Source organism: Hyperolius riggenbachi, chromosome 10 (genome assembly GCF_040937935.1).
Source record: "Hyperolius riggenbachi isolate aHypRig1 chromosome 10, aHypRig1.pri, whole genome shotgun sequence".
Lineage (NCBI taxonomy): Eukaryota > Metazoa > Chordata > Amphibia > Anura > Hyperoliidae > Hyperolius > Hyperolius riggenbachi.
This window is the reverse complement of record NC_090655.1, coordinates 292659743-292803921: the sequence shown is the minus strand read 5'-3', so window position 1 is coordinate 292803921 and position 144179 is coordinate 292659743. Positions and strand designations below refer to the sequence as shown.

Below are 144179 nucleotides of genomic sequence, written 5' to 3'. Positions count from 1 at the left end.
TAGGAGGGGGCACACAACTCACTCATCTATCACTCCCATCACCCTCCTCCCTCCCAATAACATCACACACCATAATACTGTACAGGGCCAGGCAGAGAGGCTCCAGCCTCAGGGCGCAGTGCAGGAGGAGGCGCAGTGCTGGGTGGAGGCAGAGATGAGATAGGCTCCAGCCTCAGGGCGAAGTGTAGGAGGGGGCGCAGGGTGGGTCCGAGGTGAGAGAGGCTCCAGCCTCAGGGCACAGTGTAGGAGTGGGCGCAGGGCCGGAAGCAGAGGCGAGAGAGGCTCCAGCCTCAGGGCGCAGTGTAGGAGGGGGCAGGCCGAAGCAAGAGAGGCTCCAGCCTCAGGGTGCAGTGTAGGAGGGGGCGCACAACTCACTCAGCTATCACTTCCATCACCCTCCTCCCTCCCAATTACATCACACACCATAATACTGTACATGGCCACGTAGAGGCGAGAGAGGCTACAGCCTCAGGGCGCAGTGTAGGAGGGAGCAGGGCTGGGCCGAGTGCGTTTTTTCACCACCAATCAGGCTTTCTTTGGGTGGTACTTTTTGCTAAGAATTATTTTAGTCTAACTGCATTTTAACAGGAAAATAAGAAAAAAAAAGGAAATAATTCATTATTTCTCAGTTTTCGGTCATTAAAGTTTTAAAATAATACATTCTACTTTAGTTAAACCCCACACATTTTATTTGGCCATTTGTCCCGGTTATTGCAAAGTTTAAAATATTTTAATAATCAGCGGTGATAATGAGTTTAGATATTTCCCTTACTTTATTAGAACCCCTCCAATTATTTAAATATTTCTGAACACCACAAAACATTAAACCTGATGGATCCTTATTATGTTTCAATCTATAATGGTCTGAAACTGAATGTCCTTCAAAACCATTTTTAATATTATTCACATGTTCTCCCAGACGTTCTTTCAATTTTCTTAGTCCTACTAACATACTTAAAGCCACATGGGCATGTTAGTAGATACACTACATATTTAGACTCACGTGATAAATTCCTTAATTTCATAGGTATCAGAATAAATAGTTTGCTTTCTGGGAGTCTGGATACAAGTGGTGCAAGCTACACACTTTCTACATTTAAAGAACCCTTTTTCTCCCAAAAAACTTAAACCCCTGTAATGCGGCTGATCTATAGCACTTCCTGTTATCATAGCTTTAATATTTGGTGCTTTTCTATATATCACTTCTGGCCATTTAGGTATCAATGGACCCAGTGTTGGATCTTCTCCCAATATAGGCCAGTGCTTATTCAAAATTTTCTTTAATTTGTTATGTTGTACACTATAATCGGTCACAAAAGGGCAAAATAAAGTTTTCTTAACATCCTCTCTCTTCTCTTCCAAAAGTGAAGTTCTATCCATAGCCAAAATATCTCTTTCCACTTTCTCCAGGTCAGTTTTATATCCTTTCTTAATAAACCGATCTTTTAAAATATTAGCTTCTTCCTTGAAATCATTCTGATTGCTACAATTTCTATATAACCTCATATAATGGGCCTGATTCACAAAGCGGTGCTAACAGTTAGCACGCTGGTGAAAAGCCCTTTATCACGCCTAAACTCTGTTTAGGCATGATAAGTTTAGGTGTGATAAGTTTAGGTGTGATAAGTTTAGGCATGATAAGTTTAGGTGTGATAAGTTTAGGTGTGATAAGTTTAGGCATGATAAGTTTAGGTGTGATAAGTTTTTAGGCGTGATAAGTTTAAGCACCAACTGGGTTAGCACCGCAGTGCACAGCTGATCAAAGGTTTTGCGCTAGCAAAGTCTGGTGCACTTTGCATAGAGTTTAACCTCCCTGGCGTTCTATTAAGATCGCCAGGGCGGCTGCGGGAGGGTTTTTTTTAAATACAAAAAAAAAAACGATTTCATGCAGCCAACTGAAAGTTGGCTGCATGAAAGCCCACTAGAGGGCGCTCCTGACGCGTCATTCTGATCGCCTCCGGCGATCAGAATTGACAAGGAAGGCCGCAATGAGCGGCCTTCCTTGTTTTGCTTACCTCGTCGCCATAGCGACGAGCGGAGTGACGTCATGGACGTCCTAACGTCAGCCGCCTCCGATCCAGCCCTTAGCGCTGGCCGGAACTGATTGGTCCGGCTGCGCAGGGCTCGGGCGGCTGGGGGGACCCTCTTTCGCCGCTGCTCGCGGCGGATCGCCGCAGAGTGGCGGCGATCAGGTAGCACACGCGGCTGGCAAAGTGCCGGCTGCGTGTGCTGCTTTTTATTTGATAAAAATCGGCCCAGCAGGGCCTGAGAGGCACCCTCCAGGGGTTAATGGACTAGCTGAGCTCGTCCATACCGCTCAGGAGGTTAATGGCGCTGCTTTGTGTGTGTGGGACTTTGTGCGCGATCTAAACTTATCTAAACTTATCATGCCTAAACTTATCATAGTACATAGCAAGGAAATGAGCAGCGCTACTTAAAAACAGACTAGTGCCTACCTGCAAAAGAGTGCAAGCCCCACTTGTGGGGTCGAATACACACCGAGCATACACATGACCTGTCTACCACTGGAGGATGTTAGTTTCCTGTAACAGCTTGCATGCAACCTATTAAGTACTCGTCCCTCCCACTGCGAAGAAGTCAATCCTCCATGGGAGGGGTCTAACACTAACTAAATCCTAACCTATGTATATGCATAGCCTGGGTGCGCTACCAATTAAAATTGAAAAATTTAAAAATTGCGCAAAAAGTGGATCAGCGCAACGCCAGGCCGCCTCCGAAAGGCCTCCAATCAGAGATGCGCTGAGCCCCCCCAGGAACTACAAACGCACCTTGAACCCAAACAGAAGCTCTGCATATACACCAAAAGCATGGCTGTTAAGTGGGAGCAGCTGACCAAAAACAAATTAAATTAGTACATAGCAAGGAAATGAGCAGCGCTACTTAAAAACAGACTAGTGCCTACCTGCAAAAGAGTGCAAGCCCCACTTGTGGGGTCGAATACACACCTAAACTTATCATGCCTAAACTTATCATGCCTAAACTGAGTTTAGGCATGATAAAAATGGTTATCACGCCTAAAGTCTTTAACTGGGTTATCACCGCTTTGTGAATCGAGCCCATTGTCCCTTAGGGACTGCCCTCATCCAATTTTGATAGTGGCAACTACCGACTGGAATAAAACCATTACGATCTGTAGGTTTAAAAAAGGTCGACTACTCATTACCTCATTAGTTCCTTTCATTCATTAATTGGTTTAAGCCGGGATTTTATTAATTTGGATGTTTTGAGGCGAAGCGCGCATGTGCGCGCATCGCTCTCTTTGATGTCATTTCATCCATAAGCGTATATGTTTTTGGGCCACCATCGACGGAGCGGAAGTGACGCTGCGTTGAAAGCAGCGCCTGATCCAGGAAGCTCCTTCTGATTGTGCGGCGTGGCTTTACCGGGGAACACCTCCTTGTAAAAGGTGATTATGTATATAAAGCCCGATCCAGCCACTCTGTCTTTTAGCCCCTGAGGAAACTATAGCAGTGAAAGCGGTCGGGCGAGGCGGACGTGTGGCTGGACGGCGTCCTGTGATATTTATACGCTGTAATCTGCTTTGGGTCCCTGTCACAACGACCCAGATGTGAGCAATTTTCATTGTTTTGTTTTAAACGGATCTTTTATTAAACCCAAGATTGATACGCTTAGATGAGTATATTATTGTTTTTCATGCAAACATTGGTGAATCACTGCTTATGAGAGCCTGAATCATTGCTGATACTCGTATGTGGAGAGGAGGCCAGCTGGGAAGACACCGGCCGCTGACCTTATGATGCTGTGTTGCAGAACCTGTAATTAAGGTCTGTAACAATCTGGTAAGCGCATCTAGTTTTATGGTGTTTATGGTGGTGGACGTTTTTGATTAGCGCTGAAGGTTTACATATACATTTGATGAAGACGCTACACTAAAAGAGGATGATAATCCTTGGAACACGCAACCACGCAACCTACATGACTTTTCACCAAGCAAAATATGCTGTATAAAGTTCATTGTATCATTACAAAAGAAGTTAATATTCCAATGCAAGAAGAGACACTCCGTGTTTGTGTAAGCATCTAGCAGAAAAAACAAAAAACTACACAGAATTCAGTGGACACTTTCAGAGAGCAGCTGCAGCGGCTGATAAACAAAGTCTCATCCAAAGTTTGCTCCCCCGCCATTATAGTAAATCTGCGCAGATTTCATTTTTTGTAATATATTTTTTACATGTTAATACAAATATTAAGGAGCAGTTATGCCATAGCAAGATAATATAATGAAGATTCAAGTTTTTTTGATTTGATTTGATTTATTTTTCATTTTTTTTTTAAGACAAAGTTTTTTGCAAGGCGTGATGAAGACTCGGATACAGGGCTGATATATTTAGGTATCACACACAGATATTTAAAAGCAAGCATGAAAGAAGAAGATTTTTATTTTTATGCGGTTTCTACCCTCAAAGGGGGAATTCTATATATTTTGAGACTAGAATTGTACAGAGAAGCATTACGGCACCCTACACATCAGTAAAGAGACTATGTCATTTTTGAAGAATGGATAATGTTGCTACCAGGACTAGGAGAAGTCTCACAGGATAATTTATTTTATCTGGCCCACCAAGACTTCAAACAAGCATCCCATGTAGGCCGAGAAGAAACTCACTAAGGGAAACAAAGACAGCTACATGCTAGAATGCTATGGGTATCATTCATAAAGGAGCTGTCGGTACGGGGAATCAATGCGGGAAAACACCGCTGGCGGATTTTTAGACTTCTGGGTGGGCATTCATAAAAAAGTATCCATGTGCGGAAGCAGTGCGGAGATTCCTCGAACTAGGCTGGCGGTAGGCTTGCGGAGACACGGAAGCTGCCGAGTTGATACATTTCTCCGTGTTCCGCTCTGCTGCAGCTGCCTGGGAGGTCTGTGTGTCTCCATTCACTTACATTGGTATCGCCACATCACAGGGAGCGGTACTTCCCGACCTCACACCGCTTGCGGTGATCTTCATGAATTAACATTTTGCTACATTTGTTCTGACAATCACTGCACAAGGCGGTGATTTATCACTCTGCTCGGTAGTGTCATTTTTCCATGCGGAAAGAGGCTTTATGAATGCTGACTTTGCCGAGTGGTCGGTAAAGTCAGCTGTTTTATGCGGAAATGCTTTATGAATGATAGCCTATGCAAAGATGTCAACATGAACAAGCCACTGAAAGAGGCTAAGCTACAAGAAGATCTGATTTGAAACAGCTGAAAATCAATACAGTTGGATGGAGTACCAAAAAGAAGTGTGAGGACTGAGAAGGACTTTTTACTTCTTTAACAACTATAACCACTGGTTTGAAACACCGGCTGACAACAGATCGAGATAGCACTAAGAGAGGGGCAGGCCACTTGGGAGGCAAGAACTGAACAGACAGAAGAGGAAGGGCATTAAGATAAAGTAAATTATCAGGTGACTGAACTGACTGAAGAAAGATGAAGATTGTGATTGACTTTACAGATAAAAGCAGTCAAATTGCAAGATGATGAGAAGATTGGAGATGGAGATTTTGAAGAAGATTATTTTGTGATGAAAGAAGATAGCCTACATAATATCTTGAGAAGATGACTGAAACATAGATGAATGTTTTTATTTTTGATCCCATACATAAAGAAGTCTGTGAAGACCGGGAACTTTCTACCCGTGCGATGATACATGGACATGCTCTAGCTAAAGAAGCAGATACCAAGAGACCGAAGAGAGATTTCTACGGTTGAAACAGGAAGCTGACTGTTAAAATACTGACATACAGCAACCAAGCTAGTTCTGCAGACATCTGCACTACATCAATATCTGCACTTGAACATATGCTCTGAATGTAAAAGCAGCAAAGGCCTTGTGTGAAAGGTGCAGCCTAGATGGACAATGATCCTTTAAAGATACACAAAGGAGAAAAAAGTGAAGTACACTGAAGCACTGGAAGAATTGTGTCAGATAATCTATTATTAGAGAGTGTAATGAAGATTAAAGAGACACTGTAACATTAAAAAACGCCCCTGGGGGGTACTCACCTCGGGTGGGGGAAGCCTCCAGATCCTAATGAGGCTTCCCACGCTGTCCTCTGTCCCACGGGGGTCTCGCTGCAGCCCTCCGAACAGCCGGCGACTGTGCCGACTGTCAGTTCAATATTTACCTTTGCTGGCTCCAGCGGGGGCGCTGTGGCTGCTCTCGGCTCCGAACTACACGGAAATACCCGATCTCAGTCGGGTCCGCTCTACTGCGCAGGCGCCGGAGACTTGCAGTAGAGCAGACCCGACGGTGATCGGGTATTTCCGCCTACTTCGGAGCCGACAGCCGTCAGAGCGCCTGCGCAGGAGCCGGGAAGGTAAATAATGACATCACCGCTGTACGGAGGGCTGCAGCGAGACCCCTGACGGATGGAGGACGGTGTGGGAAGCCTCATTAGGATCCGGAGGCTTCACCCAACCGAGGTGAGTACCCCCCAGGGGATGTTTTCACGTTACAGTTCCTCTTTAAAGAACACTATTATTTCTGTTGATATACCTTACAAACAAAGAAGATAGAAGTCAAGCTAAGACAAGCCATGACATACAACTACACACATGAAGACAGAAGTGATATGCTATTTTTGAAACACTATTTGATGTAATTTTTTCTGTAGAAGGAAAAGAAATACTACTTTGATTTTTACAGATGAACTATGATAAAGCTTAAAGAGACACCAGCAAGGAAAGATTGAACTTTCTGCTATAACTTGAATACTTGACCAAACTAGTAAGAATACAACTTGCACCTAGTAACATCAAAAAAACAACATATTTTTGTTTCAGAATCACATGTGAGAAGGTAGTTATTTTATGCTGAAGGTCACCAAGAATGTTGCATATTATATATGTTTTGCCTCTCTTTACTTTTTTATATTTTTAAGGTGCTGAAACTGACATCCTACTCTACAATCCATAAAGGTGCCACTATTATGGTGTTGGCTGTGTCTGCCGCTGCTACTGCATACGGAAGCGGAACGGCATAATCTACAAGGAAAATCATAAAATAAAGTGATCCTGATGCATCAACAATATGCTCAGCGCTTGAACAAGAGCGACTGTTGGATCTGTTCACATACTCCACTATCCGCAAAAATCATGCCTTACCTAGCAATTCCAGTACCACTAGAAGAATTGGTAAATAATACACATGCAAGTTATGGGACATTTTCTACAGAAAAATTCAATGACTCCATACATGGACTACAACTGACAACCTGGATGTATGCCCCCTGGTGGACAATCGAAAGAGAAAATCCTGTTCAATTAAACAAAGGACAGTCCTACATATGCTTGAACCTTAAAAATTGCAAAAATATTTCTACTGATTCCCTACAACGTTTGGGAGATACTCCAAAAGGAACAATCGTAAACCTACACTGTAGCTGGGAAAAAGGACTAACTTACAAGTTGACTGAAAAAGGAAAACAATATGAAAATCTCTTTGCAAATAAAACTTGGAGAGAACCACTGTTCACTTATGCATTTCAAGGAAGCATCTTGGGACAAATCAAACTGCCATATAACTGGTTCTGGGCTTGTGGAAATACAGCGTACAAGTTATTACCTATAGGTGGAAAAGGAAGGTGTACAATCATTAAAATAGCTCCCGCCACTTGGTTTGTCGAGAAAGACCAGATAAGCATTGAGCAAATTTCCAATCATCATATGTACAAGAGAAGTGCTGATGGAACTAAGAAAGGAAGACTCCTTCCAGTACCATGGTATGCAAAAGCTGGTGTGTTTACTGGACTGATTGGAACAGGAGGACTAACCCTAATAAACTCGCAAAATATAGAATTGCTTGCTGGACTATTTGATAATGTTACAGACGAAATATTTCAGACTATTGGAATAGTGAACGAAGAGTTAAAATGGCATACTAAAATGTTGGCTCAGCATACTCTAGTGTTAGACGTTGTAACTGCAGCACAAGGAGGGACATGTGCAATTGTAGGAGCTGCTTGTTGTAACTACATACATCAAAACTATAGTGAAATAATAGAAGGACACTTGAAACATATGGAAGAAGTGAAAGCCGCCTTCAGAAAGAGAAATTCAGAGATAGTATCATTGGAGTTTCTAAACCCAGTTAATTGGTTTTCTGGATGGATTGGAAACATGCTAAATACAATTCTTTAACAAAATATAGGTAGAAGGCTGCGCATCCCTGACCCAATACTGTACAATTGAATGGTTAATCGCTGTGGCGCACACCGCCCCCCCCCCCCCCCTGGACTGAAATGTACGCCCGCATCCAAACAATGCAATACTGGTCTATGGAGAAATTTTAGCTTCCATCATAGTTTTGCATGCAAAAATATAATATACTGGACATCTGCACCAACGTTGAGGTAAATCTCCAAGGCAGATGTCCTAACACTAAACTAACCTAAGTTAAAAGCACATGTCTTTACCCTGGCAGCAGCTACGCTGAAATGTGTAGCTTACATTCAATACAAACAGCAAAAAACAAAGCAAGCGCTCACCAACATGGGCCACAACTGAATGACTCAACACCTCATATGCACCGCTTAAATAGCTCAAATGCACACTCAGCAATCAGACAGATGCAAAACATATGCAAAACTAAATACTTACCATGCAAAACAGGATAGCACACTGGTTGCTGCTAGCCTGATAGTTACAGAACTGTGAAAACAAAATATAGGTAGAAGGCTGCGCATCCCTGACCCAATACTGTACAATTGAATGGTTAATCGCTGTGGCGCACACCGCCCCCCCCTGGACTGAAATGTACGCCCGCATCCAAACAATGCAATACTGGTCTATGGAGAAATTTTAGCTTCCATCATAGTTTTGCATGCAAAAATATAATATACTGGACATCTGCACCAACGTTGAGGTAAATCTCCAGAGCAGATGTCCTAACACTAAACTGACCTAAGTTAAAAGCAAATGTCTTTACCCTGGCAGCAGCTACGCTAAAATGTGTAACTTACATTCAATACAAACAGCAGAAAACAAAGCAAGCGCTCACCAATATGGGCCACAACGGAATGACTCATCACCTCATATGCACCGCTTAAATAGCTCAAATACAATTCTTTGCATTATCTTCGTTGGAATCGCCATATATATAGGCATACGTTTGTTTTTTTTGTAGCATCAATAAAATGACAACTGCTTCCAATGCAACAGAGTAAATTGAAGCGGAGTACTACTTTAGTCAGAAGAAGAAAATACAGTGGTGTGAAAAACTATTTGCCCCCTTCCTGATTTCTTATTCTTTTGCATGTTTGTCACACTTAAAGAGACTCTGTAACAAATTTTTCAGCCTTAGTTCTTCTATCCTATAAGTTCCTATGCCTGTTCTAATCTGCTCTGGCTTACTGCAGTCTTTCCTAACTGCACTGTCTCTGTAATAAATCAATGTATCTTTCCTCTGTCCTGTTTGTCGGGCTAAAGCTTGATTGTGTGGAATGTGCAGGGCTGCTTGTGATTGGTAGAAGCGATACACACCCTCTGCAGGCCCCCTGCAGACTCTGAATGACTCACACACTATGCTTAGCTGAGCCTATTAGAAGCTAGTTAGTTTGTTTGTAAACACTGCCTAAAACTGTTAATTACAAGCCAGGATTGCAGCAGAGAGTGGCAGAAACAGCACAGAGGGGCACAGGAGAAAATAATGAATATAATGGTATGCTTTTTATTGTAAGAATATTAGAGTACAGATTCTCTTTAAATGTTTCTGCTTATCAAAAACCGTTAACTATTAGTCAAAGATAACATAACTGAACACAAAATGCAGTTTTAAATGATGGTTTTTATTAATTAGTGAGAAAAAAAAACTCCAACTCTACATGGCCCTGTGTGAAAAAGTGATTGCCCCCCTTGTTAAAAAATAACTTAACTGTGGTTTATCACACCTGAGTTCAATTTCTGTAGTCACCCAATGTACAAAGTGGAGACGGCACACAAATGGCTTCAGTAGCAAAAACTGTATTAGAGCATGTAGAGGCACACACGACATGTTTCGGGCGGAGCCCTTCCTCAGGTGTGCCACACCCAACACCTGTGACCCTTAAATACCCACCCACAAACAGTCATGAGACCAACATAGTCACATGACCAATTTGACATCAATAACAACAATACAATTTCCATCTGGGGAACTACACTAACAGTGTCTACCCCAGTTAACTGAGGAAAAGATCACCCAGATACTGTCTTAATACATATCCATACATTTGTATACATTTTCAACATTAATTCATCATAGGTATACATCTTTCTTAACAAGAAACGATACCCCTCCTGTTAAAGTCCTGTTTCATACAATCTGTGTAGACAGTTTCACCCTAGGAGAAAAGGACATTATAAGAAACACTTTAGGCTCAGGTATTCATTTAGGCCATTAGGACATACACAGTTAAATTTTCTTATCCATTTCGCCTCACACTGCAAAAGTAATTTCTTTCTATTACCCCCTCTAGCAAGTACTGGCACATCCTCAATCACAAACCACCTCAACTGGCTCGCCCTGTGGCGATACTGCAAGAAATGTCTAGAGACCGAAGTCTCATACTCCTTTTTACCCAATGCGAAGTTTGTAACATCTCTCTTGTGCTCCTGTATCCTCTCTTTCACTGGTCTTTCCGTCTTTCCAATGTATACATACCCACAGGGGCACTTGAGCCCGTATACCACATAGGAACTCAAGCATGTGAATCTGCCCCTAATGGGTATGCCTGCACCAGTGGAAGGATGGGAAACACTGCTGCCTTTTATAATAGCACCACAACAGTTACAACTTAGACATGGAAATGTGCCTTTTCTAGCGCTTGGGGTCACATCCCTCTTTTTGATAGCAATATCAGACCTACAAACCCAATCGTTTACTGACCTGCCCCGGCGGTAAGCAAACACAGGGGGTTCAGCAAACAATTTGCCAAACTCCCTGTCCTGCCCAAGCAGAGGCCAGAACTTCCTCACAACCGAGCGTATCCGCTCGGACATATAACCATAATTGCACACAAAGGGCAATCGGTCAGAAGTGCGTTTTGCCCTTGGCAACAGTAATTCTTTTCTAGTAAGGGATCTCACCTCATCACTCACTTTTTGAAGAGCATGTCTATCATAGCCTTTTTCAGCCATTTTCTCAATCAGGCCTTCCGCTGCCTTATCATAATCCGCAATTTCCGTTGAGATGCGCCGGGCCCTTAAAAATTGGCCTTTAGGGATGCCCTTCTTCACCGTGGCCGCATGAAAAATATCAGTGCGCAACAAGTTGTTGCGCTCTGTAGGTTTCTGATATAGGCTGGTCACAAGTTTACCACCCTTTTTGCTGATCGTCACATCCAAATAATGGATGCAACTGGTGGACCACTCAGCTGTAAACTTAATGGTGGGGTGTGCCAAATTGGCCTGCTCCACCATTTCCTCAAATAACTCAATGGGGCCATTCCATAACAGCAAAATATCATCTACAAAACGAAAAAAACGAAAAATATGTTTACCATATATTTCGTGATCAATAAACATGCTCTTCTCAAGATCTGTGAGAAATAAATTTGCAAACGATGGAGCAGCAGGCGAGCCCATACTCGTGCCTTGACACTGGATGTAGAAGTTATCGAGAAATCTAAAGTAATTGGAACGTAAAATCAGTTCCAAAGCATCCATAACAAAAAATATTTTTGTATTTGGAAGCGTTGTTTCTAATAATTTTTCTTCAATCTGTCGCATACCCTCCTCATGAGGGATTGATGTGAACAAACTCTGTACATCCAATGTACAAAGCACAAGGCTCTCTGAGATGGTACCTAGCTCCTCCAATCTGCACAGCAGGTCTTTCGTATCTAACAAGCATGTATCCACATTCTTCACCAATTCCTGCAAGTGTCAACATATTTGGCCAGTGGGTACTGACCCAATACCCGACACGATAGGCCTGCCAGGCGGCGTATCAAGGCATTTATGGATCTTCGGCAAAAGATACAATATAGGTGTTTGTGGGTTTTCTACCTCCAAAAAAGCTGCTGTCTGCCTATCCAGTATGCCATCCTCCACCCCCTGCTGCACTAACATATCCACCTTTCTTTTAATTTCAAATGTAGGGTCACGATCGCACAACCTGTAGTGACCCTCCTGATCTAACTGCCTGTTTGTGGGTGGGTATTTAAGGGTCACAGGTGTTGGGTGTGGCACACCTGAGGAAGGGCTCCGCCCGAAACATGTCGTGTGTGCCTCTACATGCTCTAATACAGTTTTTGCTACTGAAGCCATTTGTGTGCCGTCTCCACTTTGTACATTGACTACGGCTGTGCAGGGGTGGTGTACCTGCAGGAGGTGGGCACCGGCACGGAGGTCTTTCTATCGGACCTGGAAGAGGTGTGTGACGGGAGAATCTTTTGATTTCTGTAGTCACCCCCAGGCCTGATTACTGCCACACCTGTTTCAATCAAGAAATCACTTAAATAGGAGCTATCTGACACAGAGAAGTAGACCAAAAGCACCTCAAAAGCTAGACATCATGCCAAGATCCAAAGAAATTCAGGAACAAATGAGAACAAAAGTACTGTAATTGAGATCTATCAGTCTGGTAAAGGTTATAAAGCCATTTCTAAAGCTCCAAGACTCCAGCGAACCACAGTGAGAGCCATTATCCACAAATGGCAAAAACATGGAACAGCGATGAACCTTCCCAGGAGTGGCTGGCCGACCAAAATTACCCCAAGAGCGCAGAGAAAACTCATCCGAGAGGCCACAAAAGACCCCAGGACAACATCTAAAGAACTGCAGGCCTCACTTGCCTCAATTAAGGTCAGTTTCCACGACTCCACCATAAGAAAGAGACTGGGCAAAAACGGCCTGCATGGCAGATATCCAAAGCGCAAACCACTTTTAAGCAAAAAGAACATGTTTGTTTGTCTCAATTTTGCTAAAAAAACATCTCAATGATTGCCAAGACTTGTGGGAAAATACCTTGTGGACCGACGAGACAAAAGTTGAACTTTTTGGAAGGTGCGTGTCCCGTTACATCTGGTGTAGAAGTAACACAGCATTTCAGCAAAAGAACATCATACCAACAGTAAAATATGGTGGTGGTAGAGTGATGGTCTGGGGTTGTTTTGCTGCTTCAGGACCTGGAAGGCTTGCTGTGATAGATGGAACCATGAATTCTACTGTCTACCAAAAAATCCTGAAGGAGAATGTCTGGCCATCTGTTCGTCAACCCAAGCTGAAGCGATCTTGGGTGCTGCAGCAGGACAATGACCCAAAACACACCAGCAAATTTACCTCTGAATGGCTGAAGAAAAACAAAATGAAGACTTTGGAGTGGCCTAGTCAAAGTCCTGACCTGAATCCTATTGAGATGTTGTGGCATGACCTTAAAAAGGCGGTTCATGCTAGAAAACCCTCAAATAAAGCTGAATTACAACAATTCTGCACAGATGAGTGGGCCAAAATTCCTCCAGAGAGCTGTAAAAGACTTGCTGCAAGTTATCGCAAACGCTTGATTGCAGTTATTGCTGCTAAGGGTGGCCCAACCAGTTATTAGGTTCAGGGGGCAATTTCTTTTTCACACAGGGCCATGTAGGTTTGGAGTTTTTTTTCTCACTAAATAATAAAAACCTTCATTTAAAACTGCATTTTGTGTTCAATTATGTTATCTTTGACTAATAGTTAACGGTTTTTGATGAGCAGAAACATTTAAGTGTGACAAACATGCAAAAGAATAAGAAATCAGGAAGGGGGCAAATAGTTTTTCACACCACTGTATTATGAGAGACATTCAGACAAATGTACCAGCAGACTTATCAGAAAGAGACAGCTTTGCTAGCTAGTTGAAGAAATAGTTTATGAAAAGTGACTCTGTTCTTATCAAACTAATTGATTCTAAACTATCCCATTATTTTCATCATTGGAGAAAACACATCCATATAACATACCAAAATTCACATACAAGGATGCTCACAGTCTGCATCATAAGTGACAAAAGACTTTAAAATCAGCGTTAAAGATTCTGATCAATTCAAGAGAGAGAGAATTATTCCATAATGCTGGAAAGATGAAACATGAAGTGGAGAAGCACCTTCAACAATGTGATGTTAGTAAATGTGGTTCATGGAGAACATATTTGAAAACCACTTACTACAACTGGATACATTGCAAATTGCATTTCCAAGAACTTTTCAATGTGTAAACTTTTAATATGACATCTATATCAAATGGAAAGATGACATCACTACATGGGATCCTGCTGGCAAACTACACACACTTTGTTCTACTACATACCATTTGCGAAAAACCTTGTGGTATAAAAAAGGTATAATAAACCCTATTAATAAATACTAACTCACTAACTAACCTGTTGAAAGCCAACAATAATACTTTGAATGCGTTGTGCCACAAGAAACTTAGGGGCTACATGAACTGTGTAATATCTGTCAACACTTTTTGAACTTAAGTCTTATCACATGACTTGAAATGGGAAACATACTGCCTAGAACTTCCCTACATATCTACAAAAGCTACCACTGTGATAGAAACTTCAAATTCAAGGATGAATCCATACATATGTCATATACAAAGACTATAGCCAAATCTGGACCAGCAAAATACATCTATTGGAGAAGATATTACTCTTACTACTGAAACTATTGTCAATTTCACAATGCCACAAACAATGCCACTTAATGAGCAAAGATTTGCATGAAATGCAGATTGCATAACTTTTAATTTTGATTATAGACTTTATGCTAAGAGCTAACTACTAACAAGACAAGCAAGATTCTATCATCCCTCTGCATCCGGAGGTGTCAGATTCTTATAATAATGCAGAGAAATAATCCCCATCTTGCTTTAAACTGATTATATATGTGTTCAAATGTTTTGCAGATTATTTGAGTACATTTCATGATTTTATCATTACAAGCAGAATTCTTCTTTGATCAGTTTGTTGGTTAGAATAACCTGTAATGTTATTTTCTGCAGTAACCTGTTTTGTTCCTTGTACAAGGCTATGTTTCTATTAAGATACAGCTGAAGAAATATGCTGACTATATCCAGTCTTCACTGCAATGAAATACGCTTAGGCAAGGTCGAACACACACACGCTGCATTAGCTAGGCCTGTTATACGCTGATATTAATCTTGAATAGAAATCATGTATAGTGATCATAGATTTATCAATTAATGAGTTGATCAATGATAGACTTATAGAATAAGGTGAATACATTCGTTTTCTATATATTTTAGCATGTATTAAAACAGATGGCTGTTTGTTATAAATACAAAAGCTAACTAATAAGCCATGTGAACAAGGCAGTACAACCTGTGACCACAGGGGGGCGTTCAGGAAATCCCCATTAATAAATGATGTCACATAAGAGCATGCCAAGTTCCTAAGAATAGGTTAAGAAGATACACATGTATCTTGGCGCCCATCAGATTCAGGAAGATGTAGAAGAACACAACAATTGTGTCATTATTTCTAATTAAAATATGATTGAGGTAATGCTGATTAGAAAAGGCGCAGACTACCGACGTTGATAAGCCAAAGTAGCGTCATATAAGTACGCACCTGCTCAGATAACCCGCTACTTCAGAATGCCAGAATGTCCCAGCTAAAAATAAGTTTGAGTTTTATGCCTCCATGTGAAATCCCCTAACAGACGCCATATTGGAAAGATTACAATAAAAAGGCCTGGCAGGCTGGTATACTTTATCATCGAGCCTGAAACTCTACTGAGATCGATTTCAGGCCTAAGAGACTACCTGCCTTCCACTGTGATTCTAGAACCCAAGAGAGGTCATATGCATTATTCTTGGCCTAAGAGATTGCCTTCCATTGTGATTCTAGAACCCAAGAGAGGTCATATGCATTATTCTTGGCCTAAGGGATTGCCTTCCACTGTGATTCTAGAACCCAAGAGAGGTCATATGCATTATTCTTGGCCTAAGAGATTGCCTTCCACTGTGATTCTAGAACCCAAGAGAGGTCATATGCATTATTCTTGGCCTAAGAGATTGCCTTCCATTGTGATTCTAGAACCCAAGAGAGGTCATATGCATTATTCTTGGCCTAAGAGATTGCCTTCCACTGTGATTCTAGAACCCAAGAGAGGTCATATGCATTATTCTTGGCCTAAGAGATTGCCTTCCATTGTGATTCTAGAACCCAAGAGAGGTCATATGCATTATTCTTGGCCTAAGGGATTGCCTTCCACTGTGATTCTAGAACCCAAGAGAGGTCATATGCATTATTCTTGGCCTAAGAGATTGCCTTCCACTGTGATTCTAGAACCCAAGAGAGGTCATATGCATTATTCTTGGCCTAAGAGATTGCCTTCCATTGTGATTCTAGAACCCAAGAGAGGTCATATGCATTATTCTTGGCCTAAGGGATTGCCTTCCACTGTGATTCTAGAACCCAAGAGAGGTCATATGCATTATTCTTGGCCTAAGAGATTGCCTTCCACTGTGATTCTAGAACCCAAGAGAGGTCATATGCATTATTCTTGGCCTAAGAGATTGCCTTCCACTGTGATTCTAGAACCCAAGAGAGGTCATATGCATTATTCTTGGCCTAAGAGACTACCTGCCTTCCATTGTGATTCTAGAACCCAAGAGAGGTCATATGCATTATTCTTGGCCTAAGGGATTGCCTTCCACTGTGATTCTAGAACCCAAGAGAGGTCATATGCATTATTCTTGGCCTAAGAGATTGCCTTCCACTGTGATTCTAGAACCCAAGAGAGGTCATATGCATTATTCTTGGCCTAAGAGACTACCTGCCTTCCATTGTGATTCTAGAACCCAAGAGAGGTCATATGCATTATTCTTGGCCTAAGGGATTGCCTTCCACTGTGATTCTAGAACCCAAGAGAGGTAATATGCATTATTCTTGGCCTAAGAGATTGCCTTCCACTGTGATTCTAGAACCCAAGAGAGGTAATATGCATTATTCTTGGCCTAAGAGATTGCCTTCCACTGTGATTCTAGAACCCAAGAGAGGTCATATGCATTATTCTTGGCCTAAGAGATTGCCTTCCACTGTGATTCTAGAACCCAAGAGAGGTCATATGCATTATTCTTGGCCTAAGAGATTGCCTTCCACTGTGATTCTAGAACCCAAGAGAGGTCATATGCATTATTCTTGGCCTAAGAGATTGCCTTCCATTGTGATTCTAGAACCCAAGAGAGGTCATATGCATTATTCTTGGCCTAAGAGATTGCCTTCCACTGTGATTCTAGAACCCAAGAGAGGTCATATGCATTATTCTTGGCCTAAGAGATTGCCTTCCATTGTGATTCTAGAACCCAAGAGAGGTCATATGCATTATTCTTGGCCTAAGGGATTGCCTTCCACTGTGATTCTAGAACCCAAGAGAGGTCATATGCATTATTCTTGGCCTAAGAGATTGCCTTCCACTGTGATTCTAGAACCCAAGAGAGGTCATATGCATTATTCTTGGCCTAAGAGATTGCCTTCCATTGTGATTCTAGAACCCAAGAGAGGTCATATGCATTATTCTTGGCCTAAGAGATTGCCTTCCACTGTGATTCTAGAACCCAAGAGAGGTCATATGCATTATTCTTGGCCTAAGAGATTGCCTTCCATTGTGATTCTAGAACCCAAGAGAGGTCATATGCATTATTCTTGGCCTAAGGGATTGCCTTCCACTGTGATTCTAGAACCCAAGAGAGGTCATATGCATTATTCTTGGCCTAAGAGATTGCCTTCCACTGTGATTCTAGAACCCAAGAGAGGTCATATGCATTATTCTTGGCCTAAGAGATTGCCTTCCATTGTGATTCTAGAACCCAAGAGAGGTCATATGCATTATTCTTGGCCTAAGGGATTGCCTTCCACTGTGATTCTAGAACCCAAGAGAGGTCATATGCATTATTCTTGGCCTAAGAGATTGCCTTCCACTGTGATTCTAGAACCCAAGAGAGGTCATATGCATTATTCTTGGCCTAAGAGATTGCCTTCCACTGTGATTCTAGAACCCAAGAGAGGTCATATGCATTATTCTTGGCCTAAGAGACTACCTGCCTTCCATTGTGATTCTAGAACCCAAGAGAGGTCATATGCATTATTCTTGGCCTAAGGGATTGCCTTCCACTGTGATTCTAGAACCCAAGAGAGGTCATATGCATTATTCTTGGCCTAAGAGATTGCCTTCCACTGTGATTCTAGAACCCAAGAGAGGTCATATGCATTATTCTTGGCCTAAGAGACTACCTGCCTTCCATTGTGATTCTAGAACCCAAGAGAGGTCATATGCATTATTCTTGGCCTAAGGGATTGCCTTCCACTGTGATTCTAGAACCCAAGAGAGGTAATATGCATTATTCTTGGCCTAAGAGATTGCCTTCCACTGTGATTCTAGAACCCAAGAGAGGTAATATGCATTATTCTTGGCCTAAGAGATTGCCTTCCACTGTGATTCTAGAACCCAAGAGAGGTCATATGCATTATTCTTGGCCTAAGAGATTGCCTTCCACTGTGATTCTAGAACCCAAGAGAGGTCATATGCATTATTCTTGGCCTAAGAGATTGCCTTCCACTGTGATTCTAGAACCCAAGAGAGGTCATATGCATTATTCTTGGCCTAAGAGATTGCCTTCCATTGTGATTCTAGAACCCAAGAGAGGTCATATGCATTATTCTTGGCCTAAGAGATTGCCTTCCACTGTGATTCTAGAACCCAAGAGAGGTCATATGCATTATTCTTGGCCTAAGAGATTGCCTTCCATTGTGATTCTAGAACCCAAGAGAGGTCATATGCATTATTCTTGGCCTAAGGGACTACCTGCCTTCCATTGTGATTCTAGAACCCAAGAGAGGTCATATGCATTATTCTTGGCCTAAGAGATTGCCTTCCACTGTGATTCTAGAACCCAAGAGAGGTCATATGCATTATTCTTGGCCTAAGAGATTGCCTTCCACTGTGATTCTAGAACCCAAGAGAGGTCATATGCATTATTCTTGGCCTAAGAGATTGCCTTCCACTGTGATTCTAGAACCCAAGAGAGGTCATATGCATTATTCTTGGCCTAAGAGATTGCCTTCCATTGTGATTCTAGAACCCAAGAGAGGTCATATGCATTATTCTTGGCCTAAGGGATTGCCTTCCACTGTGATTCTAGAACCCAAGAGAGGTCATATGCATTATTCTTGGCCTAAGAGATTGCCTTCCACTGTGATTCTAGAACCCAAGAGAGGTCATATGCATTATTCTTGGCCTAAGAGACTACCTGCCTTCCATTGTGATTCTAGAACCCAAGAGAGGTCATATGCATTATTCTTGGCCTAAGGGATTGCCTTCCACTGTGATTCTAGAACCCAAGAGAGGTAATATGCATTATTCTTGGCCTAAGAGATTGCCTTCCACTGTGATTCTAGAACCCAAGAGAGGTAATATGCATTATTCTTGGCCTAAGAGATTGCCTTCCACTGTGATTCTAGAACCCAAGAGAGGTCATATGCATTATTCTTGGCCTAAGAGATTGCCTTCCACTGTGATTCTAGAACCCAAGAGAGGTCATATGCATTATTTCTTGGCCTAAGAGATTGCCTTCCACTGTGATTCTAGAACCCAAGAGAGGTCATATGCATTATTCTTGGCCTAAGAGATTGCCTTCCATTGTGATTCTAGAACCCAAGAGAGGTCATATGCATTATTCTTGGCCTAAGAGATTGCCTTCCACTGTGATTCTAGAACCCAAGAGAGGTCATATGCATTATTCTTGGCCTAAGAGATTGCCTTCCATTGTGATTCTAGAACCCAAGAGAGGTCATATGCATTATTCTTGGCCTAAGGGATTGCCTTCCACTGTGATTCTAGAACCCAAGAGAGGTCATATGCATTATTCTTGGCCTAAGAGATTGCCTTCCACTGTGATTCTAGAACCCAAGAGAGGTCATATGCATTATTCTTGGCCTAAGAGATTGCCTTCCATTGTGATTCTAGAACCCAAGAGAGGTCATATGCATTATTCTTGGCCTAAGGGATTGCCTTCCACTGTGATTCTAGAACCCAAGAGAGGTCATATGCATTATTCTTGGCCTAAGAGATTGCCTTCCACTGTGATTCTAGAACCCAAGAGAGGTCATATGCATTATTCTTGGCCTAAGAGACTACCTGCCTTCCATTGTGATTCTAGAACCCAAGAGAGGTCATATGCATTATTCTTGGCCTAAGGGATTGCCTTCCACTGTGATTCTAGAACCCAAGAGAGGTAATATGCATTATTCTTGGCCTAAGAGATTGCCTTCCACTGTGATTCTAGAACCCAAGAGAGGTCATATGCATTATTCTTGGCCTAAGAGATTGCCTTCCACTGTGATTCTAGAACCCAAGAGAGGTCATATGCATTATTCTTGGCCTAAGGGATTGCCTTCCACTGTGATTCTAGAACCCAAGAGAGGTCATATGCATTATTCTTGGCCTAAGAGATTGCCTTCCATTGTGATTCTAGAACCCAAGAGAGGTCATATGCATTATTCTTGGCCTAAGAGATTGCCTTCCACTGTGATTCTAGAACCCAAGAGAGGTAATATGCATTATTCTTGGCCTAAGAGATTGCCTTCCACTGTGATTCTAGAACCCAAGAGAGGTCATATGCATTATTCTTGGCCTAAGAGATTGCCTTCCACTGTGATTCTAGAACCCAAGAGAGGTCATATGCATTATTCTTGGCCTAAGAGATTGCCTTCCACTGTGATTCTAGAACCCAAGAGAGGTCATATGCATTATTCTTGGCCTAAGAGATTGCCTTCCATTGTGATTCTAGAACCCAAGAGAGGTCATATGCATTATTCTTGGCCTAAGAGATTGCCTTCCACTGTGATTCTAGAACCCAAGAGAGGTCATATGCATTATTCTTGGCCTAAGAGATTGCCTTCCATTGTGATTCTAGAACCCAAGAGAGGTCATATGCATTATTCTTGGCCTAAGGGACTACCTGCCTTCCATTGTGATTCTAGAACCCAAGAGAGGTCATATGCATTATTCTTGGCCTAAGAGATTGCCTTCCACTGTGATTCTAGAACCCAAGAGAGGTCATATGCATTATTCTTGGCCTAAGAGATTGCCTTCCACTGTGATTCTAGAACCCAAGAGAGGTCATATGCATTATTCTTGGCCTAAGAGATTGCCTTCCACTGTGATTCTAGAACCCAAGAGAGGTCATATGCATTATTCTTGGCCTAAGAGATTGCCTTCCATTGTGATTCTAGAACCCAAGAGAGGTCATATGCATTATTCTTGGCCTAAGGGATTGCCTTCCACTGTGATTCTAGAACCCAAGAGAGGTCATATGCATTATTCTTGGCCTAAGAGATTGCCTTCCACTGTGATTCTAGAACCCAAGAGAGGTCATATGCATTATTCTTGGCCTAAGAGACTACCTGCCTTCCATTGTGATTCTAGAACCCAAGAGAGGTCATATGCATTATTCTTGGCCTAAGGGATTGCCTTCCACTGTGATTCTAGAACCCAAGAGAGGTAATATGCATTATTCTTGGCCTAAGAGATTGCCTTCCACTGTGATTCTAGAACCCAAGAGAGGTAATATGCATTATTCTTGGCCTAAGAGATTGCCTTCCACTGTGATTCTAGAACCCAAGAGAGGTCATATGCATTATTCTTGGCCTAAGAGATTGCCTTCCATTGTGATTCTAGAACCCAAGAGAGGTCATATGCATTATTCTTGGCCTAAGAGATTGCCTTCCACTGTGATTCTAGAACCCAAGAGAGGTCATATGCATTATTCTTGGCCTAAGAGATTGCCTTCCATTGTGATTCTAGAACCCAAGAGAGGTCATATGCATTATTCTTGGCCTAAGGGATTGCCTTCCACTGTGATTCTAGAACCCAAGAGAGGTCATATGCATTATTCTTGGCCTAAGAGATTGCCTTCCACTGTGATTCTAGAACCCAAGAGAGGTCATATGCATTATTCTTGGCCTAAGAGATTGCCTTCCATTGTGATTCTAGAACCCAAGAGAGGTCATATGCATTATTCTTGGCCTAAGGGATTGCCTTCCACTGTGATTCTAGAACCCAAGAGAGGTCATATGCATTATTCTTGGCCTAAGAGATTGCCTTCCACTGTGATTCTAGAACCCAAGAGAGGTCATATGCATTATTCTTGGCCTAAGAGACTACCTGCCTTCCATTGTGATTCTAGAACCCAAGAGAGGTCATATGCATTATTCTTGGCCTAAGGGATTGCCTTCCACTGTGATTCTAGAACCCAAGAGAGGTAATATGCATTATTCTTGGCCTAAGAGATTGCCTTCCACTGTGATTCTAGAACCCAAGAGAGGTAATATGCATTATTCTTGGCCTAAGAGATTGCCTTCCACTGTGATTCTAGAACCCAAGAGAGGTCATATGCATTATTCTTGGCCTAAGAGATTGCCTTCCACTGTGATTCTAGAACCCAAGAGAGGTCATATGCATTATTCTTGGCCTAAGAGATTGCCTTCCACTGTGATTCTAGAATCCAAGAGAGGTAATATGTATTATTCTTGGCCTAAGAGATTGCCTTCCACTGTGATTCTAGAACCCAAGAGAGGTAATATGCATTATTCTTGGCCTAAGAGATTGCCTTCCACTGTGATTCTAGAACCCAAGACAGGTAATACGCATTATTCTTGGTGAATTTATTGACAATAGTTTATATAAACGTTAAAGACTTGTCATTTCACACTTCAGCAGTTTTTAAGTTTATTAGATAACTTTTTTATGCTATTAAAAAAACCATAAATGGGCAAGCACCATCAACCATTCCCCAATAGTAAGGGAAAAATGTTACAAGTGTGCAGAAAGGAACAAATTATTATACAAGGCTAACAAAGAACAGTAGTCCCCTTTAAATACCGCACCACTCCATCAATTGTAATCAATTCATCATCTTTATTCAACAAACATAAAAACACTTAAAACCAATGTGAGCAGCCATGTAATAATAATAAGATAACAATCCATGATTAATGTATAAATCAATCTCCACAAAAGTATCAACAAACAGTAATGCCCCTGAGTTCATATAAAGTAAAAATAATGATGTAAAAATCTACCCTGAGTAATCCAGCAACAAGGACAGTGAAAAACAAGCTAAAAAGTGACCATAGTGCTTGAAGAAGAAAGACCAGTAACAGCCAGATAAATTGAAAGTGATACAGTGCATATAATCAGCGTAATACCGCTGTAAATAAGGTGCAATTAGCCATAGAGGTGCTGCGTGCAAAAGAGAAAAGGACAGCGACTAGCGCTGAAGAAGGAACATAACGCTTACCAGAGGATATGAGTGTGGAGATGAACTACCATGGCGTGCCAACCTGCCGTCGCGATTCGCCGCTTTCCACAATACAGCGGCTTCCACTGCCCAGTGGAAGCCGCTGTATTGTGGAAAGCGGCGAATCGCGACGGCAGGTTGGCACGCCATGGTAGTTCATCTCCACACTCATATCCTCTGGTAAGCGTTATGTTCCTTCTTCAGCGCTAGTCGCTGTCCTTTTCTCTTTTGCACGCAGCACCTCTATGGCTAATTGCACCTTATTTACAGCGGTATTACGCTGATTATATGCACTGTATCACTTTCAATTTATCTGGCTGTTACTGGTCTTTCTTCTTCAAGCACTATGGTCACTTTTTAGCTTGTTTTTCACTGTCCTTGTTGCTGGATTACTCAGGGTAGATTTTTACATCATTATTTTTACTTTATATGAACTCAGGGGCATTACTGTTTGTTGATACTTTTGTGGAGATTGATTTATACATTAATCATGGATTGTTATCTTATTATTATTACATGGCTGCTCACATTGGTTTTAAGTGTTTTTATGTTTGTTGAATAAAGATGATGAATTGATTACAATTGATGGAGTGGTGCGGTATTTAAAGGGGACTACTGTTCTTTGTTAACTTTTTTATGCTATTCTTCATATACAATCAGTAAGCATTACTATTTAAATGCAATTGTAAGCTTAGGGACAACTACCCAGCTTTGATTGATTAAGATATATCTACTTAAAGTTCTTTACACAAGAATAGAACTATATATATCATTTTTAAAGATAATGCTATATTGTGTGTACCATACACTGTACAATTTCGAGACAACAATTTTCGATGAAGGATAAAATCTACAGCAGAAGATTTGCTATATTGCTATGGACTTGTTTCACTGAAGGAACTTTGAAAATGTATTTTTGGATGATGGACAACAACTGGAGAGATGTATATTCCTGTATATATGCTTTATCTACTTTTTATATCAATATAATTTTATAAAATTCAGCAGCTGAGTGTTGCGTATTTTTTCCAGAGGTAAACCTGTTAACCTATAAATAATCTGTTTATAGTGACCTACGCACCCACTACTGACTAATATTGATTATGACAACTTTAAGGCTGGCCCTTTAAGTAGTAGGTAATCATCTAAGGCAGATATCAATAAGATATTTGACACACTGAGGCAGTGTTCTCCCCAGGGCTAATTAGGTGGGCGGGCCGCCCGGCTGATTTGAAGCCCCGCCCGCCTGTTGTCATGTGCTCGCCTGGGGCTTCTAGTAAACTTCACTTAGGAGCGCTCCATTGCCTGCTTTCAGTCAGCGCCAGCCTCGCACAATAGCAAAGGCTGATGCTGTACACTGAAGGAGCGCTCCTCTGCCTGTCAGCTCAAGTGTTCTGGTGAGACAGGGAGGGATTGGCTGGGCGGGTTGTAAGGGGCGGGACTCCTGCTCCGATTCTTCCTACTGCTCTCCAAGTGATAGGATCTGTTTTATTACGGTGCCTCTCACTCTCGTTAATGAAACCGGAGAGAGCAGTAAAGCAAAAAAAACGCCCACACAGCAGCAGCTTCCAGGAGTGAGATGAGAGCCACGTGAGTTTCCGGGACAGCCTCAGAGCGGCTCACGTAGTCTCTCCTTCTCCTCCAGACTGCAGCTAAACAACATGCCTGAGTAGTTGAAAACGGCAGCTGCACGTTTAATCCAGCTGGAGGGAGACACGGAGATCAGGAGAAGTGATGCCCCTTCAGGCCTCTGCATGTTTATTTACTTTGGGGGGGGGGGGGGGGGGGGTGAGCAGAGGAGACACAGCCATGCAGAGCATGTTGAATGACAGGCTGTCTGTAGGCAGCCCCCTGTGCACTTGTCTCCTGCTGTGTGTGTTTCTCGCTGGCCCCAGCTTTGTATCTGTAGTGCTGCCCCTCCCCCTGCACACTGGGGAAATTTAGTGGAGCTGAACTCTTGCACAGGACAGAAGGAAAGCAGAGAAATGCACCCTGTATTTACACACACAGTTTAGCCCGTCTAATTTGATCTCTTTCTGTGTCACATGACTGCAGATAAGCTCATTTGAAAAGCCCTGAATGTTAACATATCTGCTTCCAAGAAAGCAGGAAGTGGACACACTGCAGATTTATTGCAGCATTTGTATCAGCTGTAACAAATGTTTTTCTTTAAAGGACAACTGAAGTGAAACTGATATGGAAGCTGCCATAATTATTTACATATAAGCAATGCCAGTTGCCTGGCTGTCCTGCTGATCCCCTGCCTCTAATACTTTTACCCTAGCCTCTGAACAAGCATGCAGCATATCAGATGTTTCTGATCATATTGACAGATCTGACAAGATTAGCTGCATGCTTGTTTCTGGTGTGATTCAGACACTACTGCAGCCAAATAGATCAGCAGGGCTGCCAGGCAACTGGTATTGTTTAAGAAGAAATAAATATGGCAGTCTCCATATTCTTCTCACTACAGTTGTCCTTTAAAGGTTATGCTGTTGTGCATCTTTTAGAGCAGAGAGGAGGTTGTCTGTTCAGGTCTGCTTAAAAAGGGACCTGAGCACCTTAATCTGAAACAATCTGCTAGGTACACACAATGCAATTTTCTGACAGATCTACTGTCAGATCGATTATTCCCAACATGTCCTATCTGATTTCTGCACGATTTCCTATAGAAGTGAACAGAAAATCGGAAATCAGATCAGGCATGTTGAAAATTGTCGAACTGACAGTAAATCTGTCCGGAAATTGCATTGTGTGTACTTAGCAGGTACATCGGTTTGCCTCCTCATCCTCTTTTTATTCTGTAAGCAGAGTTGCATTCCCCCCTCGCACGCCACCCGGCTACTTTTTCATGCCACCCGGCTGGAAAAAATTTCTGGGGAGAACACTGCTGAGGCATTGGGGTGTCTATAGCAGTGACTGTAACACACATAACAATAACCTGTCCCCCTCTCCACCCCAGAATTCCTGTATCTCACCTCCAGCCCAAACACCTGTATCCATTAATCTCCTAATTTACATGCGGGGTGCAGCACTGAGGCATTGGGGTGTCTATAGCAGTGACTGTAACACACATAACAATAACCTGTCCCCCTCTCCACCCCAGAATTCCTGTATCTCACCTCCAGCCCAAACACCTGTATCCATTAATCTCCTAATTTACATGCGGGGTGCAGCACTGAGGCATTGGGGTGTCTATAGCAGTGACTGTAACACACATAACAATAACCTGTCCCCCTCTCCACCCCAGAATTCCTGTATCTCACCTCCAGCCCAAACACCTGTATCCAATCATCTCCTAATTTACATTTGGGGTGCAGCACTGAGGCACTGGGGTGTCTATAGCAGTGATTGTAACACATATAACAATAACCTGTCCCCCTCTCCACCCCAGAATTCCTGTATCTCACCTCCAGCCCAAACACCTGTATCCAATCATCTCCTAATTTACATTTGGGGTGCAGCACTGAGGCATTGGGGTGTCTATAGCAGTGACTGTAACACATATAACAATAACCTGTCCCCCTCTCCACCCCAGAATTCCTGCATCTCACCTCCAGCCCAAACACCTGCATCCAATCATCTCCTAATTTACATTTGGGGTGCAGCACTGAGGCATTGGGGTGTCTATAGCAGTGATTGTAACACATATAACAATAACCTGTCCCCCTCTCCACCCCAGAATTCCTGCATCTCACCTCCAGCCCAAACACCTGTATCCAATCATCTCCTAATTTACATTTGGGGTGCAGCACTGAGGCATTGGGGTGTCTATAGCAGTGACTGTAACACATATAACAATAACCTGTCCCCCTCTCCACCCCAGAATTCCTGCATCTCACCTCCAGCCCAAACACCTGCATCCAATCATCTCCTAATTTACATTTGGGGTGCAGCACTGAGGCATTGGGGTGTCTATAGCAGTGACTGTAACACATATAACAATAACCTGTCCCACTCTCCACCACAGAATTCCTGTATCTCACCCCAACCCCCAACACCTGTATCCAATCATCTCCTAATTTACATTTGGGGTGCAGCACTGAGGCATTGGGGTGTCTATAGCAGTGACTGTAACACATATAACAATAACCTGTCCCCCTCTCCACCCCAGAATTCCTGTATCTCCCCTCCAGCCCCAAACGCCTGTATACAATCATCTCCTTCTAATTTACATTTGGGGTGCAGCACTGAGGCATTGGGGTGTCTATAGCAGTGATTGTAACACATATAACAATAACCTGTCCCCCTCTCCACTCCAGAATTCCTGTATCTCACCTCCAGCCCAAACACCTGTATCCAATCATCTCCTAATTTACATTTGGGGTGCAGCACTGAGGCATTGGGGTGTCTATAGCAGTGACTGTAACACATAACAATAACCTGTCCCCCTCTCCACCCCAGAATTCCTGCATCTCACCTCAACCCCAAACACCTGTATCCAATCATCTCCTAATTTACATTTGGGGTGCAGCACTGAGGCATTGGGGTGTCTATAGCAGTGACTGTAACACATATAACAATAACCTGTCCCCCTCTCCACCCCAGAATTCCTGCATCTCACCTCAACCCCAAACACCTGTATCCAATCATCTCCTAATTTACATTTGGGGTGCAGCACTGAGGCATTGGGGTGTCTATAGCAGTGACTGTAACACATATAACAATAACCTGTCCTCCTCTCCTCCCCAGAATTCCTGTATCTCCCCTCCAGCCCAAACACCTGTATCCAATCATCTCCTAATTTACATTTGGGGTGCAGCACTGAGGCATTGTGGTGTCTATAGCAGTGACTGTAACACATATAACAATAACCTGTCCCCCTCTCCACCCCAGAATTCCTGTATCTCACCTCAACCCCAAACACCTGTATCCAATCATCTCCTAATTTACATTTGGGGTGCAGCACTGAGGCATTGGGGTGTCTATAGCAGTGATTGTAACACATATAACAATAACCTGTCCCCCTCTCCACTCCAGAATTCCTGTATCTCACCTCCAGCCCAAACACCTGTATCCAATCATCTCCTAATTTACATTTGGGGTGCAGCACTGAGGCATTGGGGTGTCTATAGCAGTGACTGTAACACATATAACAATAACCTGTCCCCTTCTCCACCCCAGAATTCCTGTATCACACCTCAACCCCAAACACCTGTATCCAATCATCTCCTAATTTACATTTGGGGTGCAGCACTGAGGCATTGGGGTGTCTATAGCAGTGACTGTAACACATATAACAGTAACCTGTCCCCCTCTCCACCCCAGAATTCCTGTATCTCACCTCAACCCCAAACACCTGTATCCAATCATCTCCTAATTTACATTTGGGGTGCAGCACTGAGGCATTGAGGTGTCTATAGCAGTGACTGTAACACATATAACAATAACCTGTCCCCCTCTCCACCCCAGAATTCCTGTATCTCACCTCCAGCCCAAACACCTGTATCCAATCATCTCCTAATTTACATTTGGGGTGCAGCACTGAGGCATTGGGGTGTCTATAGCAGTGATTGTAACACATATAACAATAACCTGTCCCCCTCTCCACCCCAGAATTCCTGCATCTCACCTCCAGCCCCAAACACCTGTATCCAATCATCTCCTAATTTACATTTGGGGTGCAGCACTGAGGCATTGGGGTGTCTATAGCAGTGACTGTAACACATATAACAATAACCTGTCCCCCTCTCCACCCCAGAATTCCTGTATCTTACCTCCAGCCCAAACACCTGTATCCAATCATCTCCTAATTTACATTTGGGGTGCAGCACTGAGGCATTGGGGTGTCTATAACAGTGATTGTAACATATATAACAATAACCTGTCCCCCTCTCCACCCCAGAATACCTGTATCTCACCTCCAGCCCAAACACCTGTATCCAATCATCTCCTAATTTACATTTGGGGTGCAGCACTGAGGCATTGAGGTGTCTATAGCAGTGACTGTAACACATATAACAATAACCTGTCCCCCTCTCCACCCCAGAATTCCTGTATCTCACCTCCAGCCCAAACACCTGTATCCAATCATCTCCTAATTTACATTTAGGGTGCAGCACTGAGACATTGGGGTGTCTATAGCAGTGACTGTAACACATATAACAATAACCTGTCCCCCTCTCCACCCCAGAATTCCTGTATCTCACCTCCAGCCCAAACACCTGTATCCAATCATCTCCTAATTTACATTTGGGGTGCAGCACTGAGCCATTGGGGTGTCTATAGCAGTGACTGTAACACATATAACAATAACCTGTCCCCCTCTCCACCCCAGAATTCCTGTATCTCACCTCAAGCCAATCACCTGTATCCAATCATCTGCTAATTTACATTTGGGGTGCAGCACTGAGACATTGGGGTGTCTATAGCAGTGACTGTAACACATATAACAATAACCTGTCCCCCTCTCCACCCTAGAATTCCTGTATCTCACCTGCAGCCCAAACACTTGTATCCAATCATCTCCTAATTTACATTTGGGGTGCAGCACTGAGACATTGGGGTGTCTATAGCAGTGACTGTAACACATATAACAGTAACCTGTCCCCCCTCTCCACCCCAGAATTCCTGTATCTCACCTCCAGCCCAAACACCTGTATCCAATCAGCTCCTAATTTACATTTGGGGTGCAGCACTGAGGCATTGGGGTGTCTATAGCAGTAACTGTAACACATATAACAATAACCTGTCCCCCTCTCCACCCCAGAATTCCTGTATCTCACCTCCAGCCCAAACACCTGTATCCAATCAGCTCCTAATTTACATTTGGGGTGCAGCACTGAGGCATTGGGGTGTCTATAGCAGTGACTGTAACACATATAACAATAACCTGCCCCCCTCCCCACCCCAGAATTCCTGCATCTCACCTCAACCCCAAACACCTGTATCCAATCATCTCCTAATTTACATTTGGGGTGCAGCACTGAGGCATTGGGGTGTCTATAGCAGTGACTGTAACACATATAACAATAACCTGTTCCCCTCTCCACCCCAGAATTCCTGTATCTCACCTCCAGCCCAAACACCTGTATCCAATCAGCTCCTAATTTACATTTGGGGTGCAGCACTGAGGCATTGGGGTGTCTATAGCAGTGACTGTAACACACATAACAATAACCTGTCCCCTCTCCACCCCAGAATTCCTGTATCTCACCTCCAGCCCAAACACCTGTATCCAATCATCTCCTAATTTACATTTGGGGTGCAGCACTGAGGCATTGGGGTGTCTATAGCAGTGACTGTAACACATATAACAATAACCTGTCCCCCTCTCCACCACAGAATTCCTGTATCTCACCTCAACCCCAAACACCTGTATCCAATCATCTCCTAATTTACATTTGGGGTGCAGCACTGAGGCATTGAGGTGTCTATAGCAGTGATTGTAACACATATAACAATAACCTGTCCCCCTCTCCACCCCAGAATTCCTGTATCTCACCTCAACCCCAAACACCTGTATCCAATCATCTCCTAATTTACATTTGGGATGCAGCACTGAGACATTGGGGTGTCTATAGTAGTGACTGTAACACATATAACAGTAACCTGTCCCCCTCTCCACCCCAGAATTCCTGTATCTCACCTCCAGCCCAAACACCTGTATCCAATCAGCTCCTAATTTACATTTGGGGTGCAGCACTGAGGCATTGGGGTGTCTATAGCAGTGACTGTAACACATATAACAATAACCTGTCCCCCTCTCCACCCCAGAATTCCTGCATCTCACCTCAACCCCAAACACCTGTATCCAATCATCTCCTAATTTACATTTGGGGTGCAGCACTGAGGCATTGGGGTGTCTATAGCAGTGACTGTAACACATATAACAATAACCTGTCCTCCTCTCCTCCCCAGAATTCCTGTATCTCCCCTCCAGCCCAAACACCTGTATCCAATCATCTCCTAATTTACATTTGGGGTGCAGCACTGAGGCATTGTGGTGTCTATAGCAGTGACTGTAACACATATAACAATAACCTGTCCCCCTCTCCACCCCAGAATTCCTGTATCTCACCTCAACCCCAAACACCTGTATCCAATCATCTCCTAATTTACATTTGGGGTGCAGCACTGAGGCATTGGGGTGTCTATAGCAGTGATTGTAACACATATAACAATAACCTGTCCCCCTCTCCACTCCAGAATTCCTGTATCTCACCTCCAGCCCAAACACCTGTATCCAATCATCTCCTAATTTACATTTGGGGTGCAGCACTGAGGCATTGGGGTGTCTATAGCAGTGACTGTAACACATATAACAATAACCTGTCCCCTTCTCCACCCCAGAATTCCTGTATCACACCTCAACCCCAAACACCTGTATCCAATCATCTCCTAATTTACATTTGGGGTGCAGCACTGAGGCATTGGGGTGTCTATAGCAGTGACTGTAACACATATAACAGTAACCTGTCCCCCTCTCCACCCCAGAATTCCTGTATCTCACCTCAACCCCAAACACCTGTATCCAATCATCTCCTAATTTACATTTGGGGTGCAGCACTGAGGCATTGAGGTGTCTATAGCAGTGACTGTAACACATATAACAATAACCTGTCCCCCTCTCCACCCCAGAATTCCTGTATCTCACCTCCAGCCCAAACACCTGTATCCAATCATCTCCTAATTTACATTTGGGGTGCAGCACTGAGGCATTGGGGTGTCTATAGCAGTGATTGTAACACATATAACAATAACCTGTCCCCCTCTCCACCCCAGAATTCCTGCATCTCACCTCCAGCCCCAAACACCTGTATCCAATCATCTCCTAATTTACATTTGGGGTGCAGCACTGAGGCATTGGGGTGTCTATAGCAGTGACTGTAACACATATAACAATAACCTGTCCCCCTCTCCACCCCAGAATTCCTGTATCTTACCTCCAGCCCAAACACCTGTATCCAATCATCTCCTAATTTACATTTGGGGTGCAGCACTGAGGCATTGGGGTGTCTATAACAGTGATTGTAACATATATAACAATAACCTGTCCCCCTCTCCACCCCAGAATACCTGTATCTCACCTCCAGCCCAAACACCTGTATCCAATCATCTCCTAATTTACATTTGGGGTGCAGCACTGAGGCATTGAGGTGTCTATAGCAGTGACTGTAACACATATAACAATAACCTGTCCCCCTCTCCACCCCAGAATTCCTGTATCTCACCTCCAGCCCAAACACCTGTATCCAATCATCTCCTAATTTACATTTAGGGTGCAGCACTGAGACATTGGGGTGTCTATAGCAGTGACTGTAACACATATAACAATAACCTGTCCCCCTCTCCACCCCAGAATTCCTGTATCTCACCTCCAGCCCAAACACCTGTATCCAATCATCTCCTAATTTACATTTGGGGTGCAGCACTGAGCCATTGGGGTGTCTATAGCAGTGACTGTAACACATATAACAATAACCTGTCCCCCTCTCCACCCCAGAATTCCTGTATCTCACCTCAAGCCAATCACCTGTATCCAATCATCTGCTAATTTACATTTGGGGTGCAGCACTGAGACATTGGGGTGTCTATAGCAGTGACTGTAACACATATAACAATAACCTGTCCCCCTCTCCACCCTAGAATTCCTGTATCTCACCTGCAGCCCAAACACTTGTATCCAATCATCTCCTAATTTACATTTGGGGTGCAGCACTGAGACATTGGGGTGTCTATAGCAGTGACTGTAACACATATAACAGTAACCTGTCCCCCCTCTCCACCCCAGAATTCCTGTATCTCACCTCCAGCCCAAACACCTGTATCCAATCAGCTCCTAATTTACATTTGGGGTGCAGCACTGAGGCATTGGGGTGTCTATAGCAGTAACTGTAACACATATAACAATAACCTGTCCCCCTCTCCACCCCAGAATTCCTGTATCTCACCTCCAGCCCAAACACCTGTATCCAATCAGCTCCTAATTTACATTTGGGGTGCAGCACTGAGGCATTGGGGTGTCTATAGCAGTGACTGTAACACATATAACAATAACCTGCCCCCCTCCCCACCCCAGAATTCCTGCATCTCACCTCAACCCCAAACACCTGTATCCAATCATCTCCTAATTTACATTTGGGGTGCAGCACTGAGGCATTGGGGTGTCTATAGCAGTGACTGTAACACATATAACAATAACCTGTTCCCCTCTCCACCCCAGAATTCCTGTATCTCACCTCCAGCCCAAACACCTGTATCCAATCAGCTCCTAATTTACATTTGGGGTGCAGCACTGAGGCATTGGGGTGTCTATAGCAGTGACTGTAACACACATAACAATAACCTGTCCCCTCTCCACCCCAGAATTCCTGTATCTCACCTCCAGCCCAAACACCTGTATCCAATCATCTCCTAATTTACATTTGGGGTGCAGCACTGAGGCATTGGGGTGTCTATAGCAGTGACTGTAACACATATAACAATAACCTGTCCCCCTCTCCACCACAGAATTCCTGTATCTCACCTCAACCCCAAACACCTGTATCCAATCATCTCCTAATTTACATTTGGGGTGCAGCACTGAGGCATTGAGGTGTCTATAGCAGTGATTGTAACACATATAACAATAACCTGTCCCCCTCTCCACCCCAGAATTCCTGTATCTCACCTCAACCCCAAACACCTGTATCCAATCATCTCCTAATTTACATTTGGGATGCAGCACTGAGACATTGGGGTGTCTATAGTAGTGACTGTAACACATATAACAGTAACCTGTCCCCCTCTCCACCCCAGAATTCCTGTATCTCACCTCCAGCCCAAACACCTGTATCCAATCAGCTCCTAATTTACATTTGGGGTGCAGCACTGAGGCATTGGGGTGTCTATAGCAGTGACTGTAACACATATAACAATAACCTGTCCCCCTCTCCACCCCAGAATTCCTGTATCTCACCTCCAGCCCAAACACCTGTATCCAATCAGCTCCTAATTTACATTTGGGGTGCAGCACTGAGGCATTGGGGTGTCTATAGCAGTGACTGTAACACATATAACAATAATCTGTCCCCCTCTCCTCCCCAGAGTTCCTGTATCTTACCTCCAGCCCAAACACCTGTATCCAATCATCTCCTAATTTACATTTGGGGTGCAGCACTGAGGCATTGGGGTGTCTATAGCAGTGATTGTAACACATATAACAATAACCTGTCCCCCTCTCCTCCCCAGAGTTCCTGTATCTTACCTCCAGCCCAAACACCTGTATCCAATCATCTCCTAATTTACATTTGGGGTGCAGCACTGAGGCATTGAGGTGTCTATAGCAGTGACTGTAACACATATAACAATAACCTGTCCCCTTCTCCACCCCAGAATTCCTGTATCTCACCTCAACCCCAAACACCTGTATCCAATCATCTCCTAATTTACATTTGGGGTGCAGCACTGAGGCATTGAGGTGTCTATAGCAGTGACTGTAACACATATAACAATAACCTGTCCCCCTCTCCACCCCAGAATTCCTGTATCTCACCTCCAGCCCAGACACCTGTATCCAATCATCTCCTAATTTACATTTGGGGTGCAGCACTGAGGCATTGGGGTGTCTATAGCAGTGACTGTAACACATATAACAATAACCTGTCCCCCTCTCCACCCCAGAATTCCTGTATCTCACCTCAACCCCAAACACCTGTATCCAATCATCTCCTAATTTACATTTGGGGTGCAGCACTGAGACATTGGGGTGTCTATAGCAGTGACTGTAACACATATAACTGTAACCTGTCCCCCTCTCCACCCCAGAATTCCTGTATCTCACCTCCAGCCCAATCACCTGTATCCAATCATCTCCTAATTTACATTTGGGGTGCAGCACTGAGGCATTGGGGTGTCTATAGCAGTGACTGTAACACATATAACAATAACCTGTCCCCCTCTCCACCCCAGAATTCCTGTATCTCCCCTCCAGCCCAAACACCTGTATCCAATCATCTCCTAATTTACATTTGGGGTGCAGCACTGAGGCATTGAGGTGTCTATAGCAGTGACTGTAACACATATAACAATAACCTGTCCCCCTCCCCACCCCAGAATTCCTGTATCTCACCTCCAGCCCAAACACCTGTATTCAATCATCTCCTAATTTACATGTGGGGTGCAGCACTGAGGCATTGGGGTGTCTATAGCAGTGACTGTAACACATATAACAATAACCTGTCCCCCTCTCCTCCCCAGAGTTCCTGTATCTTACCTCCAGCCCAAACACCTGTATCCAATCATCTCCTAATTTACATTTGGGGTGCAGCCCTGAGGTATTGGGGTGTCTATAGCAGTGACTGTAACACATATAACAATAACCTGTCCCCCTCTCCACCCCAGAATTCCTGTATCTCACCTCAACCCCAAACACCTGTATCCAATCATCTCCTAATTTACATTTGGGGTGCAGCACTGAGACATTGGGGTGTCTATAGCAGTGACTGTAACACATATAACAGTAACCTGTCCCCCTCTCCACCCCAGAATTCCTGTATCTCACCTCCAGCCCAAACACATGTATCCAATCAGCTCCTAATTTACATTTGGGGTGCAGCACTGAGGCATTGGGGTGTCTATAGCAGTGACTGTAACACATATAACAATAACCTGTCCCCCTCTCCACCCCAGAATTCCTGTATCTCACCTCCAGCCCAAACACCTGTATCCAATCAGCTCCTAATTTACATTTGGGGTGCAGCACTGAGGCATTGGGGTGTCTATAGCTGTGGTTGTAACACATATAACAATAACCTGTCCCCCTCTCCACCCCAGAATTCCTGTATCTCACCTCCAGCCCAAACACCTGTATTCAATCATCTCCTTCTAATTTACATTTGGGGTGCAGCACTGAGGCATTGGGGTGTCTATAGCAGTGACTGTAACACATATAACAATAACCTGTCCCCCTCTCCACCCCAGAATTCCTGTATCTCACCTCCAGCCCAAACACCTGTATCCAATCATCTCCTAATTTACATTTGGGGTGCAGCACTGAGGCATTGGGGTGTCTATAGCAGTGACTGTAACACATATAACAATAACCTGTCAGCCTCTCCCCCCAGAATTCCTGTATCTCACCTCAATCCCAAACACCTGTATCCAATCATCTCCTAATTTACATTTGGGGTGCAGCACTGAGGCATTGGGGTGTCTATAGCAGTGATTGTAACACATATAACAATAACCTGTCCCCCTCTCCACCCCAGAATTCCTACATCTCACCTCAACCCCAAACACCTGTATCCAATCAACTCCTAATTTACATTTGGGGTGCAGCACTGAGGCATTGGGGTGTTTATAGCAGTGACTGTAACACATATAACAGTAACCTGTCACCCTCTCCACCCCAGAATTCCTGCATCTCACCTCAACCCCAAACACCTGTATCCAATCATCTAATTTACATTTGGGGTGCAGCACTGAGGCATTGGGGTGTCTATAGCAGTGACTGTAAAACATATAACAATAACCTGTCCCCCTCTCCACCCCAGAAATCCTGTATCTCACCTCAACCCCAAAAACCTGTATCCAATCATCTCCTATTTTACATTTGGGGGGCAGCACTGAGACATTGGGGTGACTATAGCATGTGATTGTAACACATATAACAATATCCTGTCCCCTCTCCACCCCAGAATTCCTGTATCCCACCTCCAGCCCAAACACCTGTATCCAATCATCTAATTTATATTTGGGGTGCAGCACTGAGGCATTGGGGTGTCTATAGCAGTGATTGTAACACATATAACAATAACCTGTCCCCTCTCCACCCCAGAATTTCTGTATCTCTCCTCAACCCCAAACACCTGTATCCAATCATCTCCTTCTAATTTACATTTGGGGTGCAGCACTGAGGCATTTGAGTTACATAGTTACATAGTTATTTTGGTTGAAAAAAGACATACGTCCATCGAGTTCAACCAGTACAAAGTACAACTCCAGCCTGCTCCCTCACATATCCCTGTTGATCCAGAGAAAGGCGAAAAAAACCCTTACAAGGCATGGTCCAATTAGCCCCAAGAGGGAAAAATTCCTTCCCGACTCCAGATGGCAATCAGATAAAATCCCTGGATCAACATCATTAGGCATTACCTAGTAATTGTAGCCATGGATGTGTTTCAACGCAAGGAAAGCATCTAAGCCCCCTTTAAATGCAGGTATAGAGTTTGCCATAACGACTTCCTGTGGCAATGCATTCCACATCTTAATCACTCTAACTGTAAAGAACCCTTTCCTAAATAAATGGCTAAAACGTTTTTCCTCCATGCGCAGATCATGTCCTCTAGTCCTTTGAGAAGGCCTAGGGACAAAAAGCTCATCCGCCAAGCTATTATATTGCCCTCTGATGTATTTATACATGTTAATTAGATCCCCTCTAAGGCGTCTTTTCTCTAGACTAAATAAACCCAGTTTATCTAACCTTTCTTGGTAAGGGAGACCTTCCATCCCACGTATCAATTTTGTTGCTCGTCTCTGCACCTGCTCTAAAACTGCAATATCTTTTTTGTAATGTGGTGCCCAGAACTGAATTCCATATTCCAGATGTGGCCTTACTAGAGAGTTAAACAGGGGCAATATTATGCTAGCATCTCGAGTTTTTATTTCCCTTTTAATGCATCCCAAAATTTTGTTAGCTTCAGCTGCAGCGGCTTGGCATTGAGTACGATTATTTAACTTGTTGTCGATGAGTACTCCGAAGTCCTTCTCCAAGTTTGATGTCCCCAACTGTATCCCATTTATTTTGTATGGTGCTAGACCATTGGTACGACCAAAATGCATGACTTTACATTTGTCAACATTGAATTTCATCTGCCATGTATGTGCCCATATAGCCATCCTATCCAGATCCTGTTGCAATATGACACTATCTTCCTGAGAGTTGATGATTCTGCACAATTTTGTATCATCTGCAGAAATAGCAACATTGCTCACTACTGCATCTACTAGGTCATTAATAAATAAATTGAAGAGCACTGGACCCAGTACAGACCCCTGTGGGACCCCACTGCTAACAGTCTCCCATTTTGAGTACAATCCATTGACCACAACTCTTTGTTTTCTGTCCATTAGCCAGTTCCCTATCCATGAACACAGACTCTTCCCCAGTCCTTGCATCCTCAACTTTTGCACCAGACTTCTGTGGGGAACAGTGTCGAAGGCCTTTGCAAAGTCCAAGTATATCACATCTACAGCATTCCCAATATCCACATTAGCATTCACTACCTCATAAAAGCTGAGCATGTTAGTCAAACAGGACCTGTCTTTAGTAAACCCATGTTGATGCTGAGAAATAAGATTATTTTCTACTATGAAGTCATGTATAGTATCTCTTAGTAACCCCTCAAATAGTTTGCATACAACTGATGTTAAGCTTACAGGTCTATAATTTCCTGGATCTGATTTTTTGCCCTTCTTTAATAATGGGAAAACGTGGGCTGTACGCCAATCCACTGGGACTCTGCCAGTTGCAAGAGAGTCACAAAAGATAAGATAAAGGGGTTTATCTATAACTGAACTTAATTCCCTTAGGACCCGAGGATGCATGCCATCCGGGCCAGGTGCCTTGTCTATTTTTAATTTATTTAGTCTTGCCTTCACTTCTTCCTGCATTAAGTATTTAATATTACAGTTAGAAGATTGGGACTCTTCCGCCTCTGTAATTTGCAACAGTGCTGTTTCCTTTGTGAAGACAGAAGCAAAGAAAGCATTTAATAACTCTGCCTTACCTTGGTCATCCACCATTGAGTTCCCACCCTCATCCTTTAGGAGTCCTATACAGTCAACCTTTCTTTTTTTAGAGTTAATGTACTTGTAAAACTTTTTTGGGTTAGATTTGATATCCCTAGCGATTTGATTTTCAGCTTCGATCTTTGCCTGCCTATTTTCTTTTTTACAATTTTTATTGCACTCCTTATAATTGCTGAGTGCAGCCTCGGTCCCCTCCTGTTTTAGGACCTTATAGGCATTCTATTTCCTCTTCATTTTATCCCTAACCTTTCTATTCATCCATAGAGGCCTTTTTTTATTGCTGGACATTTTGTTTCCATATGGGATATACATACTACAATATTGATTGAGTATAAGTTTAAAAGCTTGCCATTTCCCTTCAGTGTCTTCCCCTTGTAGTACATTATCCCAGTTCACCAAACTTAGTGCCTGCCTAATTTGATTGAACTTTGCTTTTCTAAAATTCATAGTTTTAGTGGTCCCGCTGCCCCGTGGCCTATCAGTCACCAGATCAAACGTTATCATGTTGTGATCACTATTTCCCAAATGTTCTTGAACCTGCACATTTGATACATTATCTGGTCTATTAGAAATGATCAGATCCAGTAACGCATTCCCCCTAGTTGGTTCAGTTACCATTTGAGTCAAGTAATTGTCCTGTAGTGCTGCCAGAAATCTGCTGCTTTTACCAGAATGGGTAGCCTCAATACCCCAGTCAATGTCTGGAAAGTTGAAGTCGCCCATAATTATGACCTCATTTTTACTTGCAGCTTTTTCAATCTGCTGTAGTAATCGCAGTTCTGCAGCTTCATTAATATGAGGTGGTCTGTAGCATACCCCAATAAGCAATTGGCAACTTTTATTTCCACCATGAATATTTACCCAAACGGACTCCACATCTTCGCAATCTTCCTCCATCTCATCGTTGAGGACAGCTGTAAGAGAATTCTTGACAAACCCCTCCACCTTTTTTCCCTGCTCTATCCCTCCTAAACACATTGTATCCTTTTAAATTAGCTATCCAGTCATGGCTTTCATCCATCCATGTCTCGGTTATTCCCACAAGGTCATTGCCTTTGTCATTCAGAATGAACTCTAGTTCGTCTATTTTATTTGCAAGGCTCCGAGCATTGGTTACCATGCACTTTATATTTTACCACCACATTTACCAATTTTGTTTACATGTAATGGGCTACTTGAAGCTTTACCAACCTCCTTAATCTTTACACTGTCCCCACCCCCCTCTCCACCCCCCATAATGTTAGGCTCCCACTGTCTTTTTACCTTATCTTGTCTACATATTGAGACTTTATCCTCCCGCCTCCCCCCAGATCCTAGTTTAAAATCTCCTCCAACCGTTTAGCCATCTTCTCCCCCAATGCAGCTGCACCCTCCCCATTAAGGTGCAGCCCATCACTGCTGTAGAACCTGTAGCCGAATGCAAAGTCTGCCCCGTTCTCCAGGAACCCAAACCCTTCCTTCCTACACCAATTTCTCAGCCACTTAATTAACTCCCTAAGCTCCCTCTGTCTCTCAGATGTAGCACGTGGCACTGGCAGTATTTTAGAGAACACCACCTTGGAGGTCCTTGCTTTAAGTTTATCTCCAAGTATCTGAAAATCATTTTTGAAGACCTTCCATCTCCCACTAACTTTGTCATTAGTGCCAATGTGTACCATGACAGCTGGGTCTTCCCCAGCCCCACCCAATAATCTGTCAATTATTTCCGCTACATGCCGAACCCGAGCACCCGGGAGTGTCTATAGCAGTGACTGTAACACATATAACAATAACCTGTCCCCCTCTCCTCCCCAGAATTCCTGTATCTCACCTCAACCCCAAACACCTGTATCCAATCATCTCCTTCTAATTTACATTTGGGGTGCAGCACTGAGGCATTGGGGTGTCTATAACAGTGACTGTAACACATATAACAATAACCTGCCCCCCTCTCCACCCCAGAATTCCTGTATCTCCCCTCCAGCCCAAACACCTGTATCTAATCTTCTCCTAATTTACATTTGGGGTGCAGCACTGAGGCATTGGGGTGTCTATAGCAGTGACTGTAACACATATAACAATAACCTGTCCCCCTCTCCACCCCAGAATTCCTGCATCCCACCTCCAGCCCAAACACCTGTATCCAATCATCTCCTAATTTACATCTGGGGTGCAGCACTGAGGCATTGGGGTGTCTATAGCAGTGACTGTAACACATATAACAATAACCTGTCCCCCTCTCCACCCCAGAATTCCTGTATCTCACCTGTACCTCAAACACCTGTATCCAATCATCTCCTAATTTACATTTGGGGTGCAGCACTGAGGCATTGGGGTGTCTATAGCAGTGACTGTAACACATATAACAATAACCTGTCCTCCTCTCCACCCCAGAATTCCTGTATCTCACCTCAACCCCAAACACCTGTATCCAATCATCTCCTAATTTACATTTGGGGTGCAGCACTGAGGCATTGGGGTGTCTATAGCAGCGACTGTAACACATATAACAATAACCTGTTCCCCTCTCCACCCCAGAATTCCTGTATCTCACCTGCAGCCCAAACACCTGTATCCAATCATCTCCTAATTTACATTTGGGGTGCAGCACTGAGGCATTGGGGTGTCTATAGCAGCGACTGTAACACATATAACAATAACCTGTTCCCCTCTCCACCCCAGAATTCCTGTATCTCACCTCAACCCCAAACACCTGTATCCAATAATCTCCTTTTAATTTACATTTGGGGTGCAGAACTGAGGCATTGGGGTGTATCTGCACTATTTGTGCTGGAGTGTAATATGATCAGCTCCCAACAAAGTGAAATAATTCGATTTTCAGCACTCTCTTGAGATCAGCAGTGATTGTTCAGCTAAATAAAAGTGTTTTGTTTTTTATTTACTTTTCAGGAGAGCCGTGGCTGTATGTAACAGCAGATCCTGCCTCATTTGCATAGATAAAGCACCTGGTTTATTAACTCCCTTCAATGGAAATATATAAAGTGAAAACAGGCAAGTTGTACCTAGACTTAGTATGTAGCCATGTTTATCTCCTCCTGACACCTCAGTTCAGGGAGTTTAATGCTTTACAAACCAATGCAGTGAGCAGTATGAGAGAGTCCTCGGGATTCTGGGTAAATATGCTGCCATGTGCATCTAGCAAGAGATAATAGGAACACTGATGGCCAAACCATTTCCCACACTCAGTGCAGTAATAGAGCTTCTCCCCAGTGATGAGAGAGGGATAAGCGGAACTGAACAAGCCTGTTATTGGCTGCTGCACCCCCCCCCCCTACTGCCTGCTATGCTGGGGAGATGGAGAGCTGTGTGCTGTGGCCACTTCAGGTTCACTAGAGGCAAAGCTGTTTCACTGAGCCTTACTTACCACCAGTGTGAGATCTCTCATGTCTGGTAAGATGTGATTTCCTTCCAAAACATTTCCCACACTCAGCACATGAATATGGCTTCTCACCAGTGTGAGATTTTTCATGTATGACAAGGTATGATTTCTGTGCAAAACATTTCCCACACTCAGCACATGAATAGGGCTTTACACCAGTGTGAGATCTCTCATGTATGGCAAGCTTTGATTTCTGTATAAAACATTTCCCACACTCAGCACATGAATAGGGCTTCTCACCAGTGTGAGATCTCTCATGTATGGCAAGCTTTAGTTTCTGTATAAAACATTTCCCACACTCAGCACATGAATAGGGCTTCTCACCAGTGTGAGATCTCTCATGCATGGCAAGCTTTGATTTCTGTATAAAACATTTCCCACACTCAGCACATGAATAGGGCTTCTCACCAGTGTGAGATCTCTCATGTATGACAAGCTGTGATTTCTGTATAAAACATTTCCCACACTCAGCACATGAATAGGGCTTCTCACCAGTGTGAGATTTTTCATGTATGACAAGGTATGATTTCTGTGCAAAACATTTCCCACACTCAGCACATGAATAGGGCTTTACACCAGTGTGAGATCTCTCATGTATGGCAAGCTTTGATTTCTGTATAAAACATTTCCCACACTCAGCACATGAATAGGGCTTCTCACCAGTGTGAGATCTCTCATGTATGGCAAGCTTTAGTTTCTGTATAAAACATTTCCCACACTCAGCACATGAATAGGGCTTCTCACCAGTGTGAGATCTCTCATGTATGACAAGCTGTGATTTCCATATAAAACATTTCCCACACTCAGCACATGCATAGGGCTTCTCACCAGTGTGAGATCTCTCATGTATGGCAAGCTTTAGTTTCTGTATAAAACATTTCCCACACTCAGCACATGAATAGGGCTTCTCACCAGTGTGAGATCTCTCATGTATGACAAGATGTGATTTCTCTATAAAACATTTCCCACAATCAGCACATGAATAGGGCTTCTCACCAGTGTGAGATCTCTCATGTCTGGCAAGATGTGATTTACACAAAAAACATTTCCCACACTCAGAACATGAATAGGGCTTCTCACCAGTGTGAGATCTCTCATGTATGACAAGCTGTGATTTACGCTTAAAACATTTCCCACACTCAGCACATGAATAGGGCTTCTCACCAGAGTGAGATCTCTCATGAATGACAAGATGTGATTTATGTGCAAAACATTTCCCACACTCAGCACATGAATAGGGCTTCTCACCTGTGTGAGATCTCTCATGTCTGACAAGAGATGATTTAAGAGGAAAACATTTCCCACACTCAGCACATGAATAGGGCTTCTCACCAGTGTGAGATCTCTCATGCATGGCAAGCTGTGATTTACGCTTAAAACATTTCCCACACTCAGCACATGAATAGGGCTTCTCACCAGTGTGAGATCTCTCATGTATGACAAGCTGTGATTTCTGTATAAAACATTTCCCACACTCAGCACATGAATAGGGTTTCTCACCAGTGTGAGTTCTCTCATGGCTGACAACAAGTGATTTAAGTGCAAAGCATTTCCCACACTCGGTACATGAATAGGGCTTCTCACCAGTGTGAGATCTCTCATGTATGACAAGCTGTGATTTCTGTATAAAACATTTTCCACACTCAGCACATGAATAGGGCTTCTCACCAGTGTGAGATCTCTCATGTATGACAAGCTGTGATTTCTGTATAAAACATTTCCCACACTCAGCACATGAATAGGGCTTCTCACCAGTGTGAGATTTTTCATGTATGACAAGGTATGATTTCTGTGCAAAACATTTCCCACACTCAGCACATGAATAGGGCTTTACACCAGTGTGAGATCTCTCATGTATGGCAAGCTTTGATTTCTGTATAAAACATTTCCCACACTCAGCACATGAATAGGGCTTCTCACCAGTGTGAGATCTCTCATGTATGGCAAGCTTTAGTTTCTGTATAAAACATTTCCCACACTCAGCACATGAATAGGGCTTCTCACCAGTGTGAGATCTCTCATGTATGACAAGCTGTGATTTCCATATAAAACATTTCCCACACTCAGCACATGAATAGGGCTTCTCACCAGTGTGAGATCTCTCATGTATGGCAAGCTTTAGTTTCTGTATAAAACATTTCCCACACTCAGCACATGAATAGGGCTTCTCACCAGTGTGAGATCTCTCATGTATGGCAAGCTGTGATTTCTGTATAAAACATTTCCCACAATCAGCACATGAATAGGGCTTCTCACCAGTGTGAGATCTCTCATGTCTGGCAAGATGTGATTTACACAAAAAACATTTCCCACACTCAGAACATGAATAGGGCTTCTCACCAGTGTGAGATCTCTCATGTATGACAAGCTGTGATTTACGCTTAAAACATTTCCCACACTCAGCACATGAATAGGGCTTCTCACCAGTGTGAGATCTCTCATGTATGACAAGCTGTGATTTACGCTTAAAACATTTCCCACACTCAGCACATTAATAGGGCTTCTCACCAGAGTGAGATCTCTCATGAATGACAAGATGTGATTTATGTGCAAAACATTTCCCACACTCAGCACATGAATAGGGCTTCTCACCTGTGTGAGATCTCTCATGTCTGACAAGAGATGATTTAAGAGGAAAACATTTCCCACACTCAGCACATGAATAGGGCTTCTCACCAGTGTGAGATCTCTCATGCATGGCAAGCTGTGATTTACGCTTAAAACATTTCCCACACTCAGCACATGAATAGGGCTTCTCACCAGTGTGAGATCTCTCATGTATGACAAGCTGTGATTTCTGTATAAAACATTTCCCACACTCAGCACATGAATAGGGTTTCTCACCAGTGTGAGTTCTCTCATGGCTGACAACAAGTGATTTAAGTGCAAAGCATTTCCCACACTCGGTACATGAATAGGGCTTGTCACCAGTGTGAGATCTCTCATGTATGACAAGCTGTGATTTCTGTATAAAACATTTCCCACACTCAGCACATGAATAGGGCTTCTCACCAGTGTGAGATCTCTCATGCATGGCAAGCTTTGATTTCTGTATAAAACATTTCCCACACTCAGCACATGAATAGGGCTTCTCACCAGTGTGAGATCTCTCATGTATGACAAGCTGTGATTTCTGTATAAAACATTTCCCACACTCAGCACATGAATAGGGCTTCTCACCAGTGTGAGATTTTTCATGTATGACAAGGTATGATTTCTGTGCAAAACATTTCCCACACTCAGCACATGAATAGGGCTTTACACCAGTGTGAGATCTCTCATGTATGGCAAGCTTTGATTTCTGTATAAAACATTTCCCACACTCAGCACATGAATAGGGCTTCTCACCAGTGTGAGATCTCTCATGTATGGCAAGCTTTAGTTTCTGTATAAAACATTTCCCACACTCAGCACATGAATAGGGCTTCTCACCAGTGTGAGATCTCTCATGTATGACAAGCTGTGATTTCCATATAAAACATTTCCCACACTCAGCACATGAATAGGGCTTCTCACCAGTGTGAGATCTCTCATGTATGGCAAGCTTTAGTTTCTGTATAAAACATTTCCCACACTCAGCACATGAATAGGGCTTCTCACCAGTGTGAGATCTCTCATGTATGGCAAGCTGTGATTTCTGTATAAAACATTTCCCACAATCAGCACATGAATAGGGCTTCTCACCAGTGTGAGATCTCTCATGTATGACAAGATGTGATTTACGCTTAAAACATTTCCCACACTCAGCACATGAATAGGGCTTCTCACCAGTGTGAGATCTCTCATGTATGACAAGCTGTGATTTACGCTTAAAACATTTCCCACACTCAGCACATGAATAGGGCTTCTCACCAGTGTGAGATCTCTCATGTATGACAAGCTGTGATTTACGCTTAAAACATTTCCCACACTCAGCACATGAATAGGGCTTCTCACCAGAGTGAGATCTCTCATGAATGACAAGATGTGATTTATGTGCAAAACATTTCCCACACTCAGCACATGAATAGGGCTTCTCACCTGTGTGAGATCTCTCATGTCTGACAAGAGATGATTTAAGAGGAAAACATTTCCCACACTCAGCACATGAATAGGGCTTCTCACCAGTGTGAGATCTCTCATGCATGGCAAGCTGTGATTTACGCTTAAAACATTTCCCACACTCAGCACATGAATAGGGCTTCTCACCAGTGTGAGATCTCTCATGTATGACAAGCTGTGATTTCTGTATAAAACATTTCCCACACTCAGCACATGAATAGGGCTTCTCACCAGTGTGATATCTCTCATGTCTGACAAGAGTTGATTTAGATGCAAAACACTTCCCACACTCAGCACATGAATATGGCTTCTCTCCAGTGTGAGATCTTTCATGACTGACAAGCTCCGATTTCCATACAAAACATTTCCCACACTCAGCACATGTATAGGGGTTTTCACCAGTGTGACAACTTTCATGTTTGACAAGTCCTGATTTCCTTACAAAACATTTCCCACACTCAGCACATGAATAGGGCTTCTCTCCAGTGTGAGATCTCTCGTGTATGACAAGATGTGATTTCCATACAAAACATTTCCCACACTCAGCACATGAATTTGGCTTCTCTCCAGTGTGAGATCTTTCATGTCTGACAAGCTGTGATTTCCGCACAAAACATTTCCCACATGTGGAACAGGAATAAGACCCTCCAGCAGGGGGAGAGCTGTGCTGGGTATGAGGCCCCTCGGAGTTACAGAGGTGAGGGGAGTCTGGGGGAATATTTGGGGTCACCAGGATATCTGCAGGAGACTCTTGTCCAATGACATCATCCGTTGTACAGTCTGTGGATACAGAGAGACGAGTCTCTGAGAGGTTCCTGATGCCGGGACTCCACTCTGCAAATAGAGAAAAATCATCACTTCCTGTTACAGAATTCTGGGGGGAGGAGCAATTATCCTGAAAGGAGTTGCGAGGTGAAATCTGTATATGTAGTTTTCCTTTCCGCTTCTTCCAGTCCTAGAACTCTCTGTGTCCCTCACCGCAGCTGCCGTCCACAGCTTCCCGCTGCCAGCCTGTAATGGCTTCTGCTCATGCACAGGCCGGCCACAATCATGCTCACATCGCTGGGAGTGTTGTGCACAAGCGCAGAACTATGATAGGTCAGTGACCGATTACACGCTGATAGCGCAGCTGCGACGACAGAGACTTCTAGGGCTGGAAAAAGCTCCAGGTAAGTAAAACTGCATATACAGATTTCACCTCACAACTTCTAGAGAAGAGTATTCTTATGTCTATGTGTGAATACAACCATTATCATTGCAGTAATGCATCACGTTACCACACATAGCTTGTAAGCAGGTAAATAAGGAGGAGGCAGATAATAAGAGGGTAGAAGTAAGGGGGGGGGGGTAAGGAGAAGGTCTCCAATATCCCAATAATGCATCACGTTACCACACATAGCTTGTAAGCAGGTAAATAAGGAGGAGTCAGATAATAAGAGGGTAGAAGTAAGGGGGGGGGTAAGGAGAAGGAAGGAGAATGTCTCCAATATCCCAATAATGCATCACGTTACCACACATAGCCTGTAAGCAGGTAAATAAGGAGGAGGCAGATAATAAGAGGGTAGAAGTAAGGGGGGGGGGTAAGGAGAAGGTCTCCAATATCCCAATAATGCATCATGTTACCACACATAGCCTGTAAGCAGGTAAATAAGGAGGAGGCAGATAATAAGAGGGTAGAAGTAAGGGGGGGGGGGTAAGGAGAAGGAAGGAGAATGTCTCCAATATCCCAATAATGCATCATGTTACCACACATAGCCTGTAAGCAGGTAAATAAGGAGGAGGCAGATAATAAAAGGGTAGAAGTAATGGGGGAAGGGGGGTAAAGAGAAGGAAGGAGAATGTTTCCAATCTCGTCCTTACACATCAGCTCCCTGCAGAGGGCAGCATATAGGTCTTTATTAGAAATGACAGTGACATGTTACTTGCATCTTATCCAGTCATCAGGAGCAGAGTGCACAGTGCTGTCCCAGGGGGCCCAGATTCTATCAAAGCATTGTGGGGCAATTACAGCTCTTGTAGGTGATGCGGTATCATGGTCAGTAATGATCTCCGGATTTCATCCTCCTAATTAGTGCAGCTGATGTGGCGGGTGAGTGCGGGGGGGGGGGGGGAGGGGTTAAACTTACCCAGCAGCCATCTTCTTTAACCCATCCCACGCTGCGTTCCGAGCCGCATCACGTGACTACTACACTTCCTCCTTAAACCTGGAAGGAGGAAGTGTGTGTAGTCACGTGACCAAGGCTTGGAACGCAGCGTGGGACGGGTTAAAAAGCATGGCTGCTGGGTAATAGGCCAAGAAAGGATACTCTATCAAAAGTAACCAAACTTCTGTCAAAATCCCACTCCTTAGTCCCGGGGCTGGGTTACCATAATCTTTAACAATTGCTGATTGAGGTGCTCTATACCCTGGCTCATCCATCCTTTGTACTCTGTACTTGGCCTGAGGAAGCGGGATCAGACGTGCGAAACATGTTGCCTGTGCTTTAATATATTCTTTACATATGTGACTGTTGTTACTGAGGTAATCCAACTCCTCCTTTTTCAATTTCAGTGTTTTAACTGGGTTTTATAAACCTTTGGACACCTCTTCTCCTTCATTGTGTTGTTGACCTCACACCCCCAACCCACCCACCCCCCCCCCCGCTGGATCCAGCGCGGGAGACTTGGGCGCAGCAGCGCAGGAGACTTCGGCGCAGCCGGCGCCACCATAGGCCGTAGTTGGAACTACGGCTACAGCAGGCACAGGGAGTAACGTCAGCGCCGTCAGAAGACGGAGCCGAAGTTGCTTTTAAAACAATAATTCGGCTTCCAGCAATTGCTGGAAGCCAAATTATATCATTCCCCCACTATCCATGGCGGCCTGGAGGGGGAATAGTAATTAACACGGCCCGGACTTGTGCGGCAGCAGGATCAGCCATATGCCGGCTGTATCCTGCACCCAAGTCTTCCGCGCCGTTCTCTCTTGTACGCCCCCACTCTTGAGGTCTGGAGGGGTATTGTCTTAGCCCCATATGGTTCACACCATTACGCAGGCTACATATCATTTTTCCTCAAGAGAGCGATCCCGCCCAGTCCAGGTTGGGCACCCCGAGTGGAGTCGGGTTTAACACCTCCACCTGCTACAAGTGGTTGGTTCCTTCTCCATGCAACCCATTTTTGTGAGTAACATCCTACTATTTATACACTTATCCCCTTGTAGCTACATATTGCGCTATTTGGGCTTCCGTTGTCTCTGCTTTCTAAGGTGCCAAGACACCCCACATTCAAATACTTCCCAACGTAAATTCACTTTCTTGTGTGCCAAGTAGGGATACCCTATGAGAGACCACTAAATGTGTTGATAAAATACCATTATAGCAAATAATCTCCCTCCAGAAAGCCCAGCCTCTGGCCAATCCCAGAACATGTGGAAGAAGGTTCCGGAACCCACAGCACACCCAGGGCAGTTGGGAGTATTTGAGGCATCTAACTTGTGCATACATTCCAGTGTTAAATATGTGGAAGAATGTAAACTGTATTAATCAGTCTTTCACCGATATTGGGACAAAGTCTTGTAGGATTTGCTCCCAATCAGGGCTGTGGAGTCGGTACAAAAATTTTCCGACTCCAACTCCGACTCCTTAGTTTATGAAATCAATACTCCGACTCCGGGTACCCAAAATGGCTCCGACTCCTCGACTCCGACTCCTTAGTCTAATACTTAACAGGGATGTGGATTTTGTACAAAAAATCAGCCGACTCCCGACTCCGACTCCTCAGTTTATGAAATCAACGACTCCGACTCCGGGTGCCCAAAATTGCCCCGACTCCTCGACTCAGACTCCGACTCCACAGTACTGCTGACGAGCCCTCAGTCTGGGATCTGTAAGAAGTGATGTAAGGAGGGATTGTCCTGTAAGGGGGTATGTGGGGATAGTTTCCTAGTCCCACCAGTATATTTTATCATATCTGTCCATACTTTGACTGTAGTGGTCATGGGTGTTGTGCATCTGCAGTCATTCTTTGTGCCAGGAAGAACCAGTAATGTTAGTGCTTGGTAAGACCCCAGACTGGCTGCCTCTACTGCTACAGCAGACTTACGTTACCAGAACCGCTGCACAGTGATATACAGTGGCTTGCAAAAGTATTCGGCCCCCTTGCAGTTTTCCACATTTTGTCACATTACTGCCACAAACATGAATCAATTTTACTGGAATTCCACGTGAAAGACCAATACAAAGTGGTGTACACATGAGAAGTGGAACGAAAATCATACATCATTCCAAACATTTTTTTTTTAAATAACTGCAAAGTGGGGTGTGCGTAGTTATTCAGCAAAACAGCTCCAGCTCAGTCAGATTAGTTGGACAGCGTTTGTGAACAGCAGTTTTCAGATCTTGCCACAGATTCTCGATTGGATTTAGATCTGGACTTTGACTGGGCCATCCTAACACATGGATATGTTTTGTTTTAAACCATTCCATTGTTGCCCTGGCTTTATGTTTAGGGTCATTGTCCTGCTGGAAGGTGAACCTCCTCCCCAGTCTCAAGTCTTTTGCAGACTCCAAGAGGTTTTCTTCCAAGATTTACCCTGTATTTGGCTCCACCCATCTTCCCATCAACTCTCACCAGCTTCCCTGTCCCTGCTGAAGAGAAGCAACCCCAGAGCATGATGCTGCCACCACCATATTGGACAGTGGGGATGGTGTGTTCAGAGTGTTGTGCAGTGAATCTGTGAATGCATTTGTTTGAACATTTGCATGTGAGAGTGCGAAGGGTTAATAGATTTTTGCTGTTTTCTAGCCACACCCCCCTTTCCTTTATAACTTATTTAATGTCCTAACTAGAGGCGATGTGCCTGGATATATGTATTTCTATTTTTACTACTGACCCCTGTGGCTAGGGTCTAATTCAGTGCACTCCCTCCTTCCCCTGTATGTGTTTGGCAGCATGCACACAGCTTATGCTGGTGTATGCACATGGTGCACATGGATACATAATGTTAGCTCCCTTGTGCGATTGGTAAGATGCGCTATCTGTCCCAGGAGAGGACGTCAGGAATGTGTTTGCATGAATGTGTTTGCATGTCTGTACTATGCATGTTACAGGGCCAGAGTTAGGACACCTATGTTTACCTGGGTACTTCTGCGCAGTATAGGTGACTAAGCATAAGAATGCATTCTTCTGTGAACTAAAACCCCGGCTTTTAACTTAGCTGTAGGGATAACAGTGGTGCCTGCATGAGTGAATCTTTTAATGCATTTGTTTGAACATTTGCATGTGAGAGTGCGAAGGGTTAATAGATTTTTGCTGTCTTTTTTATCGTCACCGACTTGCCGTCTTGAGTTTGGCCGGGAATAGCATGGCCTTTATATGCATAAAAAGAGCACCTCATCTTCTTCATCTCTGCGGTAAAATCAGGGAAAATTAGCAAGCGTGAGCGTTCATGTGTGGACTCTCCGCTTGCCGAGCTGCTGAGAGGATGGTGCCCCCCCCCCATCTCTGTAACTGAGAAGCTTGAAGATAATCGGGGGCGGGGGAATGCCAGCAGGACTTCTCCAGGCGGGAATGCGGTGTGCTCTCTCAATGGCAAAGAACGTGGAGAAAGTGCTTTCAGGGAGAAGATTCAAGAGATCCTGTCTCTGCCTTCGGGAAACCCCCAGGATACGTAGATTATTTCTGCGGTTGCGATTTTCCGCATCACAGAGCTCTAGTTGCTGAAGCCTCTGCTGAGTGGCCGGGATGGTGACGCCGAGCGCTGACTGTATCCTCTGTATCCGAGACTCAGTGTTCCAACTCCTTCACTCTCTCTCACATCTCAGCACCTTCCGCTCTGATCAGTCCCATCCCTGCTTCAATCTTGTCAGTCTTTAGTGTAAGGGTGGACCGGGACATCTTGTTCTGCTGAATTGGGATACGTGGGCGTCTCCTCTTCCTCGGGGACCGGGCATGCTGAGAGATCGAGGTAGCAGGAGAGCCCTCTGGTGAGCGACTTCTCGCCCTTGCCTGTGTTATTTTTTGCAGGCCATTGCGGCGTGCTGGGCGCATTGTACAGGGAGGGCTGCAGTGAGAGATGTGACAGTCAGGTAGGCCCGCAGCTCTGTACGTCGCACCCAGATGGGACTGTTTCTTCTGCCGTTGACTCAGCCGGGGGAGCCAAGCCAGCTCTCCAGCATGGTCAGTAGTTTCCCCGATCTCTGGAGAAGGAGCAGGCTAGGTTTGTGCCAGTAGACAGCTAATTACACCAATAAACGAGGACGCTGAGCAGCGGAGCTCATAGACCCACAACCGCTTAGGTCACCATCTTGACCACACCCCTGGCAACTCCTTTAAAGTGGACCTGAACTCTTGCACAGGACTGAAGGAAAACAGAGAAATGCACCCTGTATGTATTTATAGAGTTGAGCCTGTCTAATACCCCCTCATCTGTGACTGATCACAAGTGTAATTTGATCTCTTCAGCTGTGTCAGCCCAGGAATCTCCTCTGCCACAGCAGAGTTGTTATTTTGTAAACACAGAATGTTTACAATATGTCTGCTTCCATGAAAGCAGTAAGTAGACACAATGCAGATTTATTGCAGGATTTGTATCAGCTGTAACAATAACATTTCTATAGCATTTTTCTCCCATAGGACTCACAGCGCTGATTTAAGGATAGTCAGTGAGTTGCTGATAATTCCAAGTTGATGCAAAGTTTATGTAGATCAGAAATGGACCAAATGCAGCAGCCGCATAACGTTGCATATAATTAGCATACAATTTGCATCATCTCAGAGTTATTTGCATGTCATTGCCCCTCCCTACAGCTAAAGCATTGGCCATACATGGAAAGCAGTAAATGGTAGAGCTTGATGAGACAATGGCAGCAATGTGTTACTCCTGTGACATGGACTGTGGAAGGGCTGCAGGGGGGGGGGGGAGGCTTGGCCCCGTACCATGGACCATGCAGGCTGGTATAGCTCATTGTGTAAAGCCCCAGGCGGCCGGATCTCCGCATTCTGTCTATCCCAACCTGTATGGGGGATGAGGGGTTACAGAGGCTCGGGAGGGGGGACCCCACGTCATTTATTTGTATACTTCCCACACTCTGAATATATATAAAACAATAAAAATAAATAGTTATATAAATGTTAATATATTATCTCCGTTTTAGCGCAGTAACTTTGCTACTTTTTTTACTCTAACATTGATTTTCTCAAATACTATAAAGTCTTTATGAAAAATGTGTTTCCTCTTGTCGCACTTTCCTTCTTAACATATTCTGGGGCTTTCCTATTAACCGCTAAAGTCGGCAGCCGTTAAAACATTTCCCACACTCAGAACAAGAACTTTACAGTTGATTTCCTCAAAAAGTATGCGAACGCGGGATTTTAACAAAATACTTTGTGTTAAATGTGAACGGCAAACAGTCCTTGTTCACCAGGAACTGTACACCAGAGAACTGTTCAGGCCGTCCGTAACAGCCACACCAGCAATAAACATACACATTACCTCTATATTTCTGCCGATTACTCACCTGTTCTGCCCTCTGTAACATTGTCCTCCTCTTTACTTGTCCTCATCATGTCACCCTCCTCCATAGACTGCTGATCACTCCTCACATATGTCTCTTCTTCCTCTTTACTTGTCCTCATCATGCCTCTCTCCTCCATAGACTGCTGATCACTCCTCGCATATGTCTCTTCTTCTTCCTCTTTACTTGTCCTCCTCATGTCACCCTTCTCCATAGACTGCTGATCACTCCTCACATATGTCTCTTCTTCTTCCTCTTTACTTGTCCTCCTCATGTCACTCTCCTCCATAGACTGCTGATCACTCCTCACATATGTCTCTTCTTCTTCCTCTTTACTTGTCCTCATCATGTCTCCCTCCTCCATAGACTGCTGATCACTCCTCACATACATATCTTCTTCTTCCTCTTTACATGTCCTCATCATGTCTCCCTCCTCCATAGACTGCTGATCACTCCTCACATATGTCTCTTCTTCTTCCTCTTTACATGTCCTCATCATGTCTCCCTCCTCCATAGACTGCTGATCACTCCTCACATACGTCTCTTCTTCTTCCTCTTTACATGTCCTCCTCATGTCACTCTCCTCCATAGACTGCTGATCACTCCTCACATATGTCTCTTCTTCTTCCTCTTTACTTGTCCTCCTCATGTCACCCTTCTCCATAGACTGCTGATCACTCCTCACATATGTCTCTTCTTCCTCCTCTTTACTTGTCCTCATCATGTCACCCTCCTCCATAGACTGCTGATCACTCCTCACATATGTCTCTTCTTCTTCCTCTTTACTTGTCCTCATCATGTCACCCCCCTCCATAGACTGCTGATCACTCCTCACATACGTCTCTTCTTCTTCCTCTTTACATGTCCTCCTCATGTCACCCTCCACCATAGACTGCTGATCACTCCTCACATATGTCTCTTCTTCTTCCTCTTTACTTGTCCCCATCATGTCTCCCTCCTCCATAGACTGCTGATCACTCCTCGCATATGTCTCTTCTTCCTCTTTACTTGTCCTCATCATGTCTCCCTCCTCCATAGACTGCTGATCACTCCTCACATATGTCTCTTCTTCTTCCTCTTTACTTGTCCCCATCATGTCACCCTCCTCCATAGACTGCTGATCACTCCTCACATACGTCTCTTCTTCTTCCTCTTTACTTGTCCCCATCATGTCACCCTCTTCCATAGACTGCTGATCACTCCTCACATACGTCTCTTCTTCCTCTTTACTTGTCCTCATCAGGTCTCCCTCCTCCATAGATTGCTGATCACTCCTCACATATGTCTCTTCTTCTTCCTCTTTACTTGTCCTCCTCATGTCACCCTTCTCCATAGACTGCTGATCACTCCTCACATATGTCTCTTCTTCCTCCTCTTTACTTGTCCTCATCATGTCACCCTCCTCCATAGACTGCTGATCACTCCTCACATATGTCTCTTCTTCTTCCTCTTTACTTGTCCTCATCATGTCACCCCCCTCCATAGACTGCTCATCACTCCTCACATACGTCTCTTCTTCTTCCTCTTTACATGTCCTCCTCATGTCACTCTCCTCCATAGACTGCTGATCACTCCTCACATATGTCTCTTCTTCTTCCTTTTTACTTGTCCCCATCATGTCTCCCTCCTCCATAGACTGCTGATCACTCCTCACATATGTCTCTTCTTCTTCCTCTTTACTTGTCCCCATCATGTCACCCTCCTCCATAGACTGCTGATCACTCCTCACATACGTCTCTTCTTCTTCCTCTTTACTTGTCCCCATCATGTCACCCTCTTCCATAGACTGCTGATCACTCCTCACATACGTCTCTTCTTCCTCTTTACTTGTCCTCATCAGGTCTCCCTCCTCCATAGATTGCTGATCACTCCTCACATACGTCTCTTCTTCTTCCTCTTTACATGTCCTCATCATGTCACCCTCCTCCATAGACTGCTGATCACTCCTCACATATGTCTCTTCTTCTTCCTCTTTACTTGTCCTCATCATGTCACCCTCCTCCATAGACTGCTGATCACTCCTCACATATGTCTCTTCTTCCTCTTTACTTGTCCTCATCATGTCTCCCTCCTCCATAGACTGCTGATCACTCCTCACATATGTCTCTTCTTCCTCTTTACTTGTCCTCATCATGTCACCCTCCTTCATAGACTGCTGATCACTCCTCACATACGTCTCTTCTTCTTCCTCTTTACTTGTCCTCATCATGTCACCCTCCTTCATAGACTGCTGATCACTCCTCACATACGTCTCTTCTTCTTCCTCTTTACTTGTCCTCATCATGTCTCCCTCCTCCATAGACTGCTGATCACTCCTCACATATGTCTCTTCTTCCTCTTTACTTGTCCTCATCATGTCTCCCTCCTCCATAGACTGCTGATCACTCCTCACATATGTCTCTTCTTCCTCTTTACTTGTCCTCATCATGTCTCCCTCCTCCATAGACTGCTGATCACTCCTCACATATGTCTCTTCTTCTTCCTCTTTACTTGTCCCCATCATGTCACCCTCCTCCATAGACTGCTGATCACTCCTCACATACGTCTCTTCTTCTTCCTCTTTACTTGTCCCCATCATGTCACCCTCTTCCATAGACTGCTGATCACTCCTCACATACGTCTCTTCTTCCTCTTTACTTGTCCTCATCAGGTCTCCCTCCTCCATAGATTGCTGATCACTCCTCACATACGTCTCTTCTTCTTCCTCTTTACATGTCCTCATCATGTCACCCTCCTCCATAGACTGCTGATCACTCCTCACATATGTCTCTTCTTCTTCCTCTTTACTTGTCCTCATCATGTCACCCTCCTCCATAGACTGCTGATCACTCCTCACATATGTCTCTTCTTCCTCTTTACTTGTCCTCATCATGTCTCCCTCCTCCATAGACTGCTGATCACTCCTCACATATGTCTCTTCTTCCTCTTTACTTGTCCTCATCATGTCACCCTCCTTCATAGACTGCTGATCACTCCTCACATACGTCTCTTCTTCTTCCTCTTTACTTGTCCTCATCATGTCTCCCTCCTCCATAGACTGCTGATCACTCCTCACATATGTCTCTTCTTCCTCTTTACTTGTCCTCATCATGTCTCCCTCCTCCATAGACTGCTGATCACTCCTCACATATGTCTCTTCTTCTTCCTCTTTACTTGTCCTCATCATGTCACCCTCCACCATAGACTGCTGATCACTCCTCACATATGTCTCTTCTTCCTCTTTACTTGTCCTCATCATGTCACCCTCCACCATAGACTGCTGATCACTCCTCACATACGTCTCTTCTTCCTCTTTACTTGTCCTCATCATGTCACCCTCCTCCATAGACTGCTGATCACTCCTCACATATGCCTCTTCTTCCTTTTTACATGTCCTCATCATGTCACCCTCCTCCATAGACTGCTGATCACTCCTCACATATGTCTCTTCTTCCTCTTTACTTGTCCTCATCATGTCACCCTCCTTCATAGACTGTTGATCACTCCTCACATATGTCTCTTCTTCCTCTTTACTTGTCCTCATCATGTCACCCTCCTCCATAGACTGCTGATCACTCCTCACATACGTCTCTTCTTCTTCCTCTTTACTTGTCCTCATCATGTCACTCTTCTCCATAGACTGCTGATCACTCCTCACATACGTCTCTTCTTCTTCCTCTTTACATGTCCTCATCATCTCACCCTCCTCCATAGACTGCTGATCACTCCTCACATATGTCTCTTCTTCCTCTTTACTTGTCCTCATCATGTCACCCTCCTCCATAGTCTGCTGATCACTCCTCACATATGTCTCTTCTTCCTCTTTACTTGTCCTCATCATGTCACCCTCCTCCATAGACTGCTGATCAGTCCTCACATATGTCTCTTCTTCCTCTTTACTTGTCCTCATCATGTCACCCTCCTCCATAGACTGCTGATCACTCCTCACATATGTCTCTTCTTCCTCTTTACTTGTCCTCATCATGTCACCCTCCTCCATAGACTGCTGATCAGTCCTCACATATGTCTCTTCTTCCTCTTTACTTGTCCTCATCATGTCACCCTCCTCCATAGACTGCTGATCACTCCTCACATATGTCTCTTCTTCCTCTTTACATGTCCTCATCATGTCACCCTCCTCCATAGACTGCTGATCACTCCTCACATACGTCTCTTCTTCTTCCTCTTTACTTGTCCTCATCATGTCACCCTCCTCCATAGACTGCTGATCACTCCTCACATATGTCTCTTCTTCTTCCTCTTTACTTCTCCTCATCATGTCACCCTCCTCCATAGACTGCTGATCACTCCTCACATACGTCTCTTCTTCTTCCTCTTTACATGTCCTCATCAGGTCTCCCTTCTCCACAGACTGCTGATCACTCCTTACATATGTCTCTTCTTCTTCCTCTTTACATGTCCTCATCATGTCACCCTCCTCCATAGACTGCTGATCACTCCTCACATACGTCTCTTCTTCTTCCTCTTTACTTGTCATCATCACGTCACCCTCCCCCATAGACTGCTGATCACTCCTCACATACGTCTCTTCTTCTTCCTCTTTACATGTCCTCATCATGTCACCCTGCTCCATAGACTGCTGATAACTCCTCATATATGTCTCTTCTTCTTCCTCTTTACATGTCCTCATCATGTCACCCTGCTCCATAGACTGCTGATCACTCCTCACATACGTCTCTTCTTCTTCATCTTTGGTTTCAACTTTTACACCAATCAGTCCTTCACTCTAAGTGCAGAAAATGATATCATACATCTTACACATATGATTATTAGCAAGCTGAGGCTACACAGAATGAAAACAACAAATCTTGAGTGTATGGAGACCCTCAGTCCCACCTACCTGATAATGCTGAGGGATGGTGGGATCTTCCTGTGGACAATCCCGGGAATAAAGAGGACCTGTACATCTCTCTGGTGGGTTTCTGTTACCGGATACATCTGTAGGAAACACACACACTGACTGAATACATTGTCTCTATGTGATTATCAGATGATGGGGGATCTAGGTGGGCAATCCTGGGAATAAAGAGGACCTGTACATCTCTCTGGTGGGCTTCTGTTACTGGATACATCTGTAGGAAACACACACACTGACTGAATACATTGTGTCTATGTGTTTATCAGATGATGGGGGATCTAGGTGGAGAATCCTGGGAATAAAGAGGACCTGTACATCTCTCTGGTGGGTTTCTGTTACTGGATACATTTGTAGGAAACACACACACTGACTGAATACATTGTCTCTATGTGATTATCAGATGATGGGGGATCTAGGTGGACAATCCCGGGAATAAAGAGGACCTGTACATCTCTCTGGTGGGTTTCTGTTACTGGATATATCTGTAGGAAACACACACACTGACTGAATACATTGTCTCTATGTGATTATCAGATGATGGGGGATCTAGGTGGACAATCCTGGGAATAAAGAGGACCTGTACATCTCTCTGGTTGGTTTCTGTTACTGGATACATCTGTAGGAAACACACACACTGACTGAATACATTGTGTCTATGTGTTTATCAGATGATGGGGGATCTAGGTGGACAATCCTGGGAATAAAGAGGACCTGTACATCTCTCTGGTTGGTTTCTGTTACTGGATACATCTGTAGGAAACACACACACTGACTGAATACATTGTCTCTATGTGTTTATCAGATGATGGTGGATCTAGGTGGACAATCCTGGGAATAAAGAGGACCTGTACATCTCTCTGGTGGGTTTCTGTTACTGGATACATCTGTAGGAAACACACACACTGACTGAATACATTGTCTCTATGTGATTATCAGATGATGGGGGATCTAGGTGGACAATCCTGGGAATAAAGAGGACCTGTACATCTCTCTGGTGGGTTTCTGTTACTGGATACAGCTGTAGGAAACACACACTGACTGAATACATTGTCTCTATGTGTTTATCAGATGATGGGGGATCTAGGTGGACAATCCTGGGAATAAAGAGAACCTGTACATCTCTCTGGTGGGTTTCTGTTACTGGATACATCTGCAGGAAACACACACACTGACTGAATACATTGTCTCTATGTGATTATCAGATGATGGGGGATCTAGGTGGACAATCCTGGGAATAAAGAGGACCTTTACATCTCTCTGGTGGGTTTCTGTTACTGGATACATCTGTAGGAAACACACACACTGACTGACTGAATACATTGTCTCTATGTGTTTATCAGATGATGGGGGATCTAGGTGGACAATCCTGGGAATAAAGAGGACCTGTACATCGCTCTGGTGGGTTTCTGTTACTGGATACATCTGTAGGAAACACACACACTGACTAAATACATTGTCTCTATGTGTTTATCAGATGATGGGGGATCTAGGTGGACAATACTGGGAATAAAGAGGACCTGTACATCTCTCTGGTGGGTTTCCGTTACTGGATACATCTGTAGGAAACACACACACTGACTGAATACATTGTCTCTATGTGATTATCAGATGATGGGGGATCTAGGTGGGCAATCCTGGGAATAAAGAGGACCTGTACATCTCTCTGGTGGGTTCCTGTTACTGGATACATCTGTAGGAAACACACACACTGACTGAATACATTGTCTCTATGTGATTATCAGATGATTGGGGGATCTAGGTGGACCCCAAGTACTGCTCTCTCCTGTACAAGAAATGAAAGTCTCCTCTTACCTGGTAATGTGAGGGGCGGCTGACTCTCCATCATGGCGTCCTTGTAGAGGTCCTGGTGTCCTTCTATATACTGCCCCTCCTCCATGGAGAAATAGATGAGACAATGAGCCTCCTTATTGGAACCTGACACACAGAATGATACAATCACCACCATACAAATCACTGGCTGTCACTGGATACTGTCCCATAATTCCTGGTAATGCTCAACTCACCCCGACAGCAGATCAGTGAGGATGTTGTGGGCTTCTCGTGTCTCTCAGATATCAGGGGGTGAGGTGGGGGCACCGCGATGGTCACCAGACTTCATAGAAGGGAGACTCTGTATGGAGAGACTGAAGGTAAGGTCATGTGACACTCCCAGAATCCTCCTCTCCTCTCCAGACATGTGACACCCCCAGAATCCTCCTGACCTATCCAGTCATGTGACACTCCCAGAATCCTCCGCACCTCTCCAGTCATGTGACACTCCCAGAATCCTCCTCACCTTTCCAGTCATGTGACACTCCCAGAATCCTCCTCACCTCTCCAGTCACGTCCCCTCTATGTGCTCCTCCCCATCCCAATACCTGTCCTCCCCTCCCCCACTATGTGCTCCTCCTTCACCCCAATACCTGCCCTCCCCTCCCCCACTATGTGCTCCTCCCTCACCCCAATACCTGCCCTCTCCTCCCCACTATGTGCTCCTCCCTCACCCCAATACCTGCCCTCCCCTCCCCCACTATGTGCTCCTCCCTCACCCCAATACCTGTCCTCTCCTCCCCCACTATGTGCTCCTCCCTCACCCTAATACCTGTCCTCCTCTCCCCCACTATGTGCTCCTCCCTCACCTCAATACCTGTCCTCCCCTCCCCCACTATGTGCTCCTCCCTCACCCAAATACCTGCCCTCTCCTCCCCACTATGTGCTCCTCCCCACCTCAATAACTGTCCTCCCCTCCCCCACTATGTACCCCCTAATATCTGTCCTCCCCTCCCCCACTTCATACCTGTCTCCCCATCATATGACTTATATATGCTCTTAAGTTATAATAATGTTGGTTTAAGTGAAAATATTGGAATAAATGTCTCCCATCACCTCCTGTGCTGCCAGTCCCAGCAATGTCTTGTCTCCATTTCCCGCCACTCCCATCCCTTCCTGTCTGTGCGTTCCAGCCCATCTAGCCTCTGCGTTCCAGCTGCTGGAAGGGAGAGTTTGTGATCGCCATCTTGTGGTCAGTAAGCTAACTGCAGCCTCTATTATGCTTCATGTGAAGAGGAGATAACTAGAGACCTACGAAGCGAGAAAGGGGCGGGGTTATCCTGTTTGGGCGTTTACCAGCATTTATTAACCTTTGGACTGCTGGTTATTTTTCATAAAACGATCCAGCTCTGTTTGAATAGATTTTATTAACCCCTAGCGTTACGGACGAGTTCAGCTTGTCCATGAACGCCGAGGTGGATAGCTCCGGCTAGGAGAAGTCTTTTTTTAAAAAAATTTTTAAAAACATATAGCTAGCACTTTGCTAGCTACATGTTGTATTCGATTGCCGCTGCTCCGCCGCTACGAAAGGCCCCCCCGAGACGCATAGCGCAGCCTTGCCAATCACCGCTAGGCTGCGCTATGGGGAAGATCGGAACGCCGCATGTTGGCATGCTGTCATGTCCGATCGTTGCCATGGAGACGACAGAAGCCCAAACAGGAAATCATGTTCATTGCGGGATCACGGACACGTAGGTATCGCCGAAAAAAAAAAAAAAAGGTAGACGGGGGTGCCAATGGGGGAAGTCATGTAGCTAGCACTAGGCTAGCTACACGACAGAAAAAAAATATTGAATAAAAAAAAACGCATGGCCGCGAAAATTAGAACGCCAGGGTGGTTAACCCTCCATCTACCGATGCCTAACCCTTAACTCTCCTCCACCGATGCCTAACCCCTAACCCTCCTCCTACCAATGCCTAACCCCTAACCCTCCATCTACCGATGCCTAACCCTTAACCCTCCTCCTACCAATGACTAACCCTTTACCCTCCTACCACCGATGCCTAACCCTTAACCCTCCTCCACCAATGCCTAACCCCTAACCCTCCATCTACCGATGCCTAACCCTTAACCGCCCCCCCCTCCACCGATGCCTAACCCTTAACCCTCCTCCACCGATGCCTAACCCCTAACCCTCCATCTACCGATGCCTAACCCTTAACCCCCCCCCATACCGATACCTAACACCTAACCCTCCTACCAATGCCTAACCCTTAACCCTCCTCCTACCAATGCCTAACCCCTAACCCTCCTACCAATGCCTAACCCTTAACCCTCCTCCTACCAATGCCTAACCCCTAACCCTCCTACCAATGCCTAACCCTTAACCCTCCTACCACCGATGTCTAACCCTTAACCCTCCTTCTACCGATACCTAACCCCTAACCCTCCTCCTACCAATGCCTAACCCCTAACCTTCCTCCTACCAATGCCTAACCCTTAACCCTCCTCCACTGATGCCTAACCCTTTACCCTCCTCCTACCAATGTCTAACCCTTAACCCCCCCACCACCGATGCCTAACCCTTAACCCCCCCTCCACCAATGCCTAACACCTAACCCTCTTCCACCGATGCCTAACCCTTAACCCCCCCCCTCTACCAATGCCTAACCCTTTACCCTCCTACCACTGATGCCTTAACAACCCCCCCCCCCCCCACCTCCTCAGTTCCTAAATAAGCCGAATACAACGTTTGCAGCATTTAATGTGTGGTAGTGAACGTCTGCCAGCATTTGTCTCTCACCCATCCCAGCATTACCCAGCAAGGGGGAATGTGCATTCATGTGTTGGAGGTAACGTTTGCCACATTTCATGTGTCAGAGGTTATGTTTGCTGCATTGCATGTGTCAGAGGTAACGATTGTCGCATTTCTTATTTGATAGGCAAAGTGGTTGCATTTGCTACTTTGGAGTTATATTGGTGCAGTATCTGGCATTTTGGGGCTCATAATGAATACTAAAAAGTATGCTAATACATGAACCAAAACAAACACAATTACATGAAAATGTATATATTTTGCAGCTTCAGCGCGAGCCAGCCTAGCATCATCACCAGCCAGCCGGGCATCTATACTATGGACAGGTTCATGCCGGTGAGAGATAAAACTTTCATGCACTTCATGACATTGACTATTAGCAGTCTGAGGACCTGTGTAACCCGGCGTTCCATGACTATGGAGGAGGTGACACTGACTATTAGCAGTCTGAGGAAATGTGTAACCAGGCAGTCTGTGACTATGGAGGAGGTGACACTGACTATTAGCAGTCTTAGGACCTGTGTAACCCGGCGTTCCATGACTATGGAGGAGGTGACACTGACTATTAGCAGTCTGAGGACCTGTGTAACCCGGCTGTCTGTGACTATGGAGGAGGTGACACTGACTATTAGCAGTCTTAGGACCTGTGTAACCCGGCGTTCCATGACTGTGGAGGAGGTGACACTGACTATTAGCAGTCTGAGGACCTGTGTAACCCGGCGTTCCATGACTATGGAGGAAGTGACACTGACTATTAGCAGTCTGAGGACCTGTGTAACCCGACGTTCCACGACTATGGAGGAGGTGACACTGACTATTAGCAGTCTGAGGACCTGTGTAACCCGGCTGTCTGTGACTATGGAGGAGCTGACACTGACTATTAGCAGTCTGAGGACCTGTGTAACCCGGCTGTCTGTGACTATGGAGGAGGTGACACTGACTATTAGCAGTCTGAGGACCTGTGTAACCCGGCGTTCCATGACTATGGAGGAGGTGACACTGACTATTAGCAGTCTGAGGACCTGTGTAACCCGGCTGTCTGTGACTATGGAGGAGGTAACACTGACTATTAACAGTCTGAGGACCTGTGTAACCCGGCTGTCTGTGACTATGGAGGAGGTGACACTGACTATTAGCAGTCTGAGGACCTGTGTAACCCGGCGTTCCATGACTATGGAGGAGGTGACACTGACTATTAGCAGTCTGAGGACCTGTGTAACCCGGCTGTCTGTGACTATGGAGGAGGTGACACTGACTATTAGCAGTCTGAGGACCTGTGTAACCCGGCGTTCCATGACTATGGAGGAGGTGACACTGACTATTAGCAGTCTGAGGACCTGTGTAACCCGGCGTTCCACGACTATGGAGGAGGTGACACTGACTATTAGCAGTCTGAGAACCTGTGTAAACCGGCTGTCTGTGACTATGGAGGAGGTGACACTGACTATTAGCAGTCTGAGGACCTGTGTAACCCGGCGTTCCATGACTATGGAGGAGGTGACACTGACTATTAGCAGTCTGAGGACCTGAGTAACCCGGCTGTCTGTGACTATGGAGGAGGTGACACTGACTATTAGCAGTCTGAGGACCTGTGTAACCCGAAGTTCCACGACTATGGAGGAGGTGACACTGACTATTAGCAGTCTGAGGACCTGTGTAACCTGTCGGTTCATGACTATGGAGGAGCTGACACTGACTATTAGCAGTCTGAGGACCTGTGTAAACCGGTTGTCTGTGACTATGGAGGAGGTGACACTGACTATTAGCAGTCTGAGGACCTGTGTAACCCGGCGTTGCACGACTATGGAGGAGGTGGCACTGACTATTAGCAGTCTGAGGACCTGTGTAACCCGGCTGTCTGTGACAATGGAGGAGGTGACACTGACTATTAGCAGTCTGAGGACCTGTGTAACCCGAAGTTCCACGACTATGGAGGAGGTGACACTGACTATTAGCAGTCTGAGGACCTGTGTAAACCGGCTGTCTGTGACTATGGAGGAGGTGACACTGACTATTAGCAGTCTGAGGACCTGTGTAACCCAGCATTCCATGACTATGGAGGAGGTGACACTGACTATTTGCATTCTGAGGACCTGTGTAACCCGGCTGTCTGTGACTATGGAGGAGGTGACACTGACTATTAGCAGTCTGAGGACCTGTGTAACCCGGCTGTCTGTGACTATGGAGGAGGTGACACTGACTATTAGCAGTCTGAAGACCTGTGTAACCCGGCTGTCTGTGACTATGGAGGAGGTGACACTGACTATTAGCAGTCTGAGGACCTGTGTAAACCGGCTGTCTGTGACTATGGAGGAGGTGACACTGACTATTAGCAGTCTGAGGACCTGTGTAACCCGGCTGTCTGTGACTATGGAGGAGGTGACACTGACTATTAGCAGTTTGAGGACCTGTGTAACCCGGCAGTCCATGACTATGGAGGAGGTGACACTGACTATTAGCAGTCTGAGGACCTGTGTAACCCGGCTGTCTGTGACTATGGAGGAGCTGACACTGACTATTAGCAGTCTGAGGACCTGTGTAAACCAGCTGTCTGTGACTATGGAGGAGCTGACACTGACTATTAGCAATCTGAGGACCTGTGTAACCCGGCGTTCCACGACTATGGAGGAGGTGACACTGACTATTAGCAGTCTGAGGACCTGTGTAACCCGGCGTTCCACGACTATGGAGGAGGTGACACTGACAATTAGTACTGTCTGAGGACCTGTGTAACCCGGCGTTCCATGACTATGGAGGAGGTGACACTGACTATTAGCAGTCTGAGGACCTGTGTAACCAGGCGTTCCACGACTATGGAGGAGGTGACACTGACTATTAGCAGTCTGAGGACCTGTGTAACCCGGCGTTCCACGATTATGGAGGAGGTGACACTGACTATTAGCAGTCTGAGGACCTGTGTAAACCGGCTGTCTGTAACTATGGAGGAGGTGACACTGACTATTAGCAGTCTGAGGACCTGTGTAACCCGACGTTCCATGACTATGGAGGAGGTGACACTGACTATTAGCAGTCTGAGGACCTGTGTAACCCGGCTGTCTGTGACTATGGAGGAGGTGACACTGACTATTAGCAGTCTGAGGACCTGTGTAACCCGACGTTCCACGACTATGGAGGAGGTGACACAGACTATTAGCAGTCTGAGGACCTGTGTAACCTGGCGGTCCATGACTATGGAGGAGCTGACACTGACTATTAGCAGTCTGAGGACCTTTGTAAACCGGCTGGCTGTGACTATGGAGGAGGTGACACTGACAGTTAGCAGTCTGAGGACCTGTGTAACCCGGCGTTCCACGACTATGGAGGAGGTGACACTGGCTATTAGCAGTCTGAGGACCTGTGTAACCCGGCTGTCTGTGACTATGGAGGAGGTGACACTGACTATTAGCAGTCTGAGGACCTGTGTAACCCGGCGTTCCACCACTATGGAGGAGGTGGCACTGACTATTAGCCGTCTGAGGACCTGTGTAACCCGGCTGTCTGTGACTATGGAGGAGGTGACACTGACTATTAGCAGTTTGAGGACCTGTGTAACCCGGCGTTCCATGACTATGGAGGAGGTGACACTGACTATTAGCAGTCTGAGGACCTGTGTAACCCGGCTGTCTGTGACAATGGAGGAGGTGACACTGACTATTAGCAGTCTGAGGACCTGTGTAACCCGGCGTTCCATGACTATGGAGGAGGTGACACTGAATATTAGCAGTCTGAGGACCTGTGTAACCCGGCTGTCTGTGACTATGGAGGAGGTGACACTGACTATTAGCAGTCTGAGGACCTGTGTAACCCGGCTGTCTGTGACTATGGAGTAGTTGATACTGACTATTAGCAGTCTGAGGACCTGTGTAACCCGGCGTTCCATGACTATGCAGGAGGTGACACTGACTATTAGCAGTCTGAGGACCTGTGTAACCCGGCTGTCTGTGACTATGGAGGAGCTGACACTGACTATTAGCAGTCTGAGGACCTGTGTAAACCGGCTGTCTGTGACTATGGAGGAGCTGACACTGACTATTAGCAGTCTGAGGACCTGTGTAACCCGGCGTTCCACGACTATGGAGGAGGTGACACTGACTATTAGCAGTCTGATGACCTGTGTAACCCGGCGTTCCACGACTATGGAGGAGGTGACACTGACTATTAGCAGTCTGAGGACCTGTGTAACCCGGCTGTCTGTGACTATGGAGGAGGTGACACTGACTATTAGCAGTCTGAGGACCTGTGTAACCCGGCTGTCTGTGACTATGGAGGAGGTGACACTGACTATTACCAGTCTGAGGACCTGTGTAACCCGGCTGTCTGTGACTATGGAGGAGGTGGCACTGACTATTAGCAGTCTGAGGACCTGTGTAACCCGGCTGTCTGTGACAATGGAGGAGGTGACACTGACTATTAGCAGTCTGAGGACCTGTGTAACCCGATGTTCCACGACTATGGAGGAGGTGACACTGACTATTAGCAGTCTGAGGACCTGTGTAACCCGGCTGTCTGTGACTATGGAGGAGGTGACACTGACTATTAGCAGTCTGAGGACCTGTGTAACCCGGCGTTCCATGACTATGGAGGAGGTGACACTGACTATTAGCAGTCTGAGGACCTGTGTAACCCAGCATTCCATGACTATGGAGGAGGTGACAGTGACTATTAGCAGTCTGAGGACCTGTGTAACCCGGCTGTCTGTGACTATGGAGGAGGTGACACTGACTATTAGCAGTCTGAGGACCTGTGTAACCCGGCTGTCTGTGACTATGGAGGAGGTGACACTGACTATTAGCAGTCTGAGGACCTGTGTAACCCGGCGTTCCATGACTATGGAGGAGGTGACACTGACTATTAGCAGTCTGAGGACCTGTGTAACCCGGCTGTCTGTGACAATGGAGGAGGTGACACTGACTATTAGCAGTCTGAGGACCTGTGTAACCCGGCGTTCCATGACTATGGAGGAGGTGACACTGACTATTAGCAGTCTGAGGACCTGTGTATCCCGGCTGTCTGTGACTATGGAGGAGGTGACACTGACTATTAGCAGTCTGAGGACCTGTGTAACCCGGCTGTCTGTGACTATGGAGGAGGTGACACTGACTACTAGCAGTCTGAGGACCTGTGTAACCCAGCTGTCTGTGACTATGGAGGAGGTGACACTGACTATTAGCAGTCTGAGGACCTGTGTAAACCGGCTGTCTGTGACTATGGAGGAGGTGACACTGACTATTAGCAGTCTGAGGACCTGTGTAACCCGGCTGTCTGTGACTATGGAGTAGGTGACACTGACTATTAACAGTCTGAGGACCTGTGTAACCCGGCTGTCTGTGACTATGGAGGAGGTGACACTGACATTAGCAGTCTGAGGACCTGTGTAACCCGGCTGTCTGTGACTATGGAGGAGGTGACACTGATTATTAGCAGTCTGAGGACCTGTGTAACCCGGCGTTCCATGACTATGGAGGAGGTGACACTGACTATTAGCAGTCTGAGGACCTGTGTAACCCGGCTGTCTGTGACTATGGAGGAGGTGACACTGACTATTAGCAGTCTGAGGACCTGTGTAACCCGGCTGTCTGTGACTATGGAGGAGGTGACACTGACTATTAGCAGTCTGAGGACCTGTGTAACCCGGCTGTCTGTGACTATGGAGGAGGTGACACTGACTATTAGCAGTCTGAGGACCTGTGTAACCCGGCGTTCCATGACTATGGAGGAGGTGACACTGACTATTAGCAGTCTGAGGACCTGTGTAACCCGGCTGTCTGTGACTATGGAGGAGGTGGCACTGACTATTAGCAGTCTGAGGACCTGTGTAACCCGGCTGTCTGTGACAATGGAGGAGGTGACACTGACTATTAGCAGTCTGAGGACCTGTGTAACCCGATGTTCCACGACTATGGAGGAGGTGACACTGACTATTAGCAGTCTGAGGACCTGTGTAACCCGGCTGTCTGTGACTATGGAGGAGGTGACACTGACTATTAGCAGTCTGAGGACCTGTGTAACCCGGCGTTCCATGACTATGGAGGAGGTGACACTGACTATTAGCAGTCTGAGGACCTGTGTAACCCAGCATTCCATGACTATGGAGGAGGTGACAGTGACTATTAGCAGTCTGAGGACCTGTGTAACCCGGCTGTCTGTGACTATGGAGGAGGTGACACTGACTATTAGCAGTCTGAGGACCTGTGTAACCCGGCTGTCTGTGACTATGGAGGAGGTGACACTGACTATTAGCAGTCTGAGGACCTGTGTAACCCGGCGTTCCATGACTATGGAGGAGGTGACACTGACTATTAGCAGTCTGAGGACCTGTGTAACCCGGCTGTCTGTGACAATGGAGGAGGTGACACTGACTATTAGCAGTCTGAGGACCTGTGTAACCCGGCGTTCCATGACTATGGAGGAGGTGACACTGACTATTAGCAGTCTGAGGACCTGTGTATCCCGGCTGTCTGTGACTATGGAGGAGGTGACACTGACTATTAGCAGTCTGAGGACCTGTGTAACCCGGCTGTCTGTGACTATGGAGGAGGTGACACTGACTACTAGCAGTCTGAGGACCTGTGTAACCCAGCTGTCTGTGACTATGGAGGAGGTGACACTGACTATTAGCAGTCTGAGGACCTGTGTAAACCGGCTGTCTGTGACTATGGAGGAGGTGACACTGACTATTAGCAGTCTGAGGACCTGTGTAACCCGGCTGTCTGTGACTATGGAGTAGGTGACACTGACTATTAACAGTCTGAGGACCTGTGTAACCCGGCTGTCTGTGACTATGGAGGAGGTGACACTGACATTAGCAGTCTGAGGACCTGTGTAACCCGGCTGTCTGTGACTATGGAGGAGGTGACACTGATTATTAGCAGTCTGAGGACCTGTGTAACCCGGCGTTCCATGACTATGGAGGAGGTGACACTGACTATTAGCAGTCTGAGGACCTGTGTAACCCGGCTGTCTGTGACTATGGAGGAGGTGACACTGACTATTAGCAGTCTGAGGACCTGTGTAACCCGGCTGTCTGTGACTATGGAGGAGGTGACACTGACTATTAGCAGTCTGAGGACCTGTGTAACCCGGCTGTCTGTGACTATGGAGGAGGTGACACTGACTATTAGCAGTCTGAGGACCTGTGTAACCCGGCGTTCCATGACTATGGAGGAGGTGACACTGACTATTAGCAGTCTGAGGACCTGTGTAACCCGGCTGTCTGTGACTATGGAGGAGGTGACACTGACTATTAGCAGTCTGAGGACCTGTGTAACCCGGCTGTCAGTGACTATGGAGGAGGTGACACTGACTATTAGCAGTCTGAGGACCTGTGTAACCCAGCATTCCATGACTATGGAGGAGGTGACACTGACTATTAGCAGTCTGAGGACCTGTGTCACCCGGCGTTCCACGACTATGGAGGAGGTGACACTGACTATTAGCAGTCTGAGGACCTGTGTAACCCGGCTGTCTGTGACTATGGAGGAGGTGACACTGACTATTAGCAGTCTGAGGACCTGTGTAACCTGGCGTTCCATGACTATGGAGGAGGTGACACTGACTATTAGCAGTCTGAGGACCTGTGTAACCCGGCTGTCTGTGACTATGGAGGAGGTGACGCTGACTATTAACAGTCTGAGGACCTGTGTAACCCGGCGTTCCATGACTATGGAGGAGGTGACACTGACTATTAGCAGTCTGAGGACCTGTGTAACCCGGCTGTCTGTGACTATGGAGGAGGTGACACTGACTATTAGCAGTCTGAGGACCTGTGTAACCCGGCTGTCAGTGACTATGGAGGAGGTGACACTGACTATTAGCAGTCTGAGGACCTGTGTAACCCGGCGTTCCATGACTATGGAGGAGGTGACACTGACTATTAGCAGTCTGAGGACCTGTGTAACCCGGCTGTCAGTGACTATGGAGGAGGTGACACTGACTATTAGCAGTCTGAGGACCTGTGTAACCCAGCATTCCATGACTATGGAGGAGGTGACACTGACTATTAGCAGTCTGAGGACCTGTGTAACCCGGCTGTCTGTGACTATGGAGGAGGTGACACTGACTATTAGCAGTCTGAGGACCTGTGTAACCTGGCGTTCCATGACTATGGAGGAGGTGACACTGACTATTAGCAGTCTGAGGACCTGTGTAACCCGGCTGTCTGTGACTATGGAGGAGGTGACACTGACTATTAGCAGTCTGAGGACCTGTGTAACCCAGCATTCCATGACTATGGAGGAGGTGACACTGACTATTAGCAGTCTGAGGACCTGTGTAACTCGGCTGTCTGTGACTATGGAGGAGGTGACACTGACTATTAGCAGTCTGAGGACCTGTGTATCCCGACGTTCCATGACTATGGAGGAGGTGACACTGACTATTAGCAGTCTGAGGACCTGTGTAACCTGGCGTTCCATGACTATGGAGGAGGTGACACTGACTATTAGCAGTCTGAGGACCTGTGTAACCCGGCTGTCAGTGACTATGGAGGAGGTGACACTGACTATTAGCAGTCTGAGGACCTGTGTAACCCAGCATTCCATGACTATGGAGGAGGTGACACTGACTATTAGCAGTCTGAGGACCTGTGTAACCCGGCTGTCTGTGACTATGGAGGAGGTGACACTGACTATTAGCAGTCTGAGGACCTGTGTAACCCGGCTGTCTGTGACTATGGAGGAGGTGACACTGACATTTGCAGTCTGAGGACCTGTGTAACCCGGCTGTCTGTGACTATGGAGGAGGTGACGCTGACTATTAGCAGTCTGAGGACCTGTGTAACCCGGCTGTCTGTGACTATGGAGGAGGTGACACTGACATTTGCAGTCTGAGGACCTGTGTAACCCGGCTGTCTGTGACTATGGAGGAGGTGACACTGACTATTAGCAGTCTGAGGACCTGTGTAACCCGGCGTTCCACGACTATGGAGGAGGTGACACTGACTATTAGCAGTCTGAGGACCTGTGTAAACCAGCTGTCTGTGACTATGGAGGAGGTGACACTGACTATTAGCAAATTAATTAGAGCAAAAAGAAAGGTCCTCAGGCCACCATAATTATACCAATATACAAAAAGATTTATTGCAAAATATTTTATACAAAGCACAATCCCCTAGATGTAACCCATAATTAAGTAATAATCACTCCCCAAATTAAATTTAAAACCAAAGGACCATGCGGAGCAAAGGTTATGCATGAGTGATGCAGTGCCCGCAACTAAATCAGCATGTTAATCATTGGCCTAGGCCTATAAGACTATACACACCAACACAGTCGCCCGCGCATACATACACCTTTCATTCTGCCATCATATCTCAAAGATTGTCTTCGGGGGCCCCCCTCTCTCTTCCTCCCTTTGTCTAAGGATAGGATTGTCCATATACAGGTTACAAGTTCCAGTGAAAACAGCCAACGGCTTCCGGATATCTTGTCACATGATTCCATTAGGCATAATATGATATAATATGATATGAGTATGGATGGGTCTCACCCGTGGAGAAATCCCCTCAGCGTGTCATGCAGTGCCGCTCACTCCTTACAGACGTTTGAGCGATCCAAAGACCATGCGCATGGTGATGCCGGTATCCCCTCAGGCTGCCGGTATAGATGATTTCGCCTTGTGTTATTTCCAACACGCTGGACGCACTCAATGCGCTGGTCCTGTAAGCGGGGTTGGTTGTGGCCGCCAAGGTGACGTCACGCGTCATGCACGCAAACACTCAGCAGGCCAATGCTCCGCCCACCGACGCGTTTCACGCCCACATTGGGCGTTTCATCAGGGTTTCGCCATCCAGATCTTCACCAATTGTATAAGCCATATCAAAAAGTTGCTAAATAGACCCAAATATGCAAAAACTTGAATAAAAACCAGGGGAGGATCCCAGTTATATACAACAATTCAGGGTAATTAGGGACGCCAGACTAAATTATCCAGCCAATGCAATTGTTAATTTAACAAACATGAATCAAGAACAATAATAAATGAGAAAGCAATGGTGCTTCATAAATTGGTTAATATCCCTGAACAATATAGGGTGGGGCCCACCTGAATACTGAAATCAAATTAATTAGAGCAAAAAGAAAGGTCCTCAGGCCACCATAATTATACCAATATACAAAAAGATTTATTGCAAAATATTTTATACAAAGCACAATCCCCTAGATGTAACCCATAATTAAGTAATAATCACTCCCCAAATTAAATTTAAAACCAAAGGACCATGCGGAGCAAAGGTTATGCATGAGTGATGCAGTGCCCGCAACTAAATCAGCATGTTAATCATTGGCCTAGGCCTATAAGACTATACACACCAACACAGTCGCCCGCGCATACATACACCTTTCATTCTGCCATCATATCTCAAAGATTGTCTTCGGGGGCCCCCCTCTCTCTTCCTCCCTTTGTCTAAGGATAGGATTGTCCATATACAGGTTACAAGTTCCAGTGAAAACAGCCAACGGCTTCCGGATATCTTGTCACATGATTCCATTAGGCATAATATGATATAATATGATATGAGTATGGATGGGTCTCACCCGTGGAGAAATCCCCTCAGCGTGTCATGCAGTGCCGCTCACTCCTTACAGACGTTTGAGCGATCCAAAGACCATGCGCATTTCTTTCTTTCTATTTCTTTTTCCTTTTATTTATATTTATGACCCAATCCAGCCTCCGTATAAATCCGTAGGTGGAAGCGTGCTGGTTGCCGTGGTTACGGTGTAGGAGGGACTATGGAAAGTGCTTTTAAGGGATCGTAATGGCCGCATAGGCCACACCCTGATGAAACGCCCAATGTGGGCGTGAAACGCGTCGGTGGGCGGAGCATTGGCCTGCTGAGTGTTTGCGTGCATGACGCGTGACGTCACCTTGGCGGCCACAACCAACCCCGCTTACAGGACCAGCGCATTGAGTGCGTCCAGCGTGTTGGAAATAACACAAGGCGAAATCATCTATACCGGCAGCCTGAGGGGATACCGGCATCACCATGCGCATGGTCTTTGGATCGCTCAAACGTCTGTAAGGAGTGAGCGGCACTGCATGACACGCTGAGGGGATTTCTCCACGGGTGAGACCCATCCATACTCATATCATATTATATCATATTATGCCTAATGGAATCATGTGACAAGATATCCGGAAGCCGTTGGCTGTTTTCACTGGAACTTGTAACCTGTATATGGACAATCCTATCCTTAGACAAAGGGAGGAAGAGAGAGGGGGGCCCCCGAAGACAATCTTTGAGATATGATGGCAGAATGAAAGGTGTATGTATGCGCGGGCGACTGTGTTGGTGTGTATAGTCTTATAGGCCTAGGCCAATGATTAACATGCTGATTTAGTTGCGGGCACTGCATCACTCATGCATAACCTTTGCTCCGCATGGTCCTTTGGTTTTAAATTTAATTTGGGGAGTGATTATTACTTAATTATGGGTTACATCTAGGGGATTGTGCTTTGTATAAAATATTTTGCAATAAATCTTTTTGTATATTGGTATAATTATGGTGGCCTGAGGACCTTTCTTTTTGCTCTAATTAATTTGATTTCAGTATTCAGGTGGGCCCCACCCTATATTGTTCAGGGATATTAACCAATTTATGAAGCACCATTGCTTTCTCATTTATTACTGACTATTAGCAGTCTGAGGACCTGTGTAACCCGGCGTTCCTTGACTACGGAGGAGGTGACACTGACTATTAGCAGTCTGAGGACCTTTGTCACCCGGCTGTCTGTGACTATGGAGGAGGTGACACTGATTATTAGCAGTCTGAGGACCTGTGTAACCCGGCTGTCTGTGACTATGGAGGAGGTGACACTGACTATTAGCAGTCAGAGGACCTGTGTAACCCGGCGTTCCATGACTATGGAGGAGGTGGCACTGACTATTAGCAGTCTGAGGACCTGTGTAACCCGGCTGTCTGTGATTATGGACGAGGTGACACTGACTATTAGCAGTCTGAGGACCTGTGTAACCCGACGTTCCACGACTATGGAGGAGGTGACACTGACTATTAGCAGTCTGAGGACCTGTGCAACCCGGCGTTCCATGACTATGGAGGAGGTGACACTGACTATTAGCAGTCTGAGCACCTGTGTAACCCGGCGTTCTACGACTATGGAGGAGGTGACACTGACTATTAGCAGTCTGAGGACCTGTGTAACCCGGCTGTCTGTGACTATGGAGGAGGTGACACTGACTATTAGCAGTCTGAGGACCTGTGTAACCCGGCGTTCCACGACTATGGAGGAGGTAGCACTGACTATTAGCAGTCTGAGGACCTGTGTAACCCGGCTGTCTGTGACTATGGAGGAGGTGACACTGACTATTAGCAGTCTGAGGACCTGTGTAACCCGGCGTTCCACGACTATGGAGGAGGTGACACTGACTATTAGCAGTCTGAGGACCTGTGTAACCCGGCTGTCTGTGACTATGGAGGAGGTGACACTGACTATTAGCAGTCTGAGGACCTATGTAACCCGACGTTCCACGACTATGGAGGAGGTGACACTGACTATTAGCAGTCTGAGGACCTGTGTAAACCGGCTGTCTGTGACTATGGAGGAGGTGACAATGACTATTAGCAGTCTGAGGACCTGTGTAACCCGGCTGTCTGTGACTATGGAGGAGGTGACACTGACTATTAGCAGTCTGAGGACCTGTGTAACCCGACGTTCCACGACTATGGAGGAGGTGACACTGACTATTAGCAGTCTGAGGACCTGTGTAACCTGGCGGTCCATGACTATGGAGGAGCTGACACTGACTATTAGCAGTCTGAGGACCTGTGTAAACCGGCTGTCTGTGACTATGGAGGAGGTGACACTGACTATTAGCAGTCTGAGGACCTGTGTAACCCGGCGTTCCATGACTATGGAGGAGGTGACACTGACTATTAGCAGTCTGAGGACCTGTGTAACCCGGCTGTCTGTGACTATGGAGGAGGTAACACTGACTATTAGCAGTCTGAGGACCTGTGTAACCCGGCTGTCTGTGACTATGGAGGAGGTGACACTGACTATTAGCAGTCTGAGGACCTGTGTAACCCGGCATTCCATGACTATGGAGGAGGTGACACTGACTATTAGCAGTCTGAGGACCTGTGTAACCCGGCGTTCCACGATTATGGAGGAGGTGACACTGACTATTAGCAGTCTGAGGACCTGTGTAACCCGGCGTTCCATGACTATGGAGGAGGTGACACTGACTATTAGCAGTCTGAGGACCTGTGTAACCCGGCTGTCTGTGACTATGGAGGAGGTGACACTGACTATTAGCAGTCTGAGGACCTTTGTAAACCGGCTGGCTGTGACTATGGAGGAGGTGACACTGACAGTTAGCAGTCTGAGGACCTGTGTAACCCGGCGTTCCACGACTATGGAGGAGGTGACACTGGCTATTAGCAGTCTGAGGACCTGTGTAACCCGGCTGTCTGTGACTATGGAGGAGGTGACACTGACTATTAGCAGTCTGAGGACCTGTGTAACCCGGCGTTCCACCACTATGGAGGAGGTGGCACTGACTATTAGCCGTCTGAGGACCTGTGTAACCCGGCTGTCTGTGACTATGGAGGAGGTGACACTGACTATTAGCAGTTTGAGGACCTGTGTAACCCGGCGTTCCATGACTATGGAGGAGGTGACACTGACTATTAGCAGTCTGAGGACCTGTGTAACCCGGCTGTCTGTGACAATGGAGGAGGTGACACTGACTATTAGCAGTCTGAGGACCTGTGTAACCCGGCGTTCCATGACTATGGAGGAGGTGACACTGAATATTAGCAGTCTGAGGACCTGTGTAACCCGGCTGTCTGTGACTATGGAGGAGGTGACACTGACTATTAGCAGTCTGAGGACCTGTGTAACCCGGCTGTCTGTGACTATGGAGTAGTTGATACTGACTATTAGCAGTCTGAGGACCTGTGTAACCCGGCGTTCCATGACTATGGAGGAGGTGACACTGACTATTAGCAGTCTGAGGACCTGTGTAACCCGGCTGTCTGTGACTATGGAGGAGCTGACACTGACTATTAGCAGTCTGAGGACCTGTGTAAACCGGCTGTCTGTGACTATGGAGGAGCTGACACTGACTATTAGCAGTCTGAGGACCTGTGTAACCCGGCGTTCCACGACTATGGAGGAGGTGACACTGACTATTAGCAGTCTGAGGACCTGTGTAACCCGGCGTTCCACGACTATGGAGGAGGTGACACTGACTATTAGCAGTCTGAGGACCTGTGTAACCCGGCTGTCTGTGACTATGGAGGAGGTGACACTGACTATTAGCAGTCTGAGGACCTGTGTAACCCGGCTGTCTGTGACTATGGAGGAGGTGACACTGACTATTAGCAGTCTGAGGACCTGTGTAACCCGGCTGTCTGTGACTATGGAGGAGGTGACACTGACTATTAGCAGTCTGAGGACCTGTGTAACCCGGCTGTCTGTGACTATGGAGGAGGTGACACTGACTATTAGCAGTCTGAGGACCTATGTAACCCGACGTTCCACGACTATGGAGGAGGTGACACTGACTATTAGCAGTCTGAGGACCTGTGTAAACCGGCTGTCTGTGACTATGGAGGAGGTGACAATGACTATTAGCAGTCTGAGGACCTGTGTAACCCGGCGTTCCATGACTATGGAGGAGGTGACACTGACTATTAGCAGTCTGAGGACCTGTGTAACCCGGCTGTCTGTGACTATGGAGGAGGTGACACTGACTATTAGCAGTCTGAGGACCTGTGTAACCCGACTGTCCACGACTATGGAGGAGGTGACACTGACTATTAGCAGTCTGAGGACCTGTGTAACCTGGCGGTCCATGACTATGGAGGAGCTGACACTGACTATTAGCAGTCTGAGGACCTGTGTAAACCGGCTGTCTGTGACTATGGAGGAGGTGACACTGACTATTAGCAGTCTGAGGACCTGTGTAACCCGGCGTTCCATGACTATGGAGGAGGTGACACTGACTATTAGCAGTCTGAGGACCTGTGTAACCCGGCTGTCTGTGACTATGGAGGAGGTAACACTGACTATTAGCAGTCTGAGGACCTGTGTAACCCGGCTGTCTGTGACTATGGAGGAGGTGACACTGACTATTAGCAGTCTGAGGACCTGTGTAACCCGGCGTTCCATGACTATGGAGGAGGTGACACTGACTATTAGCAGTCTGAGGACCTGTGTAACCCGGCTGTCTGTGACTATGGAGGAGGTGACACTGACTATTAGCAGTCTGAGGACCTGTGTAACCCGGCGTTCCATGACTATGGAGGAGGTGACACTGACTATTAGCAGTCTGAGGACCTGTGTAACCCGGCGTTCCACGACTATGGAGGAGGTGACACTGACTATTAGCAGTCTGAGAACCTGTGTAAACCGGCTGTCTGTGACTATGGAGGAGGTGACACTGACTATTAGCAATCTGAGGACCTGTGTAACCCGGCGTTCCATGACTATGGAGGAGGTGACACTGACAATTAGCAGTCTGAGGACCTGTGTAACCCGGCTGTCTGTGACTATGGAGGAGGTGACACTGACTATTAGCAGTCTGAGGACCTGTGTAACCCGAAGTTCCACGACTATGGAGGAGGTGACACTGACTATTAGCAGTCTGAGGACCTGTGTAACCTGTCGGTCCATGACTATGGAGGAGCTGACACTGACTATTAGCAGTCTGAGGACCTGTGTAACCCGGCTGTCTGTGACTATGGAGGAGGTGACACTGACTATTAGCAGTCTGAGGACCTGTGTAAACCGGTTGTCTGTGACTATGGAGGAGGTGACACTGACTATTAGCAGTCTGAGGACCTGTGTAACCCGGCGTTGCACGACTATGGAGGAGGTGGCACTGACTATTAGCAGTCTGAGAACCTGTGTAACCCGGCTGTCTGTGACTATGGAGGAGGTGACACTGACTATTAGCAGTCTGAGGACCTGTGTAACCCGGCGTTCCATGACTATGGAGGAGCTGACACTGACTATTAGCAGTCTGAGGACCTGTGTAACCCGGCTGGCTGTGACTATGGAGGAGGTGACACTGACAGTTAGCAGTCTGAGGACCTGTGTAACCCGGCGTTCCATGACTATAGAGGAGGTGACACTGGCTATTAGCAGTCTGAGGACCTGTGTAACCCGGCTGTCTGTGACTATGGAGGAGGTGACACTGACTATTAGCAGTCTGAGGACCTGTGTAAACGGGCTGTCTGTGACTATGGAGGAGGTGGCACTGACTATTAGCAGTCTGAGAACCTGTGTAACCCGGCTGTCTGTGACTATGGAGGAGGTGACACTGACTATTAGCAGTCTGAGGACCTGTGTAACCCGGCGTTCCATGACTATGGAGGAGGTGACACTGACTATTAGCAGTCTGAGGACCTTTGTAAACCGGCTGGCTGTGACTATGGAGGAGGTGACACTGACAGTTAGCAGTCTGAGGACCTGTGTAACCCGGCGTTCCATGACTATAGAGGAGGTGACACTGGCTATTAGCAGTCTGAGGACCTGTGTAAACCGGCTGTCTGTGACTATGGAGGAGGTGACACTGACTATTAGCAGTCTGAGGACCTGTGTAACCCGGCTGTCTGTGACTATGGAGGAGGTGACACTGATTATTAGCAGTCTGAGGACCTGTGTAACCCGGCTGTCTGTGACTATGGAGGAGGTGACACTGACTATTAGCAGTCTGAGGACCTGTGTAACCCGGCTGTCTGTGACTATGGAGGAGGTGACACTGACTATTAGCAGTCTGAGGACCTGTGTAACCCGGCTGTCTGTGACTATGGAGGAGGTGACACTGACTATTAGCAGTCTGAGGACCTGTGTAACCCGGCGTTCCACGACTATGGAGGAGGTGACACTGACTATTAGCAGTCTGAGGACCTGTGTAACCCGGCGTTCCATGACTATGGAGGAGGTGACACTGACTATTAGCAGTCTGAGGACCTGTGTAACCCGGCTGTCTGTGACTATGGAGGAGGTGACACTGACTATTAGCAGTCTGAGGACCTGTGTAACCCGGCTGTCTGTGACTATGGAGGAGGTGACACTGACTATTAGCAGTCTGAGGACCTGTGTAAACGGGCTGTCTGTGACTATGGAGGAGGTGACACTGACTATTAGCAGTCTGAGGACCTGTGTAACCCGACGTTCCACGACTATGGAGGAGGTGACACTGACTATTAGCAGTCTGAGGACCTGTGTAACCCAGCATTCCATGACTATGGAGGAGGTGACACTGACTATTTGCATTGTGAGGACCTGTGTAACCCGGCTGTCTGTGACTATGGAGGAGGTGACACTGACTATTAGCAGTCTGAGGACCTGTGTAAACCGGCTGTCTGTGACTATGGAGGAGGTGGCACTGACTATTAGCAGTCTGAGGACCTGTGTAACCCGGCTGTCTGTGACAATGGAGGAGGTGACACTGACTATTAGCAGTCTGAGGACCTGTGTAACCCGACGTTCCACGACTATGGAGGAGGTGACACTGACTATTAGCAGTCTGAGGACCTGTGTAAACCGGCTGTCTGTGACTATGGAGGAGGTGACACTGACTATTAGCAGTCTGAGGACCTGTGTAACCCGGCGTTCCATGACTATGGAGGAGGTGACACTGACTATTAGCAGTCTGAGGACCTGTGTAATCCGGCGTTCCACGACTATGGAGGAGGTGACACTGACTATTTGCATTCTGAGGACCTGTGTAACCCGGCTGTCTGTGACTATGGAGGAGGTGACACTGACTATTAGCAGTCTGAGGACCTGTGTAACCCGGCGTTCCATGACTATGGAGGAGGTGACACTGACTATTTGCATTCTGAGGACCTGTGTAACCCGGCTGTCTGTGACTATGGAGGAGGTGACACTGACTATTAGCAGTCTGAGGACCTGTGTAAACCGGCTGTCTGTGACTATGGAGGAGGTGACACTGACTATTAGCAGTCTGAGGACCTGTGTAACCCGGCTGTCTGTGACTGGAGGAGGTGACACTGACTATTAGCAGTCTGAGGACCTGTGTAAACCGGCTGTCTGTGACTATGGAGGAGGTGACACTGACTATTAGCAGTCTGAGGACCTGTGTAACCCGGCTGTCTGTGACTATGGAGGAGGTGACACTGACTATTAGCAGTTTGAGGACCTGTGTAACCCGGCAGTCCATGACTATGGAGGAGGTGACACTGACTATTAGCAGTCTGAGGACCTGTGTAACCCGGCTGTCTGTGACTATGGAGGAGCTGACACTGACTATTAGCAGTCTGAGGACCTGTGTAAACCAGCTGTCTGTGACTATGGAGGAGCTGACACTGACTATTAGCAGTCTGAGGACCTGTGTAAACCAGCTGTCTGTGACTATGGAGGAGCTGACACTGACTATTAGCAATCTGAGGACCTGTGTAACCCGGCGTTCCACGACTATGGAGGAGGTGACACTGACTATTAGCAGTCTGAGGACCTGTGTAACCCGGCTGTCTGTGACTATGGATGAGGTGACACTGACTATTAGCAGTCTGAGGACCTGTGTAACCCGGCGTTCCACGACTATGGAGGAGGTGACACTGACTATTAGCACTGTCTGAGGACCTGTGTAACCCGGCGTTCCATGACTATGGAGGAGGTGACACTGACTATTAGCAGTCTGAGGACCTGTGTAACCCGGCGTTCCACGACTATGGAGGAGGTGACACTGACTATTAGCAGTCTGAGGACCTGTGTAACCCGGCGTTCCACGATTATGGAGGAGGTGACACTGACTATTAGCAGTCTGAGGACCTGTGTAAACCGGCTGTCTGTGACTATGGAGGAGCTGACACTAACTATTAGCAGTCTGAGGACCTGTGTAACCCGGCTGTCTGTGACTATGGAGGAGCTGACACTGACTATTAGCAGTCTGAGGACCTGTGTAAACCGGCTGTCTGTGACTATGAAGGAGCTGACACTGACTATTAGCAGTCTGAGGACCTGTGTAACCCGGCGTTCCATGACTATGGAGGAGGTGACACTGACTATTAGCAGTCTGAGGACCTGTGTAACCCGGCTGTCTGTGACTATGGAGGAGCTGACACTGATTATTAGCAGTCTGAGGACCTGTGTAAACCGGCTGTCTGTGACTATGGAGGAGGTGACACTGACTATTAGCAGTCTGAGGACCTGTGTAACCCGGCGTTCCATGACTATGGAGGAGGTGACACTGACTATTAGCAGTCTGAGGACTTGTGTAACCCGGCTGTCTGTGACTATGGAGGAGGTGACACTGACTATTAGCAGTCTGAGGACCGGTGTAAACCGGCGGTCCATGACTATGGAGGAGGTGACACTGACTATTAGCAGTCTGAGGACCTGTGTAACCCGGCGTTCCATGACTATGGAGGAGCTGACACTGACTATTAGCAGTCTGAGGACCTGTGTAACCCGGCTGTCTGTGACTATGGAGGAGCTGACACTGACTATTAGCAGTCTGAGGACCTGTGTAAACCAGCTGTCTGTGACTATGGAGGAGCTGACACTGACTATTAGCAGTCTGAGGACCTGTGTAAACCAGCTGTCTGTGACTATGGAGGAGCTGACACTGACTATTAGCAATCTGAGGACCTGTGTAACCCGGCGTTCCACGACTATGGAGGAGGTGACACTGACTATTAGCAGTCTGAGGACCTGTGTAACCCGGCTGTCTGTGACTATGGAGGAGGTGACACTGACTATTAGCAGTCTGAGGACCTGTGTAACCCGGCGTTCCACGACTATGGAGGAGGTGACACTGACTATTAGCACTGTCTGAGGACCTGTGTAACCGGGCGTTCCATGACTATGGAGGAGGTGACACTGACTATTAGCAGTCTGAGGACCTGTGTAACCCGGCGTTCCACGACTATGGAGGAGGTGACACTGACTATTAGCAGTCTGAGGACCTGTGTAACCCGGCGTTCCACGATTATGGAGGAGGTGACACTGACTATTAGCAGTCTGAGGACCTGTGTAAACCGGCTGTCTGTGACTATGGAGGAGCTGACACTAACTATTAGCAGTCTGAGGACCTGTGTAACCCGGCTGTCTGTGACTATGAAGGAGCTGACACTGACTATTAGCAGTCTGAGGACCTGTGTAACCCGGCGTTCCATGACTATGGAGGAGGTGACACTGACTATTAGCAGTCTGAGGACCTGTGTAACCCGGCTGTCTGTGACTATGGAGGAGCTGACACTGACTATTAGCAGTCTGAGGACCTGTGTAAACCGGCTGTCTGTGACTATGGAGGAGGTGACACTGACTATTAGCAGTCTGAGGACCTGTGTAACCTGGCGTTCCATGACTATGGAGGAGGTGACACTGACTATTAGCAGTCTGAGGACTTGTGTAACCCGGCTGTCTGTGACTATGGAGGAGGTGACACTGACTATTAGCAGTCTGAGGACCGGTGTAAACCGGCGGTCCATGACTATGGAGGAGGTGACACTGACTATTAGCAGTCTGAGGACCTGTGTAACCCGGCTGTCTGTGACTATGGAGGAGGTGACACTGACTATTAGCAGTCTGAGGACCTGTGTAACCCGGCGTTCCATGACTATGGAGGAGGTGACACTGACTATTAGCAGTCTGAGGACCTGTGTAACCTGGCGTTCCATGACTATGGAGGAGGTGACACTGACTATTAGCAGTCTGAGAACCTGTGTAAACCGGCTGTCTGTGACTATGGAGGAGGTGACACTGACTATTAGCAATCTGAGGACCTGTGTAACCCGGCGTTCCATGACTATGGAGGAGGTGACACTGACTATTAGCAGTCTGAGGACCTGTGTAACCCGGCTGTCTGTGACTATGGAGGAGGTGACACTGGCTATTAGCAGTCTGAGGACCTGTGTAAACCGGCTGTCTGTGACTATGGAGGAGGTGACACTGACTATTAGCAGTCTGAGGACCTGTGTAACCCGGCTGTCTGTGACTATGGAGGAGGTGACACTGATTATTAGCAGTCTGAGGACCTGTGTAACCCGGCTGTCTGTGACTATGGAGGAGGTGACACTGACTATTAGCAGTCTGAGGACCTGTGTAACCCGGCTGTCTGTGACTATGGAGGAGGTGACACTGACTATTAGCAGTCTGAGGACCTGTGTAACCCGGCTGTCTGTGACTATGGAGGAGGTGACACTGACTATTAGCAGTCTGAGGACCTGTGTAACCCGGCGTTCCACGACTATGGAGGAGGTGACACTGACTATTAGCAGTCTGAGGACCTGTGTAACCCGGCGTTCCATGACTATGGAGGAGGTGACACTGACTATTAGCAGTCTGAGGACCTGTGTAACCCGGCTGTCTGTGACTATGGAGGAGGTGACACTGACTATTAGCAGTCTGAGGACCTGTGTAACCCGGCTGTCTGTGACTATGGAGGAGGTGACACTGACTATTAGCAGTCTGAGGACCTGCGTAAACGGGCTGTCTGTGACTATGGAGGAGGTGACACTGACTATTAGCAGTCTGAGGACCTGTGTAACCCGGCAGTCCATGACTATGGAGGAGGTGACACTGACTATTAGCAGTCTGAGGACCTGTGTAACCCAGCATTCCATGACTATGGAGGAGGTGACACTGACTATTTGCATTGTGAGGACCTGTGTAACCCGGCTGTCTGTGACTATGGAGGAGGTGACACTGACTATTAGCAGTCTGAGGACCTGTGTAAACCGGCTGTCTGTGACTATGGAGGAGGTGGCACTGACTATTAGCAGTCTGAGGACCTGTGTAACCCGGCTGTCTGTGACAATGGAGGAGGTGACACTGACTATTAGCAGTCTGAGGACCTGTGTAACCCGACGTTCCACGACTATGGAGGAGGTGACACTGACTATTAGCAGTCTGAGGACCTGTGTAAACCGGCTGTCTGTGACTATGGAGGAGGTGACACTGACTATTAGCAGTCTGAGGACCTGTGTAACCCGGCGTTCCATGACTATGGAGGAGGTGACACTGACTATTAGCAGTCTGAGGACCTGTGTAATCCGGCGTTCCACGACTATGGAGGAGGTGACACTGACTATTTGCATTCTGAGGACCTGTGTAACCCGGCTGTCTGTGACTATGGAGGAGGTGACACTGACTATTAGCAGTCTGAGGACCTGTGTAACCCGGCGTTCCATGACTATGGAGGAGGTGACACTGACTATTTGCATTCTGAGGACCTGTGTAACCCGGCTGTCTGTGACTATGGAGGAGGTGACACTGACTATTAGCAGTCTGAGGACCTGTGTAAACCGGCTGTCTGTGACTATGGAGGAGGTGACACTGACTATTAGCAGTCTGAGGACCTGTGTAACCCGGCTGTCTGTGACTGGAGGAGGTGACACTGACTATTAGCAGTCTGAGGACCTGTGTAAACCGGCTGTCTGTGACTATGGAGGAGGTGACACTGACTATTAGCAGTCTGAGGACCTGTGTAACCCGGCTGTCTGTGACTATGGAGGAGGTGACACTGACTATTAGCAGTTTGAGGACCTGTGTAACCCGGCAGTCCATGACTATGGAGGAGGTGACACTGACTATTAGCAGTCTGAGGACCTGTGTAACCCGGCTGTCTGTGACTATGGAGGAGCTGACACTGACTATTAGCAGTCTGAGGACCTGTGTAAACCAGCTGTCTGTGACTATGGAGGAGCTGACACTGACTATTAGCAGTCTGAGGACCTGTGTAAACCAGCTGTCTGTGACTATGGAGGAGCTGACACTGACTATTAGCAATCTGAGGACCTGTGTAACCCGGCGTTCCACGACTATGGAGGAGGTGACACTGACTATTAGCAGTCTGAGGACCTGTGTAACCCGGCTGTCTGTGACTATGGAGGAGGTGACACTGACTATTAGCAGTCTGAGGACCTGTGTAACCCGGCGTTCCACGACTATGGAGGAGGTGATACTGACTATTAGCACTGTCTGAGGACCTGTGTAACCCGGCGTTCCATGACTATGGAGGAGGTGACACTGACTATTAGCAGTCTGAGGACCTGTGTAACCCGGCGTTCCACGACTATGGAGGAGGTGACACTGACTATTAGCAGTCTGAGGACCTGTGTAACCCGGCGTTCCACGATTATGGAGGAGGTGACACTGACTATTAGCAGTCTGAGGACCTGTGTAAACCGGCTGTCTGTGACTATGGAGGAGCTGACACTAACTATTAGCAGTCTGAGGACCTGTGTAACCCGGCTGTCTGTGACTATGGAGGAGCTGACACTGACTATTAGCAGTCTGAGGACCTGTGTAAACCGGCTGTCTGTGACTATGAAGGAGCTGACACTGACTATTAGCAGTCTGAGGACCTGTGTAACCCGGCGTTCCATGACTATGGAGGAGGTGACACTGACTATTAGCAGTCTGAGGACCTGTGTAACCCGGCTGTCTGTGACTATGGAGGAGCTGACACTGATTATTAGCAGTCTGAGGACCTGTGTAAACCGGCTGTCTGTGACTATGGAGGAGGTGACACTGACTATTAGCAGTCTGAGGACCTGTGTAACCCGGCGTTCCATGACTATGGAGGAGGTGACACTGACTATTAGCAGTCTGAGGACTTGTGTAACCCGGCTGTCTGTGACTATGGAGGAGGTGACACTGACTATTAGCAGTCTGAGGACCGGTGTAAACCGGCGGTCCATGACTATGGAGGAGGTGACACTGACTATTAGCAGTCTGAGGACCTGTGTAACCCGGCGTTCCATGACTATGGAGGAGCTGACACTAACTATTAGCAGTCTGAGGACCTGTGTAACCCGGCTGTCTGTGACTATGGAGGAGCTGACACTGACTATTAGCAGTCTGAGGACCTGTGTAAACCAGCTGTCTGTGACTATGGAGGAGCTGACACTGACTATTAGCAGTCTGAGGACCTTTGTAAACCAGCTGTCTGTGACTATGGAGGAGCTGACACTGACTATTAGCAATCTGAGGACCTGTGTAACCCGGCGTTCCACGACTATGGAGGAGGTGACACTGACTATTAGCAGTCTGAGGACCTGTGTAACCCGGCTGTCTGTGACTATGGAGGAGGTGACACTGACTATTAGCAGTCTGAGGACCTGTGTAACCCGGCGTTCCACGACTATGGAGGAGGTGACACTGACTATTAGCACTGTCTGAGGACCTGTGTAACCCGGCGTTCCATGACTATGGAGGAGGTGACACTGACTATTAGCAGTCTGAGGACCTGTGTAACCCGGCGTTCCACGACTATGGAGGAGGTGACACTGACTATTAGCAGTCTGAGGACCTGTGTAACCCGGCGTTCCACGATTATGGAGGAGGTGACACTGACTATTAGCAGTCTGAGGACCTGTGTAAACCGGCTGTCTGTGACTATGGAGGAGCTGACACTAACTATTAGCAGTCTGAGGACCTGTGTAACCCGGCTGTCTGTGACTATGGAGGAGCTGACACTGACTATTAGCAGTCTGAGGACCTGTGTAAACCGGCTGTCTGTGACTATGAAGGAGCTGACACTGACTATTAGCAGTCTGAGGACCTGTGTAACCCGGCGTTCCATGACTATGGAGGAGGTGACACTGACTATTAGCAGTCTGAGGACCTGTGTAACCCGGCTGTCTGTGACTATGGAGGAGCTGACACTGACTATTAGCAGTCTGAGGACCTGTGTAAACCGGCTGTCTGTGACTATGGAGGAGGTGACACTGACTATTAGCAGTCTGAGGACCTGTGTAACCTGGCGTTCCATGACTATGGAGGAGGTGACACTGACTATTAGCAGTCTGAGGACTTGTGTAACCCGGCTGTCTGTGACTATGGAGGAGGTGACACTGACTATTAGCAGTCTGAGGACCGGTGTAAACCGGCGGTCCATGACTATGGAGGAGGTGACACTGACTATTAGCAGTCTGAGGACCTGTGTAACCCGGCGTTCCATGACTATGGAGGAGGTGACACTGGCTATTAGCAGTCTGAGGACCTGTGTAACCCGGCTGTCTGTGACTATGGAGGAGGTGACACTGACTATTAGCAGTCTGAGGACCTGTGTAAACCGGCTGTCTGTGACTATGGAGGAGGTGACACTGACTATTAGCAGTCTGAGGACCTGTGTAACCAGGCGTTCCATGACTATGGAGGAGGTGACACTGACTATTAGCAGTCTGAGGACCTGTGTAACCCGGCGTTCCATGACTATGGAGGAGGTGACACTGACTATTAGCAGTCTGAGGACCTGTGTAAACCGGCGTTCCATGACTATGGAGGAGGTGACACTGCCTATTAGCAGTCTGAGGACCTGTGTATCCCGGCTGTCTGTGACTATGGAGGAGGTGACACTAACTATTAGCAGTCTGAGGACCTGTGTAACCCAGCGTTCCATGACTATGGAGGAGGTGACACTGACTATTAGCAGTCTGAGGACCTGTGTAACCCGGCTGTCTGTGACTATGGAGGAGGTGACACTGACTATTAGCAGTCTGAGGACCGGTGTAAACCGGCGGTCCATGACTATGGAGGAGGTGACACTGACTATTAGCAGTCTGAGGACCTGTGTAACCCGGCGTTCCATGACTATGGAGGAGGTGACACTGACTATTAGCAGTCTGAGGACCTGTGTAACCCGGCTGTCTGTGACTATGAAGGAGGTGACATTGACTATTAGCAGTCTGAGGACCTGTGTAACCCGGCGTTCCATGACTATGGAGGAGGTGACAGTGACTATTAGCAGTCTGAGGACCTGTGTAACCCGGCGTTCCATGACTATGGAGGAGGTGACACTGACTATTAGCAGTCTGAGGACCTGTGTAACCCGGCTGTCTGTGACTATGGAGGAGGTGACACTGACTATTAGCAGTCTGAGGACCTGTGTAACCCAGCGTTCCATGACTATGGAGGAGGTGACACTGACTATTAGCAGTCTGAGGACCTGTGTAACCCGGCGTTCCATGACTATGGAGGAGGTGACACTGACTATTAGCAGTCTGAGGACCTGTGTAACCCGGCGTTCCATGACTATGGAGGAGGTGACACTGACTATTAGCAGTCTGAGGACCTGTGTAACCCGGCGTTTCATGACTATGGAGGAGGTGACACTGACTATTAGCAGTCTGAGGACCTGTGTAACCTGGCGTTCCATGACTATGGAGGAGGTGACACTGACTATTAGCAGTCTGAGGACCTGTGTAACCCGGCGTTCCATGACTATGGAGGAGGTGACACTGACTATTAGCAGTCTGAGGACCTGTGTAACCCGGCGTTTCATGACTATGGAGGAGGTGACACTGACTATTAACAGTCTGAGGACCTGTGTAACCCGGCGTTCCATGACTATGGAGGAGGTGACACTGACTATTAGCAGTCTGAGGACCTGTGTAACCAGGCGTTCCATGACTATGGAGGAGGTGACACTGACTATTAGCAGTCTGAGGACCTGTGTAACCCGGCGTTCCATGACTATGGAGGAGGTGACACTGACTATTAGCAGTCTGAGGACCTGTGTAAACCGGCGTTCCATGACTATGGAGGAGGTGACACTGCCTATTAGCAGTCTGAGGACCTGTGTATCCCGGCTGTCTGTGACTATGGAGGAGCTGACACTGACTATTAGCAGTCTGAGGACCTGTGTAACCCGGCTGTCTGTGACTATGGAGGAGCTGACACTGACTATTAGCAGTCTGAGGACCTGTGTAAACCAGCTGTCTGTGACTATGGAGGAGCTGACACTGACTATTAGCAGTCTGAGGACCTTTGTAAACCAGCTGTCTGTGACTATGGAGGAGCTGACACTGACTATTAGCAATCTGAGGACCTGTGTAACCCGGCGTTCCACGACTATGGAGGAGGTGACACTGACTATTAGCAGTCTGAGGACCTGTGTAACCCGGCTGTCTGTGACTATGGAGGAGGTGACACTGACTATTAGCAGTCTGAGGACCTGTGTAACCCGGCGTTCCACGACTATGGAGGAGGTGACACTGACTATTAGCACTGTCTGAGGACCTGTGTAACCCGGCGTTCCATGACTATGGAGGAGGTGACACTGACTATTAGCAGTCTGAGGACCTGTGTAACCCGGCGTTCCACGACTATGGAGGAGGTGACACTGACTATTAGCAGTCTGAGGACCTGTGTAACCCGGCGTTCCACGATTATGGAGGAGGTGACACTGACTATTAGCAGTCTGAGGACCTGTGTAAACCGGCTGTCTGTGACTATGGAGGAGCTGACACTAACTATTAGCAGTCTGAGGACCTGTGTAACCCGGCTGTCTGTGACTATGGAGGAGCTGACACTGACTATTAGCAGTCTGAGGACCTGTGTAAACCGGCTGTCTGTGACTATGAAGGAGCTGACACTGACTATTAGCAGTCTGAGGACCTGTGTAACCCGGCGTTCCATGACTATGGAGGAGGTGACACTGACTATTAGCAGTCTGAGGACCTGTGTAACCCGGCTGTCTGTGACTATGGAGGAGCTGACACTGACTATTAGCAGTCTGAGGACCTGTGTAAACCGGCTGTCTGTGACTATGGAGGAGGTGACACTGACTATTAGCAGTCTGAGGACCTGTGTAACCTGGCGTTCCATGACTATGGAGGAGGTGACACTGACTATTAGCAGTCTGAGGACTTGTGTAACCCGGCTGTCTGTGACTATGGAGGAGGTGACACTGACTATTAGCAGTCTGAGGACCGGTGTAAACCGGCGGTCCATGACTATGGAGGAGGTGACACTGACTATTAGCAGTCTGAGGACCTGTGTAACCCGGCGTTCCATGACTATGGAGGAGGTGACACTGGCTATTAGCAGTCTGAGGACCTGTGTAACCCGGCTGTCTGTGACTATGGAGGAGGTGACACTGACTATTAGCAGTCTGAGGACCTGTGTAAACCGGCTGTCTGTGACTATGGAGGAGGTGACACTGACTATTAGCAGTCTGAGGACCTGTGTAACCAGGCGTTCCATGACTATGGAGGAGGTGACACTGACTATTAGCAGTCTGAGGACCTGTGTAACCCGGCGTTCCATGACTATGGAGGAGGTGACACTGACTATTAGCAGTCTGAGGACCTGTGTAAACCGGCGTTCCATGACTATGGAGGAGGTGACACTGCCTATTAGCAGTCTGAGGACCTGTGTATCCCGGCTGTCTGTGACTATGGAGGAGGTGACACTAACTATTAGCAGTCTGAGGACCTGTGTAACCCAGCGTTCCATGACTATGGAGGAGGTGACACTGACTATTAGCAGTCTGAGGACCTGTGTAACCCGGCTGTCTGTGACTATGGAGGAGGTGACACTGACTATTAGCAGTCTGAGGACCGGTGTAAACCGGCGGTCCATGACTATGGAGGAGGTGACACTGACTATTAGCAGTCTGAGGACCTGTGTAACCCGGCGTTCCATGACTATGGAGGAGGTGACACTGACTATTAGCAGTCTGAGGACCTGTGTAACCCGGCTGTCTGTGACTATGAAGGAGGTGACATTGACTATTAGCAGTCTGAGGACCTGTGTAACCCGGCGTTCCATGACTATGGAGGAGGTGACAGTGACTATTAGCAGTCTGAGGACCTGTGTAACCCGGCGTTCCATGACTATGGAGGAGGTGACACTGACTATTAGCAGTCTGAGGACCTGTGTAACCCGGCTGTCTGTGACTATGGAGGAGGTGACACTGACTATTAGCAGTCTGAGGACCTGTGTAACCCAGCGTTCCATGACTATGGAGGAGGTGACACTGACTATTAGCAGTCTGAGGACCTGTGTAACCCGGCGTTCCATGACTATGGAGGAGGTGACACTGACTATTAGCAGTCTGAGGACCTGTGTAACCCGGCGTTCCATGACTATGGAGGAGGTGACACTGACTATTAGCAGTCTGAGGACCTGTGTAACCCGGCGTTTCATGACTATGGAGGAGGTGACACTGACTATTAGCAGTCTGAGGACCTGTGTAACCTGGCGTTCCATGACTATGGAGGAGGTGACACTGACTATTAGCAGTCTGAGGACCTGTGTAACCCGGCGTTCCATGACTATGGAGGAGGTGACACTGACTATTAGCAGTCTGAGGACCTGTGTAACCCGGCGTTTCATGACTATGGAGGAGGTGACACTGACTATTAACAGTCTGAGGACCTGTGTAACCCGGCGTTCCATGACTATGGAGGAGGTGACACTGACTATTAGCAGTCTGAGGACCTGTGTAACCCGGCGTTCCATGACTATGGAGGAGGTGACACTGACTATTAGCAGTCTGAGGACCTGTGTAACCCGGCTGTCTGTGACTATGGAGGAGGTGACACTGACTATTAGCAGTCTGAGGACCTGTGTAAACCGGCTGTCTGTGACTATGGAGGAGGTGACACTGACTATTAGCAGTCTGAGGACCTGTGTAACCAGGCGTTCCATGACTATGGAGGAGGTGACACTGACTATTAGCAGTCTGAGGACCTGTGTAACCCGGCGTTCCATGACTATGGAGGAGGTGACACTGACTATTAGCAGTCTGAGGACCTGTGTAAACCGGCGTTCCATGACTATGGAGGAGGTGACACTGCCTATTAGCAGTCTGAGGACCTGTGTATCCCGGCTGTCTGTGACTATGGAGGAGGTGACACTAACTATTAGCAGTCTGAGGACCTGTGTAACCCAGCGTTCCATGACTATGGAGGAGGTGACACTGACTATTAGCAGTCTGAGGACCTGTGTAACCCGGCTGTCTGTGACTATGGAGGAGGTGACACTGACTATTAGCAGTCTGAGGACCGGTGTAAACCGGCGGTCCATGACTATGGAGGAGGTGACACTGACTATTAGCAGTCTGAGGACCTGTGTAACCCGGCGTTCCATGACTATGGAGGAGGTGACACTGACTATTAGCAGTCTGAGGACCTGTGTAACCCGGCTGTCTGTGACTATGAAGGAGGTGACATTGACTATTAGCAGTCTGAGGACCTGTGTAACCCGGCGTTCCATGACTATGGAGGAGGTGACAGTGACTATTAGCAGTCTGAGGACCTGTGTAACCCGGCGTTCCATGACTATGGAGGAGGTGACACTGACTATTAGCAGTCTGAGGACCTGTGTAACCCGGCTGTCTGTGACTATGGAGGAGGTGACACTGACTATTAGCAGTCTGAGGACCTGTGTAACCCAGCGTTCCATGACTATGGAGGAGGTGACACTGACTATTAGCAGTCTGAGGACCTGTGTAACCCGGCGTTCCATGACTATGGAGGAGGTGACACTGACTATTAGCAGTCTGAGGACCTGTGTAACCCGGCGTTCCATGACTATGGAGGAGGTGACACTGACTATTAGCAGTCTGAGGACCTGTGTAACCCGGCGTTTCATGACTATGGAGGAGGTGACACTGACTATTAGCAGTCTGAGGACCTGTGTAACCTGGCGTTCCATGACTATGGAGGAGGTGACACTGACTATTAGCAGTCTGAGGACCTGTGTAACCCGGCGTTCCATGACTATGGAGGAGGTGACACTGACTATTAGCAGTCTGAGGACCTGTGTAACCCGGCGTTTCATGACTATGGAGGAGGTGACACTGACTATTAACAGTCTGAGGACCTGTGTAACCCGGCGTTCCATGACTATGGAGGAGGTGACACTGACTATTAGCAGTCTGAGGACCTGTGTAACCCGGCGTTCCATGACTATGGAGGAGGTGACACTGACTATTAGCAGTCTGAGGACCTGTGTAACCCGGCTGTCTGTGACTATGGAGGAGGTGACACTGACTATTAGCAGTCTGAGGACCTGTGTAAACCGTCTGTCTGTGACTATGGAGGAGGTGACATTGCTTCGCTCGCTTTGCTCCCCACACGTTCTGCTTTATGCCATTATGGGTTTGGCTCTATGGCATGAATAATTCAAGCTTATCACCTGCATGGATTAGGACTATACTGATAAATGGACAACAAAGTTGGAGAACTGTCCCAAATTTGAGGCGTTGCTCCCAAGTGGAAGTCTAAGTGGTATTTGTAGTTTCTTAATGCTCAGATTACACGTCCTTCGGTGTGGGCCCACCTGTGTATTTGGCCGGGACGCGTGAATGGATGAGAGAGGAGGCGTGCTTGTAATTAACAGCACTGTTATTTTAGTGTAGTTGTTCAGTAGTAATTGGGTTACAAACTATAATTTCAGATTGAATTAGAAACCCTGGAAGCTTTTAAAGTGGTTATTGATCAGGATCAATTTGTTAGCGGTAATGGGTCATGTGTGGTCCCCGAAGATAACAGAGAATTCTAAAAAGAACAAAACATGAGGAAATTGAACAGGATAGATTTAATTGGTACAATAAGAAGAAATTTCCCCTAAAAGCCAAACTGAACCATAAGTGAAAACCCTGAGGGCGGGGACAAAGTGGAATATCACCCCCCCCGGGGAATCCTCGGGGGAAGAGATCCGTGGGTTGGATCAGTCTCTTTTTTTGGACCTCACAGGTCCCCCGAAAGGGATCCTGAAGGAAACAGCTACCGGCACTCATTCAGTGATAGGCTACACAGGTGGGGAGGAGGTGGAGAGAGGGAAGGGAGGAGGAAGAGGAAAAGGTGCTCCAAAGAACTCTGGGAACCAGCCCAAGATGGAAGTGAGGAAGAGGAGCCATGAGTCTCGCCGATGGGACCAGCTCTAAGTCCTTAGTCAATCTCTTCAGTCTTTATCCAACGGACAACCATGTCTCCCTCTTGGAAAATGGTCTGTCATTCTTCCCTTCATCCCCAGGTGATGAATGTCTGATCTATAAGGACATTGCTCTGTTCCTTAGAAGGTGCAGCACTCAGGAGTGTGTTATGGACCAGAGTCCGTGGCTTGTTGAGGCTCCACAGGAAGAGCGGTTGTCACTAATCCACTCGCCTGAACATGTAGAAGTCCGGCCTTGTTCTAAGCATATGCATCCGATCCATACAAATAAACATTCAAGTCCTTTTTATTAATAATAACAATGCAACTTGTTACAGTAAATGTGAGTGATGCAGGTAACAGTACATCTTACATTCCATGCAGAGGAACACGTCACACTGTGGGGACAATATACAGCTGATATTCAGCACATTATCCAGAGGAATAACTTTATTAGCAGCTTTATTCACAGGACAGATACTTGGAGACGCATCAGATTTCCATTCTAATAGGATTTATTTTGTTACATAACACAAAATCGTTTCCAGCAACAGCTTCCCACATTTGTGTATAGCAGTGATTGTAACACATATAACAATAACCTGTCCCCCTCTCCACCCCAGAATTCCTGTATCTCACCTCCAGCACAAACACCTGTATCCAATCATCTCCTAATTTACATTTGGGGTGCAGCACTGAGGTATTGGGGTGTCTATAGCAGTGACTGTAACACATATAACAATAACCTGTCCCCCTCTCCACCCCAGAATTCCTGTATCTCACCTCAACCCCAAACACCTGTATCCAATCATCTCCTAATTTACATTTGGGGTGCAGCACTGAGGTATTGGGGTGTCTATAGCAGTGACTGTAACACATATAACAATAACCTGTCCTCCTCTCCACCCCAGAATTCCTGTATCTCACCTCCAGCCCCAAACACCTGTATCCAATCATCTCCTAATTTACATTTGGGGAGCAGCACTGAGGCATTGGGGTGTCTATAGCAGTGACTGTAACACATATAACAATAACCTGTCCTCCTCTCCCTCCCAGAATTCCTGTATCTCACCTCAACCCCAAATACCTGTATCCAATCATCTCCTTCTAATTTACATTTGGGGTGCAGCACTGAGGCATTGGGGTGTCTATAGCAGTGATTGTAACACATATAACAATAACCTGTCCCCCTCTCCACCCCAGAATTCCTGTATCTCACCTCCAGTCCAAACACCTGTATCCAATCATCTCCTAATTTACATTTGGGGTGCAGCACTGAGGTATTGGGGTGTCTATAGCAGTGATTGTAACACATATAACAATAACCTGCCCCCTCTCTGTGACGCCGTCGATATGACATATCGAATGCGTCATGGAGTTACCAACGCTAGTTCTTCGCAAACCACCCAAACTGACAGTTTTTGGTTTAAATACACTTTTTTCTCCCTTCACCAAAGGGCTGGAGAAATCTTTTCATGGTCAGTTAATTAGCCTCCTGTTGAAAAGATTCTCTGCCAGCACAGGGGACCCCCTGAGGTGTTTATGACCTCATCCATCAGGTGAAGGGTAGATATCAGTTGACAGAAGCTCATAAGTTGTAGCTTTCTCCAGCCTGATCGGCACCGACCCACCAGGAGTCCGACACCTAGCTGCCTTGTGGCCTGAGTTGAAAGGAGACAGGAATGATCCTTATCACGCCATCTGGGCACCCAAAGATTCAACCAAACTGTAGAAACTGTATTTAATAAATAGGCACAATTTGGTAATATTTCTGGTGTTCCCAAGATCGCAGTTCCCTCAAATTCACGGAGTTTATTAGATTCCACATGACACTGGTCCTGAGAGATTTTCAGCCCTCTGGATCTTTCGGAACCAGTGCCAGTAAGGTGAAAGGGGGGGACGGTGCTATTAGCGATCCAGACTCCTCGTGTTTGGTATTAGCAGATTCACACACTTACGCTGATTGTGAATATTCATTCGAGTTCGTGATATTACCTACGGGCATGCTGAGAGCGGGCAAAATATGAATTGGCACAAAACCTCTCCCTGCCTAAGGGGGCATTGCCTTATTCAAATTGCAAGGCTGGACTTGTATGTGTCATAACTCCTCCCACCTACAGTGAGGAACAAAACTGACATGATCCAAAAGTCCAGTGTCCTTTACCTTCAATCTGATGCCTAGTAACATCCTGGCAGCCCGCAGGGACACGGGCCAACCTCCATCTTTGAACTTTCTAACAAAGGCCTGTTGGCCGCATGGCAACCGCCATTTTGGGACTTTCGCCAAAGACTTGCGATTGCCGCATGGACTACCAATAACGGTATTTGAACTGTGTATATTCAGACATTCTGTTCTCTTTTCCTCTCTTCTCTCTGTCAATCAATCTGTTCTAAAAAAAAGCTGTGTGTATGTGGTTTAGAAATAAACTAACGATTTTATCGTTCAGTCTTGTGCCTTTTCTGGTCATCTGATTGCTGCTATAACGAATCTGCCCTCTGAAGAGTCAGTCATACTACCGCATTGTTTTATGATTTGCTTATGATTGTTGATTTGCTAGCTAGGTTGTAAATAACCGTTTCTTTCTTCTAGGATTAGCTAGTACCAGATTTCCTGTGCGAAATCGATAACTTTCGTTTCTCGATTATAAATACAATTCGAGATTGCATCATATAGGGACCCAGTAACCTTTCTTTAACGTCACATTGCTCACAGTCTTTAAGCCGTCGGAAGTGACTATTCCCCGAACGGTGACTTGAGCGTGTTGAACGTGATTGGGCTGGCTACCGTATTATGATAGCGGGAGTCTCTTTCCTCCCTGAACTTGAGAGAGTGGTGGCATTTTACTTTATTTACCCGATTTCCAGCGCGAAATCGATATTTTTAGTTTACCGATTGTATATACAATCAGAATTGTACATGTATGGGCACCTCCAACCAATCTCAACCGTTTACTACGCACACAGTGAATTTGCCTCCAGCAGTCTCTAGTGCATGAGACCTGCATGGCAACAGTGGCCTAGTAATACGGGATTGGTGGATGTTTGTCCCATTACATATTGTCGGCAGCTGCGCGACCAATCTTTATTGTCAGTCTGTTCACCGTACTTCCTGCGTAGGCTAACGGGAGCAGATTAGACGGGATTGGCACGCTCTGTCGCCCTTTTCTTTCTTCCCTCTGACGATCCAGCAACCGGTCTCGTTGTCCGTCTGCGCCCGTACTTCCTGCGTACGCTAACGGGAGCAGATCTCGACGGGATCGCGGGGCTGGATTGTCACACTCTCCACCCCAGAATTCCTGTATCTCACCTCAACCCCAAACACCTGTATCCATTCATCTCCTAATTTACATTTGGGGTGCAGCACTGAGGCATTGGGGTATCTATAGCAGTGACTGTAACACATATAACAATAACCTGTCCCCCTCTCCACCCCAGAATTCCTGTATCTCACCTCCAGCCCAAACACCTGTATCCAATCATCTCCTTCTAATTTACATTTGGGGTGCAGCACTGAGGCGTTGGGGTGTCTATAGCATGTGATTGTAACACATATAACAATAACCTGTCCCCCTCTCCACCACAGAATTCCTGTATCTCACCTCAACCCCAAACACCTGTATTCAATCATCTCCTAATTTACATTTGGGGCGCAGTACTGAGGCACTGGAGTGTCTATAGCAGTGATTGTAACACATATAACAATAACCTGTCCCCTCTCCCCCCAGAATTCATGTATCTCACCTCAACCCCAAACACCTGTATCCAATCATCTCCTTCTAATTTACATTTGGGGTGCAGCACCGAGGCATTGGGGTGTCTATAGCAGTGACTGTATCACATATAACAATAACCTGTCCCCCTCTCCACCCCAGAATTCCTGTATCTCACCTCAAGCCCAAACACCTGTATCCAATCATCTCCTAATTTACATTTGGGGTGCAGCACTGCGGCATTGGGGTGTATCTGCACTATTTGTGCTGGAGTGTAATATGATCAGCTTCCAACAAAGTGAATAATTCGATTTTCAGCACTCTCTTGAGATCAGTAGTGATTATTCAGCTAAATAAAAGTATTTTGTTTTTTTATTTACTTTTCAGGAGAGCCATGGCTGTATGTAACAGCAGATCCTGCCTCATTTGCATATATAAAGTACCTGGTATATTAACTCCCTTCAATGAAAAAATATAAAGTGAACACAGGCAAGTTGTACCTAGTCTTAGTACTTTATGTACCCATGTTTATCTCTTCATGACACCTCAGTTCAGGGAGTTTAATGCTTTACAAACCAATGCACTGAGCAGCATGAGAGAGTCCTCAGGATTCTGGTAAATATGCTGCCATGTGCATCTAGCAAGAAATAAAACAAACACTGGAAAAGAACACTTATGGCCAATACATTTCCCACACTCAGTGCAGTAATAGAGCTTCTCCCAGTGATGAGAGAGGGATAAGCAGAACTGAACAAGCCTGTTATTGGCTGCTGCACTCCCCTCTCCATCCTCCCTACTGCCTGCTATGCTGGGGAGGTGGAGAGCTGTATGCTGTGGCCACTTCAGCTTTACTGAAGACCGAGCAATGTTAGCTGACTCTTACTTACCACCAGTGTGAGTTCTCTCATGTCTGACAAGATGTGATTTCTGAACAAAACATTTCCCACACTCAGCACATGAATAGGGCTTCTCACCAGTGTGAGATTGCTCATGTATGACAAGTTCTGATTTCCGTGCAAAATATTTTCCACACTCAGCACATGAATAGGGCTTCTCACCAGTGTGAGTTTTCTCATGACTGACAACATGTGATTTAAGTGCAAAACATTTCCCACACTTGGCACATGAATAGGGCTTCTCACCAGTGTGATATCTCATATGTCTGGCAAGGTATCTATTATCTCCAAAACATTTCCCACACTCAGCACATGAGTAGGGCTTCTCACCTGTATGAGATCTCCCATGTCTGACAAGATTTGATTTATGAGCAAAACATTTCCCACACTCTGCACATGAATAGGGTTTTTCACCAGTGTGAGATTTCTTATGGCTGACAACTTCTGAGGTATGTGCAAAACATTTTCCACACTCAGCACATGAATAAGGCTTCTCACCTGTGTGAGATCTCTTATGTCTGACAAGGTGTTGCTTATCACTAAAGCATTTCCCACACTCAGCACAAGAATAGGGTTTTACACCAGTGTGAGATCTCTCATGTCTGACAAGCTGTGATTTCTGTACAAAACATTTCCCACACTCAGCACATGAATAGGGCTTCACACCAGTGTGAGAAACCTCATGTGCGACAAGCTGTGATTTCCACACAAAAAACTTTCCACACTCAGCACATGAATAAGGCTTCTCCCCTGTGTGATTTCTCTCATGTATGACAAGGTATGATTTCTCTCCAAAACATTTCCCACACTCACTACATGAATAGGGCTTCTCTCCAGTGTGAGATTTCTCGTGTCTGACAAGGTTTCTATAATCTACAAAACATTTCCCACACTCAGTACATGAATAGAGCTTCTCACCAGTATGAAGTCTCTTATGTCTTACGAGCTGTGATTTCTGAACAAAACATTTCCCACACTCAGCACATGAATATGGCTTCTCACCAGCGTGACATCTCTCATGACTGACAAGCTGTGATTTCCATGCAAAACATTTCCCACACCCAGCACATGAAAAGGGTTTCTCACCAGTGTGTAATCTCTCATGTCTGACAAGGGTTTTTTTCTCTCCAAAACAATTCCCACACTCAGCACATGAATGTGGCTTTTCACTAATGTGGATTGCCTCATGAGTGGCAAGATGCGATTTCTGAACAAAGCATTTCCCACACTCAGCACATGAATAGGGCTTTTCACCAGTGTGAGTTCTCTCATGTATGACAAGGTATGCTTTCTGTCCAAAACATTTTCCACACTCAGCACATGAAAAGGGCTTCTTACCAGTGTGAATTGCTTCATGTCTGACAAGGGCTTTTTTATCTCCAAAAGAATTCCCACACTCAGCACATAAATAGGGCTTCTCACCAGTGTGAGATCTCTCATGTCTGACAAGCTCTGATTTCTGTACAAAACATTTCCCACACTCAGCACAAGAATAAGGCTTTTTTCCTGTGTGAGTTCTCTCATGTATGGCAAGCTTTGATTTCTGTACAAAAATTTTCCCACACTCAGCACATGAATAGGGCTTCTCACTAGTGTGAGTTCTCTCATGTCTGACAAGATTTGATTGCTGAACAAAACATTTCCCACATGTGGAGCAGGAATAAGACCCTCCAGCAGGGGGAGAGCTGTGCTGGGTATGAGGCCCCTTTAGGTTAGACAGGTGAGGGGAGTCCGGAGGAATATTTGGGGTCACCAGGATATCTGCAGGAGACTCTTGTCCAGTGACTTCATCATCCGTTGTACAGTCTGTGGATATAGAGAGACGAGTCTCTGAGAGGTTCCTGATGCCGGGACTCCGTGCTGCAAATAGAGAAAGATCATCACTTCCTGTTAGAGAATTCTGAGAGGAGGAGCAATTATCCTGAAAGGAGCTGTGAGGTGAAATCTGTACATGTACATTTCCTTTCCGCTTCTTCCAGTCCTAGAACTCTCTGTGTCCCTCACCGCAGCTGCCATCCACAGCTTCCCGCTGCCAGCTTGTAATGGCTTCTGCACATGCACAGGCCGGCCACAATCACGCTCACTTCACCAGGAGTGTTGTGCGCAAGCGCAGAACTATGATGGGTTAGTGACCGATTACACGCTGATAGCGCAGCTGCGACGACAGAGACTTCTAGGGCTGGAAAAAGCTCCAGGTAAGTAAAACTGCACACACAGATTTCACCTCACAACTTCTAGAGAAGAGTATTCTTATGTCTATGTGTGAATACAACTATTATCATTGCAATAATGCATCATGTTGGATAAACAGCACTGGAGGGAGGCAGTCCTCAATATATCCGAATCAAGATTTGGATGTGTAATATGGGAGCTTCAAGCTCCTCAAAAAAAACACACACAGATCTTTGGGCCCCCAAAAAACTAAAGTACATAACTTAGTAACCACAGAGCGAAAAAGTTTGATCACAGGACCTCAACATGATTCAAAAATGCAAAAAAATGTTATTATGGACCTATTCACAGTAATCAACAAACAGTTAAAATCACTTAAACAATGAGGATCCCAGGGTGCCTCAGTCCCCCCTCCACACATACAACCGCATTCCTCACTCAGACCACACTCAATTAAATTGGTTAGAATGCTGCAGCAATTCTAGATATATGGGTATTGCGACTAACACATATATGTAATTGTCCCCTTCAAAACAAAGTTGGTAGCTTTAAAGTGGGCTTTAACCTCCTAATAGAGGTAAGGGAATGTGCCTAAATTGCAAATAGCAGGATGCTGGATACTTCAACCCTTGAGTGCACTCAAAAGATAAAACGGCCAATGCAAAAACAAAGTTCCTTGTAGAAAAAACACACAGATTGAATACACTTCCAGCTGTTATGCGCAATGTTCTCCTCCACAATAAGCATATCTTGGGATATCTTTAGTGTTATGCTGGGAATACACGGTTCGTTTTTGCCTTCGTTTAAACCTTCGTTTCGATTGTGCCTTTTGTCCTTTTCGATCCCGAAATAATCGGTCATACGGTTAATATCACCACCCACGGTTTCGTTTTTTTTTCCGATTCTGATGGTTTCGTTTTTCCAATGATCGAAGGCTGCAAAGAAACGAAACGAAAATCCCTTTTTACAGGGACGGACTAACATAAACGAACATAAAATCGATCTGAACAGCCATCAAGCCTACCAATGGCTCGATTAGATGGATAAAGAGAGATAATATCAAACATGTTCGATCACTAGTCGTTCGTTTTTGGGGTCTATTAATCGAAACTATAATGAGATTATGACTATTTTCACATACGTTTTCAACACTCGATTCGTTTACTGAACCAATCGAAGGTTTAAACGAAGGCAAAAACGAACCGTGTATTCCCAGCATTAGAAGCAAGACTTAATCCACAGCTTACTTGTACTCCTGGTGAGTCACTTGCACCTCCGGACATCCGCAGGTCCCCGACACTCTGCGGTCCACAGTGGCTGTGCGCTGATCTCACCTGGTTTGCCGTTCCCATGTATCATGCTGTTGCACCTCCTGAAAGTGGCGTGGTCTGATAGTAGCGGTGAGCGCGATCTACCCGCTTCCTACTTAGCACAGCGGGGATCGAGCGCTCCTGTGTTACTGGTGATGAACGAGGCCGGCCTCCTAGGACTCCTCCCACTTACATGTTTCACCAATCAACTTGACTTCCTCAGAGTGACGTCAGGGGGAGACGTCACTGACGCAGGGCGGTGGGCACCATACAATAGCCCAAGAAACGGTATGTCACAAAACTGCTGTCAAAATCCCACTCCTTAGTCCCGGGGCTGGGTTACCATAATCTTTAACAATTGCTGATTGAGGTGCTCTATACCCTGGCTCATCCATCCTTTGTTCTCTGTACTTGGCCTGAGGAAGTGGGATCAGACATGCGAAACACGTTGCCTGTGCTTTAAGACTGTCGTTGCTGAGATAATCCACCTCCTCCTTTTTCAATTATAGTGTTTTAACTGGGTTTTATAAACCTTTGGGTGCCGCTTCTCTTTTATTGTGCTGTTGACCTCCCCCCCCCCCCCCCCCCCCGCTGAATCCAGGGCTGGAGACTTGGGCGCAGCAGCGCAGGAGACTTCGGCGCAGCCGGCGCCACCATAGGCTGTAACAGGAATTACAGCTACAGCGGGCACAGGGAGTAACTTCAGCGCCATCAGAAGACGGAGCCGAAGTTGCTTTTAAAACAATAATTTGGCATCCAGCAATTGCTGGAAGCCAAATTATTTCATTCCCCCACTATCCATGGCGGCCTGGAGGGGGAATAGTAATTACCACGGTCCGGACTTGTGCGGCAGCAGGATCAGCCGTATGCCGGCTGTATCCTGCGCCCAAGTCTCCGGCGCCGTTCTCTCTTGTACGCCTCCCCCACCCCGACCCTTGAGGTTGGGAGGGGTACTGTCTTAGCCCCATATGGCTCACACCATTACGCAGGCTACATATCATTTTTCCTCAAGAGAGCGATCCCGCCCAGTCCAGGTTGGGCACCCCGAGTGGAGTCGGGTTTAACATCTCCACCTGCTACAAGTGGTTGGTTGCTCCTCCATGCAACCCATTTTTGTGAGTAACATCCTACTATTTATACACTTATCCCCTTGTAGCTACATATTGCGCTATTTGGGCTTCCGTTGTCTCTGCTTTCTAAGGTGCCAAGACACCCACATTCAAATACTTCCCAACGTAAATTCACTTTCTTGTGTGCCAAGTAGGGATACTCTATGAGAGACCACTAAATGTGTTGATAAAATATTATAGCAAATAATCTCCCTCCAGAACGTCCAGCCTCTGGCCAATCCCAGAACATGTGGAAGAAGGTTCCGGAACCCACAGCACACCCAGGGCAGTTGGGAGTATTTGAGGCATCCAACTTGTGCATACATTCCAGTGTTAAATATGTGTAAGAATGTAAACTGTATTACTCAGTCTTTCACCGATATTGGGACAAAGTCTTGTAGGATTTGCTCCCAATCAGCATCACAGAGATCTGGAACATCCCCATTCCAGCGTCCCTGACATCTGATTAGACTACGTGATGTACGGTTCATTAGCTCAAATATAATGCAGATAAGGATGTGTCTAGGTTAGCTGCCATCATTGTTCTTCCAGGTAAACAAGGTATCATCGGCATACAGAGACCTCTTCAATGCTGCTTAAGGATACGCCAGTAATGCTTGTGGAATCTCTGATTAAGATAGCCAATGGCTCAATAGCAAGCAGAAATACATATGGTGAGATTGGACAGTCTTGCCGTGTGCCATATGGTGAGATTGGGCAGTCTTGCCGTGTGCCGTATGGTGAGAATGGACAGCCTTGCCATGTGCCATATGGTGAGATTGGGCAACCTTGCCGTTTGGCGTATGGTGAGAATGGGCAGCCTTGCCGTGTGCCATATGGCGAGATTGGGCAACCTTGCCGTGTGTCGTATGGTTAGAGTGGGCAGCCTTGCCGTTTGCCGTATGGTGAGAATGGGCAGCCTTGCCATGTGCGGTATGGTGAGGATGGGCAGTCTTGCCGTGTGCCATATGGTGAGAATGGGCAGCCTTGCCTTGTGCCGTATGGTAAGATTGGGCAGCCTTGCTACATGCCCAATCTCACCATACAGCACGTATGGTGAGATTGGGCAGCCTTGCCGTGTGCCGTATGGTGAGATTGGGCAGCCTTGCCGTGTGCCGTATGGTGAGAATGGGCAGCCTTGCCGTGTGCTGTATGGTGAGGATGGGCAGCCTTACCGTGTGCCATCGGGTGAGAATGGGCAGCCTTACCGTGTGCTATATGGTGAGAATGGGCAGCCTTGCCGTGTGCCGTATGGTGAGAATAGGCAGCCTTACCGTGTGCCATCGGATGAGAATGGGCAGCCTTACCGTGTGCTATATGGTGAGAATGGGCAGCCTTGACGTGTGCTGTATGGTGAGAATGGGCAGCCTTGCCACATGTGCCGTATGGGGAGAATGGGCAGGCTTGCCATGTCCCGTATGGTGAGAATGGGCAGTCTTGCCATGTGCCATATGGTGAGAATGGGCAGCCTTGCCATGTGCCGTATGGTGAGAATGGGCAGCCTTGCCACATGTGCCATATGGGGAGAATGGGCAGGCTTGCCATATCCCGTATGGTGAGAATGGGCAGTCTTGCCATGTGCCATATGGTGAGAATAGGCAGCCTTGCCATGTGCCGTATGGTGAGAATGGGCAGCCTTGCCACATGTGCCGTATGGGGAGAATGGGCAGGCTTGCCATGTCCCGTATGGTGAGAATGGGCAGTCTTGCCATGTGCCATATGGTGAGAATGGGCAGCCTTGCCACATGTGCCATATGGGGAGAATGGGCAGGCTTGCCATATCCCGTATGGTGAGAATGGGCAGTCTTGCCATGTGCCATATGGTGAGAATAGGCAGCCTTGCCATGTGCCGTATGGTGAGAATGGGCAGCCTTGCCACATGTGCCGTATGGGGAGAATGGGCAGGCTTGCCATGTCCCGTATGGTGAGAATGGGCAGTCTTGCCATGTGCCATATGGTGAGAATGGGCAGCCTTGCCATGTGCCGTATGGTGAGAATGGGCAGGCTTGCCATGTGCCGTATGGTGAGAATGGACAGTGTGCCATATGATGAGAATGGGTAGCCTTGTCGTGTGCCGTATGGTGAGAATGGGCAGGGTTGCCATGTGCCATATGCCGTATAGTGAGAATGGGCAGCCTTGCCTTGTGCCATATGGTGAGAATGGGCAGCCTTGCTACATGTGCCGTATGGTGAGATTGGGCAGCCTTGCCGTGTGCCATATGGTGAGAATGGCCAGCCTTGCCTTGTGCCATATGGTGAGAATGGGCAGCCTTGCCTTGTGCTGTATGGTGAGATTGGGCAGCCTTGCCATGTGCTGTATGGTGAGAATGGGCAGGCTTGCCATGTGCTGTATGGTGAGAATGGGCAGGCTTGCCATGTGCCGTATGGTGAGAATGGGCAGCTGTGTGCCCCGAGACAGTGGAGAAGGTTGTGAAATAACATTGATAGTCTTTATCCTAGTGCCTGGGGCATGATACTTGATTCAGGAGATTATCTCCAAAGCCATACATGCTTAGACGTTGCCAGAGATTGGGCCATGCGGCAGAGCGGAATGCCTTCTCTGTGCCGAGCGAGGCAGTGACCTTCCACCCGAATCCAGCGGAGGTGGTAATATGCTGGTAAATAGTCTGCGAAGGTTAATATCGGTACTCCGCCCTGGCAGAGAGCCTGTCTGGTCACGTCTGTTCTGACTGCCTTCATCCTATTAGCCAGGATCTTCCCATCAGAGTTACAGAGTGACATGTAGGACCCACAGCAATTAGGATCCTTATTGGGTTTAAGTATAACTATGATAATGGCCTCATTATAAGTGGGTGGTATTAAGGGGCCTTCTAGTACAGTATAATCTCAGTATAATATAAGTATAACTATGATAATGGCCTCATTATAAGTGGGTGGTATTAAGGGGCCTTCTAGTACAGTATAATCTCGGTATAATATAAGTAACACTATGATAATGGCCTCATTATAAGTGGATAGTAATAAGGGGCCTTCTAGTACAGTATAATCTCGGTATAATATAAGTATAACTATGATAATGGCCTCATTATAAGTGGATAGTAATAAGGGGCCTTCTAGTACAGCATAATCTCGGTATAATAGTAAACATTTGTGTAGAATAAACTACCTCTCCAGGTCCGGACAGTCTCCATTATAAGTCTATGGAAGCAATGCCTGGTACAGTAAACTCTGATATAATAAAACTTGTGTTATAGAAAACATGTTTTTAGCCCGTGTGACGCTGACTCTGGATGTAGTAAAAGTGTGTGGAGAATGTGTCATGTCAGTGGGCGGTGCATGCATCACATGTCAGTGGGCGGTGCATGCATCACATGTCAGTGGGCGGTGCATGCATCACATGTCAGTGGGCGGTGCATGTGTCACCTGTCAGTGGGCGGTGCATGCATCATATGTTAGTGGGCAGTGCATGCGTCATATGTCAGTGGGCGGTGCATGCATCACGTCAGTGGGCGGTGCATGCATCACATGTCAGTGGGCGGTGAATGCATTACATGTCAGTGGGCGGTGCATGCATCACATGTCAGGGGCGGTGCATGCATCACATGTCAGCAGGCGGTGCATGCATCATATGTCAGTGTGTGGAGAATGTGTCATGTCAGTGGGCGGTGCATGCGTCATATGTCAGTGGGCGATGCATGCTTCATATGTCAGTGGGCGGTGCATGCATCACATATCAGTGGGTGGTGCATGTGTCATCTGTCAGTGGGCGGTGCATGCATCATATGTCAGTGGATGGAGCATGCTTCCTATGTCAGTGGGCGGTGCAAGAGTCATATGTCAGACGGCGGTGCACGCGTCATATGTCAGTGGGCGGTGCATGCGTCAAATGTCAGAGGGCAGTGCATGTGTCATATGTCAGTGGGCAGAGCATGCAGCATATGTCAGTGGGCGGTGCATGCGTCATATGTCAGTGGGCAGAGCATGCAGCATATGTCAGTGGGCAGTGCATGCGTCACGTCGGTGGGCGATGCATGCGTCATGTCAGTGGGCGGTGCATGCATCATATGTCACTGTGAAACCCATGGTCGGCTGCTCTCTTCAGGCTGGTTGCAGGTGAGTTGATAACATTTGTAAGACAAGAATGGCCCCGGCGCTGGAGATACAACACTGTACAAATAAGCAGCCTGGGGGAAACGAGGAATAATGTGAATATAAACAAAAGAGAATACAGTGTTACCACTTCCACTGTGCAATAAAAGTATCCTGACAGTCCTCCCACAGGATTATACGCTCTCCCGGGTATCTCTTCCCTTATTAGCGATGACACTCCTGGTAGCGTGTGGAGGCTGCATTCACTTGTAGTGCAGATCAGGCCTACTCCCTGCATAACTAAGGAGAGTGGGGTAATTTCCACCCGTGCAGGTATAAGAGCTCATATAACAGAAGGGAGTGGGCTTATCATGAATGGCTCATGTATGAGCAGAAAGTTTTGCAAGTCCCGCCCACGGAGGTATCGGAGCCGCTCACAGGAAGTGAATGGCGGCCTCTATTCAGTGACGGCTGCTATTTTTAAGGAGCCATGGAAACTGTACTAGCAATCCGTTCAGCCAGGCTATGCAGCCCTAAGGTATAAATAACCTTGTACTCCACTAAATGTGCAAGTGCTGTACTGTACCTCCAATGGGAGGACATAGCTGGTCCTGTGCAGCAGAGAATGTACCAGGGCATGCTGGGCCATTTCTAGGACAAGTGCTTGTACTGTACCTCCAATGGGAGGACAGAGCTGCTCCTGTGCAGCAGAGAATGTACCAGGGCATGCTGGGCCATTTCTAGGACAAGTGCTTGTACTGCACCTCCAATGGGAGGACAGAGCTGCTCCTGTGCAGCAGAGAATGTACCAGGGCATGCTAGGATATTTCTAGGACAAGTGCTTGTACTGTACCTCCAATGGGAGGACAGAGCTGCTCCTGTGCAGCAGAGAATGTACCAGGGCATGCTGGGCCATTTCTAGGACAAGTGCTTGTACTGCACCTCCAATGGGAGGACAGAGCTGCTCCTGTGCAGCAGAGAATGTACCAGGGCATGCTGGGACATTTCTAGGACAAGTGCCTGTACTGCACCTCCAATGGGAGGACAGAGCTGCTCCTGTGCAGCAGAGAATGTACCAGGGCATGCTGGGCCATTTCTAGGACAAGTGCTTGTACTGTACCTCCAATGGGAGGACAGAGCTGCTCCTGTGCAGCAGAGAACGTACCAGGGCATGCTGGACCATTTCTAGGACAAGTGCTTGTACTGTATCTCCAATGGGAGGACAGAGCTGCTCCTGTGCAGCAGAGAATGCACCAGGGCATGCTGGGCCATTTCTAGGACAAGTGCTTGTACTGCACCTCCAATGGGGGGACAGAGCTGCTCCTGTGCAGCACAGAATGCACCAGGGCATGCTGGGATATTTCTAGGAGAAGTGCTTGTACTGTACCTCCAATGGGAGGACAGAGCTGCTCCTGTGCAGTAGAGAATGTACCAGGGCATGCTGGGCCATTTCTAAAGAGAAGTGCTTGTACTGTACCTCCAATGTGAGGACAGAGCTGCTCCTGTGCAGCAGAGAATGCACCAGGGCATGCTGGGCCATTTCTAGGACAAGTGCTTGTACTGTACCTCCAATGGGAGGGCAGAGCTGCTCCTGTGCAGCAGAGAATGTACCAGGGCATGCGGGGCCATTTCTAGGACAAGTGCTTGTACTGTACCTCCAATGGGGACAGAGCTGCTCCTGTACAGCAGAGAGTGTACCAGGGCATGCTGGGCCATTTCTAGGACAAGTGCTTGTACTGTATCTCCAATAGGACAGAGCTGCTCCTGTACAGCAGAGAATGCACCAGGGCATGCTAGGCCATTTTTAGGACAAGTGCTTGTGCTGTACCTCCAATGGAAGTACAGAGCTGCTCCTGTGCAGCAGAGAATGTACCAGGGCATGCTGGGATATTTCTAGGACAAGTGCTTGTACTGTACCTCCAATGGGAGGACAGAGCTGCTCCTGTGCAGCAGAGAATGGACCAGGGCATGCTGGGCCATTTCTAGGACAAATGCTTGTACTGTACCTGCAATGGGAGGACAGAGCTGCTCCTGTACTGCAGAGAATATTCTAGAGCATTCTGGGCTATTTCTAGGACAAGTGCTTGTACTGTACCTCCAATGGGGGGACAGAGCTGCTCCTGTGATGCAGAGAATATCCCAGAGCATTCTGGGCTATGTCTAGGACAAGTGCTTGTACTGTACCTCCAATAAGGGGACAGAGCTGCTCCTGTGCAGCAGAGAATGTACCAGGGCATGCTGGGATATTTCTAGGACAAGTGCCTGTACTGTACCTCCAATGGGAGGACAGAGCTGCTCCTGTGCAGCAGAGAATGCACCAGGGCATGCTGGGATATTTCTAGGACAAGTGCTTGTACTGTACCTCCAATGGGAGGACAAAGCTGCTCCTGTGCAGCAGAGAATATACCAGGGCATTCTGGGTCATTTCTAGGACAAGTGCTTGTACTGTACCTCCAATGAGGGGACAGAGCTGCTCCTGTGCAGCAGAAAATTTACCAGGGCATGCTGGGATATTTCTAGGACAAGTGCTTGTACTGTACCTCCAATGGGAGGACAGAGCTGCTCCTGTGCAGCAGAGAATGTACCAGGGCATGCTGGGCCATTTCTAGGACAAGTGCTTGTACTGTACATCCAGTGGGAGGACAGAGCTGCTCCTGTGCAGCAGAGAATGCACCAGGGCATGCTGGGCCATTTCTATGACAAGTGCTTGTACTGTACCTCCAATGGGAGGACAGAGCTGCTCCTGTGCAGCAGAGAATGTACCAGGGCATGCTGGGATATCTCTAAGACAAGTGCTTGTACTGTACCCCCAATGGGAGGAAAGAGCTGCTCCTGTGCAGCAGAGAGTGTACCAGGGCATGCTGGGATATTTCTAGGACAAGTGCTTGTACTGTACCTCCAATGGGAGGACAGAGCTGCTCCTGTGCAGCAGAGAATGTACCAGGGCATGCTGGGATATTTCTAGGACAAGTGCTTGTACTGTACCTCCAATGGGAGGACAGAGCTGCTCCTGTGCAGCAGAGAATGCACCAGGGCATGCTGGGCCATTTCTAGGACAAGTGCTTGTACATTACCACCAATGGGAGGACAGAGCTGCTCCTGTACTGCAGAGAATGTACCAGGGCATGCTGGGATATTTCTAGGACAAGTGCTTGTACTGTACCTCCAATGGGAGAGCAGAGCTGCCCATGTGCAGCAGAGAATGTACCAGGGCATGCTGGGCCATTTCTAGGACAAGTGCTTGTACTGCACCTCCAATGGGAGGACAGAGCTGCTCCTGTGCAGCAGAGAATGCACCAGGGCATGCTGGGCCATTTCTAGGACAGGTGCTTGTACTGCACCTCCAATGGGAGGACAGAGCTGCTCCTGTGCAGCAGAGAATGCACCAGGGCATGCTGGGCCATTTCTAGGACAAGTGCTTGTACATAACCACCTATGGGAGGACAGAGCTGCTCCTGTGCAGCAAAGAATGCACCAGGGCATGCTGGGCCATTTCTAGGACAAGCGCTTGTACTGTACCTCTTATGGGAGGACAGTGCTGCTCCTGTGCAGCAAAGAATGTACCAGGGCATGCTGAGCCATTTATAGGACAAGTGCTTGTACTGTACCTCCAATGGGAGGACAGAGCTGCTCCTGTGCAGTAGAGAATGTACCAGGGCATGCTGGGATATTTCTAGGACAAGTGCTTGTACTGTACCTCCAATGTGAGGACAGAGCTGCTCCTGTGCAGCAGAGAATGTACCAGGGCATGCTGGGCCATTTCTAGGACAAGTGCTTGTACTGTACCTCCAATGGGAGGGCAGAGCTGCTCCTGTGCAGCAGAGAGTGTACCAGGGCATGCTGGGATATTTCTAGGACAAGTGCTTGTACTGTACCTCCAATGGGAGGACAGAGCTGCTCCTGTGCAGCAGAGAATGCACCAGGGCATGCTGGGCCATTTCTAGGACAAGTGCTTGTACATTACCACCTATGGGAGGACAGAGCTGCTCCTGTGCAGCAGAGAATGCACCAGGGCATGCTGGGCCATTTCTAGGACAAGTGCTTGTACTGTACCTCCAATGGGAGGATAGAGCTGCTCCTGTGCAGCAGAGAATGCACCAGGGCATGCTGGGCAATTTCTAGGACAAGTGCTTGTACATTACCACCTATGGGAGGACAGAGCTGCTCCTGTGCAGCAGAGAATGCACCAGGGCATGCTGGGATATTTCTAGGACAAGTGCTTGTACTGTACCTCCAATGGGAGGACAGAGCTGCACCTGTGCAGCAGAGAATGCACCAGGGCATGCTGGGCCATTTCTAGGACAAGTGCTTGTACATCACCACCTATGGGAGGACAGAGCTGCTCCTGTGCAGCAGAGAATGCACCAGGGCATGCTGGCCCATTTCTAGGACAAGTGCTTGTACTGTACCTCCAATGGATGGGAGGACAGAGCTGCTCCTGTGCAGCAGAGAATGCACCAGGGCATGCTGGGCCATTTCTAGGACAAGTGCTTGTACTGTACCTCCAATGGGAGGACAGAGCTGCTCCTGTGCAGTAGAGAATGTACCAGGGCATGCTGGGATATTTCTAGGACAAGTGCTTGTAGTGTATCTCCAATGGGAGGACAGAGCTGCTCCTGTGCAGCAGAGAATGTACCAGGGCATGCTGGGATATTTCTAGGACAAGTGCTTGTACTGTACCTCCAATGGGGACAGAGCTGCTCCTGTACAGCAGAGAGTGTACCAGGGCATGCTGGGCCATTTCTAGGACAAGTGCTTGTACTGTATCTCCAATAGGAGGACGGAGCTGCTCCTGTACAGCAGAGAATGCACCAGGGCATGCTGGGCCATTTCTAGGACAAGTGCTTGTGCTGTACCTCCAATGGGAGTACAGAGCTGCTCCTGTGCAGCAGAGAATGTACCAGGGCATGCTGGGATATTTCTAGGACAAGTGCTTGTACTGTACCTCCAATGGGAGGACAGAGCTGCTCCTGTGCAGCAGAGAATGGACCAGGGCATGCTGGGCCATTTCTAGGACAAATGCTTGTACTGTACCTGCAATGGGAGGACAGAGCTGCTCCTGTACTGCAGAGAATATTCTAGAGCATTCTGGGCTATTTCTAGGACAAGTGCTTGTACTGTACCTCCAATGGGGGGACAGAGCTGCTCCTGTGATGCAGAGAATATCCCAGAGCATTCTGGGCTATGTCTAGGACAAGTGCTTGTACTGTACCTCCAATAAGGGGACAGAGCTGCTCCTGTGCAGCAGAGAATGTACCAGGGCATGCTGGGATATTTCTAGGACAAGTGCCTGTACTGTACCTCCAATGGGAGGACAGAGCTGCTCCTGTGCAGCAGAGAATGCACCAGGGCATGCTGGGATATTTCTAGGACAAGTGCTTGTACTGTACCTCCAATGGGAGGACAAAGCTGCTCCTGTGCAGCAGAGAATATACCAGGGCATTCTGGGTCATTTCTAGGACAAGTGCTTGTACTGTACCTCCAATGAGGGGACAGAGCTGCTCCTGTGCAGCAGAAAATTTACCAGGGCATGCTGGGATATTTCTAGGACAAGTGCTTGTACTGTACCTCCAATGGGAGGACAGAGCTGCTCCTGTGCAGCAGAGAATGTACCAGGGCATGCTGGGCCATTTCTAGGACAAGTGCTTGTACTGTACATCCAGTGGGAGGACAGAGCTGCTCCTGTGCAGCAGAGAATGCACCAGGGCATGCTGGGCCATTTCTATGACAAGTGCTTGTACTGTACCTCCAATGGGAGGACAGAGCTGCTCCTGTGCAGCAGAGAATGTACCAGGGCATGCTGGGATATCTCTAAGACAAGTGCTTGTACTGTACCCCCAATGGGAGGAAAGAGCTGCTCCTGTGCAGCAGAGAGTGTACCAGGGCATGCTGGGATATTTCTAGGACAAGTGCTTGTACTGTACCTCCAATGGGAGGACAGAGCTGCTCCTGTGCAGCAGAGAATGTACCAGGGCATGCTGGGATATTTCTAGGACAAGTGCTTGTACTGTACCTCCAATGGGAGGACAGAGCTGCTCCTGTGCAGCAGAGAATGCACCAGGGCATGCTGGGCCATTTCTAGGACAAGTGCTTGTACATTACCACCAATGGGAGGACAGAGCTGCTCCTGTACTGCAGAGAATGTACCAGGGCATGCTGGGATATTTCTAGGACAAGTGCTTGTACTGTACCTCCAATGGGAGAGCAGAGCTGCCCATGTGCAGCAGAGAATGTACCAGGGCATGCTAGGCCATTTCTAGGACAAGTGCTTGTACTGCACCTCCAATGGGAGGACAGAGCTGCTCCTGTGCAGCAGAGAATGCACCAGGGCATGCTGGGCCATTTCTAGGACAGGTGCTTGTACTGCACCTCCAATGGGAGGACAGAGCTGCTCCTGTGCAGCAGAGAATGCACCAGGGCATGCTGGGCCATTTCTAGGACAAGTGCTTGTACATAACCACCTATGGGAGGACAGAGCTGCTCCTGTGCAGCAAAGAATGCACCAGGGCATGCTGGGCCATTTCTAGGACAAGCGCTTGTACTGTACCTCTTATGGGAGGACAGTGCTGCTCCTGTGCAGCAAAGAATGTACCAGGGCATGCTGAGCCATTTATAGGACAAGTGCTTGTACTGTACCTCCAATGGGAGGACAGAGCTGCTCCTGTGCAGTAGAGAATGTACCAGGGCATGCTGGGATATTTCTAAGACAAGTGCTTGTACTGTACCTCCAATGTGAGGACAGAGCTGCTCCTGTGCAGCAGAGAATGTACCAGGGCATGCTGGGCCATTTCTAGGACAAGTGCTTGTACTGTACCTCCAATGGGAGGGCAGAGCTGCTCCTGTGCAGCAGAGAGTGTACCAGGGCATGCTGGGATATTTCTAGGACAAGTGCTTGTACTGTACCTCCAATGGGAGGACAGAGCTGCTCCTGTGCAGCAGAGAATGCACCAGGGCATGCTGGGCCATTTCTAGGACAAGTGCTTGTACATTACCACCTATGGGAGGACAGAGCTGCTCCTGTGCAGCAGAGAATGCACCAGGGCATGCTGGGCCATTTCTAGGACAAGTGCTTGTACTGTACCTCCAATGGGAGGATAGAGCTGCTCCTGTGCAGCAGAGAATGCACCAGGGCATGCTGGGCAATTTCTAGGACAAGTGCTTGTACATTACCACCTATGGGAGGACAGAGCTGCTCCTGTGCAGCAGAGAATGCACCAGGGCATGCTGGGATATTTCTAGGACAAGTGCTTGTACTGTACCTCCAATGGGAGGACAGAGCTGCACCTGTGCAGCAGAGAATGCACCAGGGCATGCTGGGCCATTTCTAGGACAAGTGCTTGTACATTACCACCTATGGGAGGACAGAGCTGCTCCTGTGCAGCAGAGAATGCACCAGGGCATGCTGGCCCATTTCTAGGACAAGTGCTTGTACTGTACCTCCAATGGATGGGAGGACAGAGCTGCTCCTGTGCAGCAGAGAATGCACCAGGGCATGCTGGGCCATTTCTAGGACAAGTGCTTGTACTGTACCTCCAATGGGAGGACAGAGCTGCTCCTGTGCAGTAGAGAATGTACCAGGGCATGCTGGGATATTTCTAGGACAAGTGCTTGTAGTGTATCTCCAATGGGAGGACAGAGCTGCTCCTGTGCAGCAGAGAATGTACCAGGGCATGCTGGGATATTTCTAGGACAAGTGCTTGTACTGTACCTCTAATGTGAGGACAGAGCTGCTCCTGTGCAGCAGAGAATGTACCAGGGCATGCTGGGATATTTCTAGGACAAGTGCTTGTACTGTACCTCCAATGTGAGGACAGAGCTGCTCCTGTGCAGCAGAGAATGTACCAGGGCATGCTGGGATATTTCTAGGACAAGTGCTTGTACTGTACCTCCAATGGGAGGACAGAGCTGTTCCTGTGCAGCAGAGAATGCACCAGGGCATGCTGGGATATTTCTAGGACAAGTGCTTGTACTGTACCTCCAATGTGAGGACAGAGCTGCTCCTGTGCAGCAGAGAATGTACCAGGGCATGCTGGAATATTTCTAGGACAAGTGCTTGTACTGTACCTCCAATGGGAGGACAGAGCTGCTCCTGTGCAGCAGAGAATGTACAAGGTCATGCTGGGATATTTCTAGGACAAGTGCTTGTACTGTACCTCCAATGGGAGGACAGAGCTGCTCCTGTGCAGCAGAGAATGTACCAGGGCATGCTGGGCCATTTCTAGGACAAGTGCTTGTACTGTACCTCCAATGGGAGGACAGAGCTGCTCCTGTGCAGCAGAGAGTGTACCAGGGCATGCTGGGCCATTTCTAGGACAAGTGCTTGTACTGTACCTCCAATGGGAGGGCAGAGCTGCTCCTGTGCTGCAGAGAATGCACCAGGGCATGCTGGGCCATCTCTAGGACAAGTGCTTGTACTGTACCTCCAATGGGAGGACAGAGCTGCTCCTGTGCAGCAGAGAATGTACCAGGGCATGCTGGGATATTTCTAGGACAAGTGCTTGTAGTGTACCTCCAATGGGAGGACAGAGCTGCTCCTGTGCAGCAGAGAATGCACCAGGGCATGCTGGGATATTTCTAGGACAAGTGCTTGTACTGTACCTCCAATAGGAGGACAGAGCTGCTCCTGTGCAGCAGAGAATGTACCAGGGCATGCTGGGATATTTCTAGGACAGGTGCTCGTACTGTACCTCCAATGGGAGGGCAGAGATGCTCCTGTGCAGCAGAGAATGGACCAGGGCATGCTGGGATATTTCTAGGACAAGTGCTTGTACTGTACCTCCAATGGGAGGACAGAGCTGGTCCTGTGCAGCAGAGAATGTACCAGGGCATGCTGGGCCATTTCTAGGACAAGTGCTTGTACTGTACCTCCAATGGGAGGACAGAGCTGCTCCTGTGCAGTAGAGAATGTACCAGGGCATGCTGGGATATTTCTAGGACAAGCGCTTGTACTGTACCTCCAATGTGAGGACAGAGCTGCTCCTGTGCAGCAGAGAATGTACCAGGGCATGCTGGGCCATTTCTAGGACAAGTGCTTGTACTGTACCTCCAATGGCAGGGCAGAGCTGCTCCTGTGCAGCAGAGAGTGTACCAGGGCATGCTGGGATATTTCTAGGACAAGTGCTTGTACTGTACCTCCAATGGGAGGACAGAGCTGCTCCTGTGCAGCAGAGAATGCACCAGGGCATGCTGGGCCATTTCTAGGACAAGTGCTTGTACATTACCACCTATGGGAGGACAGAGCTGCTCCTGTGCAGCAGAGAATGCACCAGGGCATGCTGGGCCATTTCTAGGACAAGTGCTTGTACTGTACCTCCAATGGGAGGACAGAGCTGCTCCTGTGCAGCAGAGAATGCACCAGGGCATGCTGGGCCATTTCTAGGACAAGTGCTTGTACATTACCACCTATGGGAGGACAGAGCTGCTCCTGTGCAGCAGAGAATGCACCAGGGCATGCTGGTATATTTCTAGGACAAGTGCTTGTACTGTACCTCCAATGGGAGGACAGAGCTGCTCCTGTGCAGCAGAGAATGCACCAGGGCATGCTGGGCCATTTCTAGGACAAGTGCTTGTACATTACCACCTATGGGAGGACAGAGCTGCTCCTGTGCAGCAGAGAATGCACCAGGGCATGCTGGGCCATTTCTAGGACAAGTGCTTGTACTGTACCTCCAATGGGAGGACAGTGCTGCTTCTGTGCAGTAGAGAATGTACCAGGGCATGCTGGGCCATTTCTAGGACAAGTGCTTGTACTGTACCTCCAATGGGAGGACAGAGCTGCTCCTGTGCAGTAGAGAATGTACCAGGGCATGCTGGGATATTTCTAGGACAAGTGCTTGTACTGTACCTCCAATGTGAGGACAGAGCTGCTCCTGTGCAGCAGAGAATGTACCAGGGCATGCTGGGATATTTCTAGGACAAGTGCTTGTACTGTACCTCCAATGGGAGGACAGAGCTGCTCCTGTGCAGCAGAGAGTGTACCAGGGCATGCTGGGCCATTTCTAGGACAAGTGCTAGTACTGTACCTCCAATGGGAGGGCAGAGCTGCTCCTATGCAGCAGAGAATGCACCAGGGCATGCTGGGCCATCTCTAGGACAAGTGCTTGTACTGTACCTCCAATGGGAGGACAGAGCTGCTCCTGTGCAGCAGAGAATGTACCAAGGCATGCTGGGATATTTCTAGGACAAGTGCTTGTAGTGTACCTCCAATGGGAGGACAGAGCTGCTCCTGTGCAGCAGAGAATGCACCAGGGCATGCTGGGATATTTCTAGGACAAGTGCTTGTACATTACCACCAATGGGAGGACAGAGCTGCTCCTGTGCAGCAGAGAATGTACCAGGGCATGCTGAGATATTTCTAGGACAGGTGCTCGTACTGTACCTCCAATGGGAGGGCAGAGCTGCTCCTGTGCAGCAGAGAATGGACCAGGGCATGCTGGGATATTTCTAGGACAAGTGCTTGTACTGTACCTCCAATGGGAGGACAGAGCTGCTCCTGTGCAGCAGAGAATGTACCAGGGCATGCTGGGACATTTCTAGGACAAGTGCTTGTACTGTACCTCCAATGGGAGGACAGAGCTGGTGCTGTGCAGCAGAGAATGCACCAGGGCATGCTGGGCCATTTCTAGGACAAGTGCTTGTACTGTACCTCCAATGGGAGGACAGAGCTGCTCCTGTACAGCAGAGAATGTACCAGGGCATGCTGGGCCATTTCTAGGACAAGTGCTTGCACTGTACCTCCAATGGGAGGACAGAGCTGCTCCTGTGCAGCAGAGAATGCACCAGGGCATGCTGGGCCATTTCTAGGACAAGTGCTTGCACTGTACCTCCAATGGGAGGACAGAGCTGCTCCTGTGCAGCAGGGAATGTACCAGGGCATGCTGGGATATTTCTAGGACAAGTGCTTGTACTGTACCTTCAATGGGAGGACAGAGCTGCTCCTGTGCAGCAGATAATGTACCAGGGCATGCTGGGACATTTCTAGGACAAGTGCTTGTACTGTACCTCCAATGGGAGGACAGAGCTGGTGCTGTGCAGCAGAGAATGCACCAGGGCATGCTGGGCCATTTCTAGGACAAGTGCTTGTACTGTACCTCCAATGGGAGGACAGAGCTGCTCCTGTACAGCAGAGAATGCACCAGGGCATGCTGGGATATTTCTAGGACAAGTGCTTGTACTGTACCTCCAATGGGAGGACAGAGCTGCTCCTGTGCAGCAGAGAATGTACCAGGGCATGCTGGGCCATTTCTAGGACAAGTGCTTGTACTGTACCTCCAATGGGAGGACAGAGCTGCTCCTGTGCAGCAGAGAATGTACCAGGGCATGCTGGGCCATTTCTAGGACAAGTGCTTATGCTTTACCTCCAATGGAAGGAATGCGGTGTGCTCTCTGAATGGCAAAGAATGTGGAGAAAGTGCTTTCAGGAAGAAGATTCAAGAGATCCCGTCTCTGACTTCAAGCACCCCCAGGATACGTAGATTATTTCTGCGGTTGCGATTTTCAGCATCACAGAGCTCTAGTTGCTGAAGCCTCTGCTGAGTGGCCGGGAAGGTGACGCCGAGCGCTGACTGTATCCTCTGTATCCGAGACTCGGTGTTCCAACTCCTTCACTCTCTCCCACATCTCAGCAGCTTCCGCTCTGATCAGTCCCATCCCTGCTTCAATCTTGTCAGTCTTTAGTGTAAGGGTGGACCGGCACATCTTGTTCTGCTGAATTGGGATACGTGGGCGTCTCCTCTTCCTCGGGGACCGGGCATGCTGAGAGATCGGGGTAGTAGGAGAGCCCTCTGGTGAGCTACTTCTCTTGCCCTTGCCTGTTTTGTTTTTTGCAGGCCATTGCGACGTGCTGGGCGCGTTGTACGGGGAGGGCAGAGATGTGACAGTCAGGTAGGCCCGCAGCTCTGTACGTCGCACCCAGATGGGACTGTTTCTTCTGCCGTTGGCTCAGCGGGGGGAGTCAAGCCAGCTCTCCAGCATGGTCAGTAGTTTCCCCGATCTCTGGAGAAGGAGCAGGCTAGGTTTGTGCCAGTAGACAGCCAATTACACCAATAAACGAGGACACTGAGCAGCGGAGCTCATAGACCCACAACCGCTTAGGTCACCATCTTGACCACGCCCCTGGCAACTCCTGTGGACCTGAACTCTTGCACAGGACAGAAGAAAAACAGAGAAATGCACCCTGTGTGTATTTAGAGAGTTGAGCCTGTCTAATACCATCTCATCTCTGACTGATCACAAGTGTAATCTGATCTCTTCAGCTGTGTCAGCCCAGGAATCTCCTCTGCCATGGCAGAGCTGCTAATTTGTAAACACAGAATGTTTACAATATGTCTGCTTCCATGAAAGCAGGAAGTAGACACAATGCAGATTTATTGCAGGATTTGTATCAGCTGTATCAGAGAAATGTTTTTCTGTAAAGGTTATTATGCTGTTGATTATCTCTTAGAGCAGAAAGGAGTTCTGAGTTCAGGTCTGATTTAATAATAACAATAACACTTCTTTTCTCTCATAGGACTCAATGCGCTGATTTAAGGATGGTCAGTGAGTTGCTGATAATTCCAAGTTGATGCAAAGTTTATGCAGATTAGGAATGGACCAGATGCAGCAGCAGCATAACGTTGCATATAATTAGCATACAATTTGCACCATCTCAGGGTTATTTGCATGTCACTGACCCTCCCCACACATAAAGCATTGGCCATACATGGAAAGCAGTAAATTGTAGCGTATGATGAGACAATGGCAGCAATGTGTTACTCCTGTGACATGGACTGCGGAAGGGCTGCAGGGGAGGGGGAGGCTTGGCCCCGTACCATGGACCATGCGGGCTGGTATAGCTCATTGTGTGAAGCCCCAGGCGGCCAGGACTCCACATTCTGTCTATCCCAGCCTGCATGGGGGACGAGGGGTTACAGAGGCTCGGGAGGGGGGACCCCACGTCATCTTCTTCATATTTCCCACACTCTGAACATATATAAAGCAATAAAAATAAATACAGTTATATAAATGTTATTATATTATCTCCATTTTACCGCAGTAACTTTGCTACTTTTTTACTCTAACATTAATTTTCTCAAATACTAAAAAGTCTTTATGAAAAATGTGTTTCCTCTTGTCGCATTGTCCTTCTTATCATATTCTGGGCTTTCCTATTAACCGCTAAAGTCAGCAGCCGTTAAAACGTTTCCCACACTCAGAACAAGAACTTTAATTTCCTCAAAAAGTATTTGAACGTGGGATATTTACAAAATACTTTGTGTTAAAGCGGTATTGACACCATAAAAATCAAATTTCAACAGCAACTGGTCTGAGTGTATTAAGTGATAAGCCTGCATTCTCTGCTGTTATGATTTGGAGTTATCACATACTTAAGGAGCACTGGCCCTTTAGTAGTCGTGTCAAAGAATTGCATGCTGGGGGTTCTTTTTATCTATAATCTATTCCTCCTCTTCCCTTTATTTCCCTGCCAGCTTCTTATCTGAAACCTAATCCCCTACTCACTTGTGTTTACAAGCAAGGCTGAGGCGACTCAGCGATTGGAGGAGACAAGACAAAAAGTAAAGGGCAGAAATGACATCACAACCGTGGGTAAAAGACATGGTTCCCACCAGGAACAGAATTCTCGTCATCTATATATATAAAAGTGTGTGTGTGTGTGTGTGTGTGTGTGTACAGTGTGTGTGTGTGTGTGTGTGTATGTGTGTGCGTGTGTGTGCGTGTGTGTGTGTATGTATGTGTGTGTGCCGCGATCACGCGAAAACGGCTTGACCGATTTGAACGAAACTTGATACACAGATCCCTTACTACCTGGGATGATATGTTCTGGGGGTCTCGGGTCCCCCCTGCACACCTGGGCGGAGCTACAAACAGCAAATCAGATTTCACCCATTCAAGTCAATGGAAAAAATGTAAAAGGCTGCCATTCTCACAGTAATCAAGCCAGAGTTCCCACACTTGGCACAGTTGGTCACTTGGTGACCGAGGTTACGAATCCAGGAAAAGTGGGTGGAGCATAAAACAGCCAATCAAATTTCAGCCATTCATTTTAAATGGGAAAATGTAAACTGCAACCATTCTTAGACTGTTAATCGCAGGGTTCTCAAACTTGCCACAGTTGGTCACTGGATGAATGCGATTAAGATTGAAGAGCCTACAACAGCCAATAAAAATTCACCTATTGATTTTCAAGGGGAATATTTAAACTGCTGCCATTCTTACAACTGTTAATGGCAGAGGCTTCAAACTTGCTACAGTCGGTCTTTGGGTGACTGGGGTCAAAATTCACAAAAGGGGCGGGGCCACAAACAGCCAATCAGATTTCCTTGGTGGATAAACTGCTTCCATTCACACATTTTTGATGCCAGGAACCTGAAAGCTCACAAACTTGGTCATTGAGTGATTGTGTGTCCAGGTTACACAAAGTGGGCGGAGCCAAAACCAAATTTTACTAGGAAAATATAAACTGTAGCCATTCTTACACCGTTAATGGCAGTGTTCTCAAACTTTGCACAGTTGGTCACTGGGTGAATGAGATTTAGAATTTGGAAGGTAGGTGGAGCCTACAACAGCCAATAAAAATTCACCTTTCGGTTTTCAAAGGGAATATTTAAGCTGCTACCATTCTTATACTGTTAATAGCAGATGCCTCAAACCTGGTACAGTTGGTCACTGGGTGATTAGGGTTCAAATTCAGAAAGGGGGCAGAGCCACAAACGGCCAATCAGATTTGTTTATTTTTCAATGGGAATATACAAAGTATTGATACCAAGGACCCCAAAGCTGATAAACTTGATAATTGAGTGACTGTATGTCAAGGTTAGAAAAAGTGTGCGACGCCAACAACTTAATTTTTTACATGGCAGGGTTCCCAAACTTGACACAATTGGCCACTGGGTGACTGGGATTAATATTCAGAAATGTGGGTGGAGCCTAAAAACAGCCAATCAAAATTCACCTATTGCTTTTCAAGGGGAAACATTTACATTGCTACCATTCTTACACTGTTAATGGCAGAGGTTTCAAACCTGATACAGTCAGTTATCGGGTGACTGGGGTCCGAATTCCCTAAAGGGGGTGGAGCCACAAACAGCCAATCTGATTTTTTAGATTGATTTCAGCCATTCTGTTATTGGCAGGGTTCTCAAACTTGACACAGTTGGCCACTGGGTGACTGGGACTAATATTCAGGAAAGTGGGTGGAGCCTACAGCAGCCAATCAAAATTAACCTTTTGATTTTCAAGGGGAATATTTACATTGCTGCCATTCATGCACTCTTAATGGCAGAGGCCTAACATCTGCTACAGTCAGTCACTGGGAGACTGGGGTTTACATTCTGAAAAGAGAGTGGGCCAAAACAGCCAATCAGATTTGTTTAATTTCAATGGTAAAATGCAACTTATTGATGCCAAAGAGCCCAAAGCTCATAAACTTGGTCATTGAGTGACTGTATGTCAAGGTTAGAAATAGTGGGCAGAGCCAAAAACAACTAACTTTTTACATGGGAAAATATAAATTGCAGCTCTTCTTACACTGTTAATGGCAGGGTTCTCATACTTGACACAGTTGGTCACTGGGGGACTAGGATTAATATTCAGAAAAGTAGGTGGAGCCTACAAGAGCCAATCAAAATTCACCTATTGATTTTCAAGGGGAATATTGAAACTGCTGTCATTCTTACACTGTTGATGGCAGAGGCTTCAAACCTGCTACAGTCGGTCATCAAGTGACTGGGGTTCAAATTCACTAAAGGGGTGGAGCCACAAACAGCCAATCAGATTTGCTTTTTTTGGATAAACTGCTTCCATTCACACAATTTTGATGCCAGGAACCCAAAAGCTCACAAAATTGGTCATTGAGTAGTGACTGTGTGTCAAGGTTACAAAAAGTGGGTGGAGTCAAAAACAGATTTTTCTGGGAAATTGTAAACTGCAGCCCTTCTTTGCTGTTAATGGCAGGGTTCTCAAACTTTGCACAGCTGGTTACTGGGTGACTGGGATTAATATTCAGAAAAGTGGGTGGAGCCTAAAAAAGCCAATCAAAATCACCAGTTAATTTTCAAGGGGAATATTAAAAATGCTACCATTTATTGCACTGTTAATGGCACAAGCCTCAGACCTGGTACAGTTAGTCATTGGGGTTCAAATTCAGAAAAGGGGGCAGAGCCACAAACAGTTTCATTTCTTGGGAAAAAAACAAATTATTGATGCCAAGGACCCCAAAGCTCACAAACTTGGTCATTAAGTGACTGTATGTCCAGGTTACAAAAAGTAGGCGGAGCAAAAACCAAATTTCACTGGGAAAATATAGACTGCGGGCCTTCTTACACTGTTAATGGCAGGGTTCCCGAACTTTGCCCAGATGGTCACTGGGTGACTGAGATTATTATTCAGGGAAGTGGGTGGAGCCTACAAAAGTGTATTAAGCTTCACATATTGCTTTTCAAGGGAATTTTTAATTGCCACCATTCTTGCACTGTTAATGGCACAGGCCTCAAACCTGGTACAGTTGGTCATTGGGTGACTGGGGTTCAAATTCAGAAAAGGGGGTGGAGCCACACACACTCAATCAGATTTGTTTCATTTCAATGCAAATTATTGATGCCAAAGACCACAAACTTGGTCATTGAGTAATTGTGTGTTAGGGTTAGAAAAAGTGGGTGGAGCCACACCAGCCAAATACATACCCGGGCAACGCCGGGCAATCAGCTAGTTTACTATATAACATTCACTGAAATCAAACCGTGGACAGTATAATACATGTGTTATGTAAGTAGATCAAGTATTTATCTACTTATATATGTTTTTTTCCCCTGGCATAGTATGGCTGATCCTACTGCTTTAAATGTGAACAGCAAACAGTCCTTGTTCGCCAGGAACTGTACACCAGAGAACCATCTCGGGCATCTCTAACAGCCACACCAGCAACAAACATACTGTACACATTACCTCTATATTTCTGCCGATTACTCACCTGTTCTGCCCTCTATAACATTGTCCTCCTCTTTACTTGTCCTCATCATGTCTCCCTCCTCCATAGACTGCTGATCACTCCTCACATACGTCTCTTCTTCTTCCTTTTTACATGTCCTCATCATGTCACCCTCCTCCATACACTGCTGATCACTCCTCACATACGTCTCTTCTTCTTCCTCTTTACTTGTCCTCATCATGTCTCCCTCCTCCATACACTGCTGATCACTCCTCACATATGTCTCTTCTTCTTCCTCTTTATATGTCCTCATCATGTCACCCTCCTCCATATACTGCTGATCACTCCTCACATACGTCTCTTCTTCTTCCTCTTTACATGTCCTCATCATGTCACCATCCTCCATAGACTGCTGATCACTCCTCACATATGTCTCTTCTTCTTCCTCCTCTTTAATTGTCACCATCACGACACCTTCCTCCATACACTGCTGATCACTCCTCACATACGTCTCTTCTTCTTCCTCTTTACTTGTCCTCATCATGTCTCCCTCCTCCATACACTGCTGATCACTCCTCACATATGTCTCTTCTTCTTCCTCTTTATATGTCCTCATCATGTCACCCTCCTCCATATACTGCTGATCACTCCTCACATACGTCTCTTCTTCTTCCTCTTTACATGTCCTCATCATGTCACCATCCTCCATAGACTGCTGATCACTCCTCACATATGTCTCTTCTTCTTCCTCCTCTTTAATTGTCACCATCACGACACCTTCCTCCATAGACTGCTGATCACTCCTCACATATGTCTCTTCTTCTTCCTCTTTACTTGTCCTCATCATGTCACTCTCCTCTATAGACTGCTGATCACTCCTCACATACTTCTCTTCTTCTTCCTCTTTACTTGTCCTCATCATGTCACCCTCCTCCATAGACTGTTGATCACTCCTCACATACGTCTCTTCTTCTTCCTCTTTACTTGTCCTCATCATGTCCCCCTCCTCCATAGACTGCTGATCACTCCTCACATACGTCTCTTCTTCTTCCTCTTTACATGTCCTCATCATGTCACCCTCCTCCATAGTCTGCTGATCACTCCTCACATACGTCTCTTCTTCCTCTTTCGTTTCAACTTTTCCACCAATCAGTTCTTCACTCTAAGTGCAGAAAATGGTATCATACATCTTACACATATGATTATTAGCAAGCTGAGGCTACACAGAATGAAAACAACAAATCTTGAGTGTATGGAGACCCTCAGCCCCACCTACCTGGTGATGCGGGGGGATGGGGGGATCTTCCTGTGGACAATCCAGGGAATAAAAAGGACCTGTACATCTCTCTGGTGGGTTTCTGTTACTGGATACATCTGTAGGAAACACACACACTGACTAAATACATTGTCTCTATGTGATTATCAGATGATGGGGGATCTAGGTGGACCCCAAGTACTGCTCTCTCCTGTACAAGAAATGAAAGTCTCCCCTTACCTGGTGATGTGAGGGGCGGCTGACTCTCCATCATGGCGTCCTTGTAGAGGTCCTGGTGTCCTTCTATATACTGCCCCTCCTCCATGGAGAAATAGATGAGACAATGAGCCTCCTTATAGGAACCTGACACACAGAATGATACAGTCACCACCATACAAATCACTGGCTGTCACTGGATACTGTCCCATAATTCCTGGTAATGCTCAACTCACCCTGACAGCAGATCAGTGAGGATGTTGTGGGCTTCTCGTGTCTCTCAGATATCAGGGGGTGAGGTGGGGGCACCGCGATGGTCACCAGACTTCACAGAAGGGAGACTCTGTATGGAGAGACTGAAGGTAAGATCATGTGACACTCCTAGAATCCTCCTCGCCTCTCCAGTCATGTGACACTCCCAGAATCCTCCTCACCTCTCCAGTCATGTGACACTCCCAGAATCCTCCCCACCTCTCCAGTCATGTGACACTCCCAGAATCCTCCCCACCTCTCCAGTCATGTGACACTCCCAGAATCCTCCTCACCTCTCCAGTCATGTAACACTCCCAGAATCCTCCTCACCTCTGCAGTCATGTGACACTCCCAGAACCCTCCTCACCCTTTCAGTCACTTCTATCATTAAAGCAAGGGGTGTGTATCCGCTTTGATGTGCACAGATTGCCCTCTATGTTATACACTTCCTTACAAGTGATGCTGCTGAGATGCCAATACACAGCCTGGTGATATCCCATCTCCACAATTACCTCATCCTCCACTATGGTTCCCTCTCTACTACATTACTTACCCTCCCCTCCCCCACTATGTGCTCCTCCCAATACCTGTACTCCCCTCCCCCACTATGTGCTCCTCCCTCACCCCAATACCTGTCCTCCCCTCCCCCACTATGTGCTCCTCCCCTCACCCCAATACCTGCCCTCCCCTCCCCCACTATGTGCTCCCCCCCACTATGTGCTCCTCCCCTCACCCCAATACCTGTCCTCCCCTCCCCCACCCCAATACCTGCCCTCCCCTCCCCCACTATGTGCTCCTCCCCTCACCCCAATACCTGTCCTCCCCTCCCCCACTATGTGCTCCTCCCCCACCCCAATACCTGCCCTCCCCCACTATGTGCTCCTCCCCTCCCCCCAATACTTGTCCTCTCCTCCCTATCATATGAATTGCATATTCTCTAATGTTATAATAATGTTAGTTTAAGTGAAAATACTGTATTACAATATAAGTCTCCGATCACCTCCTGTGCTGCCAGTCCCGGTATTATCTCTAAAGTCTTTGTCTCCATTTCCTGCCACTCCCCTCACTTCCTGTCTGTGCGTTCCAGCCCCTCTAGCCTCTGCGTTCCAGCCGCTGGAGGAGAAAGCTTGTGATCGCCATCTTGTGGTCAGTAAGCTAACTGCAGCCTCTATTATGCTTCATGTGAAAAGGAGAGAACTGGAGACCAACGAGGCGAGAAAGGGGCGGGGTTATTCTGTGAGGGCGTTTACCAGAACTTTTTAACCTTTTTAACCATCCCTGCTCTGAATAGTTTTCATTAGTTTCAATATTTTTCATTAAATGCTCTCCTCAAATCTACAAACAGCAAATTCTACATTAGACAAAGCAGAGATGGTGGCCATACCTCCCAACTTTTTGAGATTAGAAAGAGGGACACTTAATCTACGCCTCTACCACTCCCCTAATCACACCCCTAGTCACGCATACTGAAGAGAGAGGTATATGGAGGCTGCCATGTTTATTTCTTTTTAAGCAATACCATTAGCGTGGCAGCCCTGCTGATCCTCTGCCTCTAATACTTTCAGCCATAGACCCTAAACAAGCATGCAGCAGATCAGATGTTTCTGACATTATTGTCAGATCTGACAGACTAGCTGCATGCTTGTTTCTGGTGTTATTCAGACACCTCTGAAGCCAAACAGACCAGCAGGGCTGCCAGGCAACTGGTATTGTTTAAAAGGAAATAAGGATGGCAGCCTCCATAGTCTTCTCACTTCAGTTGCCCTTTAAAGGAATCATCAGGCAAATATATTGCAAATCTGATTGACTTACCTGGGGCTTTCTCCAGCCCCTCGTAGCTGTCTGTCCCACACTGACCGCTACGCTTTCTGCCGCTGTCTCGTTCTCCCCACACGGTGCAGTGGACGACCTCGGGATCATCCTTACTGCGCCTGCGTAAAGTGCCGCCGCGTTGTCAGCCACGCACTGCGCAGGATATCAGGACATATTTAAGGAGGATGGGTGTGGTCTCTGAAGAAGCCAGAGTTTTACCAGGGACACGTGTCAGGCCTCTTGGGGTGGCTGCGGCGCGATTCTGCGGCTCTACGGGTGGTAATTAGGCGGTTTTTCTCCTCTCACATATTGCTTACATTCTTGATAGGCAGGGACGACATTGGGAGCGCTTGTATTTATGATTCATGGCGCTTGTAGACGCTGTGCGTCCTGACTGAATTTTTACCCGGTTCACACTGACAGCAGCTTTTTTCTCATGAAATTGATTGTTCTGCACTTTGTAATTAGATATTTGTTACCTATTATCTGCCCTAACTGCACTTTACATATATACATTTTTGCAGCCACCCCACCCCTAATTTTTAGGGGATTATTGTCTCCCCCTCACTTTTCGCTATAGTGACATTTTGTGTTTTTTTCTTGTTGTGATTTATAATAAAGTGATATCTTGATTATTCCATGTATTGGGAGAGACTTGTGTTAATGCTTTTGTTTTTTCTCTTTCCTCTTCCCTGAAAAGACTGGGGGCAATGAGGAGAGTGGCAGGAAACAGAAACAAAAGAAGATCCCAGCTATATGTTGTTTGTCTGTTTGTGTATGTGTCTGTGCACAGAGAGTATCCAAATATTTTTTTTTTTAGAGTTAGGAATAAACCTCTTAATTTAATCTTTTTTTTCTACAGTCAGAAAAGCCAAAAGCTAAATTATTGTTGGAGTCTAAGGTATGCTGACTGTGGTTATGTAAATTTGCATGTGTTGCCTTTCTTTGTTTACTATAGGAGAGGGTTTGTAAATTGTCTTGAGGCAAGGCAGGTGAGATTGAATGTGTAATTGGTTTTCACCTCATAATTAATTACCCATGCACAAAGTTGCTGGCCATTACAATAATTTTTAATTTTAATCTTTGAAAAAGGCAACAATTTATTTAAGGGAAACCAGATTTAAAATGCCTTGACATTTGTAATGTAAGGTCAGTAATGTCACATTAACGGATGATAAGGCATGTTCAATCTGGAGTTTGTGTTTTGGTTGCTAGGTATTTTGCATATACCTGAGAATTCAAAGCACACAACAGTTTTGCTGTCAATGGGTTAATTAGGTTTGTAAGTATTCAAGTAGGAATTAAGTTGCTGTGAATGAAATGTAATCCATTTGAGCTTGAGCTTGCACTCATGCCGATATGAATGTAATGGAGAGAGATTGTGTCCAAAATCATCTTGCGCAAATTACTAGAAGTTATGCTCATTCCAGGTTTTCCGTTCATATTGCCAAGAATAATGCAAACAATTGTGTGAATGTTTGGGTACCTGTATGAAATTAGTGGTGATGAGTCCCTTAAGCAAAGTGACATACTTATATTTTTTCACTTGTAATTGTGTAAAATTCTAACAAATGCTTTTACAGCAATTTCTTGGTTGGTTTCTGGTCTGTATCTGGGTACAATCTGAGGGGTGTGGGAAACAAACCCTGGTGTTGGTGCATTTGGGGAGGTTTTTGAACAGCAGACGTTGACTCTCTGTACCACCCACTGTGCACAGGGTGAGATGGGGGGCCAACTAAACCTGCAAGTGGCTGAATCACACAGCCTCATAACCCGGCCCACATCAGTGTTCTAACATGCCTGGAGAGGGTGGAGACAAATATGTCATGTAAAATACTTATTGGTTGATTTGATTGTAATTGTCTCCATATGTCTGTTTGTATTAATACTGTGCTGTATAAAGCAAGGTCAGAGAAATGCGTTGTAAGTGTCAGAACTCTCAGAACTCTATAGTACTAGGATTTACAGACAGTATGATGTTAGTAGAAGAAATTTGAATAGAGACGAGAATAGAGAGAGTAATCTTTGTCCAAAATATTGTTACATAGCTACACATGTGGTAAATAGGTTGCACACACCCACTAAGCTGTTTAACTTCTTATTACCATTGAGGACCTCTACATAACTGCTTTGATTGAGACTGAGCTATCAATTACTTGGCTCATGCAGTTTGACAAACCTTGAACTCTTGTCTGACTCATCTTTACTAATTTGCCTGCACAAGTGTTCTTTATTACCTGTTCACTTGGAGACCTACCTGTGATATCACCTGATTATGGAATACTTTGGAGATCATCTGATATGATTCTCCTGCAGTGATGCAGCCCTAGAAGGATGACCCTCTGCTGTAAGGATGAGCCCTTCCTGCACCTGCCCTCCTCCTGTGGTGGTAATGGCTGCTTCAAGCCTTTCTTTTGTGTCATCCTTTGGGAAGAACTCCGCCTCTGCTGTTGCAACTGTGATGTGAGGTGTCTCAACTGGGATGAGAAGTTGAGTCTGCCCTTCCCTGCCTTTTACAACCTGGCTGCAATTGCTACATCCTTGTTATAAATCTGTTTCCATTTATTTTGTGGGTGCCCAATGCCATACAATGAAACTGCTAACAAAAAGGGACTGGGTGTAGCCACGGTGATTACACGGCCAGCTCTCAACCGCCACTGTCTGTTTGCCCCGAGACAGCGAGAGCTTGGCAGAAAAACATCTGCATTCATCATGAGGGCTTGTGGTGATGAATTCACCGTCCTCCTTCACCCTTCAGATGAACAATATTCTACTCTGCAATAATGAACTGACATTTCCTGGACCCACTCGAGGATCATTTTTTTTTTCAAAATGCATTAAGAAGTTCTAACCTTATGGGTGAGGTGTGGCTTTAGGCAACCTGTTAAAGTTTACCACATTCAGTCTTCCATTAAGTTATGCAGGGCTAGATTAGGATGATATACTAGCAAAGCTAACTACTGTTAATTCATCTTGCAGTTGTGTAACCCTTTAAACTGTATATTGTATTTGTGTACCAATGACAACACTAACTCCTTGATCTCTAACATACATAGAGCTGTGCATAGTATCTAAGTGATCCCGCCCTTTCCTTTAGAAAAGGTTGGGATCAAAGGTTGGGTTGAAAGGTTGTAATAATGTGCTGCTTGAACCACCCTGATATTAAAAGATATACAGCACATCAAATTTTCATTTTGTCTTCTGTCTGGCCATAACCACATTAGTGTGCCATACAGGAGACAAACCTGTATTTGAATACCCACTTGGTATATTACCATACAAGCCACTGTGACAGAGATCTGAAGACTCAGACCTATTCATGCATTGTTGTTAAGAACCTGGTCTATTGAAAATTAACACATGTAACAACTCCTACCTCTGCCAATGTGTACAGAAAAACAAACCCTATTGTCTAAGCTGTCTGTACTATTATCCTTGCCATCTGTACTATTGTCTGAAATACGTCACATGGGCACTCTGGTGCAATCTGGTTTTCCCCCCATCATCAGTGTGTATATAAGATTCAGTTGTAAATAAAGATTTCAGATGCTGTTCCACCAACTTAAGTGTTCGTGGTCCATGTCTCCCAGCTGGAGAGAGGGTATTCACTTAGAAGGGGGGAATTTTACCTGGGTTGCAGATCTGGGATCTGCTAAATCATCTTGTAGCTGCCTCCAAGGAAATTGAGCTAACAGTTTGAGTCAAGTTTCCTATGGCCAACAGTTAACAAAAATGTGGATTGGATTAATTATATTTACTATAATCAGCAGAGATTTGTGTTAGGAATATGGTCATGCCACTTCCTGCCTGCTGGTGGCAGCATTGTGTTGAACTCTAAACTTCCTTTATTCCACCAGCAGATGGCTCTAGAGACTTTGCAGGACCTGAACTTTCCTTGTTCCACCACTGGGTGGCTCTATGCTGGCTGGAGACAGCTCTGCCACTGCAAGGGTTGCTCTCTATGGACTTTGCTTGTCAATCGTGCTGCAGGTGTGTCCTCCTTATTTAAGAGCCCTGCAAGGAGCAACCTTTGCCATAACTTTGTGCTCGCTAGCTGGAGTATCTGGACAACCCTAGTTCTCTGGTATTCTGTATTTCTGTATCTGTTATCCTGTTACTGAACCTAGATTCTGTCTGACCTTGTTTACTGCCTGCTCCTTGTGTACCGTGATTGCTCGATTGTTGCCGACTTATGCTTTGTCCTGACTGTGATTTTGTGCCTGCCTTCTTGTACTGCGTTTGGTGTATATATTGTATATCTTTGTCCGGTGTATCTGTGTGTGTATATATATATCCTGTATATATTTAGATAGATAGATAGATAGAGTTTTGGGGGTTTTGCACCTTGCTTTGGTTGTATGGTGTGTATGTATGTGGTGGTTGCGTTCTTGTATATAATTGCCACCATATTCTCTGACTGCTGTACATAGTGTTATGTGTGCTGCTGCATTGATATTGCATAATACTGTATGCACGATTGTAAATAAACCTTCCTGCATAGTTTATTCCTGTCTCAGTGTCTGTGTTGCTGCAAACTGCAATCAATCCCAGTTTCTCCGTTCAGGCTCATGACAGAAGTTCTGGCCAATTACTGATTGCTGCAGCTACACTGTATACTGAGTTATCTGTCAGAATGAATCTACAAGATCTTGATTACTATGCATTTTTGGCTGAGGAATCTGAGCAAGAATGCCGCACTTTCTTTGCTGATTATCCTAGGGAAGATCTGCTGAAGTTAATTAGTCAGGTTTATGGACTTGTTAAGGATGGATCGTTTGACTCACAGGATTTTGAATGCATAATCAAAATCTGGTATGATCTTGCGTTCCCTACAGTTTCTGATGGGTATTTACCACCTTACAATTTGCATAAAATTGAAGCCTTGATTAATTTGTTAGAAAATGATCAAGTGGTTTTTTTTGATTATTTTAATAACAAGGATAAACAAACTGTGCAAACATGCATTAACTCTCTGCAATCCTTGATCAATCAAGGCCTATGCAAATCTGGAAAGGCTTCACTTCTATTGTCTGCTTGGCAGAAAGTGTTATCTCCCAGCTCCATATCTCATGCCCTGCCTGTAAGAAATAAATTTGAATTTAAATTTAATTCTGATCAAATTGAACATTTATTTGAGGAAGGATAGGCAGAGGTTTGTTGAATATTATGCCAATCAAGAAGAGGAATTTATAAGGGCCTGTATGTGTGCGACTCAGTCTCTGAATGTGCAAAAACTCTGCAAGTGTGAATCAGCTGCAAAGCTACTTGATGCCTGGTCTGAGATTCTGTCCTCTCATTTTCACTCTCTTCCTCCTGTTAACCCTTCATATACCTCGAACCATGTCCAATACTCACAGCCTGCAACAGTTAAACAATTTGTACCTACATTACCAGTAATAACTAAATCTGTGTATTATGACTTGCCTGTCTCTACTGACCAGAAGAAATGCGCTACTAAGCAAACGGCCATCAGATCTACACCTTGGTCCTCACAGTTGCCAGTATCTGCATTAAAGTCTGTCCCAGTGTTGAGGAAACCAAAACGCAAATACTTCCCTACAGCCTCTATTGCTCCTGTGCAGCCTCCATCCGCCTCATCTCCTGTGCAGCCTCCAGTCGCTTCATCTCCTGTACAGCCTCCAGCCGATTCCAGTCGTGTGCAGCCTCCAGCCGATTCCAGTCGTGTGCAGACTCCATCCAAGTTGATGCAGACTCCATCCAAGTCGGTGCAGACTCCATGCAGCTCCATACAGACTCCAGTTGATTTTTGTCCTCAGCAATCTCCAGTCAGTCCTGAGCAGTTCCTCGCCTTTCTTTGTGGACTTTTTCATGGACTAGATTTGCTGACTATGGGTCAGCCCGACAGGCCTGCAGAGCCCCAGCATGTTCATCCTGCAGTATCCAGTCCTGCAATCCAGCCCGCAGAGTGTTGCATCCAGCCCGCAGAGTGTTGCATCCAGCCCGCAGAGTGTTGCATCCAGCCCGCAGAGTGTTGCATCCAGCCCGCAGAGTGTTGCATCCAGCCCGCAGAACTTTGCTCCTTGCCTGCAGAACTTTGCTCCTTGTCCGCACAGACTGTATTGGGATCTCAGCCAACGGTCCAGCCAAGCGCTCAGCCAACGGTCCAGCCAAGCGCTCAGCCAACGGTCCAGCCAAGCGCTCAGCCAACGGTCCAGCCAAGCGCTCAGCCAACGGCCCAGCCAAGCGCTCAGCCAACGGCCCAGATCCATGAGGTTATGCAAGCTGCTGCCCAGCCTTCACAGACTTTTGTTGCTGATGTTCCTGATGGTGCCCAGCCTGCTACTGTTCTTGCTTCTCCTGGTAGTGCCTGGCCTGCTGGACTACTTGAGGGCACCCAGTTTACCATCCAGCCTGTTGCTACCTTGTCTGAGACTATTCAGTCTGTTGCTAGTATGCCTGCAGCACTACCTGAAGTTTTCCAGTTTACTGCTCAGATGTCACAGACCTCTGCTGTTGCTTCCAAGTCTGGCGACTCTGCTGTTGCTTCCAAGTCTGGCGACTCTGCTGTTGCTTCCAAGTCTGGCGACTCTGCTGTTGCTTCCAAGTCTGGCGACTCTGCTGTTGCTTCCAAGTCTGGCGACTCTGCTGTTGCTTCCAAGTCTGGCGACTCTGCTGTTGCTTCCAAGTCTGGCGACTCTGCTGTTGCTTCCAAGTCTGGCGACTCTGCTGTTGCTTCCAAGTCTGGCGACTCTGCTGTTGCTTCCAATTCTGGCGACTCTGCTGTTGCCTCCAAGTCTGCAGTTCCTGCTCCTGTTGCCTCCAAGTCTGCAGTTCCTGCTCCTGTTGCCTCCAAGTCTGCAGTTCCTGCTCCTGCTGCTGCTCAGCCACCACAGACTCCTGCTGCTGCTCAGCCACCACAGACTCCTGCTCCTGCTGCTGCTCAGCCACCACAGACTCCTGCTCCTGCTCAGCCACCACAGACTCCTGCTGCTGTTTCTGCTCAGCCACCACAGACTCCTGCTGCCGCTCAGCCACCACAGACTCCTGCTGCCGCTCAGCCACCACAGACTCCTGCTGCTGCTCAGCCACCACAGACTCCTGCTGCTGCTCAGCCACCACAGACTCCTGCTGCTGCTCAGCCACCACAGACTCCTGCTGCGGCTCAGCCACCACAGACTCCTGCTGCTGTTTCTGCTCAGCCACCACAGACTCCTGCTGCCGCTCAGCCACCACAGACTCCTGCTGCCGCTCAGCCACCACAGACTCCTGCTGCTGCTCAGCCACCACAGACTCCTGCTGCTGCTCAGCCACCACAGACTCCTGCTGCTGCTCAGCCACCACAGACTCCTGCTGCTGCTCAGCCACCACAGACTCCTGCTGCTGCTCAGCCACCACAGACTCCTGCTGCTGCTCAGCCACCACAGACTCCTGCTGCTGCTCAGCCACCACAGACTCCTGCTGCTGCTCAGCCACCACAGACTCCTGCTGCTGCTCAGCCACCACAGACTCCTGCTGCTGCTCAGCCACCACAGACTCCTGCTCAGCCACCACAGACTCCTGCTGCTGCTCAGCCACCACAGACTCCTGCTGCTGCTCAGCCACCACAGACTCCTGCTGCTGCTCAGCCACCACAGACTCCTGCTGCTGCTCAGCCACCACAGACTCCTGCTGCTGCTCAGCCACCACAGACTCCTGCTGCTGCTCAGCCACCACAGACTCCTGCTGCTGCTCAGCCACCACAGACTCCTGCTGCTGCTCAGCCACCACAGACTCCTGCTGCTGCTCAGCCACCACAGACTCCTGCTGCTGCTCAGCCACCACAGACTCCTGCTGCTGCTCAGCCACCACAGACTCCTGCTGCTGCTCAGCCACCACAGACTGCTGCTGCTGCTGCTGCTCAGCCACCACAGATTACTGCTGCTCAGCCACCACAGATTACTGCGATTACTGCTGCTCAGCCACCACAGATTACTGCTGCTCAGCCACCACAGACTCTTCCTGCTGCTGCTGTTGTGGTCCAGCCATTACAGACTCCTGCTGCTGTGTTGGTCCAGCCACTACCAACTCCTACTGCTGCTGCTGTCCAGTTACCTCAATCTGTTGCTGATCTTCCTCCAGATGGTTTCCTGTCCATTGCCCCGATTGATGGTTTCCTGTCTTCTTTCCAGCCTGATGTCTGCCAGTCCACTGCCAAGCTACCTCCTGAACCTGCTCTTCCTCTTGATGGCACCCAGTCTACGGCTAATGCTTGCCACTTCACTGCCATGCCTAAGGTCTACCAGCCTGATATGTGCTTGAGTGAGGACCTGCCTATTGCCTGGCAGGGCACTTTCCTACCTGATGTTTACCAGGCCACTGCTCTGCCTGGTGCTTTGTCTGATATATGCCAGTTTACCATGCTGTCTGATGCCTACCAGCCTGGTGTTCTTCTTGATGTCTTTTATCTCCAGTTCCTAATTCAGCATCCTGAGATACAAAGTGAAAAATTAAATTTTCTGTTTCCCTCCCTGCCCACCCAGTGTTGGCAGAAATTGTCAACCTTCCTGTATGATTTCCTTTCTGCCGCCTTTTGGGATCCTGGCGGTAGTGGTATATGGTCTTGTTGGAGCGTCCTGAGGCCGCTCCTTAAGGGGGGGGTTATGTTAGGAATATGGTCATGCCACTTCCTGCCTGCTGGTGGCAGCATTGTGTTGAACTCTAAACTTCCTTTATTCCACCAGCAGATGGCTCTAGAGACTTTGCAGGACCTGAACTTTCCTTGTTCCACCACTGGGTGGCTCTATGCTGGCTGGAGACAGCTCTGCCACTGCAAGGGTTGCTCTCTATGGACTTTGCTTGTGAATCATGCTGCAGGTGTGTCCTCCTTATTTAAGAGCCCTGCAAGGAGCAACCTTTGCCAGAACTTTGTGCTCGCTAGCTGGAGTATCTGGACAACCCTGGTTCTCTGGTATCCTGTATCCCTGTATCTGTTATCCTGTTTCTGAACCTAGATTCTGTCTGACCTTGTTTACTGCCTGCTCCTTGTGTACCGTGATTGCTCGATTGTTGCCGACCTATGCTTTGTCCTGACTGTGATTTTGTGCCTGCCTTCTTGTACTGCGTTTGGTGTATATATTGTATATCTTTGTCCGGTGTATCTGTGTGTGTATATATATCCTGTGTGTGTATATATATCCTGTATATATTTAGGTAGATAGATAGATAGATAGATAGATAGGGATTGGGGTTTTTGCATATTGCCTTGATTGTATGTGGTGGTTGCGTTCTTGTATATAATTGCCACCATATTCTCTGACTGCTGTACATAGTGTTATGTGTGCTGCTGCATTGATATTGCATAATACTGTATGCACGATTGTAAATAAACCTTCCTGCATAGTTTATTCCTGTCTCAGTGTCTGTGTTGCTGCAAACTGCAATCAATCCCAGTTTCTCCGTTCAGGCTCATGACAATTTGTTAATTATACTAGAGATGCTATCGAAGGTTTGGCAGAGCAACTGAAAGCAACACCATTAACAGCATTGCAGAATAGAATTGCATTAGATATGCTGTTGGCAGAGAAAGGGGGTGTATGTGAATTTTTTGGGGAACAATGTTGCACCTACATTCCTGATAATATGTCCCCTGATGGAAAAGTGACAGTGGCTCTTCAGCAGTTAAAAGACCTATCTGAAGAGCTGAAACGAAACTCAGGTGTTTCAAACCCAATAACAGACTGGTTACAGAACTGGTTTGGAAGCTGGACCTCATTTTTTCAGAGTTTTGGTATCGCATTCCTAACTGTTCTTATAGTCCTGTTCTTGCTAGCCTGCTGCCTTTTTCCCAATGCTGAAAATATTTTTTGGAAGATTGATAGATAAACACATGAGTACTACTATGTATGCAGCCTTAGCACAGCATGATGAAGAAGCATACGGTGATCTGGGAGGAGATTATGATGGTATGCTGGAGGAGGATGGCCAGGCCAACGTGTGAGACAATTATTCCAGCTCACGGCCAGAGCCTGATTTGCTTTTTGATCATTTCACTTCTATGCCCTGACTTGCTGTAGTGCATACCCATTTGTAGTAAAGGGGAATAGAAGGCTGTGTTTGCTTGAACCTCTAATCCCTGTATTGGAGACACATTTGCAGATACCCGAGGCTTAAGCAAGCATAAGCGCAGAAATGTGAATGTAAATATTTTCATATATATAATCAAACCACAGTATTAATTATAAACAGGAGGGAAATGTGGAAAGAATTATGAAGATTTATAATTAATCTTATGTATATCCTTTATATTCCCGCGTGGCTATAAGAACCACATTAATGTAATCAGACTAGTGTGCTAGAGTGACACTTTAAGAATATGATTATAGTATTGTTTTAGGAATTACACAATGTAACCAAACTTAATGTGTATTCAGAATACAGTTATTGCCTTGTAGTGTTTCTATTTCAGAACGACCTCCCTTCCCCCTCCTTTCAGTTCTAGAAGGCACAAAGAAATCATCTTTGGGAAAGCAGTTTGAACCAGATTCTGGGGGCAGAGCCTGTCCTTGAGGTCACTTTGGAGAAACGAATCTGTTCTGACTTCTGATGTCATTCCGTGAAAGTTAACTGAACAGGAAGTCTTCTGAAGGACAGAGGTGATCCTGCCCATAAAGGAGGTCTAAGTCATCTTGACAGGAAAACTGATTGGACTCATACCAGAACAGACTGCCCGGAGGGAGGAATATTTAACATATTAACTAGGGTTTAAAAGATGAAGCACAGGGGGGAGAAATCACTTTTTCCCTGCTGAGTGAAACTGTGTTAGAACTGGTTTCTGTATGCTGGCACGTGAAAAAGTCCTCAGCTGAGTAAATAAAGATTTTCCCTGTTTTGGAAACAATTGAAGAGGTCTCATCGTGTAAGTTATTTCCTTTGACATGTATCAAGTAGTTGAACTGCGCTCTCCACCTTCCTATAAATCAATAAACAGATGGCACATAGCGTGACTCCATATACATACAGTATACCACATACAGTCAATCACCACTGTGACAAATGTGCTCGTGTCACACTCGTGTATCCACTCCCAATTTAGATTGCGCTCACCAAATCGCAGCCACCTCAAAGCCAGGTGGGTCTAGCGTATTTTTCACAAACAAGCTCCAGGCACTTTTAAAAATCTTCAGTTCTCTGTTTAATATCGCATTGATCCTCTCCGGAATCATAAGAATGTAAAACACATAAAATACATCATAGTGTATACTGCATAAAAAACATAATAGCCCGCGCAGTGAATGCGCACTCACTTATATCTTCTTGCAATATGGCACATCATATAGGCGGCAGCGAGATCTGTCCTGGCCTCCGGGCATGGGGTGAACGGCGTCCCGTATCCCTCCTGGTGACCCTTTCGCCTGGTCTGCGCTGGCTCGCGTCCTCCTCGCTAAGCTATTCCTCCAACACTTCCTAGTGCAGTGACGTCAGACGCGCCGGCCGTAGCTCCGCCCTACGCGTTTCGTCTAGTCAGACTCATCAGGGGCTAATGAGTCTGACTAGACGAAACGCGTAGGGCGGAGCTACGGCCGGCGCGTCTGACGTCACTGCACTAGGAAGTGTTGGAGGAATAGCTTAGCGAGGAGGACGCGAGCCAGCGCGGACCAGGCGAAAGGGTCACCAGGAGGGATACGGGACGCCGTTCACCCCATGCCCGGAGGCCAGGACAGATCTCGCTGCCGCCTATATGATGTGCCATATTGCAAGAAGATATAAGTGAGTGCGCATTCACTGCGCGGGCTATTATGTTTTTTATGCAGTATACACTATGATGTATTTTATGTGTTTTACATTCTTATGATTCCGGAGAGGATCAATGCGATATTAAACAGAGAACTGAAGATTTTAAAAGTGCCTGGAGCTTGTTTGTGAAAAATACGCTAGACCCACCTGGCTTTGAGGTGGCTGCGATTTGGTGAGCGCAATCTAAATTGGGAGTGGATACACGAGTGTGACACGAGCACATTTGTCACAGTGGTGATTGACTGTATGTGGTATACTGTATGTATATGGAGTCACGCTATGTGCCATCTGTTTATTGATTTATAGGAAGGTGGAGAGCGCAGTTCAACTACTTGATACATTCTGGCATCTGGAACCCTGATACAGCGATCCCACCATAAACTATAGTGAAATTGGCTGCAGGAAGCTTTGAATGTCAATTCTTGGAACTTTAAGTACTGAGACATAGGAGTTGTTTCTGATAATTGTAACTCTGGACTGATAAAGTACAAAAAACTGAGGAGGGGATTTGGGATATTGGTATTGCAGATTACGATAGGATTGAGTGGGCAGCGCAGCCTTGTATACCCATTATTTCCTTTGACAGGTCGCAAGTTCTTTCCATTTCAACCAGGAGTGGTATCTTTCATCTTTTTCTGACCCGGACACGGAAACTCCAGAAGCATGGAATGTTCCTCAGATAATGGAGGCTTATATCCAACGGACGAAGGACATACGCAAAACTAACAGACTCTTTATAATCCCAGAAGGATATAGGAAGGGACACCCAGCGACGTCGAGAACAATCGCAGGTTGGCTGGTGAGGGCAATCAAAGTGGCTTACAAAATAATGGGCAGGGTTCCCCCAGAAGTTGTCACTGCACACTCGACGAGATCAATCGCAACGTCGTGGGCAACATTAACGAAGATGGCGCCGGAGGTTATCTGTCGAGCAGCAAGCTGGTCTTTGGCAAATACGTTTATAAAACACGATTAAGTGGACCCGCGGGCATTGTCCACGGTCCAATTCAGGAAGGAGATCCTGTCAGCGGCCAGGACAGCGATATGTGAAAGTTGATTGTAGTTTAGAATCAGCCAAATACATTTGTGTGTTTAAGCAGATAATCGTATTCTTATTGCCTGTTATTCCCACCGATTACATTTGCTAGTTAAGTCCCCGTAGTATGTTGCCATTGAGTTGGACAGGAAAACAGAAAATTGTATACTCACCTCACGTAATTTTCCTTTCCTGTTTAACTCCATGGCAGCATACGGAGGACCCACCCTGGAGCCACAGTCGGTTGGTAGGCTAATCAAAAAGCAGGAGGAGGTGGGCAGGGCAGAGATTTATAGACACTAGTCCCGGGGGTTAGGGGGCGGGGTCAACCCTGTAGTATGCTGCCATGGAGTTAAACAGGAAAGGAAAATTACATGAGGTGAGTATACAATTTTCTGTTATACACACACACACAGTACACACTATACACACACATACTGTACACACATACTATACACACACACTATACACACACTATACACACACACACACACACACACACACACACACACACACACACACACACACACACACACACACACACACACACACACACACACACACACACACACACACACACACACACACACACACACACACACACACACACACACACACGCGCTATACACACATACTATACACACACATACTATACACATGCACACACACACACAGACACTGTGCACACACACACACGGTTTGGGTTCTCCACAGGTGATCAAAAAATATAGAAACAAAATAGAAAATTAATTTCTCAATGAAAATACATAAATAAATAAACTATTCATTTTAGCTCTCCAATAAACAGTTTTTCTCAGAAAACTGGAAAAATTGTGGGATTTATTGTATGGTGTGTGGCCACCTTTCCAGGTAAAAAGCGAACAGGAGTGTCAGCCGGCCTCAATGCAGGATTCTTTACTGTGTGGGGCCGCCGACGTGACTTTTTCCCACACTCAGCACTGGAAAGTTGCCGCTTCGCTGCATGAGATCTCTGATGAACAGCGAGATGTGATGACTTCTGCTCACAACATTCAGGGCAGCATTTCCCATACTCTGATCTGCTTTCTGTGTGAATTCTTTCCCATCCTCAGAACAGGAATTCAGAGGCTCCTCGGAGTGAGTTTTCTGGTGCTTGATGAGATGAGACTTCTGCACAAAACATTTCCCACACTCTGTACAGGAATACGGCTTCTCGCCCGTGTGAGACAGGACGTGTTTCTGCAGACTTGATTTGCACGTAAATGATTTCCAGCATTGAAGGCAGGAAAAGGGACGTTCGCCCGTGTGAGATCTATGATGAATGATGAGAAGAGAGTTCTGAGCGAAGCTTTTCCCACACTCGTGGCAGGAATATGGTTTCTCCCCCGTGTGAGACCGCCAATGTGTGGAAAGATGCGTTTTCTGTACAAAGCATTTCCCACACTCAGGACAAGAGTACGGCTTTTCCCCAGTGTGAGTTCTGCGGTGCGCAGCAAGATCACGCTTAATACTGAAGCTTTTCCCACACTCAGGACAGGGATACGGCTTCACCCCTGTGTGAGATCTCTGATGTACGGCAAGATAGGATTTGTAACCAAACCGTTTCCCACACTCAGAACAAGAATACGGCTTCTCACCTGTGTGACATCTCTGATGAACAACAAGGCTTGACCTTTTCCCAAAGGATTTCCCACACTCAGTACAGGAATAAGGCCTTTCCCCGGTGTGAGCTCTCTGGTGTGCTGCAAGTTCTGAATTGTGCCTGAAACATATCCCACACTCGGCACAGGAATACGGCTTCTCACCCGTGTGGAACATCATGTGAGTGCGGAGGCAAGATCTGTATATGAAGCGTTTCCCACATTCAGAACAGGAGAATTTTTTCACTTGCATTCCAGAATGAGGCCCCCAGGGGCTAGGTAGACTGTCGCATCCTGGGGGGATGTTTGAGGCGATGAGGTTCCCTTTTGCAGAATCTTTTGTCATGACAGCATCCGTTGTACAGTCTGCAGATACAGAGAGACGAGTCTCTGGGAGGTTCCTGATGCCGGGACTCCGCGCTGCAAATAGAGAAACATCATCACTTCCTGTTACAGGCTTCTGTGGAGTATAAGTTATCAACATATTAGAGATCTAAACATGAATCTGAACATGGATCAGGTACTCTGCCGGAGAATTAGGGGATTCTTCCTCTATTACACATTCTTCATGCACAATCTGAGCATGGATCAGGCCCTAGGCAATGTAACTGTTGGTACATGTAAGAGTGATGTGCAGGTACTCTGCCGGAGAATTAGGGGATTCTTCCTCTATTACACATTCTTCATGCATGATCTGAACATGGATAAGACCCTAGGCAATGTAACTGTTGGTATATGTAAGAGTGATGTGCAGGTACTCTGCCGGAGAATTAGGGGATTCTTCCTCTATTACACATTCTTCATGCATGATCTGAACATGGATAAGACCCTAGGAAATGTAACCGTTGGTACATGTAAGAGTGATGTGCAGGTACTCTGCAGGGGAATGAGGAAATTCTTCCTCTATTACACATTCTTCATGCACGATCTCTGAACATGGATCAGGCCCTAGGCAATGTAACCGTGGGTACATGTAAGAGTGATGTGCAGGTACTCTGCAGGGGAATGAGGGAATTCTTCCTCTATTACACATTCTTCATGCAAGATCTGAACATGGATCAGGCCCTAGGCAAT

General features: G+C 46.8%; 1 protein-coding gene and 1 pseudogene across 1 annotated transcript in view; both read right to left on the bottom strand.

The window, feature by feature from the left end:
* Positions 1-42104: 42104 nt before the first annotated feature.
* Positions 42105-126026, bottom strand: LOC137537307 (uncharacterized; annotated as a pseudogene).
* Positions 126027-142282: 16256 nt separating this feature from the next.
* LOC137535609 (oocyte zinc finger protein XlCOF22-like) overlaps positions 142283-144179 on the bottom strand; it is a 14617-nt gene continuing 12720 nt past the window's right edge. Inside the window, exon 2 of the mRNA XM_068257465.1 lies at positions 142283-143525. Coding sequence (XP_068113566.1) covers positions 142402-143525 — 1124 coding nt within the window. The 3' untranslated portion in view covers positions 142283-142401. The remainder of the gene's footprint in view (positions 143526-144179) is intronic.